Here is a 144,179-nt window from a genome sequence, read left to right as displayed (position 1 = left end):
AGGAAATTAAATCCACAAATTACCTTTTAACAAGGCACACCTGTTAATTGAAATTCATTCCAGGTGACTACTTCATGAAGCTGGTTGAGAGAATGCCAAGAGTGTGCAAAGCTGTCATCAAGGCAAAAAGTGATGTGGGAGGACCACCAGAGGGCAGGCTGGGCTCACAGATAGTGGCCCAACAAGGCATGGGAGACAAGGTAACCAGAGGCAATTAAGCACAGCTGACGGTACTAATGACATATTCTCCTTCCCCTATAAGAGAGAGTATGGAACCAGTAGAGAGGGGGGAGACTATCTCTGGAAGATGGCCACCGGGACAGAGGAGATGCCCATGAAGAACCACTAAAACGGTGACAATCCCGTGACTTTTCTTGTAGTTTATAAAGATAATCATATTGTGTTCCTGTTTTATCTGGAGAAGAAGATGTATGTTTTTCTTTGGGAGATTTTCATTGATTATGTTGGAGTGTTTGTTTTGACCAAATGCCCTCAAAAGAGAACTGTGTTCAATCAAGTAAAACCTACTCCTGACTTGTTTATTCTACCTTCCCGCTTTAGAGTGACGCCCAATTACTTGGTACGCTCACATTGGTGGAGAATGCAGACATTAGGTGGACGAGTGACACAAGGATAAGTGAGTAAATCAAGATTCTTCCAGTAGACCCGGAGGAACTATTCAAGAACGATGGATATCGCCCTACTACAACAATTGATCACGGCACAGCAGACAACCATAGAACTACTGCAACAACAGCTGAGCCGGCGAGAAGAACCTAGAGTTAAGCCAAGAGCGGCTGCTCACGCCATCTTACCTCATCTCTCCAAGGAGGATGATATTGAGGCCTTCCTCATGACCTTCGAAAGGACGGCCACCTTGGAAGAGTGGCCGCCCACAGAATGGGCGAGCGCATTAGTCCCTCTTTTGACCGGGGTGGCTCAGGAAGCCTATTTTGACCTGGATTCCCTCGAAGCTGCAGACTATGGGCGACTAAAAACTGAGATCCTGTCCCGGTACCAGCTGACTGCCAGAGATAGGGCGGTAAAGTTCCATCAATGGACCTATACAGCTGATCAACCCGTCCGTGCCCAGATCTTCTCATTAATACGACTGACGAAACAGTGGCTAGAAACTGGAAAGGGAGTAGGACATGTGATAGAGACCCTCGTAGTGGACAAGATATTGAGGGAATTACCCAGTGACTTAAAAAGGGTTGTGGGGCAAGCCAACCCGTTGTCAGCCGACGACATAGCCCAGGCGGTGGAAACATATCGGTCTACAGGGGAGTTGTTAAAAAGTGACAAGGAGGAACGGAAGGATTCTTCCAATCCCGTACCACGACTCAGCCCGGCGCGTCCGCCACCGAAACGTCCAAACCTCCTCCGGAGGTGGGAGAAGTCAGCCACCACACAGCAGGGTCGGTGTTATAAATGTCAGTCTCCCGACCATCATGCCCCACAATGTCCTAGCAAGGCCGAGCCCATGGACACGGAGTCATCACTGCCTACCCCCACACATCCCGTTTTGAGGGGGCAGGATCAACACTGTTGGTTAGCAAAGATAGCCCCAGCCCCAGAAATTACGGTTCGAGTCGAAGGACAAGATGTGGTAGCCATTCTCGACTCGGGAAGTATGGTTACGTTAGTAGAGGAGCGGATGGTGACCTCCGCAACACTGCTACCAGACAAAGTAGCAGTATCCTGTATCCATGGAGACACCCACTATTACCCCACTGTGAATCTGCCTATTCTCACTCCAAAAGGAAGGTGTACAGTCAGGGCAGGGAAAGTGCCCCAGCTGAAGGTGCCATTATTGATCGGGAGAGACTGTCCCCCATACAAGGAGCTTCAGCAGATGACGTTATGCACGGGAAGAAGAGGGACAGGAAAGAAGAGAAAATCCAAGCCCGAGGTAGTAGTCCTACAAGGAGACATAGCCGCATCCTCGTCCTCTGCAGCAGATGAAGAAATAGCGACCCAACGTTTACGACAGATATTCCAGGAAACCACCGATGAAGACACCTGTGAAGGGTTATACACAACGCAGAAAGGAAGGAGCAACCAGGCGCTAAGGGATATATTTGAAGCTCCATCCGAGGAGGGAACCTGGAAGGGATTCTACTCGGTCACCCCTGATGGGGATGTGGAACAACCTCCACATCCCTCTACCGAGGTCGACCTGCCCCAGGAATTAAAGGGACAGTTCGGCACCTCGCAGCCTAGAGACCCAGACCTAAGGGAGGCCATGAGGAAGGTGAAGGTAATCGACCGGAGGAACGTCGACGGATCAGGTGAGCCCCTTCTTCCTTACTATGCAATCAGGCGGGGTCTCTTATACTGGGTCGTACGACGAAGGGGGGAAAACCAGGAATTACTAATGGTGCCTAGACCATACAGGGATACAGTTCTACAGTTAGCCCATTCCCACATCCTAGGAGGACAGCTGGCAACCTGACAGGAGGAAGTAGGTCCAACTCTATCACATAAACCTGTTGATGACGTACCTTTGACGAGAGGAGGAGGTGGCTTTGATGGCCCTGGAGGGCAAAGGAAAAGAGGAGGCTCTACCACAGGTGCGCCGTGGCCAAACTCTCCGGAGCAGTCAAGACAGCTAGACAAGCTGATTATGAACTTCGGTCTAATATTTTCTCCATTCCCAGGACAAACAGATGTCCTGTTCCACCATGTCCACACTGAACCCGGCAAGAAGGTGCATATCCGCCCTTACAGGATTCCTGAGGCTCGCAGAGTCATCGCTAAGAAAGAGGTAAGGGAGATGTTGAGGATGGGCGTGATCGAGCCATCGACGAGTGAGTGGTCCAGTCCCATAGTCCTGGTCCCCAAATCCGATGGTAGTTTGAGACTCTGCAACGACTTTAGGGGCGTGAATGCCATCTCTACATTCGATGCGTATCCCATGCCCCGCGTGGATGAACTCTTGGAGCGCTTAGGAAAGGCCAAGTTCATCACCACCCTGGATTTGACGAAGGGATTTTGGCAAGTGCCGGTGGCTCTGGAGGATCGCCCACAAAGACTGCCTTTGCCACCACAGAGGGGTTTTTCCAGTATATGAGGATGCCCTTCAGACTGCATGGTGCCGCTGCAACTTTCCAACGCCTCATGGATGCCATTCTACGGCCCCATCAAGATTATGCAGCGGCGTACATAGACGATGTGGTCATCCACAGCGAGGACTGGGATAGTCACCTCCTGCGATTACGGGCGTTGCTCGTGAGTTTGGAAGCCACAGGGTTGACAGCCAATCCAAATAAATGCTGACTGGGCCTGTCTGAAGCAGAATACCTAGGGTACACCGTGGGGAATGGGAAAATACGCCCACAGGCAGAGAAGACCAGGGCAATTCGTGACTGGCCTCGACCCCGGACCAAGCGAGACGTTCGGGCCTTCTTAGGGATAACGGGATATCATCGCCGTTTTATCCCGGGATATGTAACCATTGCCAACCCCCTCACAAACCTCATCAAGAAAAACCTGCCAAACCAGGTAGAGTGGAAAGACGAGACGGAAAAGGCCTTTCAATTGATAAAGATGGCCTGTGTTCTGGTCCCGTTCTACAGGCTCCGGACTTCTCACAAGAGTTCATTGAGTTCAGCTTGAGTCCATGCTTTGAGACATGAGACAGAACCTTCATTAACCTCTCTTCATGCTCCTCCAGCATCTCAGAAAATATGATGTCATTAAGGAAAGCAATGATTTCCTCCAGGTTTATCCCTGCCATTCCCTTCTCCATTGTCAACTGGAAAATAGCAGGGGCATTGGTCAATCCTTGCGGCATCATCATAAACTGCCAATTTCCAAAAGGAGTGGTAAAGGTCGTCTTAGGCTTGTCACCTCCTCTATCTCAAACTGATAGTAGCCACTTTTCAAGTCCATTTGAACCATTTGAAACCGGCAAGAAGTCTGAAGGTCTCCTCTATTCTTGGAAGAGGATAAGCATCACGCTTGGTTAAGCAATTCAGCTTCGGATAGTCTACTACCATCCTTAAAGCATAATTATTGTTCCTTACAAGCACAATGGGACAAGCATAGGGACTATCAGATAAAGGTGCTGCTTCAGATCATTGAAATCGGTCGGGGACATAGTACAAGTCCGCTCCTTGAAAGGCACATCAGTTGACACTGATCATCACTCCAGATATATGGCCTATATCCAAATCATGCTTGGAGAAAGCATGTGGGACCTCGATCAGTCTCTTAATCACACGGTTGCAGAATTCAGGTGCAGTTAGCAAATCTTCCAAATGAAATTCAGACGACTGAAAAGCTGACTGTTCGACACAGATGGGACTCTCTGGGGGCTGGTCAGGACAACTTTGTACAGTTTGTCTTCCATTGATCAGTTTGACCCACTCCACTGCACATACATCTGAATTTGACTCTCTTTGGGGCGAGTGTAATATCATGCTCTGTCCCATTCTTCATCAGAACACTGTAGTTCACAGGTTCTCCCTGGAAGGAGAGGAGTTGATGAAACATAAGTAGCCCTCCTGGCAAGCATGGATCTGAAGGCTCCTCTAGCACAGCACACTTGAACTTATCAACACTGCTGACGAATTCACCTGAGATTTCAACAGTTTCCTCTTTGAGAACAGCGACAGGCTTGCTGGTGTTCACTAGTAACTGCTCTATTGGTTCATCCATGACAGAGGCAGTGACTAGATGACATACAGCTTGCAGTACATGGGCAAAGTATTCTTGAATAGTGAGTTAGTCAAAAGCACTGTCACCTGTAACATCTCTACATGACCTGGCAACAAGTTTCAGCTAATTTGTCCCTACAATTATAGGCACCCGCATGGAGTACTGATGATCAGGACAGACAAGAACTAAGATATTGAAGGTTTCCTCTGTCTCACAAAGCTATTCAGGTAGTTGAATGGCTATTTCGATATCATCCAAGTATAGCAAACTCTGTCCAGCAGCACCTTCAATGCTAATCAATGTATTCAGGAGAGTTAGTTCAGGGTGACTTTGGTGATATGGGAGGTCTCCTAAACCCATGTGATCTGTGATCCACTGTCAATAAGACGTTTACATTATTTTCCATCAACAAACACTTTGGTTTCACATGCCTCTTTGACCCTTGGGCGGCAGGGTAACCTAGTGGTTAGAGCGTTGGACTAGTAACCAAAAGGTTGCAAGTTCAAATCCCCAAGCTGACAAGGTATAAATCTGTCATTCAGGCAGTTAGACTGTTCTGAGGCTGTCATTGAAAATAAGATTTTTTTTCATAACTGACTTGCCTTGTTAAATAAAGGTAAAAACATGTTTTATTTTTTACTTCAGGTATTTTGAAAGGTTTGTGTTCCCTCTAAAACCTTTCCATCTGCATGTATGTTCTATGAGTAAAGCATAGGACTTTTCTTTTAAAGCTTCTGTTTGTCCCCCAACAAAATCCTTCACATGTTTAAAGACTTGGGTTGACGTTACTCTGGAACTCCTCTGTTGAACTCCTCTGTTTGGATCAGCAACGGTTTCATTTTTGCACTGACCCAAGTGATGGCTGTCTAGTAGTCTTCTTCTCTTTGCATTATCTTAGAGATTGTATTTTAGATTTGATGCACCTGCACACACCACACAGCATGTGTCACTTCATTGACAGGTTTAGGTGAAACACCAGAGAAGACCTTCAGGTGGGGTCTTGAGGTGGGGCTAGATGATGTACAGTTGTAGTTTACATACACCAAATACATTTAAACTCAGTTTTTCACAATTCCTGACATTTAATCCTAGTAAAAATTGCCTGTCTTAGGTCAGTTAGGATCACCACTTTATTTTAAGAATGTGAAATGTCAGAATAATAGTAGAGAGAATTATTTATTTCAGCTATTATTTCTTTCATCAAATTCCCAGTGGGACAGAAGTTTACATACACTCAATTAGGATTTGGTAGCCAAAAAGAAAGGAGGACCAAGGCACTCTTCATATAATTGATTAAAATGCCTTTATTGGTATGGCATGTTCAATAGAAACAAAGTTTTTAAAAACCGACGTGTTTCGGCTGCATGGCCTTCGTCAGGGAGTACAAAAAAGAGTACTTGGTAGCATTGCCTTTAAATTGTTTAACTTGGGTCAAACATTTCGGGTAGCCTTCTACAAGCTTCCCACAATAAGTTGGTTGAATTTTGGCCCATTCCTCCTGACAGAGCTGGTGTAACTGAGTCAGGTTTGTAGGCCTCCTTGCTCGCACACGCTTTTTCAGTTCTGCCCAAAAACGTTATATGGGATTGAGGTCAGGGCTTTGTGATGGCCACTCCAATACCTTGACTTTGTTGTCCTTAAGCCATTTTGCCACAACTTTGGAAGTATGCTTGGGGTCATTGTCCATTTGGAAGATCCATTTGTGACCAAGCTTTAACATCCTGACAAAAGTCTTGAGATGCTGCTTCAATATATCCACATAATTTTCTTTCCTCATGATGCCATCTATTTTGTGAAGGGCACAAGTCCCCACAACATGATGCTGCCACCCCCGTGCTTCATGGTTGGGATTGTGTTCTTCGGCTTGCAAGCCTCCCCCTTTTTCCTCCAAACATAACAATGGTCATTATGGCCAAATAGTTGTATTTTTGTTTCATCAGACTTCCTGAGTGGTATAACGGTTGCATGGTCCCATGGTGTTTATACATGCGTACTATTGTTTGTACAGATGAATGTGGTATCTTCAGATGTTTGGAAATTGCTCCCAAGGATGAACCAGACTTGTGGAGGTCTACAATTTTATTTCTTTGGATTGATCAAGCAAAGTGTATGCAAACTTCCGACTTCAACTATATCCCTCACAACATGCTCAACAGCCATCTTCGAAACATCAGCAGGAATGGAAAGAGGTGGATGTCTGGCATATGTGGGAGGATTTACTTTGGTGTGAATGAGTCTATGAGGAACATCGCAGTTAAGCTGTCTCGTTCTGGGGTGCCTGACACACTTTGCCTCATGATTGCATGTTCCCTCAATGCATTTTCCTCCACAGCATTTGCCGCAGCAAGACAGTCTAGTTGCACCTGAAAATGTTCAGTGAGATCCTGTACTGTCTTCAAGCAGCTCATCTGAAGACCTGACCCCAGGACTAGCTTCTTGCTGTGAAGCACGCGGGGGACCCTGCTCTTCTTCAATGATCCTGCAATTCATCAAGACGTTTGACTGTGATTGTGTTTGAAAATTCACACATTTCACCTTGGCCCAAATACTTGCCTGTGGGATTTCACCAGATAAATGAAATACCCTTTGTTAATTGTTGGTTGCTTGTCTCAGATAATCCATTGCAATGGAGAAAGGAATAATGGAAATGAATAATGAAGATGTATATGCTCTTGAAATATTGAGAGAATATTTATGATGTACTCAATTGTACATTTTCATTTCTGAAAAAGGACCCAGCCCTGCATTGGGTGCCATTTATGCAACTGTAGATTCATGTAAATAATCAAATATAGCTGGGTGCTTATCCAGAAATTAAATGAATATGCAACAGTATTTTCAGAGACAAATGTATTACTGCTAATCTCAAGTGAACAATTATATACAAGTATTCAGAAATAAACCTATGGCCATAGGAAAAGAAAACCCCAAAAGAAAATGACTATCTAAAATTAATCAGATTAATACCAGATTAATCAGTGAACTAGGTCTAGGCCAGACAGAGAGCAAAGTCCCATAGGGCTGAGCTCTGGGCAGTCATAGTTGCTGTGTGTCCCTCTGTCCACACTCAGGGAAGAAAAACCTAATACACACACATCTAAGTAAAGGAATGGAATAAGAATGTATAAATATATGGATGAGAAATGTCAGAGCGGAATAGGCTAAGATGCAATGGACAGTATTGAATACAGTAAATATATATGAGATGAGTAATGCAAGATATGTAAACATTGTTAAAGTGGCATTATTAAAGTGATTAGTGTTCCATTTATTAAAGTTGCCAATGATTTCAAGTCCGTATATAGGCAAAAGCCTCTCTGTGCTAGTGATGGCTGTTTAACAGTCTGATGGCCTTGAGATAGAAGCTGTGTTTCGGTCTCGGTCCCAGCTTTGATGCACCTGTACTGACCTCGCCTTCTGGATGATAGCGGGGTGAACAGGCAGTGTCTCGGGTGGTTGTTATCCTTGATGATCTTTTTGGCCTTCCTGTTACATCGGGTGCTGTAGGTATCCTGGAGGGCAGGTAGTTTGCCCTGGACGATGCGTTGTGCAGACCACACCACCCTCTGGAGAGCCCAGCGGTTGTGGGTGGTGCAGTTGCCATAGCAGGCGGTGATACAGGCCGACAGGATGCTCTCAATTGTGCATCTGTAAAAGTTTGTAAGGGTTTTAGGTGACAAGCCAAATTTCTTCAGCCTCCTGAGGTTGAAGAGGCGCTATTGCGCCTTCTTCACCACATTGTCGGTGTGGGTGGACCATTTTAGTTTATCAGTGATGTGTATGGTGAGGAACTTTCCACCTTCTCCAATGCTGTCCTCTGCTGTTTCATGAAGTCCACGATCATCTCCTTTGTTTTGTTGACATTGAGTGAGAGGTGATTTTCCTGACACCACACTCCGGGAGCCCTCACCTCCTCCCTGTAGGCTGTCTCGTCGTTGCTGGTAATCATGCCTACTACTGTTGTGTCGTCTGCAAACTTGATGATTGAGTTGGAGGCGTGCATGGCGACGCAGTCATGGGTGAACAGAGAGTACAGGAAGGGGCTGAGTACGCACCCTTGTGGGGCCCCAGTGTTGAGGATCAGCAAAGTGGAGATGTTGTTTCCTACCTTCACCATCTGCGGAGGCCCGTCAGGAAGTCCAGGCCCAATTGCACAGGACAGGGTTGAGACCCAGTGCCTGGAGCTTAATGATGATCTTGGAGGGTACTATGGTGTTGAGTGCTGAGCTATAGTCAATGAACAGTATTCTTACGTAGGTATTCCTCTTGTTCAGATGGGATAGGGCAGTATGCAGTGTGATGGTGATTGCATCGTATGTGGACCTATTGGGGCGGTAAGCAAATTGAAGTAGGTCTAGGGTGACAGGTAGGGTGGATGTGATATGACCCTTGACTAGTCTTCCAAAGCACTTCATGATGACAGAAGTGAGTGCTACAGGGCGGCAGTCGTTTAGCTCAGTTACCTTAGCTTTCTTGGGAACAGGAACAATGGTGGCCCTCTTGAAGTATGTGGGAACAGCAGACTGGAATAAGGATTGATTGAATATGTCCATAAACACACCAGCCAGCTGGTCTGCGCATGCTCTGAGGATGCGGCTGAGGATGTCGTCTGGGCCTGCAGCCTTGCGAGGGTTAACACATTTAAATGTTTTACTCACATCGGCTGCAGTTAAGGAGAGTCCACAGGTTTTGGTCGCGGGCTGTGTCAGTGGCACTGTATTGTCCTCAAAGCGAGCAAAGAAGTTGTTTAGTCTGTCTGGGAGCAAGCCATCCTGGTCCGTGACAGGGCTGGTTTTCTTTTTGTAATCAGTGATAGACTGTAGACCGTGCCATACCATACCTCTTGTGTCTGTGCCGTTGAATTGCAACTACTTTGTCTCTATACTGACACTTAGCTTGTTTGATTGCCTTGCAGAGGGAATAGCTACACTGTTTGTATTCAGTCATGTTTCCGGTCACCTTGCCCTGATTAAAAGCAGTGGTTCACGTTTTCAGTTTCGCTCGAATGCTGCCATCAATCCACAGCTTCTGGTTTGGGAATGTTTTAATCGTTTCTGTGGGTACGACATCGCCAATGCACTTGCGAATGAACTCGCTAACCGAATCAGTGTATTCGTCAATGTTGTTGTTTGACGCAATGCGGAACATATCCCAATCCACATGATCTAAGCAATCTTGAAGCATGGAATCAGATTGGTCGGACCAGCGCTGAACAGACCTGAGAGCGGGAGCTTCCTGTTTTAGTTTCTGTTTATAGGCTGGAATCAACAAAATGGAGTCGTGGTCATCTTTTCCGAAAGGAGGGCGGGGGAGGGCTTTATATGCGTTGCGGAAGTTAGAATAACAATGATCTAAGGTTTTACCAGCCCTGGTAGCGTAATCGATATGCTGACAGAATTTAGGGAGTCTTGTTTTCAGATTAGCCTTGTTAAAATCCCCAGATACAATGAATGAAGCCTCAGGAAATGTGGTTTCCAGTTTACATAGAGTCAAATAAAGTTTGTTCAGGCACATCGATGTGTCTCCTTGGGGGGAAATATATGCGGCTGTGACTATAATCAAAGAGAATTATCTCTTGGTAGATAATGCGGTCGACATTTGATTGTGAGGAAATCTAAGGTGAACAGAAGGACTTGAGTTCCTGTATGTTGTTATGATCACACCACGTCTCGTTAATCATAAGGCATACCCACCCACCCCGCCCCTCTTCTTACCAGAAAGATGTTTGTTTCTGTCGGCGTGATGCGTGAAGAAACCAGCTGGCTGTACCGACTCCGATAGCGTGTCTCGAGTGAGCCATGTTTCTGTGAAGCAAAGAACGTTACAGTCTCTGATGTCTCTCTGGAAGGCTTCCCTTGCTCAGATTTCATCAACCTTGTTGTCAAGAGACTGGACATTGGCGAGTAGTATGCTCGGAGCGGTGCGCGATGTGCCCGTCTCCGGAGCCTGACCAGAAAACTGCTTCATCTGCCCCTTCTATGGCGACGTTGTTTTGGTTCGCCGGCTGGGATCCGATCCATTGTCCCGGGTGGTGGGCAAAACACAGGATCCGCTTCAGGAAAGTTGTATTCCTGGTCATAATGATGGTGAGTTGACATTGCTCTTATATCCAGTAGTTCCTCCCGACTGTATGTAATAAAACCTAAGATTACCTGGGGTACCAATGTAATAAATAACACATAAAAAAAAATACTGCATAGTTTCCTAGGAACGCGAAGTGAGGCGGCCATCTCTGTCGGCGCCGGAGTACACGTCTTGGTAATTTGTCTGGCCCTGCAGCCTTCTGAATGTTGACCTGTTTAAAGATCTTACTCATATCGGCTGCTGAGAGCGCTGTCACACAGGTGTCCAGAACAGCTGATGCTCTCATGCATGTTTCAGTATTACTTGCCTCGAAGCGAGCATAGAAGTTATTTAGCTCATCTGGTAAGCTTGTGTCACTGGGTAGCTCTCGGCTGTGCTTCCCTTTGTAGTCTGTAATCGTGTAGTCCAACAAGCGTCGGAGCCGGTGTAGTACGATTCGATCTTAGTCCTGTATTTACACTTTGCCTGTTTGATGGTTCGTCGGAGGGCATAGCGGGATTTCTTATAAGCTTCCGGGTTAGAGTCCCGCTCCTTGAAAGCGCCAGCTCTACTCTTTAACTCAGTGCAAATGTTGCCTGTAATACATGGCTTCTGGTTGGGGTATGTATGTACAGCCACTGTGGGGACGACATCCTCGATGCACTTATTGATAAAGCCAGTGACTGATGTGGTGTACTCCTCAATGCCATCGGAAGAATCCCTGGAACATATTCCAGTCTGTGCTAGCAAAACAGTCCAGTACTTTAGCATCTGCTTCATCTGACCAAAACCTTGAGACTTCCTGACCGAGTCACTGGTGCTTCCTGCTTTAATTTTTGCTTGTAAGCAGGAATCAGGAGGATATAATTATGGTCAAATTTGCCAAATGGAAAGCGAGAGAAAGCTTTGTACGCGTCTCAGTGTGTGGAGTAAAGGTGGTCTCGATTCCCCGCCCCCCCCCCCCCCCTCGTTGCACATTTAACATGCTGATAGAAATGAGGTAAAACTGATTTAAGTTTCCCTGCATTAAAGTCCCTGGCCACTTGGAGCGCCACCTCTGGATGAACGTTTTCCTGTTTGCTTATGGCAGTATACAGCTCACTGAGTGTGGTTTAAGTGCCAGCATCAGTCTGTGGTGGTACAGTTGAAGTCGGAAGTTTACATACACTATGTTGAAGACACAGGTGGAAGTCATTAAAACTCGCTTCAACTCTTGTTAACAAACTATAGTTTTGGCAAGTCGGTTAGGACATCTACTTTGTGCATGACACAAGTAATTTCTCCAACAATTGTTTACAGACAGATTATTTCACTTATAACTCACTCTATCACAATTCCAATGGGTCAGAAGTTTACATATACCGAGTTGACTGTGCCCCTAAACTGCTTGAAAAATTCCAGAAAATGATGTCAGGGCTTTAGAAGCTTCTGATAGGCTAATTGACATCATTTGAGTCAATTGGAGGTGTACCTGTGGATGTATTTCAAGTGCCTTAGTGCCTCTTTGCATGACATCATGGGAAAATCAAAAGAAATCAGCCAAGACCTCAGAAAAAAAATTGTAGACCTCCAGAAGTGTGGTTCATCCTTGGGAGCAATTTCCAAACACCTGAAGGTACCACTTTCATCTGTACAAACAATAGTACGCAAGTATAAACACCATGGGACCACGCAGCTGTCTTACCGCTCAGGAAGGAGACACCTTCTGCTACAAAAAATAAAGATAAAACTCTCTAGGTAGATAGTGGGGTCTACAGCTTATCATGAGATACTCTACCTCAGGCAGGCAAAACCTTGAGACTTCCTTAGCTATTGTGCAACAGTTGTTGTTTACATAAATGCATAGGCCCACGTCCCGTGTCTTACCAAAGGCTGCTGTTCTGTCCTGCCGATAGAGTGTATAACCTACCAGCCGTTTGTTCTTAATGTTGTTGTTCAGCCACAACTCGGTGAAACATAAGATATTACAGTTTTTAATGTCCCATTGGTAGTATGAACATGCTTTCAGTTCATCTCATTTATTTTCCAGTGATTGAACGTTAGCTAGCAGGACGGAAGGCAATGGCAGATTAGCCACTCGTCGCCTGATCCTCACAATGCACCCTGATCTCTTTCCGCAAAATCTCAGTTTCTTTCTCCAGTGAATAACGGGGATCTGGACCTGGTCGGGTGTCTGTATTATATCCCTCCCGTCCGACTCATTGAAAAATAATCTTTGTCCGGTTTGAGGTGAGCAATCGTAGTTCTGATGACATGAAGCTCTTTTCGGTCAAACTGTAACCGATGGTAGCAGGAATATTATGTACAAAACAAGTTACAAACAATGGGAAAAAAAATATAAAAATATCATGGTTGGTTAAGTGCTGATAAGACGGCAGCCTTCCACTCCGGCGCCATCACCTCCCCAGTCAGCCTATTGTGTGTATTGACATTCATATTTCACTGTACAGCTTTTCCTAAGGATTGGGGATCAAAGAAATGGGGTATCAGTCTACTCAATACCCAATATATTTTTTCCCAACGTCCTCCTCATTTATCAGACTCCAAAACATCCACGCAGTATTGTTTTTCCTCTGGAATAGTGTTCAATACAAATAGGTTAACAGTAAATGTGGCTCAATTCACAGTTGTTTCAGAGTCCTGCAATAAGAGCTACGACGCTAATGTTCTCTGGGTGTCACTGAGTAGACTGATACCCCATGTCATTGATCCACAATCCATAGGTAAGGCTGTACAGTGAAATAAGTATGCCCCCAATGCAATTCTAAAGTATAATACATCCAGTGTGATTTCAACTGATTTTTGCCAAATTAACAAATTATTGCCTTTTGTTGATTTATATAACTACATACCAACCTTGTTTAGCATGATCTAGTCAATTATGGCATAGTTCTACTATTTGTTTTCATTTGCATCACTGTCAATGACATACTTTTATTTTGAAGGCTAACCGCAGAGTCCACTATTGTGGCTAATTCTTACTGTGTATAGCTTCATATAGATGGGTCCGGCCACCATTAATCAAATAAGAACTGTCTTATAAATTAGGGTTATTTTAGATGATGACACCAAGCTAAACTGAGCAAAAAAAGAAATGTCCTCTTAATGTCAACTGCGTTTATTTTCAGCACACTTAACATGTGTAAATATTTGTATGAACATAATAAGATTCAATAACGGAGACATAAACTGAACAAGTTCCACAGACATGTGACTAACAGAAATTGAATAATGTGTCCCTGACCAAAGGGGGGGGTCAAATCAAAAGTAACAGTCAGTATCTGGTGTGGCCACCAGCTGCATTAAGTACTGCAGTGCATCTCCTCCTCATGGACTGCACCAGATTTGCCAGTTATTGCTGTGAGATGTTACCCCACTTTTCCACCAAGGCACCTGCAAGTTCCTGGATATTTCTGGGAGGAATGGCCCTATCCCTCACCCTCCGATCCAACAGGTCCCAGCCGTGCTCAATGGGATTGAGATCCGGGCTCTTCGCTGGCCATGGCAGAACACTGGCATTCCTATCTTGCAGGAAATCACGCACAGAATGAGCAGTATGGCTGGTGGCATTGTCATGCTGGAGGGTCATGTCAGGATGAGCCTGCGGGAAGGGTACCACATGAGGGAGGAGAATGTCTTCCCTGTAACGCATAGAGTTAAGATTGCCTGCAATGACAATAAGCTCAGTCCAATGATGCTGTGACACACCGCCCCAGACCATGACGGACCCTCTACCTCCAAATCGATCCCACTCCAGAGTACATGTTTCAGTGTAAAGCTTATTCCTTCAACTATAAACGCAAATCCAAACATCACCCCTGGTGAGACAGAACCTCGACTCATCCGTGAAGAGCACTTTTTGCCAGTCCTGTCTGGTCCAGCGACGGTGGGTTTGTGTCCATAGGCGACGTTGTTGCCGGTGATGTCTGGTGAGGAACTGCCTTACAACAGGCCTACAAGCCAGTCTTTCTCAGTCTATTGTGGACAGTCTGAGCCCTGATGGAGGGATTGTGTGTTCCTGGTGTAACTCGGGCAGTTGTTGTCACCTTGTTGTGCTGTGCTCACTTGAACAGGAAGGTGACGCGGCGGTCCTTTGTTGGCAAATTTGATCATCAAACTCTGTCATCAAAGTCTGGCATTCTCTGGATTTTTGTTGAGACAGCGGTGGGGTGAAACTGTAGACCTCAGTTCCTACATTTGAATATAAAAAATTATTTTATCAAACAAAAGTATGCTACATTTTATATATTTTTAAATATTTTTTATCTCTCTCATTTTATACCCTCAGGAAGACAATCAGAGCAAGATTAATGATTGTAAGTACGTTATTATACCTTCAGAGGTGAATGTATCAAACCAGTTGCTGTGATAAAAATGTTCTGTTGTGCCCTTTCCTCAAACAATAGCATGGTATTGTTTCACTATAATAGCTACTGTGAATTGGACAATGCAGTTAGAATAACAAGAATTGAAGCTTTCTGACAATATAAGACATGTCTATGTCCTGGAAAATTGGCTTTTACTTACATCATTCTAGTCACATTAGCGCACGTTAGCAACAACCATCTCGGTTTAGGGACACTGATCCCATAGATGTTAATTCATCTTAGACTTGGGACCACCCAGCCACAGCCATTCCACTGAATAGCAGGCTAATGATTGCTTTGCAATGCTTGAAGTTGGCCACTAATTCCTTCCAAACCACTCATTGTTGAATTTGCAATTTCCAACTTGTTGTGCAATGTTTATGTCCAATGGCCGATGAGCACCGATACATTTTATCTATAATTTCTCTTCATATGACAAGGATTAAAAAGGATTTGCCAGTAAATTGTCGGACTTGACTCATGATGATGACTGCTAGTTTGATCATTTTGAAAGTATGATGTTAACATGATCAGTCCGATCAAAGCTACTGTAGATGTAATGTGATTTGACATCATTTTATCTGTGGCCAATGACCTTGAGCCTTCTTGGATGGGCAATTCTAATGTAACTCTATGGCAGCACTCAAAGGGCTAGAATTTTTGAGGTCTACCCTTAGACTTGGCGGTGACGTAGTGTCCCCATGAGTGACAGAACACTGAGCCAATAACGGCGCAATGCTCCATATTTTCTGCTGGCTTGACCCACCACCACAGAAGGCGCTGAAATGGGTTGAAACACCTACATTTTGGAGCTTCCTTACTCAAGAAAACAAAAAAGAGACCATGTTTGTATGCGGCTTTATTAACTCAATGATATATATAATTCGGTACATTTGTAACGGCTCTCGTTTGTAGAAGGAGACCAAGGCTCAGTGTTGTAGGCGTACATCGTGTTTTTATTGATGACACCAAAAAATAACAAAGACAAAAAACAAAAGCAAACAGTTCTGTCAGGTACAGACACAAAAAAGAAAACAAGCCCCCTTCCAAAAAGCTATTTTTAATTTGTATATATTTTTCGCTAAAAATGTGGGGCTCTGCCCCACCTGCCCTGAATGACGGGTCGCCACTGACTGTATACATCGTAAAGTAATGTAACAGAAACAGAATTGAGCACCAATCCAGCTACTCACTGTGTGAATAACAGCAGTGTAATAGATTTGTAACTTGAGTTTCCAATGAAAACTGAACAAAAATAGAAACGCAACATGTACAGTGTTTCATTAGTTGCTATTAAAAGATCTGAGAAATGTTCCATATGCACAAAAAGCTTATTTCTTTAAAATGTTGTGCACAAATTTGTTTAAATCCCTGTTAGTGAGAATTTCTTCTTTGCCAAGACAATCCATCCACCTGAGAGTTGTGATACATCAAGAAGCTGAATAAACAGCATGATCATTACACAGGTGCACCTTGTGCTTGGGACAATAATCGGCCACTCTAAAATGAGCAGTTTTGTCACACAACACAATGCCAGATCCGTCTCAAGTTTTGAGGGAGCGTGCAATTGCCATGCTGACTTTAGGAATGTCCACCAGAGCTGAATTGTCCATTTCTTGGCAGTTTGCTGATGTCACCGTTGTGAACAGAGTGCCCCATGGTGGAGGTGGGGTTATAGTATGGACAGGCATAAGCTACAGACAACGAACACAACTGCATTTAATCTATGGCAATTTGAATGTACAGAGATAACGTGATGAGATCCTGAGGCTCATATTTTTAAAGGTATCTGTGACCAACAGATGCATATCTGTATTCCCAGTCATGTGAAATCCATAGATTAAGGACTAATATATTTATTTCAATTGACTGATTTCCTTATATGATCTATAAGTCATAAGATATTTGAAATTGCTGCATGTTGCGTTTATATTGTTGGTCAGTATAATATGGTTACTATCTGTACTGTAAAGTAGTGCAACAGCAAATCTATAGTGAACCCAGATGCACACTGTGCAATACCGCAGAGTAATATAGCTGAAAAGTATGTTTCCAAGGAAAACTAGGATCCACTGGAAACCAGAATAGTTACTTTTCTTACTGTAAAGTAGTCCAACAGAACTATAGTAAACCCATCGACACACTGAAACTCTCCGTGTAATAGAGCTGAGATGTGTTTCCAAAGGAAACTAATATAGTTACTGTCTGAACTGTAAAATAGTGTAACAGAATACTGTATAGTAGTCAAGTTATTACTGACCTACAGTATCAGCCTTTGTCTCATACACTGTCTGAAGGAGATGTAAATGGAATGTGTACTACCTGGCCGCGAATGGGGAATTGCACTCTAACTTTGTTAAATATAAGATATGTGTTCAAATCATTTGTCTTGCTTTGTACATGTAGGTCGCCTGTAACTCATGCCACGTCCATAGCTATTTTTTGCTTCATACGCGGGGGTTCAGGTAGGCAGGATTTAAGGGGAAAGCGTGTTCATAACTTTGCGCTTAGTCCTGCAATGGTCACCTCTCACTTTGCATAGTTCGTTCACTGTGGAACACACAAGAGTCTAGGCAAGATTGCTGTACCCTGTGAGAGATGAAAGCGTGGTGCGCCTTGCGTCACATTGCTTGCTCCCAGGAAAGTCCGCCAGAGCGAAACATACACAGAACTACACAGTCTCCCGATCTCGTGGGGTAGGCGCGGAGCCCGAATGCAAAATAACGGTTCTGGTGATACCAGATAGATCAGGACAACCCGAATGGGGGACAGCGGTACACTCAGATGGGGAGGCTAGCTAGCTGCCAAGCTATTTAATAGTTTCGGGTATACTTATGGCTACACTCTTAACATAGAGCTCTTGCCAAACAAAAACTCTCTGGAATGAGCTGAGAATTAAAAGATGTTGAAGTAGTGCGTTACGTATATTTAAGGGGGTCAATCGCAGCCGCAGCACTACCAAGTACGGGACTAATCAGAAATCATTACTCGGGATGTATTCTGCTGCGCGGAAGGATACCATGTTGGAGTAATCCAATATAGTGCTATATAACAGCAATGGTGTATGATGTGCAGGTATCCACAATTCACCTAGTAACAGAGTTCCATATGACTAAAACAGTAGCTCCAAACACGTTCACAAAACATTCCACATTAATAGTTCTGCGAGTAATACAGGACACGTCTGGATAAAGCAGCAGCCATAGAATAATTAATGACTCGCGCAAATTCTGGTTGAAAACAGAGAAACCTTAAAGGGGCAGCGCACCATTTTACTATAGCGCTATACTATTATCAACTCCACTATGATATTACAAAAGTAACACAGGGTTACACATGCGTAAAATGTGTGCGAGTCCATTCTAGTTTGTAGGCCCTATATGCCTTTCCTGTATACATGGCTGCGTTCACACAGGCAAACCAATTCTGATCTTTTCAGTAAGTGGTCTTTTGACCAATTAGATCAGCTCTGAAAATATCTGATGTAAAAAGGTCTGATGTGACTAGTGAAAATACCAATTAGTGGAACAAATATCAGAATTGGGCTGCCTGTGTAAACACAGCCATGTATACAGGAAAGGCATATAGGGCCTCGACAGTTTGGGCTGTCGAGGACAGCATCATGAGATGGCATCTCTACATATACACAACACGTGTGTAATAGGCTTTATATGATGAAAACCTATGGTCTACACCACACAGAAAACCCCCACCAAATTTAAGAAATTCGTTTATATGACCCGAAGTGTGTGTGTGTGTGTGTGTGTGTGTGTGTGTGTGTGTGTGTGTGTGTGTGTGTGTGTGTGTGTGTGTGTGTGTGTGTGTGTGTGTGTGTGTGTGTGTGTGTGTGTGTGTGTGTGTGTGTGTGTGTGTGTGTGTGTGTGTGTGTGTGTTATAATAAGTAGGTCTATTGGCCCGCCTAAACTATTTTGACTTGTTTTGCAGATATTACGCCTGCTGTATTGAGATATTATGTATTTATTTTGCATACACTTGAGGACGGACAAAATGTTGTGAAAAATTATAGTTCTACCCAAGTTAGGCATGTACTTTAATTAAAGTAAATAACGATTAGGTGTTAGCCCTAGCTAACACCACTTTATGAGTCCCCTGATTGTAAAATAGTGCCTTGCTGCTCGCCAGTCGATGATGCCACCGGTGGCATCAGGGAAACAACAGTGTTCGCGTGGGTTAATGTCCCTCTATTGATCCCTGCAACCACTTTCATCGAAAATGAATTACTCGACCCTGCAGCGAATCCGTCAGCTCCGCGCAGTGAACCTTATTGGTCGGCTCTGTGATATATGTTAACTTTCGTCCTCCTTCGCTGGTAATTCACACGGGTGTAATACACATCGAAACTCAAGATTACAAGTTTTTACAGTGTATAGTTTTATAATTTTTATATCACCAAAATATGATGTTAGGCTAGTGGTCGAAATAACCCTATCCAGTTTCTTGTTCGTTATACCCTCTCGTTTCAAATCGATGTTAAACTTAGTTGTTACTGTAGTTTTATTTTCAAAAGTTGTTGAAAACACTGTGTTCTGGGCCATCAATAGTAGCTTATTTAACATAATAATAATAATAATATATCCCATTTAGCAGACGCTTTTGTCCAAAGCGACTTACAAGTCGGCTGGGGCCACTACTTTTACATATGGGTGGCCCCAGCGGGAATCGAACCCACGACGCTTGGCGTTGCAAGCGCCATGCTCTACCGACTGAGCCAAACAGGACCCATAATGCTCGAATGATCGAAAGATCTTTTGGACACACACGCACACTTGGTTTTAATTAGTACATGTCCATATATTTTGCTTTGCTTAAATAATGTTAAATAATGTTGGCCAAGTTCTTTCATGCACCTGCAGCTTGTGTGCACAGTTCATATTTGCATACAAACGATGCCTCACCCCCCTCATTCTTCAAAATCTATATATATTAGCCTAGAGCTTGGTTTTAATTTGTATTTTAATCTACGGTTTTCGAATGTCCAAATAAGCATATCCTATGGCAAATACAATATGAAATATTAACGTTGTCGATATATGCGGTGTGAGAGGGGCGATGCGCGAGGCCCAGACATTTATTTCACATTATAACAGCGGGTAGGTCGGTAGGGCTTCAGCACCACACTGGCATCGACTTTACTCAGCCACGCTGGTGCTGCTACCGCCTACATACTCCGGTTAATAACAGACTTACAGACGCAGACTGGTAGAAAATAAACAACTTTTATCCCCCTCTGTGAGATATAGTGCCTTACACTATTATTTTTTGTAGCACCTGTTCTTAAGTAGAACAGCCTTACCAAACGAGTTTCATAATCAAAAAATGTAAGGACTTATTCTCTGGCTCTCTTTTAGACCTTCACAAATATGATACATTTCAGTCTATATTATTTCAAAAACGTTTTATATGACATTTGAGTTTACTATAATGTGTCGAGGTTTTTGTTGTTAACATCTCCACCAGTTTTATTTTTGGAATAGACTAATACATTAATGCTAATATGAACACTTTTTAACGGATTTGATCGTCTTATTATTATTATTATATTAAGGACTAGGGATGATTGATTTCTGTATTCTCAAACGACTACATTTAGCGCACTTGTTTTTGTAATACCATGTTAAAATAATTAGTTAACAAAGTCTGCATGTCGTTTGGAAAAATATTGGCATATAGTGTTTTTATACACAAATAAATAGTACGAAAATTAATATTGAAATAGGCTTTTGTTTTTGTTTCCTCAAAGAGATTTGAACATTTGTTTTCTTGCTTGTACTGTATTAGGCCTACATAAAATTATTTACCACATTAGCTGTTTGAAACCAATGAAAGATAATTCGTACAAGTCCTCACACAAACTCTATTTTTTCGAGTCTTTAAAAAAATCACTCGATATAGAGACAGACTAATCTTTTCATGGCTTATTGAAAGACTCCAATCGCTGATGGATCACGCTAATGTATTCTAAAGTATATTTACTTGGATCTGGCTATTGGCAATAGTTAAGTACCGGTGTTTAGTAATGTTGCATTGATCAGGCCTCTGAGCAAGTCAGCGCGATGGAGCACTCTGCAATGCCACAGAGCCTCAGACGCGAGGTGGCCCTGGGTGTGAGAAACTCAGAAACTCGGTTGTTTGACTAGCTCTACTTTAAGTAAGTCTGTGTGTGTCTATGAATCTTGGTGTGTGTGTGTGTGTGCGTGTGTGTGTATCACTACCATCAATATGTGTCAATGATCTCGTATACACTGAACATTAGGAACACCGTTTAGTTTCCCCCCCCCCTCCCCTCTCTTCAGAACAGTCTCAATCAGTCGGTACATGGACTCTACAAGGTGTCGAAAGTGTTCCACGGGGATTCTGGCTAATGTTGACTCCAATCCTTCCCACAGTTGTGTCAAGTTGGCTGGATATTCTTTGGGTGGTGAACCATTATTGATACAAACACAGCAGCTTTGCAGTTCTTGACACAAACCAGTGCGCCTGGACAGGGCCGGATTAAGAAATCATAGGCCCCAGGGCTTTGTTTTAAAAAAAATATTTCCACACATGGAAATATAGGATTTCCACACATGTGGAACATTTGTTAGCAGGATCAGGAAAACAATTGCCTTTTAAAAAATGGATTTCATGCGTTTCAACGTCAATGACATGCTACATGACATTAGCTGAATCTTTTTTTTAATACCACACAAATTACAGAAATGAGTGGCTACTCTGACACTGACAAACTGAGATCAATCTGGTCTTGAATTCAAACAAACAATAGCCAGGTCAATGAAGCGACACACAGATTGTACAATATTAGTAGGCAATGTATACAGTACCAGTCAACTTTGGACACACCTACTCATTCCAGGGTTGTTGTTTTTTTTGCTATTTTCTCCATTGTAGAATAATAGTGAAGACATCAAAACTATGAAATAATACATATGGAATCATGTTAAACAAATACAAATATATGTTTTATTTGAGATTCTTCAAAGTAGCCACCCTTTGCCTTGTTGACAGCTTTGCACACTCTTGGCATTCTCTCAACCAGCTTCATGAGGTAGTTGCCTGGAATGCATTTCAATTAACAGGCGTGCCTTGTTAAAAGTTCATTTGTGGAATTTCTTTCCTTCTTAATGGGTTTGTGACAACGTAGTGGTGGTATACGAAGATGGCCTTACTGGGTAAAATACCAAGTCCATATTATGGCAAGAACAACTCAAATAAGCAAAGAGAAACAACAGTCCATCATCACTTTAAGGCATGAAGGTCAGTCAATCCGGAACATTTCAAGAATTTTGAAAGTTTCTTCAAGTGCAGTCGTAAAAACTATCAAGTGGTATGATGAAACTGGCTCTCATGAGGACCACCACAGGAAAGGAAGAACCAGAGTTACCTCTGCTGCAGAGGATAAGTTCATTAGAGTTACCAGCCTCCGAATTTGCAGCCCAAATAAATGCTTCACGGAGTTCAAGTAACAGACATATCTCAACATCAACTGTTCAGAAGAGACTGCGTGAATCAGGCCTTCATTGTCAAATTGCTGCAAGGAAACCAGTACTAAAGGACACCAATAACAAGAAGAGACTTGCTTGGGCCAAGAAACATGAGCAATATTATTTAACTAGGTAAGTCAGTTAAGAACAAATTCTTATTTACAATGACTGCCAGTTAATTCACTGACAGTGGATTAACTGCCTTGTTCAGGGGCAGAACAACTGATTTTTACATTGTCAGCTTGGGGATTCAATCCTGCAACCTTTCAGTTACTGGCCCAATGCTCTACACATTAGGCTATCTGCACCTTGTGGAAATCTGTCCTTTGGTCTGATGAGTCCAAATTTGAGATTTTTGGTTCCAACTGCCTTGTCTTTGTGAGACACAGAGTAGGTGAACGGATGATCTTCGAAAGTGTGGTTCCCACCGTGAAGCATGGAGGGGGAGGTGTGATGGTGTGAGGGTGCTTTGCTGGTGACACTGTCTGTGATGTATTTAGAATTCATGGCACACTTAACCAGCATGGCTACCACAGCATTCTGCAGCAATACGCCATCCCATCTGGTTTGTTCTTAGTGGGACTATCATTTTGTTTTTCAACAGGACAATGACAAAACACACCTCCAGGCTGTGTAAGGGCTATGTGACCAAGAAGGAGAGTGATGGAGGGCTGCATCAGATGACCTGGCCTCCACTACATGATTCCATGTGTTATTTCATAGTTTATTGTCTTCACTATTATTCTACAATGTAGAAAATAGTAAAATAAAGAAAAACCCTTGAATGAGTAGGTGTGTCCAAACTTTGACGGGTACTGTATATATATATATATACTACAGTCAGCTATTAAATACAATTTCAAATGGCACACTGACTCACCTAATGATGAAGATGAAGCCATAGGCTACTCATGGTGATGGCAGATGTCTTGGCAATAACCTGTCTCAAGATGAGGTACTTTGAAAAACAGTGTTTCTGTTCTAAAAAAAATGGGAGTTGGTAAGATTTATTTTTTTAAATATTGGTTTCTACAGACATATTAGTTTTCTCTTTTCAGCTGTCGGCATTTGTTTTGCAAACAGTATGTTTTTCCCGTGATTGTATTTTGAAATTTGCAAAAGACAAGCCCACAACTAACCACAGAAATGTAAGCCTAATCCATAGATGGCAGTTTCCATTCAAATCAGGACTGACTGATTGCTAGTTTTCCCATAACAGGTTAATAGTGAAATTGCCAGGGCATGAGGTTCCAAAACCCTTCTATGGATTATATGTATATGGCCACAATGCAACAAGCTGTATATTTGGCTCGCATGCTGGCCAAATTGTGGACTTCCCGACCGTTCGCAACCGGTAACTGCCAAAATAAAGGAAACATTTGAGTAAATGAGGGATACAAGTAGTATGTTAGGGTGTGCATTTTCCTGGCATGGTTTAGGTCCACTTGTAGAATCTATGCCAAGGTGCATTGAAGCTGTTCTGGCAGCTCATGGTGCTCAAGCACACTTTAAGACACTATGTTGGTGTTTCCTTTATTTTGTCAGTTACCTGTATGCGCTTGTGATAAAATGTCATTCACAGTTATTTTGGGGGGAATCCATTGACCCTCTAATGTTTTTAGAACATTAAGAGCGGAATCCTGTGGCTTCTGTGGTTAGATAAAACATTTGATATATATTTGTTTTGCCTCTTGGTCCCCTTATGGGCTTGAGCCCAGCCCCTAACTCACACAATTGACCAGTCACGTATTTATTAGGCAGTTTATTTAGATTTTTTTTATTAATAGTTACCCAATCAAGGCAGTTACCCATGTGTGCCCCCCTATCTCTTCTACTCTCCCCATCTGGCAGTTAGCAGAGCATCAGCAGGCAGCAGCAGGAGAGCTGGATCCTGAATCATCCTGTCATTGGTGATTGCAGTAAAGAAATATATATACTGTATATACAGTTGAAGCCAGAAGATTACATACACTTATGTTGGAGTCAATAAAACTCGTTTTTCAACCACTCCACAAATGTCTTGTTAACTTAACAAACTATAGTTTTGGGAAGTTGGTAAGGACATCGACTTCGTGCATGACACAAGTGATTTTTCCAAAAATTGTTAACAGACAGATTATTTCACTTATAATTCACCGCATCACAATTTCAGTAGGTCAGAGGTTTACATACACTAAGTTGACTGTGCCTTTAAACAGCTTTGAAAATTCCAGAAAATGATGTCATGGCTTTAGAAGCTTCTGATAGGCTAATTGACATCATTTGAGTCAATTGGATGTGTACCTGTGGATGTATGTCAAGGCCTACCTTCAAATTCATTGCCTCTTTGCTTGACATCATGGGAAAATCAAAAGAAATAAACCAATTTCCAAATGCCTGATTGTACCGCGTTCATCTGTACAAACAATAGTACGCAAGTATAAACACCATGGGACCACGCAGCCATCATACCTCTCAGGAAGGAGACGCATTCTGTCTCCTAGAGATGAACGTACTTTGGTGCGAAAAGTGCAAATCAATACCAGAACAACAGCAAAGGACCTTGTGAAGATGCTGGAGGAAACAGGTACAAAAATATCTATATCCACAGTAAATCTAGTCCTATATCGACATAACCTGAAAGGCCGCTCAGCAAGGCAGAAGCCACTGCTCCAAAACCGCCATAAAAAGCCAGACTACAGTTTGCACCTGCACATGGGGACAAAGATCATACGTTTTGGAGAAATGTCCTCTGGTCTGATAAAACAAAAAATAGATCTGTTTGGCCATAATGACCGTCGTTGTGTATGGAGGAAAAAGGGGGATGCTTGCAAGCCGAAGAACACCATCCCAACCGTGAAGCACGGGGGTGGCAGCATCATGTTGTGTTGGTGCTTGCTGTAGGAGGGCCTGGTGCACTTCACAAAATAGCCGGCATCATGAGGAAAGAAAATTATCTGGATATATTGAAGCAACATCTCAAAACATCAGTCAGAAAGTTAAAGCTTGGTTGCAAATGGGTCTTCCAAATGGACAATGACCCCAAGCATGCTTAAAAAGTTGAGTCAAAATGGCTTAAGGAAAAGGTATTGGAGTGGCCATCACAAAGCCCTGACCTCAATCCCATAGAAAATATGTGGGCAGAACTGAAAAAGTGTGTGTGAGCAAGGAGGCCCACAAACCCGACTCAGTTACACCAGCTCTGTTAGGAGGAATGGGCCAAAATTCATCCAACTTATTGTGGGAAGCTTGTGGAAGACTACCTGAAATGTTTGACCCAAGTTAAACAATCTAAAGGCAATGCTACCAAATACTAATTGAGTGTATGTAAACTTCTGACCCACTGGGAATGCAATGAAAGAAATAAAAGCTGAAGTAAATTATTCTCTCTACTATTATTCTGACATTTCACATTCTTAAAATAAAGTGGTGATCCTAACTGACCTAAGATAGGGAATGTTTACGAGGATTAAGTGTCAGGAATTGTGAAAAACTGAGTTTAAATGTATTTGGCTCAGGTGTACATGTATGTAAACTTCCGACTTCAACTCTCTCTCTCTCTCTCTCTCTCTCTCTCTCTCTCTCTCTCTCTCTCTCTATATATATATATATATATATATATATATATATATATATATATATTGTACATATAATTATATACTGGATACAGTTCCTTTAGTTATATATATTTTTGTTGCCTCCTGGGCCCAAGGGCTCCAGCCCCGGTAAACCCTTGCATCAAGCCAGTCCTGCGCCTGGCACCTACTACCATACCCCTTTCAAAGGCACTTAAATATTATCTTGCCCAGTCACCCTCTGAATGGCCACATACACAATCCATGTCTCAGGGCTTAAAAATCCTTCTTTAACCTTTTACTGCAGTTGGCTAAATCAGCGTTCTTGGTAGTTGTAAACAAATCTACTTTGAAACTAAAGTGTACACCTCACACACATGGTTATGGGCATTAAAAAGGAAGACACCTGTACCATGTCAGATATATAGTTGAAATGTTATATACATCACAGAAGACTGAAATATAGTTATAACATAACTGTTTGAAACAGGATTTTCGGCTGTTTAACATATATATATTTTGTATTAATTATGAAATTATGAAAAATAATAACATTCCACCCATGAGGCCACTAGGTAATTTGACTGCAGGAAATAGATTCCCTGTCTCCTCTCCTTCCTCTACACTGATTGAAGTGGTTTTAACAAGTGACAAGTGACAAGGGATCATAGTTTTCTCCTGGATTCACCATGTTAGTCTATGTCATGGAAAGAGAAGGTCTTCTTAATGTTTCTTATACTCAGTGTTTGTGTAGCATTATGTCATGTGTCCTGATTCTGAAATGTCATAATAATTTATAATAGGCCTAGTTTATTTTAGTTGGCTATTTTGTATTATTTCAAACTGGCTATCTGTTTTGCATTTCTGTATTTTGCTGGAATGCCCTCATATATCTCAACGTGCGACAAATGAAACACATTGACAACTGCTTCCCCGGATAACCATTTTCTTTCCGTCTCTCTCACTCTCTCTTTCTACTTTTTTGTCAATATATTCTTTTCACACATCGGCACATAGGCCTGTACCGACGCTAATGTTTTACCTTCAAAACAACGGGCCTGTCTCTCTGCAGGGACACTCAAGTAATCAATATTATAGGCTTATGTTTCATAATCTATATTGTCCATGCTCAAGTTTTTTTAAGTAATGTTGTTTTTTGCTTGTAAAATAATGTGGCTTAAAGGATCATATCTTGAAAATATTTAGTTTTTCTACATTTCTACCATTGTATAATAGTTGAATTTGTACATGTGTGAAAGCTCCACTTGCTCTCATTGAATTTCAGTTTTTGTAAAGCGTTTGCGTTCAGTTTGTTAAGAAATATTAGTGTGTTGTCATAAATTATTATTTAGGTACATTTGCGTTTGAAAGCGTCCTGCAATAGAGGATTTGCGGTGAACAATAGCACTGGCGCCATATAGCTCTATCCCGAATTCTGATCAATTGGCAGGCAGTATAGGGCCTAGAATGCTTAGGGACACTATGGTTGGTTTTACTCGAATGATGTAATTTGGATTTTACATGTATGCATAATTTACTTATATGACGTAGCCTAAGATATACACTAAGTAATGTAAGGTGAGACAGTAAAAGTTTTCGGTTGCCCCAAAAACAATAAGAAAAGTAATGATTCTTTGCAGCTCTGAATCTATCGATAATCTATATATTTAGCCATGCCAGGGATGTTTATTGGCATCCTATTAATCAGCATGATGACTCCAGAGAGGAGTTTCATTTTTAAGATGAATTGCTTAGAGGGAAAACATAAACATCCACTGTGGCTACACTTAACAAATAAAACACAACCTGAAATAAAATATTTTATTTTGAAAACATTGTTTTTTGTATTAATACCTTGATTCGTATTTAATGGTAAATTATATAATGGCACATTTTGGAATAATAATAATAATATAGTTAATTTTATAATAACAAAAATAAGGCGTTATAACAGCATAATAAAACATGTGTACTCATTTCCTTTTGCACTGAAATGTATAAGGGGGTCGCTTATTACATCATGTAGATACGACATAAGCATAAATAGTAATAAGCATATAGAAATAGCCTACATATAATGATTTCGTTGGCCCGAACGGAATACTTTTTAAATCATCAAAGTGTGTTAATCTGATTGTTGACTATTTCGAATTTGTGAAGGGCGTGTACGAGAAGGCTAAACCTATAATAAGATGAATATGAATGTTATTTTCCAACTACAGTTGTGATATCCAGAAGGTGTCTTACTGTTGACGAATCTACTCACTACTTGTAATGACTGATCATGTAACCAATATTTAGCCGCATGTCGACACTTCAGATATATTCTTCTTCTGCTATGTGAGCTATGCCAGCCGAATTAAAAAAATATAGCATTTTTTAATTTTTTGGTACTTTTACTATGCATGTGAGTGTGAGTCTGCTTGAGCCACTGAACATCGAACATGCATTTTTTGATTGCACTCCCACCATTCGGGACTGTGGCTATAAGGGATATGCATGATATACACATTGATTTGTGACTATACTTTAAAAAAAACAGACATTGTATCTAAATGTGGTTTTGTGTCTGATCTAAATGAAAACTCTTTTAAAATGTTTTTTTTGTGTGTGTGTGTGTGTGTGTGTGTGTGTGTGTGTATTTGTATTACGTAACCACAGCCCTGTTTGGATAGGCCTATAGCATGTCATCATCGACATCCTTATCGAGAGCATCGATCTTATTGGGTGAATTGATTGAATCATCCCAGGTCGAACTTAATGTCGCCCCTTTTTCTGATGAGTAAACAAATAAATAAAGTTGATGCTATGTTCCAACTATGTTACACCCCATTTCCCTGCACATGATAGGCAACATTTATATGATATTGGATTTTGTCGGGATTGTGCAATTAATGTCGTATATTCTTTACGAAGGAAGGCAATGGGTTTTATGACCCCATGGACGAACCCATCATCTGTAATCTTATATTCAAGGTTGAAACTAAAACTCAAAATTACTGCATAACTCACAAATTAAACTATTTTGTAACATCTTGATTTTTTATAAAACATCACCAAACTTCTGTGGTTTTGTATGAAAATGATGCCATTATTAAGCTGATAAGGAAATGAACTGGAGACTACATCCAGTTTCTAACAATTTCCCAATGCACACTTTTGTTGTGTGTAATGACGGTTATTATCTCACAGGGGGATAGTGACGACTGAGACCTTTGTTTGTTACCAATTAGACTTGAAATGTAATTACAGTTGCCATGTCTGTCTCAGTCATAGTCAGCTGATAAGGTGCACGTCCCTCCTGATATGAATGTCCCTAGAGTATTCTCTCCATCCTTAAGTCCCCCTCATACCACACAGCCTTTTCACACTCTTAAAGGGCTCTATTCAGTCTGTACCGCCATAGAAATGATAGAAATGTAAAGGTCATTTCAGATTGAGCCGGCATATGCAGTGTTTACCGTGAATGCAGTCACTGCTAAAGTGGGAACATTGCCTTTAAAGTTGTAAAGTTGAACTTCTGCAATGCGGATTGAATAGAGCCCTAATTACTCTCTTATTTACCAGATCCTAAATACTTGCTGGATTTTATTGAATGAAGAGATTCCAAACCTACACTTTATTTCTAAATATTATCCATAGGTTTTCTTTCTTTCACCTAAACACTTTATGAAATAAACAATATCAATGTTTAATAAGGGCAGTGACATCACAGACTGGATAGGATTTTTGTTGTTGATTCACAGTCTCATAAAATGGACAGAAAATCACACTGTCAAAGTTGTCACTCATTATGTGTTTACTGTTCCCCTGTCATGTACTGTATAGGCTGCATGTGGTACTGGTATGGCAGTTGTGTAAAGTTACACCTCTCTTAACAGTCAATAAAAATACTATAGAAGTAAGGCTATTCCATGAAATAAAGAAATTGAAAAGGTTATCCTAATATTTATCAATATCAACAAGCTCACCCATGTACAATAAGCTGTTAACCCCCCCACCCCCCATTCTAAAACTACCAACCTCCACACCCGATAGAGCACTGGTTGCTAAGCGACAGAGGGAGAGATGGATTGAGAAGGCATAGTCGATCAATTCTACAGAGAGTGAGAGCAGAGAGAGAGCGAGAGCGAGAGAGAGAGAGAGAGTGACCCAGAGAAAGAGGAGAGGGGGAGAGGAGAGAAAGGCAAAATGCAGAGTGATTGCAGTCATATTCCTGCTTTGAGTTGCAGAGAGGGGTTTGATATGATCCTTTGAAAAATATGGCTTTCTTAACAACATCTTGCCTTGGCAAATAAATCCATCTCTAAAACCGTCTGCCTCCCAATCTCTTATCAAATATTCCACTTTCATACATCTATCACTACAAATTATAATCTGTTCACCCTCCCTATGTTGAATATTCACCAATTCATGAGAGAGTTTATAATTTTAAATGTTCTACTCTCTCAGACTTTCTATCACACACACACACACACACACACACACACACACACACACACACACACACACGCACGCACGCACGCGCGCGCGCGCGCGCACGCAATTACTCATGGCCAGCAGTAGCACATCTCCCCCAGTGTATGTGTGTCTGTGCAGAGCTTGGTGTTGAGCGCATCGACTGAGTATTGATCTCTCCACTCACCTCCCTGCAGTCAGCTCTTGTCCTACATAGCATGCCCTGTCTGATTTCTCCCTTAATGGCTTTTATCCAGCTCCAATCTTTATTTAAACTGAAAAGTAGGAATTAGCGCTCACTCCCATCCCACTCCCCCTTCCCCATCCTTTTCACCCTCCTCTCCAGGTAGTCAACACATCACTGAACCCTGTTCCTCCTTTTCTGTCTTTCTCTTTCTGCCCATCCACATTTAACTTACTCCCCCCACCAACCCTGTTTGTCTTTCAGTGTGCTGGTAATGATTGTGGTGTCGTTTGTGTGTCTGTGTGACAGAGAAAGAGAGAGTAATAGCAACAGAAAGATCATATGAGTTTCAGGCATATAGTATCTGATATAACCAAAAACTAGCACCTAATTCATCAAACATCTCCTGAGAATCATCCTTTGCCGTATGTGATTTGCTGATTTCTGATTTGCGCATAATACCAAATAAATATTCAAGCTTGATATATATGTACATGTAATTTCCATCCTTGTGTCACTGACATTTCAGCCTGGGAATGGAAAGCATTTGTTCTCTGTGGAAGTCTTTGTTATTGATGGGCTTTCTTTATTGTGACTAGCTAAGCATTGGGTGCCTTGGGGAGGACCTGCTGCATGCCGTCACCCCACCATTCCATTCGGTTTGATTTGTTGTTCATAGAAAGAAGTGATTGCAGACTCTTATCTTGGCTGAGCAGAAAACAAGTCATACCAAATAAGACACGGCCGACTATCTGTGCTGGCACACACAATGGGGATTAATTGATCTCCTAATACCACCGATAAATCAATTCCTGCCTTCCCCTGGAGCTCATCTGTCCAATTGGAGGACTTATCGTTTGATCAACAGAGGCTCCCTGGCCAATAAGGAGGCAGGTGGGAGGGAGACTGACAGACAGCAGCATAGAGGTTAACCCTACTACGGCCAGGGGAGAGTCAATCAGAAAGCCATTGGCAGGAGAGTTGTTACTGAGCTGGATGGAATAGAGTGAGCGCTAAATACACAGAGTTACAGCGTGCCCTGTGTAGTACTGGCAAAGTTGGAGTGGAAAACGACTGCATACGATGCCATCTATGGTCAGAGAACAATATCTAGTTGACAAAATATTCAGATACGTCTAATAGGAATTAATGTGTTTGTTGAGTCCATTGATGTCACAAAGCACACGAGTTACTGGAAACATTTGACAACATCATCAAGTATCATATGGTCACCGTTTCTGCTGGCCCCGCCCAGATAGCCCACCCTCTCCTCCTCCCATGCAGCCAAGTCTCTGCTCGGGGCATCGGCCATTTTCTCACAGTCGCATCCTGTTATCTCCACCTTCGTTTGATTCATCTCCATTAGACTATCGCTTCCATCCTCACCATCACCATCACTCTCACTCTTCTTCACCTTCTTTTGTCTCTCTCCTCGCTCTCCTCCTCTCCCTTATAAGCCGACATGCTGTTTCTGCCTTTCCCACAAACATGTTTTCGTCTTACAGCTCATATAATAAGGGGCTAAAAATATGCCTTTTTTTCTGGAGAGTATTGATTTTGCCCGTAGCATTGTCTATAGAGAGGGAGAGGAGAAAGAGAGAAGGAGAGTGGGAGGGGGAGATAAATGAACTAGCAGGAAAAAAGGGGAAAGGATTAGTCTGTGTCTGGTGATGCTCCCACCTTTTGTACGGCTGTACTTTAGCCTGTTGAAACATCATGGCACTGTACATTACAACACAACAGTAATCCCACTAAGTTGGTTAAGTTTTTCACCATTGTACCGTCCAACAGCACAGGGAGTGAACATGTGCAATATGTATGCATGTATAAATATGTACCATTATAGCCTACCGTCTACATACATTTTGTGATATGAAAGAACATTTGACAGGACTTACAATGGCAAATGCTCACCAAATATGTTTTAGTGCTGTGAATGGCTGGCTCTTTTGGCACTTGTGTGTAATGGAAATGGAGAGAGCTGATCAATAGGCTATTGATCGTAGCTGGCCATAGTCAGGGGAATTGAGAGTGAAAATAGGAGGGAGTCGGGGTGGGGGCTGGCTGCAGGTTGAATTTTTTCAAATGCTCTATTTCAGAGATGACAAATAGTCTGTTTGAAACGAGGGGAGAATGGCAGAGCTGAAGCCTCTCCTTCCAGTATGCACTCTGTCTGAACAGAGATCAGACAGACTGGGTATCCCAGAAGTTGTCTCTTGGATCTGAGCTGAATCTACTACAAAGCGATGCAGGCTTTTAAGGTCACAGCAGCTTGTGTGTGGGGATCTCTGTTTAAAGGCTTTCAGATCCATCCAGCAGTGTTTTAAAGCACTGCAAGCACATATAGTCTAGGGATTTGTACTGCTGTCCAGGGTGCAAGAGTGCCTGGAACCCCAGGGGAAACAGACACACAGAACACATAGACCAGGTCCTATAACCGTACACCTGACACTGGAGGAGTGGATAGCAGATGCACACCAACATTTTATAAAGGGGGCACTGATGATCTATTAATTTTGTGTGGAAAGAAAGAGTATATCTTTATTATACAAATGGATTACATTGAGGGGGCATGTAGGCTACCTCCTCAGTTTCAGTGGATGTACTGGCTGTGGTGGACAGGACCAGCTGGTAACCCAGGTCCACAGGAGCCATTGGTAAGGCATTGGTAAGTGGTTAGAGCCCTGGTCTATAAGTAAGTCTCCCTGAGAGAGGCCCCATACCTCAGTAAAAATGCAGCTGTAAATAATGTATTGAATGGAACCTTAAGGTCCAGAGGGAACAATGGATGTGCTTATTATTATTTCTGGTTGCCTATTTATGCAGTGAAGGTTCAGACTGATCGGTTTCCAGCTTCATTCTCCATTATAATTTCAGCAGTCTATCCAAATCCATATCCAGAGGTAGGGCCTATAAATATATGTAGTCTTATTTTTCCATTTTGCCCTCAGGTTTGCATACAATAAACCTGTGCGCCCACATGTTTCTTGCCCTGGTTGGGGTTCATGTGTGTGTGTGTTATCTAGACCGGTATCCAAGGCAAATCCATGGGCCTAGGTGTGTGTGCCCTGTTAATGCGCAGAGCCATGATCCATTGATCTCTGTGCTGTGCAGGATGTCAAATATTTTAGCGCGGATCTTGTCCTTGTTATTGCCCTACACAAGCAGGCTGTTAATGCATTAAAAATCGTTTCTCCCTATCTTTCCAAGCCTATTTCTGAGCCCTGCCCGGAGCAACACAAGAATATGCCTCCATTGTATCATATACCACTCCTGACCCCCCTCCTTCCACAACCTGTTTCTCCCTGTCCTTCCATCCTCTTTGTCTTAATCAATCTTTACGACACCCGGTTGCATCTACCTAATGTTTCCGGACTTTATTTTTATCCCCTTTCAAAAATTCTTAATTAAGCCCGTTCTGTGTGTTTACAGTTGGGAAAATTACAATTTGACAGGGCTAAAGAAATAACATTTGAGAGAGGAGGTCAAGAAAAGCATAGAGGGACCATTCTCTATGACACTTACCTACTCCATCTACCACTCCATCACTACCACTCTTTATCTCCCTACATCCCACTCCTCACCAGCTGTTTAGGGCGACCTAGAAGGTGAATCAAATCAATGTATTTATGAAGCCTTTTTTATATCAGCAGATGTCACAAAGAGCTTATACAGAAACCCAGCCTAAAACCACCAAACAGAAAGCAATGCAGATGTAGAAGCATGGAGAGAGGCCTACCATCATCTTTTCAGACCAGAGTCCAACCACACGTGTCTGAGGTCAGAGGTCATGGCAGGAACAAATAAGGAGTGGTTTCCTCAGCAACCTGAAAAGAAAGCAATAGACCCCAAATGACGCAAGAAATATTCAAAGGGAACGTTTGGGAAATGCAAAGGGACATATAAGAGGGCCCAGTTTCACACAACTTAGGTACATTTATTGGCCAAATGATTGGAATGGTACAACTTATTGGTAAAGAGTCTTACTTACTTTCAAATATTCTAGTGACCAACAAAAACTAAAATAAGTTAAATGAGTTTGAAGCACTTTTAAAGTGCATTATTTTATTTTGTATGTATGTGCGTGAGCAACAGAGGAAAAGAGTGTGTGTATGTGCACGTTCGAGATGTTTTATGTTGCTCGACACAGTCTGACAGGAGCAAAGCCCTGTAGAATTGAGCGTATTGTATTTCACACTCCACTGGACATATACCTCACATTGGATGTGAGAGAAATCCATTGTGGTCTGTAAGAACCTTTCAGAGGGCCTCTGTGAACACACCCTCACCTCCTATATGTCAGCCACACACACAGGCAACCTACTGCAGTGTGATGTGTTTGACTCTCACAAGAGGGTGTGTGTGAGTGTGTGAACTGAGAGATATATATAGAGAGAGAGAGAGAGAGAGAGAGAGAGAGAGAGCGGCTCTGAGAATGTGTCATAGGATCAGTGTGCGTGTGTGTGTGTGGAGTGTGTGTCTGAATGGCTGTCTTTAGTGAGTTAATCAGAGGAGAGGCCTGGAGAGTGTCAGGCAGCTCAGTTGAAGTGTCCTCAAGCCCTCTCACTGTGCGTTGACACCTCTTAACCCCAGTCTATCATCTATCACACTGACACGGCCTCTCCACTGACACTTGCCACCACCGTACAGCGTACAGCCCTCTCCAAAGGCTGAGAGTCCACTACAGGGGTTGTTAGCGTAAGACAGTGTTCAGAACAGTAAAGAATGTGCATGGACTGTACAGGGCCTTCAGAACGTATTCAGACCCCTTGCCTTTTTCCACATGTTGTTACGTTACAGCCGTATTCTAAAATGGATTAAATATAAACAATCTAATCAATCTACACACAATACCCCATAATGACAAAGGGAAAACAGGTTTTTAGAAATGTTTGCAAATTTCTATTTAAAAAAAATAGAAATACCTTAAGACCCTTTGCTATGAGACTCGAAATTGAGCTCAGGTGCATCCTGTTACCATTGATTAACCTTGAGATGTTTCTACAACTTGATTGGAGTCCACCTGTAGTATATTCAATTGATTGGACATGATTTGGAAAGGCACACATCGGTCTATATAGGGTCCCATAGTTGACAGTGCATTTCAGAGCAAAAACTAAGCCATGAGGTCCAAGGAATTGTCCTTAGCACTCCGAGACAGGATTGTGTCGAGGCACAGATCTGGGGAAGGGTACCAACAAATGTCTGCAGCATTGAAGGTCCCGAAGAACACAGTGGCCTCCATCATTCTTAAATGGAAGAAGTTTGGAACCACCAAGACTCTACCTAGACCTGACTGCCTGGTCAAACTGAGCAATCGGGGGAGAAGGGCCTTGGTCAGGGAGGTGAACAAGAACCCAATGGTCACTATGAAGGAGTTCTAGAGTTCCTCTGTGGAGATGGGAGAACCTTCCAGAAGGACAACCATCTCTGCAGCACTCCACCAATCAGGCCTTTATGGTAGACTGGCCAGACGGAAGCCACTCCTCAGTAAAAGGCACATGACAGCCCGATTGGAGTTTGCCAAAAGTCACCTAAAGACTCTCATACCATGAGAAACAAGATTCTCTGGTCTGATGAATCCAATATGGAATTATTTGGCCTGAATGCCAAGTGTCACATCTGGAGGAAACCTGCCACCATGCTTCACCTTAGGGATGCAGCATCATGCTGTGGGGATGTTTTTCAGCAGCAGGGACTGGGAGACTAGTCAGGATCAAGGCAAAGATGAACAGAGTAAAGTACAGAGAGATGAAAACCTTCTCCAGAGTGCTCAGGGCCTCAGATTGTGGCGAAGGTTCACCTTCCAACAGGACAATGACCCTAAGCACACAGCCAAGACAATACAGGAGTGCCTTTGGGACAAGTATCTGAATGTCCTTGAGTGGCCCAGCCAGAGACCGAACACAAACCCAAAAATCTCTGGAGAGACCTGAAAATAACTGTGCAGCAATGCTCCCCATCAAACCTGACAGAGCTTGATAGGATGTGCAGAGAAGAATGGGATAAACTCCCCAATTACAGGTGTGCCAAGCTTGTAGCATCATACCAAAGAAGACTCAAGGCTGTAATCGCTGCCAAAGGTGCTTCAACAAAGTACTGAGTAAAGGGTCTGAATACTTATGTAAATGTGATATTTCAGTTATTATTTGTATTTTTTTTGCTAACATCTCTAGAAACCTGTTTTTGCTTTGTCATTATGAGGTATTGTGTGTAGACTGATGAGGAATACATTTGAATGCATTTTAGAATAAGGCTGTAACGTAAAAAATGTGGAAAAAGTCAAGGGGTCTAAATACTTTCCGAAGGCTCTGTATTGTATCAGACCCCCCCCCCCCCCCCGGGATATTACATTGTAATGAATTCAAAAAGATCAAAGAAAATTAGGAGATGCTGATTCGTTCTGTAAAAATATGGATTCTAAAAGATGAAAATGAAGTATAATGACTTTCAGCTCCCATGACCATTCTCTGCATGCCTGTCACCTTCACACTTATTATTCATTTATTGTGCAAATGGATGGATGGATGGATAGATGGACAGATAGATGGATAAAAAGATGGATTGAAGGGCCAGTGATGAAGTGAAAAACAGCATCCATCTGTATTACCCCAGAAACAATGCAAATGTGTTTATTCAAATGTGTCCTTCTCCTGTACAGCTGCCCAACGGAAGAGAGAGGGGTGTCAGTACTGTCACTGGCCAGTGTAAGTGGGGTCAGGGGGTGACGGTCAGTGGAGGAAGGTGAAAGGTCACCGAGCAGTGGGTCTTGTTAAAATACCTTTTAGCCTCCTTCAGGGATGTTATGTAATGGCTCGGGGACTATTTTGGCTTGCAGGGTGAGGGGGTGCTCGCTAGGAGAATGTACATGCACTTTGCTTGATGCATATTTATTACTCTTTTTTTATTTGGAATCAAAGTGAGTGCACAGAGGTCAAGAGGGTCAGGGTCAATGTTTATATATTTTTGGGGAAGTATTATTATCATTCTGTTTTACCTATAGAGGATGTGTCTTTAAGTATCATACTTGAACCTTCTTGAACATTTTAATGTCATGAAATGATGGTCTTCTTTCATCTCTATCTTTAATCTCGTGATAATAACCATATTCATTTTCATATGCTTTGCTCAATAGCCTTGTGTCATGAGCGATGATATCCCCCTTTTACATCACAAATCTCCATCACTCTCTCCATATCATCGTTGATCACTCCACATCCCCAGTCTCCCTCTCCCTCGGCTATCTTTCTCTTCACACCTCTAACCTCCCTCCATCCTCTAGCCTCACTGTAAAATTTGTCCTTATTCCCTGCTTCAGCAGGCTAACCGTGTGCTGTACCTTTTATCAGTCTAGAGCTGTTAAATTAATAAATTGATATTGACGAGCTATCAGCCGGGGGATAAATTATTTGGGAGTAGAAGGCCTGGGTCATATGACTTTTAGTACCCAGGATTCTGTAATTATTCCCTGCGAGTATGCTAGTGCATAACCCATCCCCCCATCCATACATTCACACATTGGTCTATAAACATCCACACGTACAGTGGATTACAGGGGGCTGTGGGGAATACTGATGATCATTATTTCTGTCATATTCATCATGTCATCTTACATGGCTTAGAGCTGAATATTGTGCATTACTATTGGTATTAGCCTATCAATACACTCACAGAATACATACAGTATGTGCATCGTTGTTCATACAGTATGTGCAACATATGTATGAGGATGTATAGAACCATATGCAAATTGTACACTAATGAGCCCGTATTCTGCCTTAAGGGCAGAATACCTAAAGAAACCAACATGTTGAAGCATGGAATGTTATTCAGCAGACGTTCCCATTATAAATGCCAAATTGGAGTTGATATCTAGGAGAAAGGTGACGACTGCAGATGAGGGGGCAGTGAGCATGTCAGAGTGCCAATCATGGAAGCGCTCTCATTGCCCTCTGGCCACCACTAACCTCTTGACCCTGGCCATGGCCTAAAGGTTAAAGGTCACCAACAAGAGGATCACTGCTGGCCTGGCTGGAGAACCATCACCATAGCAACCCTGTCCCTGGGGAGGAAGAAAGGGAAAGGGCACTGGACTGCTCTAACATCTACCATCTCCCCCAACCAGGGGCTCCATCACATCTGTGCTGCTTTTATGGCACACATTGGACTAGCAGAGAGTTGTATCCTTAGGCTTACAGTAGGACAAGTAGACACAAGGCATCTAGTAAGTGACCATTATCATGATCTATTTCCAATCAAATGAGGATTGGGAGTGACACTCAAGCAATCTGATACTCTCCCAGAGAGAAAGGGCTGATCTCTTGAGATTCTCATCTGACAAAAAATGGACATTTGTATCTTGTTCTGTGAAGTATTGTTTTCCTTGTCTTACTAAGATGTCTTGTTATGTCACTTATATTGTATACCCAGAAAATGACATGCAAGTCTAAATACTGCGCATGTAGGATTTCAATATAGCCTAAGTGCGATGAATATGAGGCGCACTGAAACATTTGTTCCAAATGATCGAAACGACGTTGAGGTTTACTGGCATCTTGCGTCATCTAGAGGCGAAATATCATATTGCTCTTTACGCAGCGCGGCACAATCGGTCCTTCACTGTCTCCGCTCTCCTCACTGCTCCTCACGCAGAAAAAAATAATTCGGTCTGCCTCAGTCTCCCGGGAGCACCGGTCGATGCCTCGTCCTACCATATGTCTGAGCCCAGCTGCCAATCAACAGGTCAACGCGACCTCGGGGAGAGAGGGAGGGTTGTTGGGAGAGATCAAACAGTGTACCTCAGGGATGACAGATGCAGATGAAAAGAAAGGCAATAAAACATTGCTTCAAAGATGGCAACGGTGCACTGGGAAGCAAATTATTGTTAACAATAATGTGTAGAATAGCGCCTTGCATTCATGATGATCGATTGACTATTATGGGGTCTTTGATGCTCAGGCAGCCTGGGCTATTATTCCTACGCCATAGAGATAGGGGTTATGGTTCCAGCAAAATGCTGATGTCTAATCTACCTGTTTCTATCTATTCAACAGCTTTACAAAACGTTGTTTCGGCCTTTTCCAAAGTAATTGTTGGTCTATAACTATTCAAGAGTCCTCAAAATTGCGTAATTCTGTGTAGAATTCGTTCTATAGTTCGTGCATAATTCAGGTAAATTTAAACCTTGACTAAATCTGAGTAATGTAAATGTTGACTAATTAAAATGATCTAACAGTTTTGACATGTTTATTGAAAGCATATGTTTATATTTTTGGCCGTGAAGTTGTGCTTCCTGTCTTATCAGTCACATCCACAAGCTCTGTGGAGTCAGACATCAACCAATGTTTTGTCAACATTCACCAATAATGTCTCTTGTCAATCCACAATCAATCCAGGAGACACTACGACAGAGCAATAAAAGCAGCTTTGGAATGCTATAATGTGGCCATAACATGGCCATACGTTTTCATCATCATCATCACAGCAGGACTCATCTTCTTACCTCACTCTCAGATTTGTTAATCAGGGGCAAATCGTGGGCAGTAATCCCAGGCCCCCTGCACCCTTCCGCCTATCCTATTAGATTAAGAAGATACAGCACACAACCTAACACGCCTCCCTCTGCCGTGGCCCTACAAGCTGCGGCTACACTGACAGCCTTGGTCAACTTAAACACATAACTTGTGGCCATAATGCGTTGAATGGAGACATTCTTTGGTAAACGGAAAAATCTGATGTTGATGGACGTTCACATATTCCTAACATGTCTGGCATCTAGTCGTGTGCCGCAATGAGTTACGAAACAGCTGAAAGAATGACAATGAGAGAAATGCTTGAATGGAACATTGCATTCACCCTCAATTTGGGTGTACATTATTACTAACACTGTAACAACTTGTCAACATGTCATTTGTGTTGAGATTTGAAAAAAAAAAGTTTAAAAAAAGGTGGTTCAGCATACCGTAGCCCAGTGTGTGTGTGTGTGTGTGTGTGTGTGTGTGTGCTGTAATAGAAAACTGTAATATATACAGTAATTTTAAGTATTATTAACAGTAAAAAAAAACACTGAAACATTTACTGCATCATACTGTAAATTATAATACATTGTGGGAAAACTGCTGTATTTTGAATGATACTGTAATTTCACCCCACAGAATACAGTACCGTACCAGACTACCCAAACTATTTTGACCACTAGTGGGTGCATGAGATTGTTGTTTCTGGCATATTGACATATTTTGAGGTGTGCCTTGTAAGAGAATATATTTGTTGCAGTGAGAATGCTCTAGCAATTTAACTCCTATGTGGTACAGTGCCCCATCAATTTAAATTCTATAGGGGACTGATTGGAGTGGCAGCAAGTCTTAAACCTTAAATGGTTAAGCATTTTTCCATATCTTTATGGTCTGTTTCTCCTTTAGTCGCTGCCTGTTTGGAAACCATTTGCTAAGGCCTCTAGAAGTGCAAGTGATATAAAACACCAAATATTCATTAATATGCTGTAATGCATAAGCACTTTACCTACATTCTAAAAAGAAAAGGTTCCTGGAGTATCCTTTAGGGCTTCTTCAAATTGAAACTGTGGGGGAACCCCTATGAGTTCTTCGAAGAACCTTTTAAAACGTTTCTTCAAAGAACCCTTTTTAATGGATCCTCAAATAACCTTTTGAATAACCTTTTTGGGGGAATATTCAGTGCCAAGAACCCTAAGGTTCTTCTAAGAACTTTGAGGATCATAGAAGAACGCTTGTTGAACCCCTCATTTTTTGAGTGTAACAGCCAACCTGCTTGCACCAATCCCATATTATTACAAAAAATACTGTGAAACACAAGCCTCTCCCCTCAATAAATGTCATTCATCCATTCATTCATTCATTCTGATTACGGTTGCATTTACTTTTACAGTATAATACAGTCAATACAATACAGTCAATACAATATAGTCACAGTATTTGCTTTGATACCATATTTCTATTACAGTAGGTGTACTTTAATAGAGAATTGTACTTGCCACCAAGCTTCCAGTATATTACTGTCAAAATAATGGTTACCCCTTTACAGTGTGTGTGTGTTTGTGTGATGGATGCAACCTGTTCAAAGCCTTGTTTCCTGCCAGCATGCAGAAAACATATGCAACAGAATTAAAGCCCTAAAGCTTGCGAATTGAAGAGGATTTAATACAGAGTGCAATTCATGGGAATTAAACAAATTAGTGGTCCAATTAGCTTGTCCACAATGAACAGAGAGATTTGGTGAACAAAAATTAATTAGATGGATTTGTCATCGCTCTAATAAACAGAGAAGAAAATGGGGTTTTGACATGTTTGTCTACTGTATTTTTGTCTTTTCCCATAAATAAAGACATTCTCTTTTCTTTTTAGAATGTACTCTAATCTACCTTTCAGATGTATTGCCTTTATCCAAATTTCAAATAATTGGTCGGCAAAAACCGCACATGAATTGACATAAACAAGCAGTATAAAAAGTCGATCTCTGACCTAATCCACTCAACAACAAAAAACATGCTCAAGAATTGTGAATTTAAATGCCAACCTTTGGAAATTACATCTCAGTTTCCTATCGATGGAATAACTGACAGCTGATGATTAACTTTTCTTTTTTTATGATAATCTTGTTGTATTCTCCAGATATAATTATCTGACCATGCTACTGCATATTTTAACACTAGTTGCCCTTTGATAAAGAAATATGGAGCCAGTTCTCTATACATTCTCAGACCGGTATAAAGATCAGTATTATTGTACACTGTATAATATACCTTTCACATTTCCAGTTGAACTGTCGTTTCTGATTGGTCCCCTTATATCTTTTACTTGTTGTTGCCAGTGAAGACTTTGACAATGGTCCCCTTTACACGCTCATACCTGCACCTTCACTTCTCCACACCACCCACTCCCCCGACCCTTCTGCCACCTCCTCCCCCTTCCATTCCCTACCCTCCCTTCCCCCTCACCTCACCTCCTGCAGTGTCTCCTCACCACAGGAACGGTAACAGATTACACTGTGTGATAAGCTTCCTATTTTTTGAAACTCCTTGGGATCTCTGGGATTATCCGGGTGCTTATCCCCTGAGTCGACTTTGGGAAGCCTGCTTTAGTCTCTTAGGGCACAAGATTTGGCATCCCAGCATCTCTGACTAATTAGCATCTGAACTAGGCCGGGCTTCAGGAGTGGGCTCACTTTTAACACCCTGAATCCACACACAACCACACATTGGAACACACAGGAACACACAACCACAAAAATGCACACAGACACACAAAGGTAGAAGCACGCATGCACGTATTCAAGCATACACATGCACAGTTAATGAAGTGTACCACCTGGGGTACCAAATGTCTTCTCAGAACAGTCATCTGTACAGTACTATGTCAGTACAGTCATCTGTACAGTACTATGTCAGTACAGTCATCTGTACGGTACAATATTCTGTACATACTGTATAAGTTACTGTAAAGTAGGGGTTGGAACCAAAAAGATTTTTCAATCGTTTCATTCTGAACAGAACCATTCTTTTTTGTTGTTTCATTCCACTGTTCCGACCAGCGAAATAAAGTTCTGAACCAGTGTTTATCGTTCCGTTCTGTTCGTTTTCTTTACATTTAGCTCTAAATGACATTTCTTCACCAATCAGTGCGGATAGAGTAGCTTGCTGTAGAGTGGGTAAGCGATTGAATCTGTACACGAAAGTCGTTTAGAGCAAATTGTATTTTCCCGTAACAGCATAGTTTAATCATAATGAAAGACAAACACACACACTGTGCTACCAGTCACAGTGTAGGGCACGAGATACAACTGAAATGTTGAGGGTGAGGATGGAGGAAGCTTCCCTTGAAGCGCTGGACATTTTGTTATCTGATTTAGGCCCACAGAATTATACCTATGGAGGAGCAACTTCTATAGAGGAACTTCAAATGTCTTTGAACTTCCGAGTTGGTTTAAAGTTGGAGTTGGTTTAAAGCGTTAGCTAGCTAGCTTGTGTGTGCAGAGCGGCACTAGAAATAAAAACACATCTTACCTTTTTGTAGTTAATAAATCCAATGTGAAGCGTGATAACTATAGCATCCTTAACTAGCATTGAAAAAGTCAACCTATTCTTCTCTAATTTAACACCTCTCCCTAATTTCTGAATTACGCTTGTACCATTGTCAGTAGGCTTCAGTAACCTATGTTTCAGAGTGGAGGGGCAGGTAGCCTACACACACACACACACACACACACCTACTAGCAAAGATTTCTAGTTGTCAGACAGACGCTGGAATGCGTTTCAGAGTGAAGGCTTTACGTAGGGGCTTTGTTGGCACTTTGTTTGTTGTGTGGGACTGGACAAAATGCCCAGAATGTTAATAACCGGTTCCCATGCTTTTAAAATAACGGTTCTGTTCCAGAACAGTATAGATCACTTTTTTTCAGTTAGCGTTCTGTTCTTCAAATCATTTTGTTAGTTTCCGGTTTTTGGTCAACCAGTTCCAACCCTTGCTGTAAAGTGCTTTATTTATAGATTTAAAATATTCTCATTCTGTGTAAGCATTTCTCATGTTTGACAGAAATCATTGACACATTGTTGGTTATGTTTTTTTGTTTATTTATTTGAAATTGTTGAAGATATATAAAATAATGCAATATGTTCATCAATATATTTACAATTCTATTTCTTCATATACAGTACTCACCAAATACAATATACATAATATTACAGTACAAATCTGGTATATCACATTTCAAACAATAAATAGTGCAATATAGCACTTTGGTGCTTTGATACTCTTATTTGTGCCAGCAAGCCACAGATTTCACAATCATACTCAATACATCTCTCTCAGCCACATGTCATACAAAGAGTAGTTCAACATCAAACATGCATCCAATTCTATGTGGTGCTATTGAACCGGAGCGTGGAGGGATGGGTGTCGTCTGGCATACTGGCTAGCCCAGCTCCAATACATCCTGGCTGAGAGGCAGGACAGAGGGTGGGCCATGGAGAGAGGGTGGGCTGGGGGGCAGCACCAGCACGGCACCCCCCTGGGCCTGTTGAGGGGGTAATAGGGTGCGTGCAGGGCATACGGGAGCTGTCCTGTCACCCTGCGGATACGGCGGCGAGCTCGGCGGCGATGGTAGTCCCCATTGGAGAAGTCTTGGAAGTTAGCGGGGTGGATGGCCCAGAAATGGCCTTTACCATTGTCACTCCGACCAGCCTTCACAAAGCATTCGTTCAGAGACAGGTTGTGTCTGACGCTGTTCCTCCAGTTCTTATCCTATAGGACAACAATAATGTTCACATATGAGACATGAAGAATAAAGGTGATTTATGAATTTAGTGTTGTATGTGGCCCTGGAATAGAAATGATCCAACATCATCCTTGTACTCAATTATTAGAAACCAAAAATGGCATTCCCCCATGGCTAAATCCACCGTATACATTGTACAGAGAATATTAACAATTTTCCCTTGCATTTATTTCATTGGTGCCAGGCCATGTAAAAGGGCCATAGTGACGTTTGGTTATGGTTGTTTGAGTTGACTGACAGACGAAACCACCACGTTCACCTTGTTTAATTCCACTAATCCCATGAGGTAAACCTGTTGTTACACCTGTTAAAGAGCTAGTTTTAGTTCTTAACCCGTTGCGGCTATCAACAGAATTACCTGCAGCCTTTAGGTTACTCAGTTAGACCTTCCATGCAACAACATAATCAGCTGAGCCAGGTTCATGCATGCAGTAATTCTATCCATTACCGTGACAGATCACCCTTTTTCAACAGTTCACAATGGGAATATAGTGAAAAAAGAAATCGCCAGATATACTTTTTTCACGCTGTTTATTTTAAGATGCTGTCTTTTGACTACAGTGGAGGATGTGCGTAATGAATAGTACTTTAGGTTTTTGGAAACTTTCCACACACTAGTCATTTCTTGATCAGGTTTTTCTCATGAGTATCTAATGTTATGCAGTTAAATTGATTAGAATTACAGACTATTGCCAATACAGGGAGCTGGCAATGTAAATTCCAATTCAATTCAGTCTGTGTTTGAAGTGAATTGAAATAGAATTTCAAGAATCAAAAACAATCTGCTTTGAAAATAAATGGCACTCTTTTCAATTCCTGAATTGGAATATATCTCCTGAATTGAAATTAAACTGATCCCAACCCTAGTTCAGACAAATATTCCACTTGGAATTAACCCTGAATTGAATCACTTGGACATACCTTGCTCTTGAAGTAGGGGTAGCTATCCATGATCCAGTGATAGATGTCACACAACAACAGCTTCTTCTCCTCTGAAGCAAGTATGGCCATAGAGATAAGGGCGATGTAGGACTGGGTGGGCTTGCCCTGTGGACTGTCTGTAGTGGTCGCCTCTTGATCTTCTTTCACTTTGACCTCCTCCTCCTCTTCATCCTCCTCCTCTGACCCCTCTTCTCCTTCGGGGCCCTTCTCAGGGCTCCCAAGTTCGATACTTTCCCTCTCTGAGAGGATGTCAGGACTCCGCTCCTCCACTGGACTATGAGAGGTCTGATCTGCTGGGGGACTCTTTGCCTCCTCTCTCATGCTCTTACTGTCCTTGTTGTACAGCAGGTATTCTATGGTGAAGCGTAGTCCCAAGCGCTCCCGGCCAGTGTTGCAGCTGCTTCTGTCCTCCATGGGCATTCTTGGACTTTTAAGGCAGTTGCTAACACTTTAAATGTAGATTACCTATTTCAACCACAATACAATCCTCAGATTCTTCACAGATGTTTTTGTTGCTCAGTTTCCCAGTGCTGGTCTATGACACTGCTGTGCATCAAGTAAGATGCCTATCTTCAATGTACTTTGGGCTAAGTAAGTTAATGACTGCAGTCTCTTTGGTCACAAGATCAAGTTAGGACAATTAAATGGGATAGTCCCAATTTACCCTGATTGTTTGGTAACTCAACTCAATGTGATGCCAAAGCCTGTATAGATTAAGGACAATCAAACATGTTATACCACATTGATCTGATAGAAGAAGAAGAAAATGAAGAAAAAAATAATTTATGCAGTGTTATTTCCTTCCTCAAATGTATCTTGTGAAAACTAGATCAGAATGGATCAGAGTTGTGATGGTACCACTATTTAAACGTCCGTAAGTGTATCCCTCACAGTGAGGGGCAATAGAGACAGGAGAAGCAGAGGTAGGGGGTCTAATCAAGGCCGATTAATTTTATTAAACCACAGCAAATCTTTGTAATTATGGGAGATTAAACACTGATTTAGTAGGACATGGTGTTCAGAGGGTGCTTCAGCAGCACCAAAAGGCATTTAAACAGCATTATCCCTACTTAAATGGGGTTGGACGGAGGATGCTCCGTATAGTGCACATTATCAGAGTTACTGTAAGAGATTCTGTTATAAAACAGTAATACATTTGTCATAAATTAGGTACTACAATCAAAAAAATATCCCTACCTCATGATGCTGCCACCTCCATGCTTTACCATAGGGATGGGACAAGGTTTCCTCCAGAAGTGAAGCTTGGCATTCAGGCCTTGTTTTCATCAGACCAAAGAAATGGGCTGTCATGTGCCTTTTACCCGAGGAGTGGCTTCCGACCAACCACTCTACCATAAAGGCCTGATTGGTGGAATGCTTCTGAGATGGTTGTCCTTCTGGAAGGTTCTCCCATCTCCACAGAGGAAATCTGGAGCTCTGCCAGAGAGACATCGGGTTCTTGGTCACCTCCCTGACCAAGGCCCTTCTCCCCTGATTGCTCTGAATACTTATGTAAATAATGTATTTCTTTATTTTATTTGTTATAAATTAGCAAATCTTTTTAAAAACCTGTTTTCACTTTGTCAATAATGGGATTGATGAGGGAAAAATAATTGAATCAATTTTAGAATGCTGTAATGTAACAAAATGTGGAATACTTTCTAAATGCACTGTACAGGCTAATGACAGAAGAGAAGCTGCATGTATGTAACTATAGACGAGTTGAGTGACGAACAGCCAACCAAAATGTTGGAAATTATAAGCAGAAACGTATCTAAATCAAAAAAAATAAATATCCTGCACACCCTGTCAAAAAATTATTTGGCATTTTCTATAACCGGTTAACGAGTTAGGGTTGGGTGCTGGCCTATATTATTCATATTTTTTTTAGGGGGTGCTGCAGCACCATCAACACCCCTAATTCCCACGGCTATGTGAAAAGATGTGGATTCGTTCATGCCTAAGTATAAAGGCTTAGATATGTCAGCATGTTGACACATACCCTTTCCAGAGTTAGAATATTCTACAAATACAGTGTCTTCAGAAAGTATTCATACCCCTTGACTTATTCCACATTTTGTTGTCTTACAGCCTGAATTCAAAATGGATGAAAATGTATTCTCACCCATCTACACACAATTACCCATAATGACAAAGTGAAAACATGTTTTTAGAAAAATGAAATAAATAAATATGTTATTTACATATTCACACCCCTGAGTTAATACTTTGTAGAAACTCCTTTTGTAGCAGTTACAGAGTCTTTCTGGGTAAGTCTCTAATAGCTTTCCAGGCGTGGATTGTGCAACATTTGCCCGTTATTCTTTTCAGAATTCTTCAAGATCTTTCAAATTGGTTGTTGGCCATTAATAGAAAACCATTTTCAGATTTTGGAATAGATTTTCAGGTAGATTTAAGTCAAAACAGTAACTCGGCCACTCAGGAACATTCACTGTCTTCCTGGTAAGCAACTCCAGTGTAGATTTTGGCTTTGTGTTTTAGCATACCCGTAAGATGTTGCAGCCATCGTTATACTTGAAAGTATGGAGAGTGGTACTCAGTAATATGTTGTATTGGATTTTAAACATAACACTTTGTATTCAGGATTTTGCTAGACCACATTTTTTGCAATATTACTTTAGTGCCTTGTTGCAAACAGGATGCATGTTTTGTATTACTTTTATTCTATACAGGACTCTTTCTTTTCACTCCGTGTCAATTTAAAAAAACATTTTTATTTCACCTTTATTTAACCAGGTAGGCCGGTTTAGAACAAGTTCTCACAACTGTGACCTGGCCAAGATAAAGAAAAGCAGTGTGACAAAAACAACAACACAGAGTTACACATAAACAAACGTACAGTCAAAAACACAATAGAAAAATATAAGTAAGAGGTATGGCAATAAATTACCCACAGTGGCAAAATGATTACAATTTAGCATTAACACTGGAGTGATAGATGTGCAGATGATGATGTGCAAATAGAGATACTGGGGTGCAAAAGAGCAAAAATAAACAACAATTTGTGGAATGAGGTAGTTGAGTGGGCTATTTACAGATGGGCTGTGTACAGGTGCAGTGATTGGTAAGCTGCTCTGACAGGTGATGCTTAAAGTTAGTGAGGGATATATAAGTCTCCAGCTTCAGTGATTTTTGCAATTTGTTCCAGTCATTGGCAGCAGAGAACTGGAAGGAAAGGCGGCCAAATGAGGAGTTGGCTTTGGGGGTGACCAGTGAAACATACCTGCTGGAGTGCGTGCTACGGGTGGGTGTTGCTATGGTGACCAGTGAGCTGAGATAAGGTGGGGCTTTACCTAGAAAATACTTATTTATGACCTGGAGCCAGTGGGTTTGGCGACGAATATGAAGTGAGGCCCAGCCAACGAGAGCATACAGGTCGCAGTGGTGGGTAGTATATGGGGCTTTGGTGACAAAACGGATGTCACCGTGATAATCAAATCAAAGTTTATTTGTCAAGTGCGCTGAATACAACAGGTAGACCTTACAGTGAAATGCTTACTTAAAGGCTCTAACCAATAGTGCAAAAAAGGTATTAAGTGAACAATTGGTAGGTAAAGAAATAAAACAACAGTAAAAAGACAGGCTATATACAGTAGCGAGGCTATTAAAGTAGCGAGGCTACATACAGACATCGGTTAGTCAGGCTGGTTGAGGTAGTATGTACATGTAGAGATGTTTAAAGTGACTATGCATATATGATGAACAGAGAGTAGCAGTAGGATAAAAGAGGTGTTGGTGGGTGGTGGGACACAATGCAGATAGCCTGGTAAGCCAATGTGCGGGAGCACTGGTGGTTGGCCCAATTGAGGTAGTATGTACATGAATGCATATTTAAAGTGACTATGCATATATGATAACGACAACGGACCGCAGATAGTGTCCCACAAATTGGCCACGTTTCTACAGGTGAATGGCAGACAGCACATCAGGTCTGGACCGTGTCATCTATCTACCAACAAGCTGGCACAGAGGCTTGTACAGACCATGAAACATGCCTTAAAACCATCTCAGGGTCAAGGGACACAGCACTAATGTCTGCGCAGCTTCCTGCAATCCTACAGGAACACGCCACATTCACCCACCAAGGCTTCGCTTGCATCGCTTCTCCTGAAGAGAGAGCTACACACAAGCTTTGACCTACTCAAACCGTGGGAATGCAAAGGAGACAGTACGACGTTAACAGGAGAGCCAAGTCAAACGTTGTGAACTGAGAGCAAAGGACATTGCTTTTAATTTTGGAGAAACTGTCTTAGCTCAGAACTACCTCAGAGGACTAAAGTGGGTTCCTGCTACAGTCATTGCTCAGACTAGTTCTGTGTCCTACTGTACACTATCCAGACTGCAGAGGACGTCATCTGGAAAAGGCACATATATCAGGTACTGTTGAGTAAAGGCACACTGACAGAACCACCAGATATTTGGACGTAGGTCAGGGTGCCTTGTAAGGATCCGAAGGTGAGTGGGTAATCTGCCTTTACCATCAGTCCTATTAGCCAACGTACAATCATTGGATAACAAAACAGACAAACTATGATCACGTATATCCTACCAACGGGCCATTAAAAACGGCATTATCTTATGTTTCACTGAGTCGTGGCTGAAGAACGACATGAATAACATAAAGCTTGCGGCTTTTAAGTTGCACCGGCAAGATAGAACAGCCAACTCTGGTAAGACAAGGGGTGGCGGTCTGAGTATATTTGTAAAAAAAAACAGCTGGTGCACAAAATCTAATAGTGTGGAAGTCTCAAGGTTTTGCTCTCCTGAGGTAGAGTATCTCGTGATAAGCTGTGGACCACACTATTTACCAAGAGAGTTTCATCTATATTCTTCGTAGGTGTCTATTTACCACCACTAACTGATGCTGGCACTAAGACTGCATTCAATGAGCTGTATACGACCATAAGCAAACAGGAAAACACTCATCCTAGTGGCCGGGGACTTTAATGCAGGGAAACTTTAATCCGTTTGACCTCATTTCTATCAGCATGTTAAATGTGCAACCAAAGGGAAAAAACTATAGTCCATCTTTACTCCACACACAGAGACACATACAAAGCTTTCCCTAGCCCTCCATTTGGCAAATCTGACCATAATTCTATCCTCCTGATTCCTGCTTACAAGCTAAAACTAAAGCAGGAAGCACCAGTGACTCGGTCAATGAAGAAGTGGTCAGATGAATCAGATATTAAGCTACGGGACTATTTTGCTCGCACAGACTGGAAAATGTTCCAGGGATTCTTCTGATGGCATTGAGGAGTACACCACATCAGTCACTGGCTTCATCACAGATGACGTTGTCCCCACAGTGACTGTATGTACCCCAACCAGAAGCCAAGGAATACAGGCAACATCCGCACTGAGCTAAAAGCTAGAGCTGTCGCTTTCAAGGAGCGGGACTCTAACCCGGAAGCTTAAAATAAATCCCGCTATGCCCTCAGACAAACTATCAAACAGGTAAAGCGTCAATACAGGACTAAGATCGAATCGTACTACACCAGCGCCGACGCTCGTCGGATATGGCAGGGCTTGCAAACTATTACAGACTACAAAGGGAAGCACAGCCGAGAGCTGCCCAGTGACACGAGCCTACCAGATGATAGAAATTACTTCTACGCGGCAAGCAAATCAAGCAAATCAAATCAAATCAAATCAAATGTATTTGTATAGCCCTTCGTACATCAGCTGATATCTCAAAGTGCTGTACAGAAACCCAGCCTAAAACCCCAAACAGCAAGCAATGCAGGTGTAGAAGCACGGTGGTTAGGAAAAACTCCCTAGAAAGGCCAAAACCTAGGAAGAAACCTAGAGAGGAACCAGGCTATGTGGGGTGGCCAGTCCTCTTCTGGCTGTGCCGGGTAGAGATTATAACAGAACATGGCCAAGATGTTCAAATGTTCATAAATGACCAGCATGGTCGAATAATAATAAGGCAGAACAGTTGAAACTGGAGCAGCAGCACGGCCAGGTGGACTGGGGACAGCAAGGAGTCATCATGTCAGGTAGTCCTGGGGCATGGTCCTAGGGCTCAGGTCCTCCGAGAGAGAGAAAGAAAGAGAATTAGAGAGAGCATATGTGGGGTGGCCAGTCCTCTTCCGGCTGTGCCGGGTGGAGATTATAACAGAACATGGCCAAGATGTTCAAATGTTCATAAATGACCAGCATGGTCGAATAATAATAAGGTAGAACAGTTGAAACTGGAGCAGCAGCACGGCCAGGTGGACTGGGGACAGCAAGGAGTCATCATGTCAGGTAGTCCTGGGGCATGGTCCTAGGGCTCAGGTCCTCCGAGAGAGAGAAGGAGAGAATTAGAGAACGCACACTTAGATTCACACAGGACACCGAATTGGACAGGAGAAGTACTCCAGATATAACAAACTGACCCCAGCCCCTGACACATAAACTACTGCAGCATAAATACTGGAGGCTGAGACAGGAGGGGTCAGGAGACACTGTGGCCCCACCCGAGGACACCCCCGGACAGGGCCAAACAGGAAGGATATAACCCCACCCACTTTGCCAAAGCACAGCCCCCACACCACTAGAGGGATATCTTCAACCACCAACTTACCATCCTGAGACAAAGCTGAGTATAGCCCGCAAAGATCTCTGCCATGGCACAACCCAAGGGGGTGCCAACCCAGACAGGATGACCACATCAGTGAATCAACCCACTCAGGTGACACACCCCTTCCAGGGACGGCATGAGAGAGCCCCAGTAAGCCAGTGACTCAGCCCCTGTAATAGGGATAGAGGCAGAGAATCCCAGTGGAAAGAGGGGAACCGGCCAGGCAGAGACAGCAAAGGGTGGTTCGTTGCTCCAGAGCCTTTCCGTTCACCTTCCCACTCCTGGGCCAGACTACACTCAATCATATGACCCACTGAAGAGATGAGTCTTCAGTAAAGACTTAAAGGTTGAGAGTTTGCGTCTCTGACATGGGTAGGCAGACCGTTCCATAAAAATGGAGCTCTATAGGAGAAAGCCCTGCCTCCAGCTGTTTGCTAAGAAATTCTAGGGACAATTAGGAGGCCTTTGTCTTGTGACCGTAGCGTACGTGTAGGTATGTACGGCAGGACCAAATCAGAGAGATAGGTAGGAGCAAGCCCATGTGATGCTTTGTAGGTTAGCAGTAAAACCTTGAAATCAGCCCTTGCTTTGACAGGAAGCCAGTGTAGGGAGGCTAGCACTGGAGTAATATGATAAATTTTTTTGGTTCCAGTCAGGATTCTAGCAGCCGTATTTAACACTAACTGAAGTTTATTTAGTGCTTTATCCGGGTAGCCGGAAAGTAGAGCATTGCAGTAGTCTAACCTAGAAGTGACAAAAGCATGGATTAATTTTTCTGCATCATTTTTGGACAGAAAGTTTCTGATTTTTGCAATGTTACGTAGATGGAAAAAAGCTGTCCTTGAAATGGTCTTGATATGTTCTTCAAAAGAGAGATCAGGGTCCAGAGTAACGCCGAGGTCCTTCACAGTTTTATTTGAGACGACTGTACAACCATTAAGATTAATTGTCAGATTCAACAGAAGATCTCTTTGTTTCTTGGGAACTAGAACAAGCATCTCTGTTTTGTCCGAGTTTAAAAGTAGAAAGTTTGCTGCCATCCACTTCCCTATGTCTGAAACACATGCTTCTAGCAAGGGCAATTTTGGGGCTTCACCATGTTTCATTGAAATGTACAGCTGCGTGTCATCCGCATAGCAGTGAAAGTTAACATTATGTTTTCGAATAATATCCCCAAGAGGTAAAATATATAGTGAAAACAATAGTGGTCCTAAAACAGAACCTTGAGGAACACCGACATTTACAGTTGATTTGTCAGAGGACAAACCATTCACAGAGACAAACTGATATCTTTCCGACAGATAAGATCTAAACCAGGCCAGAACTTGTCCGTGTAGAGCAATTTGGGTTTCCAATCTCTCCAAAAGAATGTCGTGATCGATGGTATCAAAAGCAGCACTAAGGTCTAGGAGCACGAGGACAGATGCAGAGCCTCGGTCCGATGCCATTAAAATGTAATTTACCACCTTCACAAGTGCCGTCTCAGTGCTATGATGGGGTCTAAAACCAGACTGAAGCATTTCGTATACATTGTTTGTCTTCAGGAAGGCAGTGAGTTGCTGCGCAACAGCCTTTTCTAAGATTTTTGAGAGGAATGGAATATTCGATATAGGCGATAGTTTTTTTATATTTTCTGGGTCAAGGTTTGGCTTTTTCAAGAGAGGCTTTATTACTGCCACTTTTAGTGAGTTTGGTACACATCCGGTGGATAGAGAGCCGTTTATTATGTTCAACATAGGAGGGCCAAGCACAGGAAGCAGCTCTTTCAGTAGTTTAGTTGGAAGCAACACTGATGAGAGCATCAAATGTACGGATGACAGTGTGATTACGCTCTCCGTAGCGGATGAGAGTAAAACCTTTAAACAGGTCGACATTCGCAAGACAGATTACCAGGATGTGAACTCCGAGCATGCGCTGACCAAGAGGCAAGTGTCTTCACTGACAACCTGTCCCTGACTAAGTCTGTAATACCAACATTTTTCAAGTAGACCGTCGTAGTCCCTGTGCCCAAGAACACTAAGGTAACCTGCCCTTAATGACTACCGAACCGTAGCACTCACGTCTGTAGCCACGAAGTGCTTTGAAAGGCTGGTCATGGCTCACATCAACACCATAGTCCCAGAAACCCTAGACCCACTCCAATTTGCATACCTCCCCAACAGATCCACAGATGATGCCATCTCTATTGCACTCCATACTGCCCTTTCACACCTGTACAAAAGGAACACCTACAGTATGTGAGAATGCTGTTAATTGACTACAGCTCAGTGTTCAACACCAGGGTGCCCACAAAGCTTATCACTAAGCTAAGGACCCTGGGACTAAACACCTCCCACTGCAACTGGATCCTGGAATTCCTGACGGGCCGCCCCCAGGTGGTAAGGGCAGGCAACAACACATCCACCACGCTGATCCTCAAAACTGGGGCCTCTCAGGGGTGCGTGCTCAATCCCGTCCTGTACTCCCTGTTCACTCATGACTGCATGGCCAGGCACAACTTCAACACCATCATTAAGTTTGCCGATGACACAATAGTGGTAGGCCTGATCACCGACGATGAGACAGCCTATTGGGAGGAGGTCAGAGACCTGGCCGTGGGATGCCAGGATAACAACCTCTCCCTCAATGTAATCAAGACAAAGGAGTTGATTGTGGACTACAGGAAAAAGAGGACGGAGTGCACCCACATTCTCATCGACGAGGCTGTAGTGGAACAGGTTGAGAGCTTCAAGTTCCTTGGTGTCCACATCACCAACAAGCTATCATGGTCCAAACACACCAAGACAGTCGTGAAGAGGGCACGACAAAACCTATTCCCCCTCAGGAGACTAAACAGATTTGGCACGGGTCCTCAGAAACTCAAAAGGTTCTACCTCTGTACCATCGAGAGCATCCTGATTGGTTGCATCATTGCCTGGTATGGCAATTGCTTGGCCTCCGACCGCAAGGCACTACAGAGGGTAGTGTGTACGGCCCAGTACATCACTGGGGCCAAGCTTCCTGCCATCCAGGCAATGTCAGAGGAAGGCCCTAAAAATTGTCAAAGACTCCAGTTGCCATAGTCATACTTTTCTCTCTGCTACCGCACGGCAAGCTATGACCTCAACCAACCTGTGACTTCGCACATTGACTCTGTACCAGTACTCCCTGTATATACCCTCTATTACTATTATTTTACTGCTGCTCTTTAATTTTTTATATATATATATATACATGTAAGTGTTAAGTAAAATAGATATAATTTAAAAAATAAAAATATATATATATATATATTTTAAGTTATATCTATTTTACTTAACACTTATTTTTCTTTAAACTACATTGTTGGTAAAAGTCTTGTAAGTAAGCATTTCAATGTAAGGTTGTATTTGGCGCATCTGATTAATATAATTTGATTTGATTTGATGAGTAGTTGACAAGTTGAATCAGGTGTGCTTGTCCAGGGTCACAATACAAACGTGTACTGTTAGTGGTACTCAAGGACCAGGATTGGGAAACACTGACCTACAGTTGAGGCTCACAGTCACTTTCTCAGGACACTGACTCAGCCGTACCCAAACAAGACTGTGACACAGGCTACTCACATGCCTACAGCTGTGTCAACGCCACAGTCTAAAGACATTGTTGTTAAGAGTCAGGTTGACTGTCATTACCTTATGAAAGATAGGCAGGCACTAGAGGTTTTCACGGTTTCAACAGACACAAAGTACTGAGATCCGAACCGGGACCCGAACAGGTCTGGGCCATGAATTCAGACTTTTGTCTCAGACCTGGTCGGATATAATTTCCACGGTCTCAGGTATGTGCAATTACAATTGATTTACCGATTGGACCTGTCCTCTGTTCATTTAGTGTTTATGTGATGAGAACTATGTGAGCTTGTTATCTGTGACAGCCAATTGCAACTTAATAAAACGTATAGCTTGTGTCCAGCTGAAACTGGTTCTGGCTGCTACCTCACGTGTGCCTGCTGCTGAGAAGAGAGAGAGCGAGTAAAATGAGCCTTGGCCTAGGCTACTTTCATTTAAGTGATGAAAGTTAGAGCAGAAACAGTATAGTAGAAAGTATAGTGAAAAGAAGCCAATAAGGGAAATGTCCTCTGGGAAAAGTTTTAATATTTTAGTGGACAAAGATGAAAAGAACGTTGTTGTGGCCAAATAGACTGTGTGTAAATCATTATTCAGATTTGATGCAATCTTCTAACTTTCATTTATTTATTTTAGTATTTATTAGAAATTGTGTAGTCATTATTATTATTGTAAATTGTTATTATTATTATTGTAGGCCTATGTAATCATCTGAACTAGTTCTTGAAATAGCCAATGCAATAAGTATTTTCTTTAATTTTGTTGAGACATTTTTGTTGGCTAAATTACAGTACCAGTAAAATGTTTGGACAAATCTACTCATTCAAGGGTTTTTCTTAATTTGTACTATTTTCTACACTGTAGAATAATAGTGAAGACATCAAAACTATGAAATAACACATATGGAATCATGTAGTAACCAAAAAAGTGTTAAACAAATCTAAAAATATTTGTTATTTTAGATTATTCAAAGCCACCCTTTGCCTTGATGACAGCTTTGCACACTCTTGGCTTTCTCTCAACCAGTTTAATGAAGAATGCTTTTCCAACCGTCTTGAAGGAGTTCCCACATATGCTGAGCACTTGTTGGCTGCTTTTTCTTCACTCTGCAGTCCACTCTGCATTTCCAAACCATCTCAATTGGGTTAAGGATCCACCCCTTTTTTTTCAATTTTGACATACTGTCACGCCCTGGTCGAAATATATTCTGTTTGTCTTTATTTATTTGGTCAGGCCAGGGTGTGACATGGGTTTATTGTGGTGTGTTTTGTATTGGGGTTTTGTTAGGTATTGGGTGTATGGTTTAGTGGGGATGTCTAGCATAGTCTATGGCTGTCTGGAGTGGTTCTCAATCAGAGGCAGGTGTTTATCGTTGTCTCTGATTGGGAACCATATTTAGGCAGCCATATTCTTTGAGTATTTCGTGGGTGATTGTTCCTGTCGCTGTGTTTGTTGTTACCAGATAGGCTGTATAGGTTTTCACGGTCCGTTTATTGTTTTTGTATTGTTAGTTATTTCATGTCGAGTTCCTTTTCATTAAAGAACATGAATAACCACCACGCTGCATTTTGGTTCGCTTCTCCTTCGACAGACAAGAACCGTTACACATACCCTTTTATTCAATTTTGAGATACCCAAATCTAACTGCCTGTAGCTCAGGCCCTGAAGCAAGGATATGCATTTTCTTGATAACATTTGAAAGGAAACACTTTGAAGTTTGTGGAAATGTGAAAGGAATGTAGGATAATATAACACATTAGATCTGGTAAAAGATAATACAAAGAAAAAACAACCTTTTTGTATTGTTTTTTGCACAATCATCTTTGAAATGTAAGAAAAAGGGCATAATTAATTATTCTAGCCCAGTCTCACTTTAGACTTTGGCTACTAGATGGCAGCTCTGTATGTGCAACGTTTTAGAGTGATCCAGCGAGATCTTGCATATCTATTCAAAATGTTGTATCAATTCTGCCCAAATGTGTCTAATTGGTTTATTCATACATTTCATAACTGTGCACTCTCCTCAAACATAGCATGGTATTCTTTCACTCTAATAGCTACTGTAAATTGGACAGAGCAGTTCGATTAACAAGAATTTAAGCTTTCTGCCCATATCAGATATGTCTATGTCATGGGAATTGTTTTGTTTCTTACAACCTCATGCTAATCACATTAGCCCACATTAGCTCAACCGTCCCGTAGACGGGACACCGATCCTGAAGAAGATTTATTAAGGTCAGGTGATTGTTGAGGCCAAGTCATCTGATGCAGCACTCCATCACTCTCCATGGTCAAATAGCCCTTACACAGCTTGGAGGTGTGTTGGGTCATTGTCCTGTTGAAAAACAAATGATAGTCCCACTAAGTGCAAACCAGTTGGGATGGCGTATCGCTGAAGAATGCTATGGTATCCATGCTGGTTAAGTGTGCCTTGAATTCTAAATAAATCACTGACAGTGTCATCAGCAAGCAATCCCACACCATCACACCTCCTCCATGCTTTATGGTGGGAACCTAATTAGGACTCATCAGACCAAAGGACAGATTTCCACCGTCTAATATCCATTGCTCGTGTTTCTTGGCCTAGGAAAGTCTCTTCTTGTTATTGATGTCTTTTAGTAGTGGTTTCCTTGCAGCAATTTGACCATGAAGGCCTAATAACGCAGTCTCCTCTGAACAGTTAATGTTGAGATGTGTCTGTTACTTGAACTCTGTGAGGTGCAATCTGAGGTGTAGTTAATTGCCGATTTCTGAAGCTGGTAACTCTAATGAAGTTATCCTCTGCAGCAGAGGTAACTCTGTGTCTTCCTTTCAAATCAAATTTTATTGGTCACATACACATGGTTAGCAGATGTTATTGCGAGTGAAGCGAAACGCTTATGTGGCGGTCCTCTGAGAGCCAGTTTCATCATAGTGCTTGATGGTTTTTGCAACTGCACTTGAAGAAACTTTCAAAGTTCTTGAAATGTTCCAGATTGACTGACCTTCATGTTTTAAAATAATGGTGGACTGTGGTTTCTCTTTGCTTATTTAAGTTGTTGTAACGGCGTTCTTCGTTTGTCGAAAGAGAGTCGGACCGAAATGCAGTGTGTTGGTTACTCATGTTTTTAAATGAATGAATCGCGGTACATGAAATAACTGATATAAATAAATAACAACAAAACGGAACGTGAAACCTAATTACAGCCTATCTGGTGAAACTACACAGAGACAGGAACAATCACCCACGAAATGCACAGTGAAACCCAGGCTACCTAAATACGGTTCCCTATCAGAGACAACAAGAATCACCTGACTCTGATTGAGAACCGCCTCAGGCAGCCAAACCTAAACTAAACACACCCCTAATCAACCACAATCCCAATGCCTACAAAAACCCCAATACGACAACACAATAACATAAACCCATGTCACACCCTGGCCTGACCAACTAATTAACTAAAAACACAAAATACTAAGACCAAGGCGTGACAGTTGTTCTTGCCATAATGTGGACTTGGTCTTTTACCAAATAGGGCTATCTTCTGTATACCACCCATACCTTGTCACAACACAACTGATTAGCTCAAACACATTAAGAAGAAAGACATTCCACAAATAAACTTTTAACAAGGCACACCTGTTAATTTAAATGCATTCCAGATGACTGCGTCATGAACCTGGTTGAGAGAATGCCAAGGGTGTGCAAAGCTGTTATCAAGGCAAAGGGTGGCTACTTTGAAGCATCTCAAATATAAAATATATTTTGATTTGTTTAATCATTTTTTGATTACTAGATGATTCCATTTGCGTTATTTCATAGTTTTGATGTATTCACTATTATTCTACAATGTAGAAAGTATAAAAAATATAGAAAAACCCTTGACTGAGTAGGGCAAAAGTCCAACCTTTTGACTGGTACTGTATGTTGAGTTGAGCACGTTCCAGATAAATGGTTGAACTGAATTCCTGTATCCTGTCTCCTGTCTCGTCATTGTTGAATTGATTAAAGATGTGGTTATGAAATCTTCGAGAAATAACAGTGAACAAACAACAGGCACAATTCCGATATAAAAAATGTTTTCTCAAAGATTCAGGAATGTCACATGCACAGATCAGTACACTTGTAACAACTTAAGCATTATGAAACTTATATTTGATCAAATACGTCTAATCTATCAAAATAGCAATTCCCTTTTATCTTGACCAAATTTGACACTCTTATTGCCCCCCATACAAAAACCCTCCCTCGGTCTGCTTAGCGCTTATTTTAACTAGGACAGATTTGGAGCGGAGTCGACCATCTCGCCTCTGTCTCTCTGGTTGTAGTTACTGTAATAGAACAAGGTGGGGCATGCAAACCGTTTTACACCAATGAGGTGTATAATGTATACACTGAGAATGCAAAACATTAAGAACACCTGCTCTTTCCATTAAATAGACTGACCTGGTGAATTCAGGTGAAAGCTATGATACCTTATTGATGTCACTTGTCAAATCCACTTCAATCAGTGTTTAAATAATTATCTTTAATCCTTGAGACAATTGAGACATGGATTGTGAATGTGTGCCATTCAAAGTGGAAATGTGCAAGACAAAATATTTAAGTGCCTTTGAACTGGATATGGTAGTAGGTGCCTGTCTCACTGGTTTGTGTCAAGAACTGACCATCCTACCGATACTCGACACTCTACTCAACAAATTGGATGTAGTCTATCACAGTGCCATCCGTTTTGTCACCAAAGCCCCATATAATACCCACCCCTGCAACCTGTACGCTCTCGATGGCTGGCCCTCGCTTCACACTCATCGCCAAACCCACTGGCTTCAGGTCATCCACAAGTCTCTGATAGGTAAGGCCCCGCCTTATCTCAGCTTACTGGTCACCATAGCAGCACCCGTAGCACGCGCTCCAGCAGGTATATCTCTCTCGTCACCCCCAAAGCCAATTCCTCCTTTGGCAGCCTTTCCTTCCAGTACTCTGCTGCCAATGACTGGAATCAATTGCAAAAATCACTGAAGCTGGAGACTCTTACCTCCCTCACTAGCTTTAAGGACCAGCTGTCTGAGCAGCTCACAGATCACTGCACCTGTACATAGCCCATCTGTAAATAGCCCATCCAACTACCTCCTCCCCATACTGTATTTATTTATTTATCTTGCTCCTTTGCACCCCTGTATCTCTACCTGCACATACATCTTCTGCACATCAATCACTCCAGTGTCTAATTGCTATATTGTAATTACTTCACCACCATGGCCTATTTATTGCCTTACCTCCCTTTTCTTACCTCATTTGCACACACTGTATATAGATTTTCTTCAACTGTATTATTGACTGTATGTTTTGTTTATTCCATGTGTAACTCTGTGTTGTTGTTTGTGTCGAACTGCTTTGCTTTATTCTTGGCCAGGTCGCAGTTGTAAATGAGAACTTGTTCTCAACTTGCCTACCTGGCTAAATAAAGGTGAAAAAAAAGCTGCAGAGTTTTTCACACTCAACAGTTTCTCGTGAGTGCCAAAGGACATCCAGCCAACTTGACACAACAGTGGGAAGCATTGGAGTCAACATGGAACAGCTTCCCTGTGGAACACTTTCGACACCTTGTAGAGTCCATGTCCAGACGAATTGGAGCTGTTCAAGAATGAGAGGAATGAACCACCGGTGGACTATATTGCCCTCGTCTGTCCAAGTTGAAGAACTACTACTACAGCCTGCCTACACCATCCAAGTAGCCTGAATGAGACATGTGATCAAATGTATCATTAAATAGAAATTATTACATAATAAAAAAATACTGAAGATAATTATGTCATTGTCAAGAGGACATACATCTCTATTTTAATTTACAATACCTTAAGCAAACACTGTTTGATTATAATATGGAGCTGATATTTCACAGAACTGGAGGTTTTGTAAGACACTGACTGTCCTGTGAATATAATTTTTGCTCATATTTGTATGTGTGCAAGCAAACAATTTATGATAAAGCACACAGGAATGGTATTAAAGTAGGCCTACATAGAGCAGAGCTGGGACAATATATATTGTTCCAATTATCTGTTACTTATCACAGTTAATATGCAAACTTGAGGTGAAAGTCAAATCATGCAAATATTATATATTAAAGTTTATATTATTCTTTCATTTGATTTTAAACATAAGTGGTTTTGGTTTACGATCTCTGTTCTTCAGCACAAATCAAGAAGTTTGAAAATCCAGAAATGGATTACCAGGGAAGGGTGTGAAATCAAGAGAAAATAATTAACACAAGACTGCTCTTGTTCATTGGACTGCATTTTTAAATCGAGAAGCATGTATAACCTCTCTTCCAATGTGACTTCAGTGCACTACATCTGTGTACTGCATCTTGACTTGGCTCCCTGTGAATATGTAGATTATTGTTCAAAATAGATAAAGAGTTTATTCGATATCCAATGGTTCGTTGCATTTCCCGAAGCGGAATATTTCACTCGGACAGGAGTTGATTGGGCCATGCGCTCCTCCCCATTTAACAGGTCATGCGTTCCTCTTGTTTTGAATTTGAATTATTTTCACAATGCATATCCTCTTTGATTCGATAGTATAAAACTCAGCAAACTCCAGCGTTCAGCTACTTAGTGGCAGATTATGTTTTCTTATAAGTGAGGCCTTACATAGATGGGAGGCCTGTCTCTGAGTGTTTAAAAAAAGTTTAACTGTCACTTTAAAACAATGATGACACGCCTACTTTCAACGTAATCCTTGAAGCTCGTAGTGTGGTTGGGTTGTGATTGGAAGCAGAGAAGCGTCGAGCAGCGAGCGTCCCGTCTGCTTCTCACTGGTGAAGGACTACCTTTCGGCTCTGCCTCTCGCGGGGCTGCTGTACAAAGATGGCGGGCGAACTGGTGGAAGCGATGGTAAGCAGAGATCCGCTCGACCGGGTTGATAGGAAAGGGCCTGCGTGGGAGATGGCCGGTTAGTATGGGAAACTGTAAAGGTTTCCCATGAATACTGTATAAAAGGGTTTAACTTAGTGAAGGTTGATAAATTGGTAGTTATATTGAAACTGGTTTCTCTTCGCCGCTAAGTGCGTCTAGCTAACGTTAGCTAGCAGGGACATGGAAAATGAATGATGAGGCCATAAAAACACTCGCCAGCAGGGAGTCAGTGCGAAATTGTATCATTCAATGTTTATGCGAGAGATTGCATTCAACATTCGGTCCATCCACTGGCACTTTGACTTGTCAATGGACGTATTTTCACTGTTGGGATAACAACAAAGCAAGTGGAGGTAACGTTAGCTTACCCACTAGCCTAGCTTCTTGTCAGACAAGGCAATTGGCAATGCCGCTGTCCACCTCTACACGCTGCAAGCTTGATACACGAGTTGTAGAAATGAACCTGAATTAATGAGATTGATGTAATTTAGTTTGCAAGACTTTTCTAACTACACTGAACAAAAATATAAACGCAACAAATATTAGACTGAGTTACAGTTCATATAGGAAATCAGTCAATTGAAATCAATTAATAAAGCCTAATCTATGGATTTCACATGACTGGGAATACAGATTAATCTGTCAGTCACAGATACCTTTAAAAAAAAGTAGGGTCGTGGATCAGAATCTGTCTGTGTCTGGTGTGACAACCGTTTGCCTCATACAGAGTGACACATCTTCACATATAGTTGTTCAGGCTGTGGAAAGTTGTCCCACTACTCTTCAATGGCTCTGCGAAGTTGTTGGATATTGGCGGGAACTGGAACACGCTGTCGATTCAGAGCATTCCAAACATGCACAATGGGTGAGATACCTGGTGTGTTTGCAGGCCATTGAAAAACTGGGACATTTTTCAGCTTCAAGGAATTGTGTACAGATCGTTGTGACATGGGGCTGTGCATTTCGTGCTGAAACGAGGTGATGGCGGCAGATAAATTTCACGACAATGGGCCTCAGGATCTCATCAGGGTATCTGTGCATTCAAATAGACAACGAACAATTGCATTCTATCAATGGCTATCTTATGCCAGCCCATACCATAACCCCACCGCCACCATGGACACTGTTCACAATGTTGACATCAGCAAACCGCTCACCCACAAGATACACCATACACTGTCTGCCATCTGTCTGGTACAGTTGAAACTTGGATTCGTCCGTGAAGTGAATACTTCTCCAGCCTGCCAGTGGACGTCGAAGGTGAGCGTTTGCCCACAACTCTGTTACAACACCAAAATGCAGTCATGTCAAGACCCAGGTGAGGACGACAAGCACGGAGATGAGCTTCCCTGAGACTGTTTCTGACAATTTGTGCCGAAATTCTTCAGTTGTGCAAACCCACAGTTTCATCAACTGTGGTGGCGTGTCTCAGATGATCCTGCAGGTGAAGAAGCCAGTTGCGGAGATTCTGGGCTGGCGTTACATGTGGTATGTGGTTGTGAGGCCGGTTATTTTTTAAAATTTAACCTTCTATTTAACTAGGCAAGTCACACAACACTACATAAAGAGAGAGTCCTAAGACAACAACCTAGCATGGCAGAAGCACATGGAAACACAGCATGGTAGCAACACATAACAACATGGCAGCAGCACAAAACATGGTACAAACATGATTGGGCACAGACAACAGCACAAAGGGAAAGAAGGTAGAGACAACAATGCATCACATGAAGCAGCCACAAGTCAGTAAGTGTCCACGATTGAGTCTTTGAATGAAGAGATGGAGATAAAAACAGTGGAGTTTTTTTTTGCAGCTCGTCCAAGCCTCTAGCTGCAGCGAACTGAAAAGAGGAGCAATCCAGGTTCGATGTACCACCATTGGATGTGATTTATGATAGAGAAATTAACATTAAAAATTCAAAGGGCACTCGCACATCTGAGCTGTCTTTTTTGTTTTTAAGGTGCATGGTAACAGTTGAATAAGATGAGGAGAATAAATAAGAAACCCACACTTCTCTTTAATAGGCTTTACGTAACGGCCTCAAGGCCTTCGTCAGAGCTTTTGAGTTAATTATTTTTTTTATGTCGACATGGCTCCACCCACATCCGTTCCATGCATCAAATGGAGTTAGAGTCGAGGGAAAATTAAGTGTTAAAATGTGCATTTGATAAATATTAAAATAGTGTGACGTCAGAGTAATCTGAAATGTGGGCATTAATTGATCAAATTTACAACGTAGCATACATTGGCATTTCATCATTAAAAACATTCTCTTTGGCTCAGAGTATTATTTATGTCACCTCCCCTGTCTGATATCTTGACCTTCTCAATGCCACAAAATCTGACGGTAGAAATGTCATATTTTTGGTAATTTAAAATCTACTGGGACTGTATAATCCCTGTCGTTTCTCCTGATTTTTAATTTATATTCACAAATTCTCTGTTAGAGAACGAGAGGTTTTACCTACATAACACAATCCACATGGACATTTAATCATGTAGATAACATGGGTGGCGGAGCACGTATTGTCATTTATTGGGAACCGTTTTGAACATGAATGAATGCTCCCATTTCAGATTACTCTGTATTGCACTGTACCCAATGATTTATGAAAACTTGCTTGGTGGGCTGATGTCCTCATTGTGGTTTTACAGATGTGTTTAATATGTTTTATGTACAACCTTTTATTAGAATATTTATGAAATTCACAATGTTATATTTGGTAACACTTATTTTCCCTCGACTCGAAGCACATTCGATGGATGTGAGTAAAGCTGTCTACATAAGGGTGCAAAAAAAAAAAAAAAAGTCTGGAAAAAAAATCACAAAAGCTCTGGCGAAGGCCTTGGGGCTGATACATAAAGCTAATTAAAGAGCACTGATGCTATCAAGATTAGTGTGCGGGTTTATTTTTTTTCTCTCTCGAAGAAGTAAACATTAAATTCTCTGGCAACAGCTCTGGTGGACATTCCTGCAGTCAGCATGCCAATTACATCCTCCCTCAACATGAGACATCTGTGGTGTTGGACAAAACTGCACATTTTTTGTGGCCTTTAATTGTCCCCAGCACAAGGTGCACCTGTGTAAGCATGCTGTTTAATCAGCTTCTTGATATGCACACCTGTCAGGTGGATGGATTATCTTGGCAAAGGAGAAATGCTCACTAACAGATGTGCACAAAAATTGAGGAGTATTTTCTGTGTATGTAACATTTATGGGATCTTTCATTTCAGCTCATGAAAATTGGGACCAACACTTTACATGTTGCATCTATTTTTGTTCAGTGTCGATAGTGACTAGCTAGCTACATGCATTGATGGGTCTTCAAATGCACCGATGGTGTTGTGTCCTACACTACTTAAAGGGGGGACCAGTCTAGGTTTTGTTTGCAGGAAAAATATTATATGCATGGTGTTAGGAACAGAAGGGGCTCATGGGTCATGCTACTGAATTCTAGATGGGAGGGAGGAAAATATTACTTGAAGCAAGTTCAGACACTATATTTACACAAAAGTATATGTGGACACCTTCAAATTAGTGGATTCAGCTATTATTTTAGCGACACCCATTGCTGCCTGGTGTATAAAGTCAAGCACACATCCATGCAATCTCTATAGACAAACATTTGCATTAGAATGACACAATCACACTTTCCAACAAGTCAGTAAGTAACTTTCTGCCCGGTCAACTGTGAGTGGTGTCATTGTGAAGTGGAAACGTCTAGAAGCGACAACGGCTCAGCCGCGAAGTGGTAGGCCACACAAGCTCACAGAACGGGACCGCCGAGTGCTGTAGAGCGTAAAAATTGTCAGTCCTTGTTTGTCTCTGGAAGAAACGTCTGCACACAAACTGTTCGTCGGGGGCTTGATGAAATGGGTTTCCATGGCCGAGCAGCTGCACACAAGCCTAAGATCAACATGTGCAATGCCAAGTGTCGGCTGGAGTGGGTTAAAGCTCGCCTCCATTGGACTCTGGAGCAGTGAAAACATGTTCTCTGGAGTGATCAGGCTAGGCCCCTTAGTTCCAGTGAAGGGAAATCTTAACGCTACGGCATACAATAACATTCTAGATCGTTCTGTGCTTCCAACCTTGTGGCAACAGTTTTGGGGAAGGCCCTTTCCTATTTCAGCATGACAATGCCCCCATGCACAAAGTGAGGTCCATACAGAAATGGATTGTCGATCGGTGTGGAAGAATTTGACTGGCCTGCACAGAACCCTGACCTCAACCCCATCGAACACCTTTGGTATGAATTGGAATGCCGACTGTGAGCCAGGCCTAATCGCACAACCTCACTCATGCTCTTGTGGCTTAATGGAATCAAGTGCCGGCACAGCAATGTTCCAACATCTAGTGGAAAGCCTTCCCAGAAGAGTGGAGGCTGTTTATAGCAGCAAAGGGGGGGAACAACTCCATATTAATGCCCATGATTTTGGAATGAGATGTTTGATGAGCAGGTGTCTACATACTTCTGATCATGTGTATTTCAATTTAGCTTTAATCATTTGAGTTGACATGCTGAGTGTTAATTTATTTAATACCAGGTAATTATATAGATGGGTCTGTGCACAGCTCTTCAAATCAAATGTTATTTGTCAAATACACATATTTAGCAGATGTTATTGTGGGTATAGCAAAATGCTCATGTTTACAGACAGACTATTTTACTTATAATTCACTATATCACAATTCCAGTGGGTCACAAGTTTACATACACTAAGTTGACTGTGCCTTTTAAACAGCTTGGAAATTCCAGAAAATTATGTCATGGCTTTAGAAGCTTCTGATAGGCGAATTGACATCATTTGACTCAATTGGAGATGTACCTGTGGATGTATTTCAAGGCCTACCTTCAAACTCTGTGCCTCTTTGCTTGACATCATGGGAAAATCAAAAGAAATCGGCCAAGACCTCAGGGAAGAAATTGTAGACCTCCACAAGTCTGGTTCATTCTTGGGAGCAATTTCCAAATGCCAGAAGGTACCACGTTCATCTGTACAAACAATAGTACGCAAGTATCGACACCATGGGACCACGCAACTGTCATACTGCTCAGGAAGGAGTTGCGTTGTGTCTCCTAGAGATGAACGTACTTTGGTGCGAAAAATGCAAATCAATCCCAGAACAGCAAAGGACCTTGTGAAGATGCTGGTGAAAACGGGTACAAAAGTATCTATATCCACAGTAAAACGAGTCCAATAGACAACCTGAAAGGCCGCTCAGCAAGGAAGAAGCCACTGTTCCAAAACCGCCATTAAAAAAAGCCAGCCTACAGTTTGCAACTGCACATGGGGACAAAGATCGTACTTTTTGGAGAAATGTCCTCTGGTCTGATGAAACAAAAATACAACTGTTTGGCCATAAGGGCCATCATTATGTTTGGAGGAGAAAGGGGAAGGCTTGCAAGCTGAAGAACACCATCCCAACCTTGATGCTGCCACCCCCATGCGTCATATTGTGGGGGTGCTTTGCTGAAGGAGGGACTGGTGCACTTCACAAAATAGATGGCATCATGAGGAAAGAAAATTGTGGATATATTGAAGCAACATCTCAAGACATCAATCAGGAAGTTAAAGCTTGATTGCCAATGGGTCTTCCAAATGGACAATGACCCCAAGCATACTTCCAAAGTTGTGGCAAAATGGCTTAAGGACAACAAAGTCAAGGTATTGGAGTGGCCATCACAAAGCTCTGACCTCAAACCTATAGAATATTTGTGGGCGGGCAGAACTAAAAAAGCTTGTTTGACCCAACTTATTGTGGGAAGCCTGTGGAAGGCTACCCAAAATGTTTGACCCAATTTAAAGGCAATGCTATCAAATACTAATTGAGTGTATGTAAACTTCTGACCCACTGGGAGTGTGATGAAAGAAAGAAATAAAAGCTGAAATAAATCATTCTCACTACTATTATTGTGACATTTCACATTCTTAAAATAAAGTTGTGATCCTAACTGACCTAAGACAGGACATTTTTACTATGATTAAATGTCAGGACTTGTGAAACTGAGTTTCATTGTATTTGGCTATGTAATACTTCCAACTTCAACTGTACATATGAAATGAGTAAAACATTATTAAAGTGATCAGTGATTTCATGTACATAGGGCAGCAGCCTCTTAACATGCAGGGTTGAGTAACTAGTGTAGGCTACCTTTTAAGTTATTGGCACTTGCGTAGCTCAAGGAATCAAGATGATAATCCAAAACTTCCCCTCTTCCTATCACTCCTTTGTGTCTACCCTTCAGAACATGGTGAAGAGTTTCCGGGTGTCTGACCTGCAGACGCTGCTGGCCTCCATGGGCCGCAGTAAAAGTGGTCTAAAGCATGATCTGGTGGGACGGGCGCTGAGGCTGGTGCAGACAGAGTACAGCCCAGAGCTGCTGAAGAACGTGCGGCAGCTGTACGAGTCACGCTTCCCCAAGGCGTCGGGTTGGCTGGCTGCTCGGCGCCCGGAGGGCGTTCCGGTGGCCTACTCCTCCCTCAGCTCGTCCCCCACAGGCACTCAGGGCGCAGACTACCTCAACGGCATCCCCAAGCTGTCCTCCACACCTGCGGCTGAAGTCAAGCTGGTGTCGCTGCCCTTCTACCAAACTCTGGAGACGCTGTTGCCGCCAACAGAGCTAAGTGAGTGATTTTTGTCAGTGAGATGTGGAGAGCTTTCGGTCTAGTCAAGTCCTTGTAGAGAGGCCAAAAAGTTCCTGGTCAGCTCTTATGGTCAGTTAAAAAATGTATTCAGATCCCATGACTTTTTCCACATTTTATATTACAGCCTTATTCTAAAATGTGTTAAATACATACAAAATCCTCAGCAATCTACACACAATACCCCATAATGACAAGTGAAAACAGGTCTAGAAATTTTGCAAATACCTTTTTTGATTTACATACAGTGGGGAGAACAAGTATTTGATACACTGCTGATTTTGCAGATATTCCTACTTACAAAGCATGTAGAGGTCTGTAATTTTTTATGATAGGTACACTTCAACCATGAGAAACGGAATCTAAAACAAAAATCCAGAAAATCACATTGTATGATTTTTAAGTAATTAATTTGCATTTTATTGAATGACATAAGTATTTGATCACCTACCAACCAGTAAGAATTCTGGCTCTCACATACCTGTTAGTTTTTTTCTTTAAGAAGCCCTCCTGTTCTCCACTCATTACCTGTATTAACTGCACCTGTTTGAACTCGTTACCTGTATAAAAGACACCTGTCCACACACTCAATCAAACAGACAGACTCCAACCTTTCCACAATGGCCAAGACCAGAGAGCTGTGTAAGGACATCAGGGATAAAATTGTAGACCTGCACAAGACTGGGATGGGCTACAGGACAATAGGCAAGCAGCTTGGTGAGAAGGCAACAACTGTTGGTGCAATTATTAGAAAATGTAAGAAGTTCAAGATGACGGTCAATCACCCTCGGTCTGGGGCTTCCATCCTTCTCCTCTCCGCTACCTGGGCTCGAACCGGGAACACATCGACAACAGCCACCCTCGAAGCAGCATTACCCATGCGGAGCAAGGGGAACAACTACTCCAAGTCTCAGAACAAGTGACTTTTGAAATGCTATTAGAGCGCACCCCGCTAACTAGCTAGCCATTTCACATTGGTGACACCAGCCTAATCTCGGGAGTTGATAGGCTTGAAGTCATCAACAGCTCAATGCTTGAAGCACAACGAAGAGCTGCTGGCAAAACTCACAAAAGTGTTGTTTGAATGAATGCTTGCGAGCCTGCTGCTGCCTACCACCGCTCAGTCAGACTGCTCTATCAAATCATAGACTTAATTATAACATAATAATACACAGAAATACGAGCCTTTGGTCATTAATATCGTCGAATCCGGAAACTATCATTTCGAAAACAAAACGTTTATTCTTTCAGTGAAATATGGAACCGTTCCGTATTTTATCTAACGGATTGCATCCCTAAGTCTAAATATTGCTCTAACATTGCACTACCTTCAATGTTATGTCATAATTATGTAAAATTCTGGCAAATTAGTTCGCAATGAGCCAGGCTACCCAAACTGTTGCATATACCCCGGTTCTGCGTGCAATGAATGCAAGAGAAGTGACACAATTTCACCTGGTTAATATTGCCTGCTAACCTGGATTTCTTTTAGCTAAATATGCATGTTTAAAAATATATACTTCTGTGTATTGCTTTTAAGAAAGGCATTGATGTTTATGGTTAGATGCACGTTGGAGCAACGACAGTCCTTTTTCGCGAATGCGCACCGCATCGATTATATGCAACGCAGGACACGCTATATAAACTAGTAATATCATCAACCATGTGTAGTTATAACTAGTGATTATGATTGATTGTTTTTTATATGATAAGTTTAATGCTAGCTAGCAACTTACCTTGGCTTCTTACTGCATTCGCGTAACAGGCAGGCTTCTCGCGAGGCAGGTGGTTAGAGCGTTGGACTAGTTAGCCGTAAGGACGGCTAACTGAACAAGGCAGTTAACCCACCGTTCCTAGGCCGTCATTGAAAATAAGAATGTGTTCTTAACTGACTTGCCTAGTTAAATAAAGGTGTAAAAAAATAAAAAATAATCACCAAAATCGGCGTCCAAAAATACAATGTTCGATTATGAAAACTTCAAATCGGCCCTAATTAACCGGCCATTCCGTTTAATTGGTCAACCTCCTAGTACCAAAACAATTCTGAGGTATTGAAGGTCCCAGAGAACAGTGGCCATCATTCTTAAATGGAAGAAGTTTAGAATCACCAAGACTCTTCCTAGAGCTAGCCACCCAGCCAAACTGAGCAATCGGGGGAGAAGGGCCTTGGTCAGGGAGGTGACCAAGAACCTGATGGTCACTCTGACAGAGCTCTAGAGTTCCTCTGTGGAGATGGTTGTCCTTGTGGAAGTTCCTCCACAAGGACAACCATCTCTGCAGCACTCAAACCATCAGGCCTTTATGGTAGTGGCCAGACAGAAGACACTCCTCAGTAAAAGACATATGACAGCCCACTTGTAGTTTGCCAAAAAGCACCTGAAGACTCTGACCATGAGAAACAAGATTCCCTGGTGTGATGAAACCAAGATTGAACTCTTTGGCCTGAATGTGAAGTATCACTTCTAGAGGAAACCTGCCACCATCTCTACAGTGAGGCATGGTGGTGGCAGCATCATACTGTGGGGATGTTTTTCAGTGGCAGAGACTAGGAGACTAGTCCAGAATCGAGGGGAAAGATGAACAGAGCAAAGTCCAGAGATCCTCAATGAACCAGCTCCAGAGCACTCAGGACCTCAGACTGGGGCAAAGGATCACCTTGCAAACAGGACAATGACCCTAAGCACACAGCCAAGTCAACACAGGAGTGGCTTTGTGACAAGTCTCTGAATGTCCTTGAGTGGCCCAGCCAGAGCCTGGACTTGAACTCGATCGATCGAACATCTCTGGAGAGACCTGAAAATAGCTGTGCAGCAACATTCTCCATCCAACCTGACAGAGTTTGAGAGCATTTGCAGAGAATGTGAGGAACTCCCCAAATACAGGTGTGCCAAGATTGTAGCGTCATAACCAGAAGACTCCAAGCTGCAATCACTGCCAAAGGTGCTTCAACAAAATACTGAGTAAAGGGTCTGAATACCTATGTAAATGTGATATTTTAATTTTTAAAATAAATTAGCAAACATTTCTTATACTGTATTTACTTTGTCCTTATCAGTATTGTGTGTAGATTGATGAGACAAATGTCTGTAACCTAACCAAATGTTGACAAAGTTGAGGGGTCTGAATACATTCTGATGACACTGTATATTAATGACAGAAACATGACATTAGTATTAAGCGCTAAGGACATTTTGGACATTGCGAAGCACAGGGAACTTGTGGTATGTGTATGTATCTTTTTTCCTTCTGCATCTGTCCTTGTAGTTGCCCAGAACAGTGAGAAACTGCAGGACAGTCAATGCATATTTGAATTAACACAGAGCCAAGCGGACCAAGTCAGAAACTCAACGTGAGCATAACACTTTTATTCAAAGTTAACTGTTTTTTTTTCTACTGCTTGTGACTTTGAGTGGACACTGAGGGGTACCATAACATTCCCTCCCTTGTTGTTTTAGTGAGCTTCGACCAGGAATGAAGGCAATCCAGGTGGTTCTTAGGTGAGTTTACAAGAGTTCAACTGTCCTACACAACAGCACACCAATCCCACAATTGCATAGGTAATTTCCAGTATGTACAGTTGAAGCCTATTCTAGATCAGTAGCTAGGCTTCCATCAATTTGTTCAATGATATTCAAGTGAATATTATAACATTCAAACAAAAAATATGCACATTTTACCTGCAGTAGTGGTTTTCCATCAAATTGTCTTTTTGGTAACCTTGAGTTTAGAGCGTTGGACCAGTCACTGAAAGGTCCCTGGTTTGAATCCCAGAGCCCACAAGGTGAAAAATCTTTTGCTGTGCCCTTGAGCAACGCACTTAACCCCAATTGCTCCAGGGGCATGTGGACAATGGTGACTGTGGCATGATCCCATTCCCTACGGGTGTCTCAGGGGGAGTTGGAATATGCAAGAACACATTTTCATTACACATTTATAAAAATTTGTAGCAGGACAAATTTAACCCCCCCCCCCCACACACACACAAAAAAAAACTTAAAAGCTGTACATAATTGCGCTGTAACTTCATTTACAGAATAAAAAACAGAAGTATGTGTTTCCACCCCATCTTTAACACTTTAGATGTTTTTGGCACAAAATTCTGCAATACACAGCAAGTGTGCCCACTTTGGTATTGGCACATGCGCTCTAGCCAACAGTTTGCAGATGCAGCACAGAGGGTAGGCTTCATTATGAGATTATGGATTAGTCAGTTTTAATTTTTTTATTTGTCAATTGACAGTCAAGCATCAATCATCATGCCAAGAGCATAACATTTAAGGCCCTCTTTGGAAAGAAGCATTTACATTTTTTTTTTAATTGTACCTTTTTATTTAACTAGACAAGTTGAGAACAAATTCTTATTTACAATGACTGCCAAACCCGGATGATGCTGGGCCAATTGTGCGCTGCTTTATGGGACTCCCAATCATGGCCCGTTGTGATACAGCCTGGATTCGAACCAGGGTGTCTGTAGTGACGCCTGGGAAGGCTTTCCAGTAGATGTTGGAAAATTGCTGCGGGGACTTGTTCCATTCAGCCATGAGCGTTAGTGAGGTTGGGCAATTGGGCCTGACTCGCATTCGGCGTTCCAATTCATCCCAAAGGTGTTCAATGGGGTTAAGGTCAGGGCTCTGTGCAGGCCAGTCAAGTTCTTCCACACTGATCTTGACAGGTCATTTCTGTATGGACCTCGCTTTGTGCATGAGGGCATTGCCACAAAGTTGGAAGCACCGAATCATCTAGAATGTAATTGTATGCTGTAGCATTAAGATTTCCCTTCACTGGAACTGAGGTTGAGCCCTACCCATGAAAAACAGCCCCAGACCATTATTCCTCCTCCACCAAACTTTACAGTTGGCACTATGCATTGTGGCAGGTAGCGTTCTCCTGGCATCCGCCAGACCCAGATTCGTCCATCGGTCTACCAGATAGTGAAGTGTGACTCATCACTCCAGAGAACGTGTTTCCACTGCTCTAGAAACCAATGGTGGTTGAGTTTTAGACCACTCCTGCTGATGCTTGGCATTGCGCATAGTGATCTTAGGCTTGTGTAGCTGCTCTGCCATATTCACTTGTCAGCAACAATTTTGGCTGAAATTGCCATATCCACTAATTTGAAGGGTTGTCCACATACCTTTGTGTATATATAGGGTAGCATTTCTTGACTGCAACATGGTTATATTCTATAAAAAAATGTGCATCAAAGCATTTCTACTGCTTTTGTCACATGGTCAGATAAGGAAAATTATTCACCCGTTTATTGTAGTTTGTTCTGTCGACATTTGGAAAGTTTACGGACAATTATAGTTTCCTCTACTGTGTCATTTATCAACTTTATCAAGTCCCAACAAAACAGTGTACATTTTGTGTGTATTGAATGACAAATCTGACCACCACAACCATTCATTGAGAATGGCTGTGTTTAAGAGGATTACATATGTTGCCATCTAACACTGATAACCACTGAACCTCCTGTGCTTTTGCTATGATCCTTTACAGAATCTGTTATACAGACTCAATCGGTGTCCAGGAAGATCAGTACCCTCCCAATATTGCTGTCAAAGTCAACCAGTCCTACTGTCATGTACCAGTAAGTAGTCAAGCTGGGGAATCTCATGCCCTCAGGCAAACAAACCAACCAACAAATCAGAAGAAAATGCCTACATCTTGGCTGCTAAACATTTCTATATTTGTTCTGTACAGGGTTACTACCCATCTAATAAGCCAGGTGTGGAACCGCGTCGTCCTTGTCGCCCAGTCAACATCACACCCTGGTTACACCTCTCCACTGCCACCAACCGGGCCACTGTCACATGGGGCAACTTCGGCAAGGTCAGTCTCTGGTTGAAACTTTACACAGTTATTTTAGAACCTTGCCAACATCTAAAGTAAACTCTGTGATGTACGCAAGCTGTTTTAATTAATTTCCATGACAAGTATTTGAAATGGTGTGGTTGTTTTTCAGATATCTGCTGCTATTTCCAGTGTGTTCATTCTGTTCAGTGCTCACTCATGTCTTCTCGTCCTGTGTGCAGCGCTACTCGGTGGCAGTGTATTTAGTGCGGGTCTTCACATCAGCAGAGCTCTTCAGCCAACTTAAACACTGCTCAGTGGAGAGTGCAGAACGCTGTCGTGAACGCAGTAAGTGCCCTTTCATGCTTTATTGCATTTTAGTAAGGTTTACACCTGTGCTGTGTGACGTTGAACTAGTTTCTTTCTGCTGTGTCCAGTCCAGGACAAGCTACGCTTTGATCCAGAGAACGAGATCGCCACCACAGGGCTACGGGTGTCCCTCATCTGTCCTGTGAGGATTTGCACTCTCACCACAAGCCATATTCACCCAGTCATGCTTTAATTTCTTATTAAAGAGCAAATCTTAAACCTTTCAGTTGTTACTGACCAAAACAAAGAAAAACACAACACGAGGAACAGGCTACCACCCACCATTTGTCTACAGCCTAATGCTAATAACATACCTCCCTTTCCTCTTCCTCCTCTCAGCTAGTGAAGATGCGGATAGGAGTGCCGTGTCGGGTGCTCACCTGTGCCCACTTGCAGTGTTTCGATGCCATCTACTTCCTGCAAATGAATGAGAAGAAGCCCACATGGACCTGCCCTGTGTGTGACAAACAGGCTCCCTTTGAGCTGCTCACCATCGATGGGTAAGTAAGGCATGCTGAGGCTTGTCACTTACCAACAGCACCACTACTACTCACTCTCCAGGAATTTGAGAACCACTCTTCCTTTTAAGGGTCTTTGCATGGGTTAGAATTTTTGGAGCAATAACTCTTAACTTGCAATGGCAAGTTTTTAGTCCAGCTGAATCTGCGCGTTCACCAAACAATGCAGTGCGTAATATGCGTAGCTCCTTCCGGTATGAAACTTCAATAGCGAATGACTCACTTTACGCTGAAGCTTACTACATGGTTGGTCTTGCAACACATAAACATGGCGTATTGCCCTTTAGCACAGCTCATTGGCTATCTACCCAGCTAGATTTCAAGACTATCAGTGGTCATTGGGTTAAGACAGTCAATCAATGAAACAGCGGGAAAATCAGTGGTGCACAATGATGTCATGACTTGTTGTCTTCAAATCGGTTTCTTTCAGTCAATACGTCCTGCGAAATGGCCCATCAGGTTTGATTGTGTTACAAACAAACCAGTTGATTGCAGTGAAACCAAACATGACTGGAAAATTTGCGTTCTGTGTGGGTTATTTACCTGGAATGTGCCGTCGAAAATGGAATGAGACAGAATTCACGACACAAGCGGTTCACAAAATGTTTCGTGTTAGGCTATAAAAATGGATTTTATCAAACAAAAGTTCATTCATTGTGTAACAATGAGCATTGGAGAATTGCAAACAGACGAAGATCGTCAAAGGTAAACGATTTAATTTAATGCAGTTTGATTATGTTATGCCTGTGCTGCTTCATTTTTTTATATTTTTTTTTTATGGGGCTCTATGCTCAGATAATCACATCGTATTCTTTCGCAGTAAATCCTTTTTTAAATCTGACAACGCAGTTGGATTAGCAAGATTCTAGGCTTTCGATACATGTCAGACATTTGTATTTTTATGAATGTTTAATATGACTATTTATGTAGCGATCACCTTATGTTGTGGTATTTCAGCCCGCTTGCGGGTTCCGTGCGCAGAAAGGTTAAGACATGGTCAGTTGATCCGGAACATTTCAAGAACTTTGAACGTTTCTTCAAGTGCAGTCGCAAAAATCATCAAGCGCTATGATGAGGACCGGCACAGGAAAGGAAGACCTAGATTTACCTCTGCTGCAAAGGAAAAGTTCCTTAGTTACCGGCCTCCAGAAATTGCAGCCCAAATAAATGCTTCAGAGTTCTAGTAACAGACACATCTCAACATCAACTGTTCAGTGGAGACAGCATGAATCAGGCCTTCATGGTCGAAAAGGACACCAATAGACTTGCTTGGGCTAAGAAACACGAGCAATGGACTTTGAGACGTAGAGTAGGTGAACGGATGATCTCCGCATGCGTGGTTCCCACCGTGAAGCAGGGAGTTGTGGAAGTGCGTTGCTGGTGACACTGTCCGATTTAGAATTCAAGGAACACTTAACCAGCATGGCTACCACAGCATTCTGCAGCGATACGCCATCCCATCTGGTGGGACTATCATTTGTTTTTCAACAGGACAATGACCCAAAACACACCTCCAGGCTATATAAGGGCTATTTGACCAAGAAGGAGAGTGATGGAGTGCTGCATCAAATGCCCTGTTCTTCACAATCACCTGACCTCAACCCAATTGAGATGGTTTGGGATGAGTTGGACTGCAGAGTGAAGGAAAAGCAGCCATCAAGTACTCAGCATATGTGGGAACTCCAAGACTGTTGGAAAAGCATTCCAGGTGAAGCTGGTTGAGAGAAGGCCAAGGGTGTACAAAGCTGTCAAGGCAAAGGGTGGCTAGTTTGAAGAATCTCAAATATAAAAATATATTTTGTTTTGTTAAACACTTTTTTTTGGTTACTACATGATTTCATGTTTGTTTTCGTAGTTTGTCTTCACTATTCTACAATGTAGACAATAGTAAAAATAAAGAAAAACGCTTGAATGAGTAGGTGTGTCAACTTTACCAGGCCTTTATGGTAGAGTGGCCAGAAGGAAGCCACTCCTCAGTAAAATACACATGGCAGCCTGCTTGGAGTTTGCCAAAAGGCAACTAAAGGACTATCAGATAATGGCGCCGGAGGTGATGGCTGCAGTTTTACGGGCTCCTAACTGACTATGCTATTTAGTTTTTTTCGCATTCTAACTTATTTTGTATGTAATGTTGCTTCTACCATGTCTTATGACCGAAAAGAGCTTCTGGATATCAGAACAACAATTACTCACCTCGAACTTGGCAAATTATTTCTTTCTTTAATTAGTCTGATGCAGCTGATGTGAAGAATATACTGCTTCCTCGAGACCAGGCCCAAATCTGTAATTCGCGTCGAGAAAAGACAAATACAGGGGGAGGAGATCGGGGTGCCTTGTGAGAATTTGTCGGCGAGTGTGTAACCCGCCTCTACCATTTGTTCTATTGGCCAACATGCAATCACTGGGAAATAAACTGGATGATCTTCGTTAGAGATTATCCTACCAACTGGACATTAACTGTAATCTTGTGTTTCACTGAGGCGTGGCTGAACGACGACACCGATAATATACAGTTGGCTGGGTTTTCCGTGCATCGGCAGGACAGAACAGCTAAGTCTGGTAAGACAAGGGTTAGGGATGTCTGTTTGTCAATAACCACTGGTGTGTGATGTCAACTAATATTAAAGAATTCTCGAGGTATTGCTTGCATGAGGTAGAGTACCTCATGATAAGCTGTAGACCAGACTATCTACCAAGAGTTTATATTATTATTAGCCGTCTATTTACCACCACAAAGCTATGCTGGCACTAAGACTGCACTCAATGGGCTGTGTAAGGCCATAAAAGCAAACAAGAAAATGCTCATCCAGAAGCGGTGCTCCTAGTGGCTGGAAACTGTAATGCAGGCAAATTTAAATCTGTTTAACCTAATTTCTACCAGCATGTCATGTGGAACCAGAGGGGGAGGAAAAAACTCTAGGCCACCTTTACTCCACACACTGAGATGCATACAAAGCACTCCCTCACCCTCCATTTGGCAAATCTGACCATAAATCTGTCGTCCTGATTCCTGCTTACAAGCAATAACAAAAGCAGGAAGTAACAGTGACTCGCTCAATACGGAAGTGGTCAGATGACGCGGCTTCTACACTACATGACTCTTGTGCTAGCACAAAATGGAATATGTTCTGAGATTCATCTAATGGCATAGAGAAGTATACCCCCTCAGTCACTGGCTTCATCAATAAGTGCATCGACAACGTCGTACCCATAGTGACCGTGCGTACATATCCTAACCAGAAGCCATAGATTGCAGGCAACATTCGCACCCAGCTAAAGGCTAGAGCTGTCGCTTTCAAGGAGCGGGATACTAATCCAGGAACTTATAAGAAATCGCGCTATGCCCGCTGTGCCTGTTTGAACCATCAAACAGGCACAGCATCAATACAGGACTAAGATTTGAATCCTACCTCGCTGGCTCTGACGCTCAACGGATGTGGCAGGGCTTGCAAACCATTACGGATTACAAAGGGAAACCCAGCCGCAAGCTGCCCAGTGACGCAAGCCTACCAGCCGAGCTAAATGCCTTTCTTTTTATGCTCACTTCGAGGCATGCATCACTTAAGCATGCATGAGAGCACCAGCTGTTCTAGACGACTGTGTGATTACCTTCTCCATAGCCGATGTAAGCAAGACCTTTTTTTAGACGGGTCAACATTCACAAGGCCGCCGGGCCAGAGGTATTACTAGGACGTGTACTCGGAGCATGCGCGGCCCAACTTGCAAGTGTCTTCACTGACATTTTTAACCTCTCCCTGACCGAGTCTTTAATACCTACATATTTCAAGCATACCTCCGTAGTCTCTGTGCACAAGAAAGCAAAGATAACCTGCCTAAATGACCACCGCCCCGTAGCCCTCACGCCTGTAGCCATTAAATGCTTTGAAAGGCTGGTCTTGGCTCACATAAACACTGTCATCCCTGGAAACCCTCGACCCACTCCAATTCGCATACCGCCCCAACAGATCCACAGATGACACAATCGCACTCCACACTTTCCCACGTGGACAAAAGGACCACCTATGTGAGAAGGCTGTTCATTGACTACAGCTCTGCATTTGACATCATAGTGCCCACAAAGCTAAGGACCCTGAGACTAAACACCTCCCTCTGCAACTGGATCCTGGAATTTCTGACGGGCCGCCCCCAGGAGGTAAGGGTAGACGACAACACCTCTGCCACGCTGATCCTCAACACTGGGGCCCCTTGTGGGTAACTGCTCAGTCCCCTCCTGTACTTCCTGTTCACCCACAACTACGTGGCCAGGCACAACTCCAACACATCATTAAGTTTGCTGGTGACCCAACAGTGGTAGGCCTGATCACTGACAATGATGAGACAGCCTGTAGGGAGGAGGTCAGAGACCTGGCAGTGTGATGCCAGGACAACAACCTCTCCCTCAATGTGAGTAAGACAAAGGAGCTTATCGTGGACTACAGGAAATGTAGGACTGAACACGCCCCATTCACATCGACGGGGCTGTAGTGGAGCGGGTTGAGAGCTTCAAGTTCCTTGATGTCCACATCACCAACAAGCTATCATGGTCCAAACACACCAAGACAGTTGTGAAGAGGGCATGGCAACACCTCCCCAGATCCTCAAAGTTCTACAGCTACACCATCGAGAGTGGACAATTTGCAAATAAATTAATTAAAAATCCTACAATGTGATTTTCTGGGTTTTTTTTCTTCTCATTTTGCCTGTCATAGTTGAAGTGTATCTATGATGAAAATTACAGGCCTCTCTCATATTTTTAAGTGGGAGAACTTGCACAATTGGTGGCTGACTAAATACTTTTTTTGCCCCACTGTATGTATGTTTAGTGTTAGAAGGTGCTAATTTTCTAAGTCTCCCTTGATCAAAATGTCTGGCCCTATCGCTGTGAACGTCACACAGCTCTAGCTTGAGTTCCTGAACTCGTTAGGAACTCTCATTTCATCTCATATGGATCTTGTCCATCTATGACAGTGTTTTTGTTTAAAATCAATCTAATTTTACATTTGATAAAGTTGGCTATAAATTGAATGTGCTAGAGGGACGAAACCACTCTCCTGCTGTGTTACGATGTGACGTAGGGTTCAGCAAGGAGTTGGACAGTCAGAAGAGCAAATTAAATGGTGAGAGGGTCATCTCAGCTTCAAGTGGTGTTAGATTTGACATCCTACTTCACATGAGATATACTCCTGTGTCTGTGCGAATCAGAGCTACTGCTCAATGAAAGCCATTTTGGTCATTTTGGTCACAACGAAACTGGTACTAGAACCATGCAGGTCACCTAAACGGGGGAATTTATATTTAGAGAGAGTTACGATACAAGTGCATTGATCTGCGGACCCAAACCAATAACATTTTTTAAATTTTTTTAATTAGTTTAATCTATTCAAACGTTATGAATCGCCGGTTCACAAAAAATTATTTGCTCATATCACATTTTCTACTTTCTGAAAATACTTATTTTGTGACCGATGCGTCCTCTCTTATTCCGTGTCAAACTCCATTCAACTGTGTAGACAGTCATTTTGCATGCCGAACAACCCCAGGTCTAGTCAAACTGTGCACTGTGCCCAGCTTTGCGCACTGACCAACTTGCAGTAGGCAGCCTGTTCCTGATCGAGCACATCTGCGTGGTACTTTCAGCATTCAAATGCTAAAATGTCTTGCGTGATGTTAAGCTTTATTAGTTGAGTAACAACCTGTAATTTGCTAGGTTAATGTTATCTATCCGCTGTTGAAAATGTGTTTTGCTATTATTCCGGTAAGATACTGGAAACACAACCCATCTGGCTATAGCTGCTAAACAATAGATTTTATTTTGATGGTTCAGCAATAGGTTTGATAGTTTAAAGAGAATCTGTTTATATGGTCGTTTTTATATATACAGAGTCAAGGTGACGATTTCATATTGAAGACCGCAATCACCTTTGCAAACTGCACTGCAAATGCCTGAAGCAAGAGAAGAGAAGAGAAGTTTTCTGTAAAAACCATTTGAGATTGGGGGGTGAAATCCAAAGTTGTGCTATGTCTTCATTGGCTAGGTCATAGCTCATTTTTGGAAATGATAAATATTGATACATTAGTAGCTAAAACACAAACTGCAAAAATTCTAGAACCAAAGTGGGAGGACAAAAACATATGCTACATTGCCACCCCACTCCCTCCCTAATCTGGTAGTAGTGTGGCAAATGCCTAGGCTGTCTTATGGCTCAGCTCACGTTCCTACATAATACATACACCATAGACATGCATCATTTACACACAATCCTCCCCGTCCCCCATGCCGTGGACCCTGCCGACTTCCCCTTCTGGCTGGTGCTGCTGTGGGCCGGGGAGTTGCTGTACGCCTCAGGTATGGAGATGTATACTCAATACAAAAGTATAAGCAACTCATCACAGCTCTGCCACAAACATGGAAGAGGCATTTACTCAAAATAGAAAAGAATTAATGTTTGTCTGCCGCCAATCAAAAATTTGCATGGCTAAAAATGACTAGTATAAATCGCAAAATGTATCAGTACCACTTAAAGTCAAGAGGTTTGACAACTATACTGCATCAAATTCAAGATGGTTAGGAACCGATTTGATGTCCCATACCATGACATCGGGTTTGTAGGATAAAAAAAAAATATTTGACTCATCAATCCGTTCTTTTCAATTTAAACTATTATATACACTTCTCGCCACAAAAATAGTGCTCAATATATGGGGCATGAACAGTCAGCCCCGTGCAGACTCTGCCACGATGAAACAATCAATAGAGCGTCTCTTTTGATACTGTCGCTTTTGATTTGTTGAGTCAATGTCCAGTACAAATAGAAACTATATAAAGATTACTTCCACAAACTTCCTTAAAATGTATATCTAATATTTAAGAGTTGTGTGTTGGACACATCCAATCCCTGCTTGTGTGTCCTAATATGTACTTATTTGACTGACTCTTTGTCTCCGTGTGTCCAGGCTGGCATCTGAGATCTTAAAGGAGACCCATGAGGATATTGAGGAGATTGAATATCTGACTGACGGTTCATGGAGACCTATTCGAGATGAGAAGGAGAGGGAGAGGGAACGGAGCAACACTCCTGACTATCCTGTAGTGGATATATGTAAGTGCATGTCAAATGGGGCTGGGTGGTTTGGGCAAAATATCATCACGATATTTGTAGAAAAAAAAAGTTATGTCTGCATTTTGTTTTTGAATTATAATATTATTTGAGTAGTCCATGACACAACACGTACATAACACAACACGTACATATCAATGGGTCTTTCTCCATCATATTTGTTTTATACTGTTCAATTTAACTTCAACCGCCAACAATGTCTGCATTTTCATCAATTTCTACATTGGCTGCACTCATTTGTTATAATTTCCACACTGTGCCACGTAGGGCTGCATGATATTGGCAAAAAATCAAGCCCTAATATTGCGATTTGACTTTGCAATTTAGATCAAAACACTTGAGTGAACTGTTGGAATCATGGCCATAGAATAATTATTATAATATTATAGAGGGCAGTACTTTAAATACAGTGTTTGAAATGACAACGAAGGAAATGAAAAATGATAAAGCCAGGGAGGAATTATTTTGACAGGGAAGTAACCAAGTTAGGCTCAGTGTTTCCCAGGAGACCCTAATTTAGATGTTACTTTACATGGTTTCTCTTACTTCATGTAGCGAGATACCGTTGCACAAACATGCTGATCTAGGCCTACACCAGCACAGTTATCCATTTGTTTTAGTTAGCAACGTTTGCTCTGACACTGAAAAGACAAAAAGGAAAGACAAACTAGCTATTTGCAGACAGTACGACACATTATCAGTTTAATTATAGAACGCTTGTGGATTTATATTTTAAGAAGCAAAGTGTAACGCCGTATCATTGTCACCAACATCTGACCATGTAGCAAGTGCTCGTGACTGTGGTCGAGCAAAAACGTGGCTCTTTGAGTGGCTGGGAAGGGCTTGGTGTGTACGTTCAGCAGGAGTAGGGTGAGAAACGACTCAAGTAGCAAATGGAGTAAACTATAACTGGTGGCGTATCACATTTAACAAACCAAACATTGAAATACCGTTATTGAAGGTAAAGTAAAAACCCAAACCGGTCCGTGCATCAATACCGGTGTGTATATAGTAAAATATGGTATTCCGCCCAGCCCTAATGTCAAACATTTTCATTTTAGCTCTTGCAGACTGATTTTGATACTTAGTGCTTTCGGAAAGTATTCAGACCCCTTGACTTTTTCCACATTTTGTTACAGCCTTATTCTAAAATGTATTAAATAAACACGATCTTCAGCAAACTACACACAATACCCTATAATGACAAAGTGCAAATGTATAAAAAATACCCTATTTACATAAGCATTCAGACCCTTTGCTATGAGACTCAAACTTGAGCTCATGTCCATCCTGTTTCCATTGATCATCCTTGATGTTTCTACAACTTGATTGGAGTCCACCTGTAGTAAATTCAATTGATTGGACATGATTTGGAAAGGCACACACCTGTCTATATAAGGTCCCACAGTTGACAGTACATGTCAGAGCAAAAACCAAGCAATGAGATTGAAGGAATTGTCTGTAGAGCGCTGAGACAGGATTGTGTTGAGGTACAGATCTGGGGAAGGCTACCAAAACAATTCTGCAATATTCAAGGTCCCCAAGAACACAGTGGTCGCCATCATTCTTAGATGGAAGAAGTTTACAACCACCAAGACTGTTACTAGAGCTGGCCGCCCGGCCAAACTGCGCAATCGGGGAGAAGGGCCTTGGTCAGGGAGGTGACCAAGAACCCAATGGTCGCCTAGAGTTCCTCTGTGGAGCTGGTTGTCCTTATGGAAGGTTCTCCCATCTCTGCAGCACTTTACCAATCAGGCCTTTATGGTAGTGGCCAGATGTCAGTCACTCCTCAGAGGCACATGACAGCCTGCTTGGACTTTGCCAAAAGGCACCTAAAGGATATTTCCGTTTTTATTTTTGATATTTCAATTTCTAAACCTGTTTTTGCTTCGTCATTATGGGATATTGTGTGTAGATTAATGGGGGGGGGGGGGGGGGGGGCAATTTTAGAATAAGAGTGTAACCTTTAAGTGGAAAAAGTCGAGGTTTTCTGAATACTTTCATAGTGCTCTGTAATTTAGACGCTCTGCTTTGTAGGTCATTTATTTTATATGTATGTATGTATGTATGTGTATATATATATGTTTTTTTTATAGCATTGGTTTATAATAGTGTACACTTGCCCCCCCCCCCCCAGGTGTTCCTGAGGCGAACGGCCACTCCCCAGCCCACAGCAGCACCAGCCAGACAGGGAAGTCAGGAGCAGGGTCCACGGCGGGGGGAACGGGCGGAGGAGTGGTGGTAGATCTGACTCTGGACTCTGAGGAGGAGGAGGAGGGGGGAGGGGCTAGAGGAGATAGTGATGACACTGAGGACAGCCAGGACAGCCCCGCCCCCAAGAGGGGCCGATACGACTATGACAAGGACCTGGTCACTGCCTACTGACTGGCGGACTGACCCCACAAACTGAGAGAGAGGGTTGGGCTTGATTGGAGGACAGGAAATCGTTAGTTCCTACTGCATCCCCTGCCCGCCCGCCTGCCCCCACTTCTCTGGCGTTTATCCACACACAGACACACTCATACATGCACTGTCAACCTCTGGAGTGGTTAGGCTTCATCTATACACCACTGGAAACAACAGCTCCCTAACACTTGTGACTCACCCCTCCCAGCATTCTGTATCCTTCCTCCTTAGAGACAATTTAAGATGGTAACCTCCTCTCAAACTATTCCCCCTCCATCTCCTTGTACTTTGTATTTGACTTGAATTTAAGGTTCTCAAAGCCACAAGCATTTGGTGTTTCTCCACTTTTTGTGATCACAGGCAATGGGAGATATGGAGCATCGTCGTTGTTCAGTAGTAAGAGGTCAAGATAACCTATATGAAGAATTTGTGACTCGAACCACAGACTAGATTTTCTGGAATATGATGAAATTGAACACCCCAACTTTCTGTTTAATTCATTCAGACAATGAAGACAAAGAAAATGGGCTCTAACAGTATTTCAAATTGTTTAAGTCAGAAAATCCCTAAAAATGATTTGTTTGATACTTCCCCCATTTCATTTTGTCCTTAGATGATGACAACCTACCTCAGTCGTACATAGCAAACTTGCTTGACCAGAGAGAGTAGCACCTGAACTATGGTTGCTATAGTATTTTGACAAGAGGGTCTACTATTTTTTTTTCTTCACTCGCATCACTTAAAAAAATAAAGAAACCCATTAAACATTTTATACAACTTGTACGGCCCAAATAGGGAATAGGTTATGGGAAGCAGGGTCATATTCATTAGGGCACAATAGTAACATGTTTTTTTTTAATGGTTTGTAATGGAAAGAGTACTTCCCTGTTTCACTCCGTTTGAGTGTTTTTGTTTTGTGCTGAATATGACCCAAGGGTGCTGTATCTTTGAGAAGTTCTTGTAAGTACTCCCCACTGCATTGAAATATACGATTTCAGTTGGTGTCTGAATAGCTACACAGTATGACAAGCAATTGTAATAGTGACAGGTAAGCAGAGACCAGCAGTTATCATTTGAGGTTTTGGAACATAATCTTTTCAGATTCTGCCCAATGTTCTGTGTTGCCAGTGTTGTTCATATTGATCAAGGAAACTAATACAGCATGGATTATTTTCACCTGCCCATTTGTCAGTTTAACAGTTGGATAGTCTGAGACTAAACACTGCTGCATTCAACCTTCTTCCCCCTAAATCATGAGAGCTTCAGTGTTTTGAACCATATTTGTTTTTCATTCAGTTTCTTAAATTTGTTGATATTTTCTTTTTATTGAACAAGGCACTTGACTAAAGAATGTCACATTTTAGTATCCACACAAAACTGGTCAAACCCATGTTGAGGCAATTGTGCCAAAGCAGATTTGTGTCAATTATCTCTTGTTGCAAGGTCAGATTTGGGTGCCTATTTTTGTTTTGAGTTTAGATTGGTGGAGGCTGGAGCCTACAGTTAATTGGCTATTTGACCTGGTCTACACAGGAAGTCCCAGTAAGAAAATACATTATTTAAGACTATTTGTCATTATTTACTGTTTTTTTGTTGTTGTTTTTTACAGTGTTGGGGACTTAAGGAGGGATGTATCTCCAGATGTGGAATGGTATCAGTTTGTGAGTGTCGACATCCTTTTGACTTAAATTGTCTTTGTCTAAAGTATAGTATTTATTGATAATTGATTGCGTCACAACTTTGTTTTATTTGAAAGGCAGTTTGTATTATATTGTACATATGTGGCAATCAAGAGTGCTGTACCAGAGCCATTTATATATGGCTTTGTACTGTACACAAGTTCCCAGTAAGGGGTAGCAGAACACTTACGAAGCTGGAACTTTTTTTGTGAATGAATACGTGGCAAACTGAATGATCCAGGCTCAAGGCACTGCCATCGTTAGACATGTCCCTTTCCATCTGAGTAAACTGAGTTCTAACCAATAACACATTCTGCCTCTTCCCAGTTCAGCGATATTACACTCAAATTCGCCTTTATTATTGCATAGGCCCTAGATGAATGTCCTCTCTACAGGTAGTTTAAACGATACATCAGTAGTTACTGCTTCAGATTAGCTTTTTCCACAGGCACAGTTCAAATTGTAGTAAACATTGTTCATCTTTTGGGTTACAACGGTTGCTGAGACTTACAAATTTTTTATATTTTCGTTCCTGGTCATTAGATTCCTCACCCCAGCGATAGTCCCCGTTTTTTAATTTGTGCTGTTTATGGCGTTTGTTTACTTTCAGGATTGTACAGGACAGAGTCTGTTGTAAATTCCTAGAATCTCTCAAATGGTATTGGTAATACATGCATTTGACTATAGCATAAGCATATTGACATTTTGTGATCATCCTGAATTCAGACTTGCATAGACACTCAGTACTGTATGAGTAAGCCATTTTGTGGAAGATGTAGTAGTATACCTAATCTAATAATGAGATGGTATTGACTGAGGAAACGTATGGGATCTTGTCTTCCACTTTTCTGCAGTACTCATTTCCATATATTTCTAGCTTGCGGATGTTATACCGATAGGTGAATTCTGAAACAATTTTAGGTAACCCGCATTGGTTGATGGCACTTTCTGTCAAAGAACCCCAAACCGTAGCGGTGTCCCTGAAAATGACCATAGTTGTATGATTCATGCATTTTAAGCAACATCTTATTATGTCTAGCAGAATTTCATCTTCAACTAAGCCAATCTATCCAACAAATTACTACAGATTTGAATCAAGTTGTTTTAATTTATAAGTGTAGAACATCACTGCGCAGATAATAGTTTTCCTCAAGCTTTTTCATATTGCGAGACAGAGGTGAAGTACAGGTTGTTTCTGGGGAACTGAGCCAGATGGTGAAACCTGGGTTAGGGTCCAGACTGGGTTTTAAGCAAATGGTGGATCAGGTCTTGATGGTGGCATTCCTTTTTATAGCAATGCTTAAGGTAGCATGGGCAGAGCTTGCAACCCATTATGTAAATGTTTTGTTTGTCTTTTATATCTCCATATTAAAAGACAATACAATTCAAATATTTTATTAAGCTTCGAATCGCCTTCAGTTGTTACAAAAGTCAGACACAATAAAATCACAAATACCAGTATGGGAACTGATGCCACTTCAGGGGTAAGAGGTAGTTGGGTCGTCACTAGTTACCACAGCCACAAAGTCATTTATGGCTAATTATCGCCTATTTCTACAATTACTAAAATCTGACTTTAACCTTATGCCTAACCTTAAGACCAAAAAGCAAATGTTTGTTTTCATGAGTTTTTACGGTATAGCCATTTGACTTTGGCTGTGGTATACTAGTGACAACCAGGTGGTTGAGGTGTAGATTGGTGTGACATCCTTTACCTGTTGCTGGGGCCTCAGGGACACATTTGTCTCCTTTTCAAAAATAACTGTACAATTCAAAATCATATTCTAACACCTGTTATTGACTTGTGGAACTAATTAAACCTTTTTTTCCTTTTTTATCGAATTGTCTGCTAAGTCATGTTAGCTTGAAAAGTAACAAGTTCCTTCTGGAAAAATAAAGTTATTCAAAACAGAAATCATGATCAAATTACTTTCGCCAGTTTTTCCCCATGGGTAGATTTCCCTGAAGTTTAAATACTAAAATTAAACATTAATCAAGTCAAACCTCTTGAAAGGTGAAGTTTGTAAATTTAGGAGAGTAATTTACGTAGTAGTTGAGGAGCTCGACCTAGTTGTAGAAATCTGCTTGATTGTAATTTCTACAATGTGCCATTGGAGGTCGCTACCATTAAACATGGCTGTTATAAAATCCCGCGATAGTTCAATTGCCATGGCATGATGGCTCAGACTCGCGATTTTTTGGAAGACTCCCCATGTTGCTGCTTCCTGTACTGAAACACCGAATTCCGTCTCCGCAGTCTGCATCAAGCTTCACACCCCGGCTCCATACAGGGGAAGGTCTACAAGTGTACCCCTTTAACCTTCGAACGCTAACAATCCTCGGTCAGTGACCAGACAGTCCTGTCAACCACAGCCGTTGTCCTTGTGGCGAGGGCCGCTCTGATTTGAGGAACGCAGCACACGATTTCCGTAGGGGAGGTGGTGCTAGCTGGACAAGAAGCGAAAGGAACAGTAATGTGTACAAATCTAGTGTACTATTATAGCTAGTTGGTTTTTTTAAATATACCTTACTCGTTAGATATCTAAAATAGTCAAATGCACCTGACCTGATGGTGACGTGCATGTGTGATTGTCCTTACAAACATCTGTCTGTCATGCTCGCAAAGTAACTAGCTGGCTAAGCCACTAACAGCCAGCAACATTTACCCCTGTTGCTGTTTTAGAACAACTTTGAATTATCAGTTCCTTGTACTGATTTGCTTCGGAAAGTCGTCCAGGGCACTGTAAAATATTTCGATATGGCTCCGAAGAGAAGACCCGTTCCCCTAAATATCACGCCCATTGGAGAGGGGCAGTCCATCTCCACAACCATCGATGCTGCGTCTGAGTGAGTAACTCGGGAGGGCCGAGAGCACGTCTATTGTGTACTGTACTGATATCGGGTAAATTATGGTTCTGGGGACTAGCGGAACAATTTTGTTCCAGTCGAACACTTACGTATATAACACTAGCCTAACTCACCTGATTCAAACCAATCATGGGCTCAGTGATTAGTCGTATCCATGTGCACCCATATGTCCCCAGGACCAGGATTGAAAGTATGTTTGTTTAATATTGATCTATGCCACACTCCCTCAATGCATCTCCATTTCTCAGAGCTAATCTGGAGGCCTTACAAAAGAAGCTAGGAGAGCTAGATTTGGATGAACAGCAGAGGAAACGTCTGGAGGCTTTCCTCACCCAGAAAGCCCAAGTGGGCGAGCTGAAAGATGATGATTTCCACCCCATATGTGAGCTGGGCGCTGGCAACGGTGGAGTGGTCAACAAGGTCCGCCACAAACCCTCCAGACTGGTCATGGCCCGAAAGGTGAGTCTACCCTTGTATCAATTTTTGATATTTCTCCCTTTTTATTTTTTAAATTCACCTTTATTTAACCAGGTAGGCTTGTTGAGAACAAGTTCTCATTTGCAACTGCGACCTGGCCAAGATAAAGCAAAACAGTGTGACACAGACAACACAGAGTTACACATGGAGTAAACAATAAACAAGCCAATAACACAAACAAGTCAATGACACAGTAGAAAAAAGAAAGTCTTTATACAGTGTGTGCAAAAGGCCATAGGAGCGAACATTACAATTTAGCAGATTAACACGAGTGATAAATGAGCAGATGATGTGCAAGTAGAGATACTGGTGTGCAAATGAGCAGAAAAGTAAATAAAATAAAAACAGTATGGGGATGAGGTAGGTAGATTGGGTGGGCTATTTACAGATGGACTATGTACAGCTGCAGTGATAGTTGATGTTTAACGTTGGTGAGGGAAATAAATGTCTCCAACTTCAGCGATTTTTGCAAATCGTTAGTCACTGGCAGCAGGGAACTGGAAGGAAAGGCGGCCAAAAGAGGTGTTGGCTTTGGGGATGATAAGTGAGATATTCGTGCTGGAACGTGTGCTACGGGTGGGTGTTGCTATCGTGACCAGTGAACTGAGATAAGGCGGAGCTTTACTTAGCATAGACTTATAGATGACCTGGAGCCAAATATGTAGCGAGGGCCAGCCGACTAGAGCATACAGGTCGCAGTGGTGGGTGGTGTAAGGTGATTTGGTAACAAAATGGATGGCACTGTGATAGACTGCACCAGTTTGCTGAGTAGAGTGTTGGAAGCTATTTTGTAGATTACATCGTCGAGGATTGGTAGGATAGTCAGTTTTACTAGGGTTTGGTGGTGGGAGTGAAGGAGGCTTTGTTGCGAAATAGAAAGACGATTCTAGATTTGATTTTGGATTGAAGATGTTTAATATAAGTCTGGAAGGAGAGTTTACAGTTTAGCCAGACACCTAGGTATTTATAGTTGTCCACATATTCTTGGTAAGAACCGTCCAGGGTGGTGATGGTAGTCGTGCGGGTGGGTGCGGGCAGCGAATGGTTGAAAAGCATGCATTTGTTTTTACTAGCATTTAAGAGCAGTTGGAGGCCACGGAAGGAGTGTTGTATGGCATTGAAGCTCGTTTGGCGGTTAGTTAGCACAGTGTCCAAGGAAGGGCCAGAAGTATACAGAATGGTGTGGTCTGTGTAGAGGTGGATCAGGGAATCGCCCGCAGCAAGAGCGACATCATTGATATATACAGAGAAGAGTCGGCCCGAGAATTGAACCCTGTGGTACCCCCATAGACTGCCAGAGGTCCGGACAACATGCCCTCCGATTTGACACACTGAACTCTCTCTGCAAAGTAGTTGATGAACCAGGCGAGGCAGTCGTCAGAAAAACAAGCCTATTGAGTCTGCCGATAAGAATACGGTGATTGACACAGTCGAAAGCCTTGGCCAGGTCGATGAATACGGCTGCACAGTACTGTCTTTTATCGATGGCAGTTATGATAGCGTTTAGTATCTTGAGCGTAGCTGAGGTGCACCCGTGACCGGCTTGGAAGCCGGATTGCACAGCGGAGAAGGTACGGTGGGATTCGAAATGGTCAGTGATCTGTTTTATTAGCTTGGCTTTCAAAGACTTTAGATAGGCATGGCAGGATGGATATTGGTCTGTAACAGTTTGGGTCTAAGCTGGGGAGGCTTGGGCGAGTAGCTGCGTGGTGGGCTGAGCTGTTGGCCGGGGTTGGAGTAGCCAGGAGGAAGGCATGGCCAGCCGTTGAGAAATGCTTATTGAAATTTTTGATTATCATGGATTTATCAGGGGTGACCGTGTTACCTAGTCTCAGTGCAGTGGGCAGATGGGAGGAGGTGCTCTTGTTCTCCATGGACTTTACAGTGTCCCAAAATGTTTTGGAGTTAGAGCTACAGGATGTGAATTTCTGCTTGAAAAAGCTAGCCTTTGCTTTCCTGACTGACTGCGTGTATTGGTTCCTGACTTCCCTGAACAGTTTCATATCATGGGTACTATTTGATGCTATGGCATTCCGCCACAGGATGTTTTTTTGCTTGTCAAGGGCAGTCAGGTCTGGAGTGAACCAAGGGCTACTTCTGTTCTTAGTTCTGCATTTTTTTGAACAGGGCATGCTTATCTAAGATGGTGAGGAAATTACTTTTAAAGAATGACCAGGCATCCTCGACTGACGGGATGAGGTCAATATCCTTCCAGGATACCCGGGCCAGGTCGATTAGAAAGGCCTGCTCACAGAAGTGTTTTAGGGAGCGTTTGACAGTGATGACCCATAGTGGATACAGGCAATGAGGCAGTGATCGCTGAGATCCTGATTGAAAATAGCGAGGTGTATTTGGAGGGCAAGTTGGTCAGGATAATGTCTATGCGGTTGCCCATGTTTACGGATTTAGTATTGTACCTGGTGGGTTCCTTGAAGATTTGTGTGAGATTGAGGTCATCTAGCTTAGATTGTAGGACTACTGGGCTGTTAAGCATATCCCAGTTTAGGTCACCTAACAGAACAAACTCTGAAGCTAGATGAGGGACGATCAATTCACAAATGGTGTCCAGGGCACAGCTCGGAGCGGAGGGGTTCAATAGTAGGCGGCAACAGTGAGACTTATTTCTGGAGAGGTTAATTTTTAAAATTACAAATTCAAACTGTTTGGGTATAGACCTGGAAAGTATGACAGAACTTTGTAGGCTCTCTCTGCAGTAGATTGCAACTCCTCCCCCTTTGGCAGTTCTATCTTGACGGAAAATGTTGTAGCTGGGTATGGAAATCTCAGAATTGTTGGTGGCCTTCCTAAGTCAGGATTCAGAACCGGCAAGGACATCAGGGTTGGCGGAGTGTGCTAAAGCAGTGAGTAAAACAAATTTAGGGAGGAGGCTTCTGATGTTGACATGCATGAAACCAAGGTTTTTTCGATCACAGAAGTCGACAAATGAGGGTGCCTGGGGACACGTGGAGGTAAACCCAGGCCCCACATCACCCGAGGAACAGAAGAGGAGTCGGATGGCTGAAGGCTATCAAAACTGGTCACCTAAACTCAGTTGTAGATCCACGCTACACTACTAGCCTTGGGTACCAGGCTTCTAGGCTGAGACATAAACCAGATCCACACAAACAAGTCTGTTTTAATTCTGGTTCTAAACTGTTATTCTAGATGAGCACTTGATTATTCTTATGTTGTTCTCATCTGATTCCCTCCCCCACAGCTCATCCACCTGGAGATTAAGCCTGCCATCAGGAACCAGATCATCAGAGAGCTGCAGGTGCTGCATGAGTGCAACTCTCCCTACATCGTGGGCTTCTACGGGGCCTTCTACAGCGACGGAGAGATCAGTATCTGCATGGAGCACATGGTGAGCTTCTGATAGAGACCGGTTTTAGTTGAGGGGGTGGATCAGTTATAGGACTAGCATTGTGCTGGAATGTCGGAAGACATTGGGGGTCAGTAGCAAAAGGTTGATGTGTAAATTAGAGTTTTGGCCGGGAGTAGGAATATTTGTTTGTTGTTTTGAGACTGCAATGGTGCTTATTACAGGACCTGTGGCGTAACACTAACAAACCAGTTGTAACCACTGCAACATTTTAACTTGTTAAAACAAAGTTATGATATATTAATCATGTCTTGCACCTGGAGCAATTGTGCATTACAGAATGTGGACAATGTACAGACAATAAACTGTTGCCTGTTGGGTACAGGATGGAGGCTCTCTGGATCAGGTGCTGAAGGAAGCCAGGAGAATCCCTGAGGAGATCTTGGGCAAAGTCAGCATAGCAGTAAGTATTACTCAACTTAATTAAGATTTCAATTGTTTGTGCTTAATTGGTGGTGTTTGCATTCATTTGGTATTTTTTCATAAATACCCAAGGTAAGTTTATTAAAAAGTGTGTGTGTGTATATATATTATATAATATAAAATGCTCTAATTATTTCTTACTTTTATCTCATTGTTTTAGGCATTTTCTTAGTTGTATTGTTGGTTAAGGGCTTGTAAGTAAGCATTTCACTGTGAGGTTGTATTTGGTGCATGTGACAAATAAAATTTGATTTGATATTGTTCTAAACGCAACTTGGCAGTTTGTCACAACTGGGATCAAGTGCACTCTGTTCCTTTCCCTTGTGGTTAAGGAGTTTTTTTTGTTTCTCAATGGACTGCTTTTTCTCCTGTCATTTTGATAATCATGAGACACGGGAAGCTCAACATGCAAGGCCTTCTCGCTGTTCTCACCATTAACACTGTGGGCGTCAGTGCGTGTTTTGGTGTGATATCTTGTATGGATGTAACTATGGACCCAGGCAGGTTACAACGTCTCCGAGCTGGTCTTTGTGTAGGATTTCAGGTCCAGGAAGTGTGGATGGTACGCTGTCGAGAGTATGTTGTGTTAAGTAAAATTTTGCATATCACTCTTAAAGGTACTCCGAGGACTTGCCTATCTGCGGGAGAAGCACCAGATCATGCACAGAGGTGAGACAGCTCTCCATATGGACTATTGTTTTACATATAGATTGTACTATGTTTTTGTGCACATAAACGATATGATTTGAGACCCTGGGTGTAGTGTTTTATTTGGACATAGAGAAATAGTGTGAGGTGTGTTTTGGGTGTATCTTGAGTTGTAACGTTTGGTGTATAATAATGTTCTGGAGCTGAGAGTGATGGTGGTGTGTTTTGAGCTGTGGTGTGTTGTGGCAAGGCTGAGGCAGAGCTGTCCGGGAGCCCAGGCGGTAATTACAGGCTCTCAGATGTGATTACATGGCAGCCGCGCCCTGCAGCCCCCTCCCTCCGTCTCTCCCTCTCATTCTCGCCCCTGTCTCCCTCTCTCATACTCGCCCCTGTGTCTCCTCTGAAGTGGGAGGGGGTCACCACAGAGGATGGATGTCAGGTCTACAACCCCATTATTCAGTTTCAATTTTCCAGACTGTTTGTGACTAGGGGGATTGAGGAGGGTTTGGCTTGTTTGTATGGTCTCAACTGTAACTGTAGTGTTCAGCTCTAGCTACCACAGAGTAGCTTTGAAATGTGTCAGTGTTGAGGTGTCTGGCATGGTAGAGGGGCTTGGACAGGGACGTGGGGAAGGGGCAGCTGGTGCTTCTGGGACCTCGGCCTTCTCTCTCTCTGGGACCTCGGCCTTCTCTCTCTCTGGGACCTCGGCCTTCTCTCTCTCTCTGGGACCTCTCAGCCCCCCCCCCTCTCTGGAACCTCACCTGTCCTCCCTGCTCTGCCACGCAGACGTCAAGCCCTCCAACATCCTGGTGAACTCGCGCGGGGAGATCAAGCTGTGTGACTTCGGCGTGAGTGGCCAACTCATCGACTCCATGGCCAACTCCTTCGTGGGAACGCGCTCCTACATGTCGGTGAGTCAGCTCTCCTTCTCCCTCCCTGCCCAGGATGCCCTGCCAAGAGCTGAGGCCGTGCCCAATAGAGGGCCGTGTGGCACGGAGGCAGGCTCTGCCAGCCCTGCCCCCTCCCATCAGACACCTGGAGGGTGCAGTGCACAGCGACGCCCGCCCACTTGGCCAGCTCTGCCTGGGTGTGACGTACGTGTGTGTTCCTCAACAGCCGGAGAGACTGCAGGGCACACACTACTCTGTGCAGTCGGACGTGTGGAGCATGGGCCTGTCCCTGGTGGAGCTGGCCATCGGCCGTTACCCCATCCCCCCGCCTGATGCCAAGGAGCTGGAGGCCATCTTTGGCTGTCCCGTACAGGACGGAGCCGAGGGGGAACCACACACCATCTCCAACCGCCTCCCCAGACCACCAGGAGGGCGACCAGTCAGCGGTGAGAACTGACCTGAATCCTCTCCTCACACATAATACAATATAGATGATATTAGTGCTTTTCAAACAGATTTCCTTTTGTTTCTCAATAAAAAGTAACTGGAATCAAAAATAATAAAACATTTAAGTATCTTATTTATGATATCTAAATATATCTCCATATTCTCCTGTTCCTCAGGACATGGGATGGACAGTCGACCAGCCATGGCGATATTTGAGCTGCTGGACTACATTGTCAATGAGGTCAGATGAGCTGCTGACTCCACATATTATTCTCTGTATTACCAATTCTTCTTGTCTGTGTGCTCTGGGGATTTTGAAATAACATTTGTCTTACACACCTTTTTACTAATTCCCAGCCTCCTCCCAGGCTGCCACTTGGTGTCTTCACCAACGATTTCAACGAGTTTGTGACTAAATGGTGAGCCCAAGCATTCATCATATAAGAATAGTGCCCATTACCTCAGCACCTTTTGTTGTTTTACCATGACTTTTCTCAGTGTTTTGGCTGTGTGTGGACTCAACACACGTCTTGTGAATTATTGTAGGCAATAGGCACAGCGTAGAGCAATGTGGAGCAAACGTACATTTTAAAAAGAACTTTCTCCCTTGAGAATGATGGCTATGTCAGCAGAATGAGATTTCTTGTGCAGCTTAATCATGGCTTTCTATTCTTCTTTGGGGTGGGGGGGGTCTAATGATTTATCTGGGGGCATGGAGATTATCAAATGTTTCTGTTTGTGTTAAGTCTGATCAAGAATCCAGCAGAGCGAGCTGACCTGAAGATGCTGATGGTGAGTAGCTATTAACTGTTATCGCTGTCGACTGTTATTTGAAGTGCATCTATGTAGTTGGACAGTTCAGTTCTGATTGTTCATTGGTCCACTGTAGCTCATGTTTCTCTATCTCAGTTGGTAGAGCATAGCGCTTGCAACGTCAGGATTATTCTGTTCTATTCCCGGGACCACCCGTATGTATCCAAAAATGACTAAGTCGCTTTGAATAAAACCGTCTCCTAACTGACGTATTATACTATATTTATTATTATTGAGGTTTGTAAACACATTTTGTAGTTTGCAAATTGGCTATGTTCCCTACTGTACATGCCCTTTCGATATCAGCCATGGACTAATATTGATGCGTTAATGAACTAACTTGCATTTACTGTTTGTTATTGTTTAGAACCACACGTTTATCAAGCGTGCTGAGGTGGAGGAGGTGGACTTTGCTGGCTGGATGTGTAAAACCATGGGCCTCCACCAACCCAGCACCCCCACCCGTGGCACTGAATGAGGAACCCAACGCCAGCTGCTTCCCACATGAGGATCCCCAGTGCCTCACTGTGTCTCTCGCGCGCACACACACACACACACTTTGGTACCCCTTTCGTCTTGCGCTTAAGAGGTTTCAGCTCTTAAGTATACTTATCATCAACAGGGCCCATTTACTCATTGTATGACCACAGGTTTCCCATACCAGTGTCGTGGTAGTCACACACATGCTATTTTCTCCTATCATATTAAAGATGAGGTACAAAGCATGGAAGGACTGCCAGTTTATCATTTCATGAATTGCCATTGATATCATCTTACCACTTGTATTGGTAAATTATGTTCATGGTTTGTGCAACAGCATATTGGTGTAGGCTGTAGAGGAGCTATCTTTGACAATGAGTGTCCATGACAGAAATCAAGTTAAGCGCTTTGAAGGTACAGGAGGACTGCAAACCAAAAAAGGTTCTCATCATGACTAGTAATGTTTTGGATATCATGCCTGATCAAAGTACTTAGTTTTGTACATTCATGACCAGTACATTTTTTGAGAGGATACTTTCAATGTTGACATTTTTATTTGATTTTAATGGTCATTAAACACTGTAAAATGAACATCAAATGTGCTCATTTTACAAAATGGGATGATTTACTATCTTATATTTTCCAGACACCCGAGGTCATTATTTTGTTTTTACTTGTATTTGTATCAACTGCCTGAAACTCATTTGTCAAGTTAGAATCTCTCAAACCGTGACTACAGATTCTCTGAAAGTTTCCGATTTTTGCCAGTCTACTCAATTTATTCCCCAGAGTGTTTTTCGGTTCTGCTCCACTGTTTTGCTTTGCGTGAGTAAGTGTAACCTACACTCCAAGCGTTCTCTTTGTGAAGCCCCAGCGTGGTGACTGGCTTTGTGCAGGCGGGTGGGTGGTGGTTGTAACATGTATTAGCCTGTCGTCTATAAGAGCCCATGTACTGTATGTATTCTCTGCTTCTGGCTGATTTTTATCATTCTCAACAGACTTGCATTTGTTGGTAACAAAGTGGATGCATTGTCGCCTGTATGTGTATAAAGCTATAAAAACAGTACGCAAGTACTATTTAGCAGTCTTAAGAAACAAGATGTTTTTGACTCGTATAGGGGGAAGTGGAAGAGATGTCATTTTATTTTAAAATGTGTTGGATACGGTTGTAATGTAAAAATAAAACTTTGAATGTATATGGCAATTTGTTTTTATGTGGGAGGGTTTTGTGGTTAGTTATTGGAGAACTGAATGGCGTTGACCTCGTGCAGGAGCGTTCCTTTAGATGAGACGTGCATCAAGCACTCCGAGGACCCTACCTGAGGCTTACTGTGGAAAAACTGGAGCTAACAAGTGCCAGAGGATGTTCTTTACTCAGGTTAAAACATGCTACACATCCTCTACGGCAGCTCTATGCGGCATGCCTACATATTTCCCAAGTCGATCTACGTACTATTACACAAGCTTTCACCCAGATAACTGCTTTGGATACGTCTACTAAAACCAACCTCTTCTAGGATATTTATCTCCGCATTGTTCTTCAGTATAGTTTGACTGAAGTTTCTCTCGTCTTGGGCCAGAATTAAATCTAAACCATGGCTCAGCCACAAATGACAAAAGCAGAGTAGTTGGTGGGTCTGTGGTGGAGGGAGAACTAGTTTATATTGAACTGAGACTATTGTAAAAAACATGGCTGACATCATCTGGAAAGCTACCAGAAGGGAAAATTAACCAGTTTGACGGTTTGTTAGTTTTCATATAAATCTGAAATCATTATGGATTGTAGCTGTGTCTTTTTAAGCAAAGTAGAATTGTATTTATTTGTTTATTGAAACAATGTTTTTTTTTAGCCGTGAAAGTCGTTTCTATTAAGTGTGGAACATGTATAGCATAGATCCTGATCAACTGATCAATAGTATACGTTTTTCTCTGATTGTGAACTACCTCTGGTACCTACTGAAGTGCTGACACTGCCCTCTAGGCTGGGTGTGTGTTACTGCCTCTCCCCATGCTGTCAGAACATGCCTAGCCTAGTTCTCCCCACAGTGCCAAGCCATGCCACACAGTGGGGTGCATCAGTTTCCAGTCAGACCGAAGAGACACCTTTCATGGCTAGCGGTTTCATCACATTACACAAGGTAAGCCGTTTCACTTCATATATGATAAATGCATTCCTACTCTGTCTGTAGGCCTGTTAAAGATAGTTTACAGTATGGAAGATCTCCACCCCAGTCCACTGCAGCGTGACTGACGGTCCAGGTGTACAGTGTAGAAAATGTAAAGTGCATAGGCGTGTTAGAAATCAGTCAAAATGAGTTCTTCTAAGCGATATAAACCTGATTTGATTTTGACTGGTGTCTTCCACGCCACCAAAGAAACATTGGTAAAAGTGGGCTTGGTATGAATGAAGAGGTGAGGCATGTGGTTAAGATGTTACTGTACAACGTGAGAAGGGGGAGAGATGAAGGTATGGGTGTCGGGGGTTGCTGGCAGCCCCTGTGTCCTGGAATGTGCCAAGGCTTGTTTTTGGGGTGGGACACTAGGACCTCAGGCTATGGGATGGGTGGGTGCGACTCATCTCAAGGCGCGAGAGAGATACAGTAGGAGAGAAGAGAAAAGACAAGAGTAACAACTATAATCCGATCATAACCAATTAATCTGGATGCTGTTTTACAACTCTACCAACATATACTTTCAAAAGCAAGAGGTTGAAGTCGAGTACTCATTTGTCATTTTTTATGTGATCGATATGATGAATGTCCACTCTTGATCGCAGGTGAATATCTCTTTTACTTTGCTCCCCCAGAGAGGAGAGGAAGAGAAACATCGAGGGGAATGCTGTTTCTTTAAGAGAGAGGGAGGGAGAGGGAGAGAAAGGGAGGGACCTCTTTGCCCTCCAGAAACCAGGAAGGGAATTGAGTTGATCTGCTACTGCTTGGTTAGCGCATATGGGGCTTTGAGCAGCACGACAGTTAGAGAGCTCCAGAGAGGAGGAGGGCTGAGCTAACCCACAACAAGCACCATCGCAGGTGAGCTAAAGGCACCCCCGCAAACCCCCCACTGTCCACCCAGGGCCTGTCGACAGGAGGGAGCAAGCACAGGAAGAGAGGAGAATGAGGGAGGGGGACAGAGATACTTGGGGGGGGGGGGTGAAATGGGTTGCAGTCAGTAGTTATGGTTCTGTTTTTATTCCTGCTAAATTACTTCTCTGATTGCTGCTTTTACCTTTTGTGCTTGCTATGATAGTTTTATTTGCCGTGTTTGAGGCATTAACTTTATGGGCAGGTGGGAGAACTTAGGGGAGGAGGAGGATGGTGGCGTTCGGGGGGGGGGGGGGGGGTTCTGAAGAAGAGGAAGGAGGAACCAAAACTAATTTTATAGGACATGGTACGATGACAAGCGAATTACTTTTCGGGATGGTGTCATTCACTAAAATCATGCTTGGAGGGAAAAGTTCCTGACCCACTTGCATTGTTCATTCTTTCCTGCTGGTTTGGAATTTATCAGAATAAGAATGTCTTAATTTAGGTCAGGAGTCTTGAAGTGCGTTTAAAACATAGACAGAGGGGTTGTCACAGAATGCTACCCCAGTGTTTGGCTGTGGCTTAGACAGTTCTGGTCGAGACCCTTTTTTTCGTGTGCAGCACAATCCTGTTTGATGCCTGGTCTGTACTTTTAATACCTGGCGTTCTGCTAGCAACATACTGAAGTGTATAATTCTGCCCTGAGTGCTTACGTTGGAACAGGCTTGGAGAAGTGGGGGTGGTGAGGCACGGAAAGCTGGGACTCGTAGTTCGCAGCCGGGGCTGTGAAGCAGGTCAAATAGCATTTAAGGACTCCACATCCCAGAGTGCCTTGCCCTTGGCCATACAGGAATGGGAACACCTACCAGCCTATCCCAGCAAGGAGGTGTGGTGAGTGAGCAGCTGTCAAGCCAATCACAGAAGGGGAAGAGATGCCAGAGCGGAGCAGTGGGCTGAAAATAGAGGGGGGTGGTAGGTGTCTGCTTGTTTGGGATCAGGCAAGGGCTTGCCTGTATGACTAGGGCCACTCGGAGGTTTCCTGTCTGCAAAAGCTCCAGTACTGAGGCACCAGGCAGGGCCCTACCCAGACACGGAGACAGGAGAGCAGGCAGGAGAGCCGGATAGGGCCTGGGGAAGGGACACACGCTTCTGCTTCTGCCCAGCTGGTAAGAGCTCAAACTGCACTCTCTCCTGACACTGAGGAGAGTGAAAGAGGGGAGAGCTTGGAAATAAATACCAGGACCTGTGTTTGTAAGAGAGCGAGGGAGATGGGGCTTGGTAGAGTTCAGAGTTCCTGACCCACTTGCATATAAAAAATAGATGGCAAATAGGGCACTGCTCAGAGCAGGTTGAGCACATCATGTTTAGAGAGACTGTTGTCTTAAAGTTTTGGCTATACACACGGTGCCCTTTTAACCCTTTACTTACTGGTTTGATTTCAAATTAGTACAGTTAATCGAATCATCTGAATTGGTGTTATTGTGTGTAATGTTATTGTTGTTAATGTATGAGACTAGGAATAAATGAGCCAACTGCAGATCCTTTATATATCCTTACCCCCAATGCTCGACTGTTACTGGATAGAAGATGTGACACCTCTTGTGGACAATTTCATCTAGTTAGTGAGGTGTAGTAAATGAGCTGCCGTAACACAATCATAGCACATGGAATCTTGAGCAACTGGAAACTTTACCCTCTGCCCTCGGGAACTCCTTTATTCGTTTATTAACTTTCAGTTCTTCTCCACGGCTGCCCACACCCTTTTTGTTGTTCTCTACATCCCTCTTGCCTCAAGTAGCCCCTATGGCACTGTGTGATTTGCGTCACAACATCATTTAGTCTACGGTAGCTGTCCGTACGTTGGTGGTTTGTCAAAAGACGTTAAAGGAGCGTAACTTATTTTCTAATTCACAGATGCCTATTCCTGGCAACACATACTTGTTGGACTTGTTTTGAAGCGTGCGGGTACAGCGAGAGAGGGAGGGGAGTATTTTATTGTCAAACGCCCAGACTCAGGGAAGTGTTTGGTTAGATTTCAGATGCAGAGTTTGACACATTATTCATTCTGTCAAATGTCACAGTGTTGATGTCATAATGTTACTCGTGCCACTCCTGAGTGCCAATTGCAGAAGGCTGTACTTTCAGCCTGAGTAAATTCCACTAAGAGGTTAAGTTGGGACACTCCATGCTACCCACAATAGACTCCAGGGGAATTGTAGGGGACTTCAGTGGCTGTGGGTAGGCCCTAGACACCACCCATCAATTTGGCGGTGAGCATGTTGAATACAGTTTGATATTCCTGTATGTTATGCACCATAATGCCCCAAACTAGCAGGTCCACAGCGACCGGAGGAGACAGGTTGCGTGCTATTACACTGCCATGCCTCGGAAGGACTAGTTTTGGGGTTGTTGCTTTTGGGTGGTGCGCTAAACTATAAGCTACCCCCTTATTAAGGGTGAACTCCCCTTGTCAGCAGTTAAATGTCCCACTGCTCCTGGCCCAAGCTGACAGACAGACAGGGCTCTGTGTGTTGTGTTGTTGTCTTGGGGGAGTCATAGGGGCTGTTCTGGGCCTGCTGGTTCATGAAGCAAGCAGTTCACACAACCTGATCAAATTAGAGGCTGAGATGCAGCCCTGGGTTAGACTATGCCGTTGTGTTGTGAGTCTGACTTCACTTACATGGTTTACTTTCATGGCGGTGGATTGTCTCCAAGATGTCACACCTTTTTCTGGCTCTGCTGGATGCTGTTGTTGTTTTCATACATTAGACACTAGACAACCTTAGACAATAGTTGTCAGGAAAAACAGATGTTTGAGTGAGTAATCCCACGTTGACCTAAGGCACTACGTAGGGATCAAAGAATTAGCCAAACTCTCCTGTGATCATGGGAGGGTACCATATGACAATCTCATGGTTGGTGAGTTCCCATCCTATCTCTCGACGTGGGCCGGTGGGTGAGTGTTTCAGCTTCCTTAGCAAGCTGAAGGGGGAAGTGGGCAATGTGGTGGGCTGATGTCTGAGAGAGCCAGCGAGAGGGAGAAGGAGGGATGGTCATCTGATAACAGAGCAAGTTCTGTTACACGCCTGTCACAGACACACAGGAAGTCCTCTGCCCACAATGCACGGTAGCACTCACAGATTGGCACAGGGCTCAGGGGAGGAGCTGTTGCTGGACTTGGCACTATGGGTGTAGCTTACGGCCTACTAGGGGTTCTGTTTCTGGTGCCACGTGGGAGTTTGGATCCGCTACTTCCTGACTGACAGCATGGCAGCGTTAGGAAAGTCTAGCTCCAGCAGCAGAAGTTGTCTCTGTAATACTGCTGCCAGATGTGCACGGCTGTTTCTGGACCAGCTAAGTCTGGCTGGAGGCTGGAGGCAGGGAGTCAGGCTGGAGGCAGGGAGTCAGGCTGGAGGCAGGGAGTCAGGCTGGAGGCAGGGAGTCAGGCTGGAGGCAGGGAGTCAGGCTGGAGGCAGGGAGTCAGGCTGGAGGCAGGGAGTCAGGCTGGAGGCAGGGAGTCAGGCTGGAGGCAGGGAGTCAGGCTGGAGGCAGGGAGTCAGGCTGGAGGCAGGGAGTCAGGCTGGAGGCAGGGAGTCAGGCTGGAGTCAGGCTGGAGTCAGGCTGGAGTCAGGCTGGAGTCAGGCTGGAGTCAGGCTGGAGTCAGGCTGGAGTCAGGCTGGAGTCAGGCTGGAGGCAGGCTGGAGGCAGGCTGGAGGCAGGCTGGAGGCAGGGAAAGCCAAGTAGAGCCTTCACTTTGGTTTACTTTACTTTGCAAGGAGGAGGGGGATGGTACAGTAAACCCATACAGTAGCCAGTGATTCCCGACAGTGGCTCTCCACCAGCTATCTCGTGATCTCTGGGGTAATGGTACCCTTAAAGGAACTTAGACCTTTGAAATGAAATCATAAAAATCTCCCACTTCCCCTTGCACTAAACTTTTATTGACAAACATGATATAAAGATTTAAGATAATGATGTCAAACCCTTCCTGCAGTGAGGGTTAGTTTCTGACAGTGGCTAAGGTTTCTCAAGTCTGAGACACTTTTGAAACACATTCAATTTACAGTATTCTGTGGGCTGATGTCAAGGTTGTGAGTTTTTAAGACTGCCTCACCCAGTACCTTTCAGTCAGGGGCATTGTCTGATTTTTGGCAGACGTCGGACGTGTTTCAAGTCGAGTAGCCCAGCCCCACAACTCAGTTTTCACAACCCAGTTTTATCAGTTGCTCGCCCTCTTCCTGCTTGCTCCCAATACGACCAATCAAGCTTCCTATCCTAGCAAGCCTGGCAGTAATGACTCACACAGCCACACTAGCACTAGACCAGGCAGGCTCAACCTCAGTCAGAATCTAGTTCTTCTTGGAACTGTCCAGCCCCCCCCCCCCCCACACCTCTCCACATAGCTTTTCCGATTATCCTGTAATATCCTCTGTGACTTGACCTTGAACCCTTGTGACCCGATCCAGTGATTCCCTTTCCCTGTGCTGCATGCACTCCTGTCACTAATCATCAGGGGGCTCTGCTTATCCCGTGACAGTCAGCCAGGGAGAGACAGCCTACGTGAACTCTGTTGTCCATCTATATTACTCAATCTATGCTTCTAGGAGTTAGACCCTGGCTTCTGCTCTCGTTGTTTCACTCTGGTTTGGTTATTCACAGATATGCTACTTATCCCCCACACACAGCAGAGCAACATAGTTTTGTGGTGTTGACTACTCTTAAAAAGCATCATAGTAAAGAACTTAGTTGAAGTTTTTGTCATGTAAGGAACACCTGAGGTTGATCTGGGTAAGGTTGATAGTCATTGTACTCCAGGATGAATGTTATGTGTAGGACAGACTGTAGATCCTTTGACACGGGTTTCAGTTGACCTGAGATGATATTTCCAGTAAAATGCACCACCCAGTTTATAACCACGTTTATAACTACCGGTTTAACCACAACATATCGCTGTAATGGTCATTAAATAAGAAGGGAACTACTGTAACTAGGGGAGAAGCCCATCTATCTCTCACAGGTTTTAAGAAAAGCCCAATTGAACTGAAACAAAGTTGACGATCAGGTCCAGGGTTCCCCAGCTGGAGGCCCGGTGGATTTATTTGGCCCCCCAAGTTTTCTGAGCAAAAGCAAAAATATGGAATTATTGTTTTTGAGAATTTTCATTGTTGGACATAAGACTGTAAAAACACTGAGAAATTGGCTCAGTGATTTTACATTTTGAAAATGTGTTCTGAAGTATTCCCACACATAATAGAGAGATGTGATCATATATCAAATATATCCATTTGGGCTTCTTGCGGTCAGTTTGCAGTCTGCAAATGACTTGTAATTATGTTCCGTCCCCCGACCAACCGTTCAAGAAAAAATCGTCCCGCAGCTGAATCTAGTTGATGATCCCTGTCCTAGTCTTGCGTTGGATCATCCCCGAAATCTAATCTTGATAGCGGCTCTCAACGTTTGCTTGGCGCAAGCGCAGAGGTTATTGTTGAGTGATGGTGGGGGAGGAGTGGGATCTGCAGCAGTAAGTAGTGGTTTGACTTGCAAAGCAGCGCTCTGCGTGTGGAGTGGGACCCAGTGAACTAGGCAGGCAGCTCTTGGTCGGTGGCGGCCCTGGGAACTGAGACGGTGTGGTGCTGCAGCCTCTCACCCACAGCCATGAATAAGTGATAAGGAATGTTTCAAGCCATGAGAAGGTGTCAGGATCAGGTTTGTTTGTACAGTTTTTCCTCTTTCTTTCTTTGTGGGTTATTTTGTGGTCATCTTTGTGGGTTATTCCTGGCCTGGGCCTTTACTCTCCCTATAGCACCTGTGTAAAGGACATGACAGAGCAGCTGGATGCCTCAGTGGACTGTATTCTGGGCTGTTTTAACTCCTTTCAGCCTCTTCTCCCCTCCACAGAGCTGTGTGTGACCCAGGGTCAGGCATGTATGTCCTGGGGATAATGTGTAAGCAGGTTTGCACCAGAGACCAGCCCAGCAGCCTGGTGCAGTAAACAGCAGCATCAGTGAGAGCAGGTTGACTCGGCTTGAGTCTCTATAGGCTCACCCAGGATCTATTTCCACACTGTGAAGGACGTGACCGTTATCCCTGTGGTTGCCCTCTCTCTCTCTGACTCTCCCTATCCCTCTCTCTCTCTGCCCTCACTCCCCTCCCACAGTATATTCAGATGAGAGTTGGAGGATAATAACATTTGCCCATGTCAGACAGGGCAATTTTATCAGGAAGACAATGGGAGAGGTTGTAGTGGCGGTGTGGTCAAGTTGCGTACCAAAATGGTAGAGGGTTAAAGGAGAAAGAGTAGGCTAACTGGGTTTGAGCCAACATGAAAGGCCATTGTCATGAATAAAAGACACACACTACTCTGAATGGGACCAAGTGGGACAGTATTATTTGCATGTGCAAGGCTGCAAGCTTGTTGTTTTAAGATTACCACAAGACAGATGGACCGGTTTTCCATACTTAGAAAAGTGTTTATACACAGTTTATTAGGTACACTCATCTAGTGCCAGGTCAGACCCCCTTTGCCTCCAGAACAACCTGAATTCTTCGGGGAGCTGAACCTTTGCTCAATTGGTATCAAGGAACCAAACATGTGCCAGGAAAACATTCCCCACACCATTCCACCACCGGTACCAGCCTGTACCATTGACACCAGGCAGGATGGGGCCATGGACTTATGCTGTTACGCCAAATCCTGACTACTATCAGCATGAGGCAACAGGAACCGGGATTCGTCGGACCAGGCAATGTTTTTCCACTCCTCAATTGTCCAGTGTTGGTGATGCCCACTGGAACCACTTCTTCTTGTTTTTACCTGATAGGAGTGGAACCCGGTGTGGTTGTCTGCTGCAATAGCTCATCCATAACAAGGCGTTCCAACATGCTGTTCTGCACACCACTGTTGTACTGCTCTGTTATTTGCCTGTTTGTGGCCCACCCTTTAGCTTCCGCTATTCTTGACGTTCTCCTTTGACCTCTCATAAAGGAGCTGTTTTCGCCCACAGGCTGCTGCTGACTGATGTTCACATCATTCTCTGTAAACCTTAGATGTGTCGTGTGTGAAAGTCCCAGGAGGCTGGACATTTCTGAGACACTGGATCCGACACGCCTGGCACTGATGATCATACCACGCTCAGTCGCTTAGGATGCGCGTTTTGCCCATTCTAACGTTCAATTGAACAGTAACTGAATTCCTCCATACATTTCTGCCTGTTTTATATTGCAAGCCATGGCCACTTGACTCACTGTAGGAGAGAACCATTTTCTTAAACAGGGTGGTGTACCTAATAAACTGACCAATGCGTGTATGTCACACGAGTTGACATGACTGACAGGTCTGTTTTAAGGATTTTAATCTTTGTCAACAGTGTTGGAGTGGAGTTAATAGCAGAGTAAGGGCAGTTATGTTCGTAGTACCCAGAGTTGACTTCTCAGAGAGCGTTACCTAAGTATGACCTGTGGTTAGTGCTGACACAGTGCCAGAGTTCTAGGTGTGGAGAGAGGTGGAGCTTTGTGAGGAGGTGTGGGAAAGAGCTGAGCAGGGGAGAGGAGAGGCAGCCAGGTTGAGCAGGTCTAGTGTACATACCAAGAGGCTTGATCTGAAGGAATGTCATTTGAATGCATTGCTCTTCTAGAGAATAAACCCCTGGCCTCACCCCCTGCTGGGTCTCCCTGGCAGATGGAGAATGGAGGGGCTGGCTTTTTTGTGTGTGTGTAAATAGACAAATCAGGGAGGGCTTGCGTTTCTGAGCCCCCCCCCCCCTCCCCCGCGCAGGCAAGCTGCAGTCTATAATTTTAATCCCCCTGCACACGTGAGCGAGGGGACAGTCTTTCCTGAAACTTGGCACACAGTACAGGGTGGGGTAACCGGCTCAGACTGGATTGACAACCTCCCTTTTTAATAGCGATCCCTTGCAGCTTGTGCGTGTCCTCCTCCAGTGGGGTTTTTCCACGGGGTCTGTATCCGGCAGCCTCCCCCTACCCTTAACTGACAAAGCGATGCACACGCTGCTGCACAGCCCCGCCTCTGCTCCTCCTCCCAGCATGCACGCTGATCCTCCCTGCTCTCCCTTAAACTGCCCTTCACTCTCTCTCATGGTAATAGGTTCAGCAGTGGGCCAATATATCCAGCGTTCCAGCTAATTCAACACTGAAGAATGTTTGCCATAGCTATAGTTTCTATTAGATTGGTCTGTAAATACAATGTCTGCCAATAGCTGATCGTCAGTGAAATCATGGTAACTGTAGTGTTGTACGTTGATGATGTTTCAACATCTTCATTTGGGGCCTGGTGTTTTAGGTATAAAGTGATAGACATGACAAGAGGTCAACTGATTATGCACGTCCCAATTTCGAAATGGCATTCTACTATTACAACTTTCAAGAGTAAGTTGAAAGCCGGACTGAGTTCATAAAAAACAGTGTGTCATACTGTGAAGAACTTTGGGTTCTTCACAGTAACCAGCACATAGTAACTCTGACGTGATTTAATAGTTATTTGATCTTTAGTATCAGAGTGAGCAGAGTCAAAACCGGTCCATGACTTGCAATGACAAGTCACGTTATTGTGATATTAGTGAGCAATGTTTCAACACATGAGTATTTCGATCTATAAGGACCAATGAGCACTGACGGGAAGTTCATTAGAGCATATCTAATTGGTTGTCAAATGAAAGCTGAGTCTATATTTTTGAGAAATGAAGGCATAGTTGAAGTTGCAAGTTTACAAACACCTTAGCCAAATGCATTTAAAATCAGTTTTTCACAATTCCTGACATTTAATCCTAGTAAAAATTGTCTTAGGTCAGTTAGGATCACCACTTTATGTTAAGAATGTGAAATGTCAGAATAATAGTAGAGAAAATTATTTATTTCAGCTTTTATTTATTTCATCACATTCCCAGTTGGTCAGAAGTACACTTAATTAGTATTTGATAGCATTGCCTTTAACTTGGGTCAAATGTTTCAGGGAGCCTTCCACAAGCTTCCCACAATACGTTAGGTGAATTTTGGCCCATTCCTCCTGACAGAGCTGATGTAACGGAGTCAGGTTTGTAGGCCTCCTTGCTCGCACACGCTTTTTCAGTTCTGCCCACACATTTTCTATGGGATTGAGGTCAGGGCTTTGTGATGGCCACTCCAATACCTTGACTTTGTTTTCCATAAGCCATTTTGCCACAACTTTGGAAGTATGCTTGGTGTCATTGTCCATTTGGAAGACCCATTTGCAACCAAGCTTTAACTTCCTGACTGATGTCTTGAGATGTTGCTTCAATATATCCACATTTTCTTTCCTCATGATGACATCTATTTAGTGAAGTGCACCAGTCCCTCCTGCAGCAAAGCCCACCCACAACATGAGGCTGCCACCCCCGTGCTTCACAGTTGGGATGGTGTTCTTCGGCTTGCAAACCTCCCCCTTTTTCCTCCAGACATAACAATGGTCAATATGGCCAAACAGTTATATTTTGTTTCATCAGACCAGAGGACATTTCTCCAAAAAGTACAGACTTTGTCCCCATGTGCAGTTGCAAACCGTAGTCTGGCGGTTTTGGAGCATTGGCGTCTTCCTTGCTGAGCGGCCTTTCAGGTTACGTTGACATAGGACTCGTTTTTCTGTGGATATAGATACTTTTGTACCTGTTTCCTAGTGAAGACATGGTCCTTTGCTGTTGTTCTGGGATTGATTTGCACTTTTCGCATCAAAGTGCATTCATCTCTAGAAGACAGGTGTCTCCTTCCTGAGCGGTATGATGGCTGTGTGGTCCCATGGTGTGTATACTTGCGTACTATTGTTTGTACAGATGAAGGTGGTCACTTCAGGCGTTTGGAAATTGCTCCCAAGGATGAACCAGACTTTTGGAGGTCTACAATTTTTGTCTGACTTATTTTGATTTTCCCAAGATGTCAAGCAAAGAGGCACTGCATTTTGAGGTAGGCCTTGAAATACTTCCATAGGTACACCTCCAATTGACTCAAATTATGTCAATTAGCCTATCAGAAGCTTCTGAAGCCATGACATCATTTTCTGGACTTTTCCAAGCTGTTTAGAGGCACAGGAAACGCCTGACCCACTAGAATTGTGATACAGTGAAATATAAGTGAAATAATCTGTCTGCAAACAATTGTTGGAGAAATTACTTGTCATGCACAAAGTAATGTCCTAACCAACTTGCCAAAACTATAGTTTGTTAACAAGAAATTTGTGGAGTGTTTGAAAAACTAAAGTGTATGTAATCTTCCGACTTCAACTGTACATTAAAACACAATGTTGACGAAAAGACCCCTGCCAACGAATATCAACACTTACTGTATATTTTGTTTTGGAGAAATCATTTACCTTAAAAAAAATTGCCTTGTCTTGTAATTCCGTTTCCGCAAACCTAAATATCTTTAAGATATTTTGTAATATCTCTCCCTCATGAGGGAGGACAATGAAAGTTCACAGAAGAAACAAGGAAAGGTAGACCTACCAATTGTTTTCACTAATAATAAATCAGTAACGGAATTACTATAATTGAATTGGCTACAATGGGAAATCATAGTTGCCAAAAACCACAGTTGGTTCACCTGCTACTGTCCTCCCTTCCACTGGCATACTGTTATGTTCAGCTCATTGTCTTCTTTCTGTCATCTGATGGTCAAAGCAGGACTGTGAAAACAGTCTAGACAACCTCCCTCTGCCTCTTCTCTCTCCAGTTAATGTCACCTCTCCCAGCTCTTACTGACAGGTACCATTACAGCTACCACCTACCCTCTTTCCATTTACCATAACAAGCATCCTCAACCACTGAGCACCGACTGATCCCGGACGTCCATGGACGTTGAAAAGTAGTTGAAATTTGGTCTGTCCGCTCTGGCCGGACCAAATCTGAACCAACCAATACAGAGAACAGTACAGAAAAGTAGAGTACACAAGCAAAGTGAAATGGTCAGAGGAAAGTCAACTGTGTGTGAGGGTGATCAGGCGTGTAGTTATTCCACCGATTCTGTTGCAAAATATTTCTTAAATGGAAGCAAACGAAACCTACAAGAATTTATCCAATAGAAACGGAACATTTTGTAACGGTTTGGGATAATGATTACACCCGAGATCAGCTAGATGCAGGTGAGAGTGTGCAAGGTGGTATTGAATGGGTCACTGTCTTTCACCTTGATTACTCTAATTTGTCTCTTGACCTGTGCACTTACGTTGTAAACTTTAATTCATAGCCTAGGTTGTAGCAACCTCATGGGTATTGGGCAAATTAGAGTATCATGTAATAGCCTAAACCTGTCAATGTTACATTGAACTGGTGAATGGAATATGAATGACAGTCATCCAATATGCTTTAATAAAAATCATCCTACCTAATCCTGAATGGCACTAACCAACACTGTACAGTACTATACAGTTGAGTAGAACACATGTGTATAGTATTATGTAGTGTACTGAACATATATTCTGTACTTTACTGTGAAACATAGATATCTATGACTGGTTCAGATTTAGTCTGGTCCGGACCAACCAAATGTGGTCTTATTTCGGGGAGGAGCTCGTTAGAATAACAACCAAATAGGCAAAAGAAGGATATCGCATATTCCCTACCTTTTTGTGTACCTATTCTGGATACATCACAACGAAGAGAATTATATTCATATCCAGAATGATGCATTTCTGTATAGTACAGATCAGGGACCATGATCTAATTATGTTACTGTAATTCCATTAACGGTTGTAAATCCACTGCACTTACTGTAGTTTAATAACCAAAATATACTTTCTTTTTTACTCAAAATGTCATAGCTGACACCCCATTCTTTCTGCAGGCATTTTTTAATCTTAATTCGGAGCAGATATTTAAAGAGTTTTTGGAAAACGTAGTCTCATAAAAAGGGGGGTTTTACCATAATTGAATTCTGCCAATAAATATGTTTTTGTGAAATGTTCTGTGTACATTGTTCAAAGTAGTCCTTGAACATAGAGTTTTACGGTTTGTTTAACTTTTTAAAGTATAAAATTGGAGTCAGACTAATTCCGTTACTGTGAAATTGCCCACATGCAACTCTTGCCAATGTTATTTTCATGTGTTGTCTCCGGTGTGATGGCTGAAGCCTGTCGGAGCACATTGAAATTAAATTAATTGTAATTTCAAAATAACCCCCAGCCCTTACCCTGAGGCACCGAGCCTACCGTGCATTGCTACTGTAATACTCCCAAGGAGTATTGCCTAGGAATTGAACTGGGCATATGTGTGTCTTAAAGACTAAGAACTGATCCTCTCCATCTCTGCCTCCCTCAGACAGGCAGACGGACAGACGGCAGGACGGACACGCGGGCGGCGGCTGTGATTGGCGGCTCGGCGGCAGGCTGGTGGAAGATGTCGTCGGGAGCCGGTGGGAGGGGTGGGCGGCGGCTCAGGGGTGGGGGGGGAGGAGAAGCGGCGGAGGAAGGCCCAGTGGGTATCCCCTTCCCCGAGCACAGCGCAGACATCCTGGGCAGTCTGAACAAGCAGCGCCTCAGCGGCCTTCTGTGCGACGTGCTCCTGATCACCCAGGAGAGGGAATTCACTGCCCACCGTTCGGTCCTGGCCTCCTGCAGCTCCTACTTCCACAAGTTGTTCACCTCGGGCCCGACCGCCAGCCAGCAGAACGTCTACACCATAGACTTTGTGGCGGCCGAGGCCCTGGGCGCCCTGCTAGACTTTGCCTATACAGCCACGCTAACGATCAGTCACAGCTCTGTGGGAGACATCCTGGCTGCCGCCCGCCTGCTGGAGATCCCTCCTGTCCAGGAAGTCTGCACTCACCTGCTGGACACCAAAGTGCTCTCCCCGCCGGTAGGCTGGTCATCATGACAACACTATCTTAATATTCCGTCAACAGTCTCTGTCCTATCATTACATCCCAACACATGGCCTTTACTAGTATGTCTTGCGGGTAAATCTGCACCGAAATATAGTCACTTAACAAACGATTTTATCTAAAGAGACTTACCGTACAGTTAAAAAACATGTATTTAGTACGACCTATGTGGAAATCAGTCCAACCTCTCTTGTTTTGAGTTATAACTATTGTGTTGTAAATGCCATGCTTGATTTCCATCCAACTGCGCCGCCACAGACCACTTACCACACAACCTCTGTCATCGCGTCACTCTACCAAACAAACACTCCATCATCAGTCTTTGGCCATCACATAGTCAGCACGCTTACATCATGCTCTTCATTAATCTCTCTCTCTCACTCTCACACTGCCAAACACACATCCACACCCTGGGGTCACAATAACACTAAACTTTTAACACTTACCCGCGCTGGGCCAACACCAGTCTCTGAGTCTCAGGACAGTGTGCTCTTTCACAAGCTGCATTATATAGACAAAGCATATTGCAGTTACATACTACGCTTCAAAATGTAGAATAGAAGTGGCGTGGTCATATTCATGGTCATGTATCTTTCTGTTTTGTGTGTGTCTGAGTATGATTGTGAGTGTGTGAGTTATGAAATCCTGTTTTGTTTTTTCATAGGCGGGCAGTGAGCGAGGAGAGGAGGATGATGATGATGATGATGATGAGGGGGATGGTGGGAAGGGTGGAGGAGGATGGGGGCAGCAGGGGAATCGACTGCGGGCCCGGGAGTATCTAGAATACTTCCAGAGAGGGGCCCACTGGAGCAGCAGCTGCAGCACGCCAGAGCTCAGGGACATGCCCACACACCTGCACTTTAACCATGGCAATGGGTCCCACAGCAACGGGGTCCCCGGGGGCCCCAGCGAGTTCTGCTCTCCCCTGGACCTTGCCCAGGCCCCCACACAGGACCCAGATGATGATGAGGATGACGAGGAGGACGAAGTAAAGGTGGAGCACTCTGAGAACCGCAGGGACATGCTGACCTGGGCCAGGGGGAATGGAGGGGGGCCAGGGGCCTCTTTCTACGCCCCTGCCCAGAACGGCCATTTCTTCCTCCCCACGAAGCCCAAACTGGAGCCGGAGGAGGAAGAGGAGGAAGATGGCATGCGGGATGGGGAGAGAGGCTCGGCCAGCGCACTCCTGCAGCAGATGATGGACTCCATCGAGAGGCAGAAGGAGCGGGCCGCGACCGGGGAGGAGCTGGGGGAGGGGGAGGACCCGGATGTGGAGTTTTACTTGAATTACTTTAACAGCACACAGCATGAGGACGCCGCCGTCTCACAGGGACTGCTGCCTCTCTGGGCGACAAGGGGAGGCTCCAGCCAAGATAGAGGGGGAGGAGAGAGGGGAGGAAGAGGAAGAGGAGGAGGAGGAGGAGAAGAGAGAGGAGGGGGTGGAGGGGAGAGGAAGATGCGCTCCAAGGCCTTCCAGAAGTGCCCAATCTGCTCCAAAGTCATCCAGGGTGCAGGCAAGCTACCCCGCCACATCCGCACGCACACGGGAGAGAAGCCCTACGAGTGCGCCATCTGCAAAGTGCGCTTCACCAGGTACGCCCCAATTAATGCACTGACCACCCATGTCACACCTACTCATGGTCGGGAAGAGGGCTGGAGGAAAAACAAGACCACTGTTGTCCCACAGCCAAGGACACTCCTGCTTAGCAATAGCTACTTTAGCCAAATGTTTGCTAGATGTCAATTAATTACTTCACTATCCTGAAAACAAAGTGAGAAACATTGTTGATAGCATAGGAAACAAATGATCTCCTCGATGTCCCTCCCCTGCCCCATGTAATAATATGGATCATTTTGCCAAGACCTTTCTGGAAAACTTTAGTCAGAGATGAACATATTTCTTCTAGTGAATAGGGACAGAGTGTCATAAAGATGTGTTTTATAGAGACGGGGCTCATGGCAAAGTCCTGGAATGTTAACGGGGGGGGGGGGGGGTGGTATAACCGGCTATCGAGGAGGAGGCTGTTATAAAATGTTTGTTCTGATACAGGCAGTGAGGTTAAAAGCAGAGTGGTGCCCTATCTGTGCCAATGCCGTAATTTGTTTTGAACTTACTGATCCCTGAGTTTGTTGATTATTGCCCATGGCAGAACCGACCGGCCTTCTCTCTCTCCTAGTCCCTAGCCAGTTAATGAAATCTGCCCCTGCTCAGACAGGCCAGCTAGCTACAGGCCAGTGTGTACTACAATTACTGGTTTCCCTGTATGATATTTTTTTTAGGGGGTAGATCAGCTTTAATATCTGTCTGCATCATTTCCAGTCCCCCATATATTATTTTGTAAATATATACAGTACCAGTCAAAAACTGGCACACCTACTCATTTATTTGTACTGTTTTCTGCATTGTAAAATAATAGTGAAGACACCAAACATATGAAATAACACATATGGAATCATGTAGTAACCAAAAAAAGCAAATCAAAATATATTTTCTATGAGATTCTTAAAAGTAACCACCCTTTGCCTTGATGACAGCTTTGCACACACTTGGCATTCTCTCAACCAGATTCATGAGGCAGTCACCTGGAATACATTTCAATTAAAGGGTGTTCTTGTTAAAAGTTAATTTGTGGAATTTCTTTCCTTGTTAATGTGTTTTAGCCAATCAGTTGTGTTGTGACAAGGCAGGGATGGTATACAGAAGATAGCCCTATTTGGTAAAAGACTAAGTCAATATTATGGTAAGAACAGCTCAAATAATCAGACAGATGACAGTCCATAATTACTTTAAGACACAGTCAGTCAATACGGAACATTTCAAGAACTTTGAAAGTTTCTTCTAGTGCAGTTGTAAAAACACTCAAGTGCTGTGATGAAACTGCCACTCATGAGGACTGCCACAGGAAAGGAAGTCCCAGAGTTACCTCTGCTGCAGAGGATAAGTTCATTAGAGTTACCAGCCTCAGAAATTGCAGCCCAAATAAATGCTTCACAGAGTTCAAGTAACAGACACATCTCAACATCAACTGTTCAGAGGAGACTGCATGAATCAAGCCTTCATGGTCGAATTGCTGCAAAGAAACCACTACTAAAGGACACCAATAATAAGAAGAGACTTGCTTGGGCCAAGAAACACGAGAAATAGACTTTAGACCTGTGGAAATTTGGTCAGATTTCCAAATGTGATATTTTTGATTCCAACTGCCATGTCTTTGTGAGACGTAGAGTAGGTGAATGGATAATAACCGCATGTGTGGTTCCCACCATGAAGCATGGAGGAGGAGGTGTGATGGTGTGGGGGTGCTTTGCTGTTAACACTGTCTGTGATCAATTTAGAATTCAATGCACACTTAACCAGCATGGCTACCACAGCATTCAGCAGCAATACACCATCCCATCTGGTTTGTGCTTAGTGGGACTATCATTTGTTTTTCAACAGGACAATGACCCAAAACACACCTCCAGGCTATCTAAGGGCTATTTGACCAAGAAGGAGAGTGATGGAGTGCTGCATCAGATGACTTTGCCTCAACAATCACCCGACCTCAACCCAATTGAGATGATTTGGGATGAGTTGGACCGCAGAGTGAAGGAAAAGCAGCCAACAAGTGCTCAGCATATGTGGGAACTCATTCCAGAATGAGGTGAAAAGCATTCCAGGTGAAGCTAGTTGAAAGAATGCCAAGAGTGTTCAAAGCTGTCATCAAGGCAAAGGGTGGCTACTTTGAAGAACTTCAAATATATTTTGATTTAAAGCTTTTTTGGTTACTACATGATTCCATATATTATTTCATAGTTTTGATGTCTTCACTATTATTGTACAATATAGAAAATAGTACAAATATATTAAACCCTGGAATGAGTAGGTGTGTCCAAACTTTTGACTGGTACTGTATGTACAGTTGAAGTCGAAAGTTTACATACACCTTAGCCAAATACATTTAAACTCAGTTTTTCACAATTCCTGACATTCAACCCTAGTAAATATTGCCTGTCTTAGGTCAGATAGGATTACCACTTTATTTTAAGAATGTGAAATGTCAGAATAATAGAGTGATTTATTTCAGCTTTTATTTCTTCCATCACATTCCCAGTGAGTCAGAAGTTTACATAGACTCAATTAGTATTTGGTAACCTTGCCTTTCAATTGTTTAACTTGGGTCAAACGTTTTGGGTAGCCTTCCACAAGCTTCCCACAATAAGTTGGGTGAATTTTGGCCCATTCCTCCTGACAGAGCTGGTGTAACTGAGTCAGGTTTGTAGGCCTCCTTGCTTGCACACGCTTTTTCAGTTCTGCCCACACATTTTCTATGGGATTGAGGTAAGGGCTTTGTGATGGCCACTCCAATACCTTGACTTTGTTTTCCTTAAGCCATTTTGCCACAACTTTAGAAGTATGCTTGGTGTTATTGTCCATTTGGATGACCCATTTACGACCAAGCTTTAACTTCCTGACTGATGTCTTGAGATGTTGCTTCAATATGTCCACATAATCTTCTTGCCTCATGATGCCATCTATTTTGTGAAGTGCAACAGTCTCTTCTGCAGCAAAGCACCCCCACAACATGCTGCCACCCCCGTGCTTCACGGTTGGGATGGTGATCTTCAGCTTGCAAGCCTCCCCCTTTTTCCCTCCAAACATAACAATGGTCATCGTGGTCCAACAGTTCAAAAAAAAAAAATCAGACCAGAGGACATTTCTCCAAAAAGTACAGACTTTGTCCTCATGTGCAGTTGCAAACCATAGTCTTGACTTTTTTATGGCGGTTTTGGAGCAGTGGCTTCTTCCTTGCTGAGCGGCCTTTCAGGTTATGTCGTTATACGACTCGTTTTACTGTGGATATAGATACTTTTGTACCTGTTTCCTCCAGTATCTTCACAAGATCCTTTGCTTTTCTGGGATTGATTTGCACTTTTCGCACCAAAGTACGTACATCTGTAGGAGACAGAAGGTGTCTCCTTCCTGAGCGGTATGACAGCTGTGTAGTCCCATGGTGTTTATACTTGCATACTATTGTTTGTACAGATGAACGTGGTACCTTCAGGCGTTTGGAAATTGCTCCCAAGGATGAACCACACTTGTAGAGGTTTTCAATTTTATTTTTCAGATGTGATTTCTTTTGATTTCCCCATGATGTCAAGCAAAGAGGTACTGAGTTTGAAGATAGGCCTCGAAATACATCCACAGGTACACCTCCAATTGACTCAAATTATGTCAATTACATGACATCATTTTCTGAAATTTTCCAAGCTGTTTAGAGGCACTGTCAACTTAGTGTATGTAAACTTCTGACCCACTGGAATTGTGACACAGTGAATTATATGTGAAATAATCTGTCTGTAAACAATTGTTGGAGAAATTACTTGTCATGCACAATGTAGATGTCCTAACCGACTTGCCAAAACTATAGTTTGTTTACAAGACATTTGTGGAGTGTTTGAAAAACGAGTTTTAATGACTCCAACCTCAGTGTATGTAAACTTCCGACCTCAACTGTATATAATTTTTTGTGCAAATATATGTTCCTCTATTATTTTCCCCTAACCCTTTCACCCCTCCCCTAATTTGACTTAACTAATTGACAACACTTAGGCTTCTACTTCCAGTTTATACATACTGCATAATCTTTTTTGTTGTTTTTATTCCCATCCTTTTGTGAAACAGCACAGTTAAAAAATATATGGCAAATAGAAATCAAACTGGATGGTCTTCAGAGATAGAGGGGAGGGGTTGAGGGTAGTTTTCCCATATTTAAGAGCACCATCTCTTCCTTGAAACCATCCCCTTAATTAATTAATCAAGGGACTTGCATTGGAAGTAGATGCATACTGGACATACCCAGGACCCCTTGCGCAGGCGGGCGGGTGGGCGTGCCTGATCTAAATGTGGCGTCTAAATTCAGCCGGTCGGCACTGAGAAGGGAAGGTGGTATTGTAATCTTAATCCTGTTTGATCAGGGTTAAGAGTGTGCTGCTCTCGCACTAATAAATCACTCCTCCTGCCCTTTAAATAATTCACCTCTGTCATTGTGCTACTTTGTGTCACTGTGTGTATAGAGGTGGGTGGTGTGTAGTTTAAGGTCAGTGAGTGTATCTGACTATACGTGCTTCGTTCACCAGCATTTTTTATTTATTGGATTTCCACTTTCCAGGTATTAGTGTGTGAAGGTATCTGCCCCAGAAATAGATTTCCCGTGAACCCAGCCACACTGAACGTTGAGCTCTGGGCCGGGTCTCTACGTGTGCTTTGAGAAATGTTGTAGATAAAGATGTGAAGTTTATGGTCTATCCTCAGATGACCTGGCTGCCATGGCAGAGTAAACAACCTGGAATGAATGAATGACTGACACAGATTTTTGTATTTCTTAATTAAATCTCGCCATTTGGCAACCGACCCTTTAGGGGATTAATTGACACAGACAAACATTACATTAATCCAGTCATATTTCACAATGATAATTCTTCCGGTGTTCTGTGCAGTGCACTCTGCATAAAGAATGAAAAAGAAACAATAATTACCATTTTTATTTAACCTTTATTTAACTAGGAAATTCAGTTAAGAACAAATTCTTATTTTACAATAATCCCCTATGGGATTGTGATACAGCCCAGGATCGAACCAGGGTCTGTAGTGGCACCTCTGGCACTGAAATGGAGTGCCTTAGACCGCTGTGCCACAAGATTATCCAAGCGATAATATCCTTAGTGCAGTAAAAAGTAAAAAATAAATACCTGGGAGTGGTCCATCAGCTGTTATAGTGAAGGAGATAGACACAGGGAGACAAACTGCCTCCATAGGCACGTTCACCCAAGGCCAGGGATCATCAACTAGATTTAGCAGCGGGCAAATTTGTTATTGAGCGAAGGGTCAGGAGGCCGGAACATAATGGCAAGTCACTTGTAGACTGCAAATTGACCGCAAGAAGCCCAAACAGATATAATATTTGACTAAAACATAATAATTTCAAACCTTGCTTACATTTGTATGCGATCACATAGATTCTCTTTGGAATACTTTGGAAAGATTCCAAAAATGAAAATCACTTCGAGCTGATTTGCTGTTGTTTTTACAGTCTTATGTCCAGAAATAAATAAATCACCCGTGGGCCGCCACCCTGCCCACGCCAAACACCTTACTTTAAGATCACATGTTCCTCAATATAACCAGGTGTACTGTGTCATATATTGCAAAGATAAAGAGCTACTTTTTGGAACATTTTATACTTTTTATCAATGTCAACACAGACATGGTTCAAATGGTTGTTTTTCTGAAATATAATAGACAGAAATGGCTATGAAAATGTGTATAAGATTGTGATTCTTATTGTTTGGTTAATAGTAGTAGTTTACTTAGCAACAAGGGTAGTTAAAGTACTATCAGAGTTCCTACTGTACTAATCAATTCTCTGTTGTCTTGGACTGAGCCTCTGTGTTCTTCCTCCGCAGGCAGGACAAGCTCAAGGTTCACATGCGTAAGCATACGGGAGAGAAGCCTTACCTGTGTGCGCAGTGTGGTGCTGCGTTCGCCCACAACTACGACCTGAAGAACCACATGCGCGTGCACACAGGCCTGCGGCCCTACCAGTGCTCCAGCTGCTTTAAGACTTTTGTGCGTTCAGACCACCTGCACCGCCACCTCAAGAAGGACGGCTGCAACGGTATCCCCTCCCGCCGGGGCCGCAAGCCTCGGGTACGGGACCCCGGGCTCCTGGAGGCCTCCATGGGGCTGGTGGGCCCCGGCCCTCGCAGTGGCAGGGAGAGACGGCGCATGGAGGCAGCCTCGGCAGAGGGGGCCTCCAGGGTCCATGCACACAGTCCCCAGCCCCAGGAGAGGCCAGAGGAGCTGGGGCACTGAGGCAGGGAGACAGGGAGGGACGCTGGACGCCATAGTCATACTTGGCCCCTGGAGGGGCCGCTGCCGAAACAAGAGGAGGAAAAAAAACACGCTAAGGCAAAAAACACAACTAACTATTTCTCTATAAACCAAATCAGGGTGTCACAAATCTAATATTTTCAGTTTCTTTTATTTCTTTGCTTTAGGAAACAGTAGACACAACAGACAAACATGTGTCAGTGTTCTGTTAAATAGCAAGGAACGCTTCAAATCACACACCCATGATGTCTCCTTTCTGGGTCATTTCTGTCTGATCTAGGTTTTTATACATTTGGCAAAAATGCTTTATATGCATAACAAAAGAACAGAAAACCCTGAGCAAACTATGCAGTTAAAATAGGTTTTGAATTCAGAGCCAAACGATGAGGTGTCCCACACCTACTAACTGCTGCAGGGGTGAACTGAGTGTAATCTCTCATATTCAGATGGAAAGCAACCAATCTTTTTCTATTCTTTTGCAGTTCTAAAATGTACAGTTACCATAGAAACAGTATTGTCAGAATATGGCAATATATGCAAGATTAACTTACCCACACCTCTGATGCAGCTTCCTTTTTTCTAAAGGCTTCAGAAAGAATCAGACAAGGGTTTGATTTAAGTGTTACTTACTCTATAAAATATATTTTAAAAATCTATGGTTCATCTTTTTTAAATGTCGAGTCGAATCCACGTTTGGGGGGCTCTTCCATTGCAGGGGTAGGGAACGCGAGGGGAGGAGGGGGTGTGTTTCTGAAGCACTACCATGGCCATGGTGCCGTTTGGCTTGACCACGTCGTTGACTCTTAGCCCTCACAACCCTGACATTTCATTTCTATTTTATTTTTGATTTGTCTTTGTTATTGTTCTTTGTCCCTTTTTAAGTGACTGCTTTGGGTACTTGACACTTTACATTTGTATACATGCGTGTGTGTGTGTGTGTATATATATATATAGATATACACATTAGGTGGTGATGATTTAATGCTGAGGTATATTAGCTTACCAATCGGGGTTTCCTTCGGCTTGACGTCAGATTTCTCACAGAGTGAAGCTTGTGGGTAAAAGAGAAAGGAAACTATATGAATGTTAGAATATATTGAATTTAGAAACCCATTGGTCCTAAACTTAACACTTGATTGAGATGTATATAGAGTTCCTGCCTGAAGGTAGAAGCGATACTATGTGGTTAACTTTGTGCAGTTCTGACAGGATCTGTCCTCTAACCAACAGCAGGTTGAAAGAGGAAAAGCAGGGATAGACCGAGATATATACGTTTGCACAGCTTCACTAAAGAGATCCCACAGAGAGAGGTATATTTAAAGGAGGTTGTTGAGAAAAGGTGTGTATTAGTGCTTATTCCAATCTTTTTTGCCCTAGGGACCACAGAACCATGAGGCAACCTGTGTGATGAAGAGAGCAATAAATACCTGTCCAAGTTGGGAGGCCAAATAAGCACACAGCTGCAGGGTGAGGCAGGTTGAGGGGAGGGGGATTTCACAATGTCTGTTGCATTCCAAAATATAATCTCCCCGGCACAGCCACTTTTCCAGGCAGAACGGGTTCAAATCAGACGTTTTCTCTCTCTCACTTTAGTTCTCCATCGCCCCAAAACCAGCCTGTTGAGTACATGGTATTATAGAGCCCTGAGCAGAGGAGGGGTGGTCGATGGCTGGCCGGACTGCTGCTATGTGTTGGTGTGTGTGGCAGGCAGGGTCTTTTCTCTGACTCACTCACTAGACTTGGGCTGGGAGTGTCAGCAGCTCCTCCAGTTGTGGACATGTTGAAACATGCTCCCCAAACTGCCAGTGCACTAAAAGCCAGGCAGCCATTATAGTGGGTAAAAAACATGAGGGCAGCCACCAGAGATCTTGGGGTGTTGCTCCACAGCCTTATGACGTGTGTTTGGAAACGGCCACTGGTTCACATAGATCTGAACACGTTTGTCTTTGTGTTTTGAGTCACTTGGCTTGTCAACCTCTGTGTTTTTAACCATACTTGTACACTGGTTTTGGGGCAAAGGAGAGTGTGCCGTGTCGGTGACTGTAGATTGAATTCCCCTGCCATTGCTGCAATGCTGTGTCCTGAGTATCAGTCCTTTGCACCTTAATGGGAAAGAAGCAGGTTCTGAATGCACTTTGTTACTGAGAAAGGCACTTTTGTCAAAGAAACGGGTACTTTGAAACAAACTAAGGTGAATTAGCTTAATATCCCCATCGCAAGTGGTTCCGTTAAGCTTGTTCTCTGGTTTTGTTCAGTTTTTGACGACAAGCTGCCAAAAAAGAAAGATGTATGCGTGTTTCGGGTCTCTTAAGAGAAGTCAGGTGGGTTCAAAAAATGAACAATGTTTTGTGACCTTAAAAACATTATTTTTTAAAGACAAAATAACCCCATGTAACTGATTGCACTTGAAGTTAGGTTTGGTAAAACAAGCTCTAGTGAGTTGTCTATGTTCATGTCTTAATGCAGAGTGGGGGGTGGGGGTGTGTGTGTGTGCATGGCTGGAGGGTCTCAGGGCAAGCCTGGATAAACAAACTCATCTCCACCCATCTGTTCACCAGCTCCCTTCATAGCTCCACATATTATCACAGGGAAGAGAACGCAGTCAGACACTTTCAGACCAACTGCACGGCAGTTCAATCATACACAGACCCTTTTCCAAGTAGTGGCTAACGGTGTGTGTGTGTGTGAGTATACTTGAAACTTCCACACACCCCCAACCATCTTTTCCATCGCTTTTCACTGCTTAGTATTCTGTTGAAATCCTTATTTCCCTGGGATGTTGACTCCTTCTCTTAGAAGAATGCAAATCAATAGTCTGTCAGTATTTGATATACACAGATCGAGTAGAAGACAAGGAGGTAGATGAGAGAGGTTGATATGTATAGCCTGACAGCCAGGAGCTCAGGGTATAGTCATGTATATGAATAGGTCTAATGAAAGAAGCTGTAGTCAGGTGATCTGTTAGGGGGTTCTAAGTTATCACTCAAGTATATGTAGCCATCAAAACGTATAATGTTCTTGGGCCTTAATATTGTGATTTCAAGTTGTATTCCTATTTTATTTCTTTCATCTTGGTTAAGCCAAAGTGACCCTGATTGTACATAGTACACTCTTATAGAGTTCTCCCTAAATTGCTATTCATGTCTTGTATATGATATAAAGGTATGAAAGTAATTCTAAACATATCCAGAATGAGACCACCTCTGACCAAGCCACACACCAACAAAACCCACCCCCTCGATATGTATGCAGGAAATTGTGTAGAATCAGTTCACATTCTCTTTATTTCCGTGGACTAAAATCAATGGTGTAGATGGAATAGCTTCTCTTTTATGTCTTTATGTTTAATTCTTCTTAAAAAGGTGTCCCTACAGCTTCACTTTTTTCTAATCAACTTTATGGCTGTTTTGTGTGTGGGTCGGGGTATAGGAATTGGCTTAGGGAGGGTAGGGTATTTTCTGAGTTCGATTAAAGGGGTGTTTTGGTCGGGGATACAAAGCCTGATAGCACTGGAAATAGTGCTTTAGCTGAGACAGCGAGAGTTTGCACTAAAGTCCTTGTCCTACTAAAGGAAGGAGGGCGTGAGACCTCAGCAAGGCCCTTGAGTTTCTGTGAGCACAGGGTGTTATACACTCAACGGTCCAACACAGACAGTCCATCCATTCCCCTAACCAACAGACTCATGTAGAGGTTCTTCTGAGAAGTGTACCAACATTACTTCACCAAACCAAAAGAGAAAAAGACTAAGTTGTCACAACATGTTGGATGTATGGGATTTGAATACATCAAAACCTGAAGGTGCTCAAAGTTTTAGGATGGTACACACAGAGGAGACAAAACTGTTGTAACAGCGAATCTGAAACTACATGTTTGAAATGATGTACACATTCAGGCCCTATATATATATATATGCATGCTGCCTCTGGGAGGTAGTATGACAACCCTCTGAGCAGTGTGTTTAGGGTCTAGATGTATTCAGGTGTCCTGCAGTTAGAGTGAGTGTCCCTGGGACTCTCTGGCCTTGTCTGAGGACTAAGCTTTGTTTAATGGGTCCAGTAGAAGTCTGAGGCTGGGCCTCCGTCGAGCTCCCAGGTGGACATGGGTCATGGGCAAGAACGTGACTTAAAACGGAAGGAATGGAAGAACCTTTCTCTCCCTCATTCTAATTACGGAGCGCCTTACACTGACTTCCACATAGTTAGAGTTTCAAATGTGGATGTTGAGTGTGGCTGTAAACCTTTCCATACTGAACATTGGGACGATTGGTAGGTGAGGGACAGAATCAAAAGACAATATATAATAAACTGTCTGGAAGCTGATCTCGAGTGAGCCACACTCTCAATCCAACTCCCACTGTAGTGTTTGACCAAACTACTATGACTTACTTGAATGAATTGGTTATTGTGAGAATTGTCCCTGTGAGAGAAACATACTACTGGGTGATGTAGTGGTGTAGCTCTCTCCTCCTTCGTGGTCCTATGCTCCCATTCCTGCTGAGACCTCCCAGCCTCCGCCCTAGACCACCGTTACTCCAACACGTTACGCTGAGATGTCTCACAACTCCTTAAAGAGAAGACGTATCGTTGGGGTTTAATCCAAAATCGACCAGATGTTCTGTTCCTAATTCACTATGACACAAAATAAAATGTCTGAAAGCATTAAAAACGACACAAAACATTTGATAACAATGATAATTGTAATAATCATGGGACAGGAGTGGGTGGTGGTTGGAGGAGTGTGTTTTGTTAGTGGTGCTACACACCTGAATGTCCAGGCTGGTGAAGCACAGCAAGTTGAGGATGACATATGTAGTATGGCATAATGCACAGCGTGGCACTGGCACTTACACAGCCATCCCTGGGGCCAGAGAGGCTGTTGGCTGGTTGGTTGGCCAGTTTAGGAGTTTCTCTACGTCAGTGGGCTACAATGGTTTGCACAACGTGGGAGGGTCAGGATTGGGGTGGGAAGGGAAGGGACTGGACCAAATTGGTCAGCAGCGACGACGTGGGAGAGACTAGATCAGGGTTGTTGTGTTTCACTGGGAATGATATGATGTAGCAAAATTGTGGAACTGGTGATGGGGAATGTTGATCTATTTTTCTGTGCTTCTAAGTTGAAAAACAACACTGAAATACATGGTGTTCCTGTTTCTGTTCAGTTTGTGGTTTGATTCAGAATTAACATGTCTTTCTTTGCCTTCCATGTACAATTGGCAAATTGTACCAATGTTTAAAGAAAATGGTTTTCAAAACAAGGAGTGCGGAAACGGTTGGTTCCCCATTGCCATGTGACTGACCCCCCCCCCCCCCCCCCCGTTACTATTGTTAATGTTGATTCAAAAGCTTGTTTGTGGGAGAGAGTGCTGAGAAGTGTGTGTTAATCAGGTTGAAATGTATAAAAGTAGCTGGGTATAAGAAGCACAGGGGGGGTTTCTCTCTCCAGACCTTGGTGTCCACTTCTCTACTGACTGGCCTTTGATTACAGATAACAGGCCCTCAGCAGGGGAAGCTAGGAGGCAGAGGGGGAGAGAGAGAGAGAGACTTGTGGTTTGAAGTCACCAACCAATAGAGGATACATTCCATAACTTTATACTGTAATTTCCACTTTTGAGTCTTGGCGTGGGGAGACGGAGGGGGTGGAAGGAGATGAACAGTCAGCGTTTTACAGCCGAGTGTTTCAATCTGTCCGTCCCCCCTTCTACCACCCCCAGTCTGACAGACAGGCAGTGAGTTGGGCCTCTCCAGACCTGGCCATCCAACTGCCTGTCTGTCTCAGCTTCTGCTATTGTAACAAAGCACTTTGCAAAAGGCCATCCAGAATATTGTGTGCTGTTGTTTTTTTGGTTATTACTATTGTTATTATTCTTGTTTATATTTTTGTTCTCTTTATGGATGATTATTTAAATGCAAAAACTTGAATATTTGGGTTTAGGTCCATTTGAGCTGCCGCCCCACAAGGCCATACATACACTTCTGGCACACACACCGTCTCAGCTAATAGATAGATACTCCGAGTGGAAGGGTAAAGGCAAGGTCTCCCTATCTCCACATACAATCTCAAATATATTTGGAAAACAAGTCATATAAAATCATTGGGAGAGTTGCATTGCACAGAAACTTCCATAACCTAAGCTTTCTGAGAAGGCGAACTGTGCTGTACTACTTAATGTCAAACATGCAGATTTAAAGCTGTTTTATTTTGTATCCCTCACATCATTTACACGTAGTAGCCACATTAATGTATGTCGTGTATATGCCCTACACTAGTGACCCTTGTGTAGCTAAAGTAAATTGCTGGATCTGGTATAAAATAGACACAACCAAATGACTATGCCATTTTTTGTCACCTTTGGAGTTAAGGTTTTTTACAGAATCGATTAATTGATTGGCCTTGATAGATTTTTTCTTCTTCTGTCAAATCAAAATTAGTTTCAGCAAAATATAGTATGCAGACATATAGCAGGTGTGAGGGAGAAGAGTTATTATCATTGTAGAATGATTTCTGACTGTAAAAATGACTAATCATCCATACTAGTTTAGAACTCTGCTGCACATTTGGGGGAGGCAGAATATTTCCTGTCTGTCAGGCTTGGATGCTTAAAAACCCTATCCTCTTCTTTTAAAGTCATTTTCCTTAAACATTGGCTGTTAGTGTCTGTTGGAAGTTATGCGGGATAGGTGGTTCTGGAGATTTGCACTTTTGGCTACAAAAATAAATTGTGTTGTATATGAGACCACTAAATCCATACCATCTAAACCATATAATTTCATTTGTTTCGGTTTTTGTTCTGTTTTTCTTTTTTAATATATCCAAAAATGTCTGTTGTCCTGGTTTAAAGAAAATAAGATCTTTCTATTAAAAAAAACATTGGTTGCGACTTTTTGTGTGCAAGTCTGGCTATTGTCACATCAAGTCAGGCAAATTGTTTCTCTTTTGTTATGCCCACACACTAAAACCACATCAAGTTGCCTTCATAATTATTAATATCTCATCAAATATGATCTAAAAAACAGTTCAAAGTACTGTAATAGTTTACATACATGTGTACATTTACAATGTCTTACATGTCAATATTTAGTCAATCTGCTTCACATTAAAACGGTCCTACTGACAAATACACAATCATCTAACCTGTTTGTGAATTTCAAATAATTAAGAATATTATAAACTACACATGTACTTAATTTATTTGATACTACATTGATAGATTATTACAATATTTTATTTTGGTATGAAGAGCTCCCACAACTTTTCCCCACATGCAGTGCTTAGGACATCAGTCGTCGTCGTCGTCCCACCCCCCCACCCACCCACAAGATGGCAGTATACTTTCTAAAATGACACACGAGGACTAAAACTAGATACATTTAGTAACTTGCTACTGCACCTGTACCACACACACAAACTGCTGCTTTTCATTCTGCTCGATCCACCACCGCGGAAGCAGACCCATTCAAATAATTTACCCGTATTTAGCTACTTAAGCAAAGAAAGAAACACACCATTATGTTTTTTGATACTTTCTAACATATTATGAAGTGAAATGTGTACTTTGACTCTTAACATGAATTCCTCCCTGTTGGCTATGGTCTTGGACCCTGCACTAACACTCCTCTTGTATTTCCGTGCCTGAATCCTTCAGGCTTTCCTGTGGTGAGTGAGCGGGATCACGTGACAGGTCGTTATCCCGACCCAAACGGCCCCGCTAGGATACACTTGGGGAAATTCTCGTTAGGAAAAAGACGGTCCTCTCTTCTCTGTGACCCGGAAACCGCTAAGTGGTCGAAGAGTGTGTCAATTCGTTAGTATCCAAACGGCGGGGTCCCCACCTCGATAGCTACCTTTCAACGAGCATACTCCTGTGTATCCTACCGCGGAAGTGTTTTGAAATCGGCCACATCCCCTTTGAATCAGCTTTTGTTTTGCCAGAGGAAAAACATGCACACGTTAAAAACAATATGCAACTTATTGTTTTATCTATAAAATGTATTGCACAACTAACTTTGTTTTTAGCACTTTACACATCTATTTGGGATCCACCCATGTAAACGTAATTTGCCTAATGACGCTTGAGTGGAGAAGGACCTTCTCATTTCAAGCAAGCGCATTTCCATCCACGTTCACTCTCCTCGCTGACTGAGAGGACGAGGAGAGATGACGGAGGAGGTGAGCAATGTACTTGATAAAAGGCCCATGTGGCTATATACTTTTCTATATATGGTGTATGTTAACATCCCTTCAATTAGTGGATTTGGCTATTTCAGCCACACCCGTTGCTGACACATGTATAAAAATTGAACACACATCCATGCAATCTCCATAGACAAGCAATTGCAGTAGAATGGCCTTACTGAAGAGTTCAGTGACTTTCAATGTGTCGCCATCATAGGACGCCACCTTTCCAGCAAGTCAGTTCATCAAATGTCTGCCCTGCTAGAGCTGCTCAGGTCAACTGGAAGGGCTGTTATTGTGAAGTGGAAACGTCTAGGAGCAACAACGGCTCAGCTGAGAAGTGGTTGGCCCCACAAGCTCACAGAACGGGACAGCCGAGTGCTGAAGCGTGCAGAACGTAAAAAACGTCGGTCCTTGGTTGCAACACTCACTACGGAGTATCAAAGTGCCTTTGAAAGCACGGCCGAGCAGCTGCACACAAGCCTAAGATCACCATGCTCAATGCCAAGCGTCAGCTGAAGTGGTGTAAAGCTCGCCTCCATTGGACTCTGGAGCAGTGGAAACGTGTTCTCTGGAGTGATGAATCACACTTCACCATCTGGCAGTCCGACAGACAAATCTGGGTTTGGGGGATGTCAGGAGAACGCTACCTGCCCCATTGCTGTAGGGATGGTCCCAGGATTCCCCCAGACATGACGCTTGACATTCAGGCCAAAGAGTTCAATCTTGGTTACATCAGACCAGATAATCTTTTAGGTGCCTTTTGGAAAACTCCAAGTGGGCTGTCGTGCCTTTTACTGAGGATCTGGCCACTACCATAAAGGCCTGATTGGTGGAGTGCTGCAGAGATGGTTGTCTTTCTGGAAAATTCTCATATCTCCACAGAGGAACTCTAGAGCGCTGTCAGAGCGACCATTGGGTTCTTGGTCACCTCCCTGAACAAGACCCTTGTTTTTATTTAATCCATTTTAGAATAAGGCTGTAATGTAACAAAATTTGGAAAAGGTCAAGTGGTCTGAATACTTTGCGAATGCATTATATGCATCCTATCCTCAGCTCATGATTTAATACTGTAGGAACATGTCCAAATTTCCACTTATTCTTCATCTTCATTGAGATAACATCTATTTGGGATTTTTGAGTATAATGATGATAGTGTTATTCAGGAATGCTTGAAGCTAACATAATCTATATTAAAACAAAACACGATGAATGGAGAACACTCATAGTAAATTACACTAAAACCCACGCATGAATACAATGAAGTTCAGAATGTCTTGAGGCTTGACATGATTCTAATTCTCACTTTTGAGTCTTGGCGTGGGGAGACGTAGGGGGGTGGAGGGAGAGGGACAGTCAACATTTTACATCAGAGTATTTCAATCTGTCTGTCAAGCTTGGACGCTAAAAACTCTGTCCTACTCCGAAAACTTGTTTTCCTCAACAATGGCCATCATGTCTGTTGGAAGAAGCTAAACGGGGATAGGTGGTTTTGGAGATTTGCACTTTTGGCAACAAAAATATATTGTATTGTATATGAGACCACTACAAATCCATATAATTGAAAGTCTAAACCATATAATTCCATTTGTTTAAGTTTTTGTTCTGTTTTCTTTTTTTAATATATATATCCCAAAATGTCTGGCATCCTGGTTTAAAGAAAATAAGATATTTCTATTATCTAAATTTAGTCTAAATCTGCTTCACTTTAAAATCGTCCCACTGAAAAATACAGAATCATCCAACATGTTTGTGAATTTAAAATAATTCAGATTATTATAAATTACACATGTACCTAATCTATCAATGTGGTGTCAGAGAAATTATTACTATATTTTATTCTGGTGTGAAGAGCTCTCACCTCAACTAGTTTCCAAATGCAGTACTCAGGGAATGAGTCCCGCCACAAGATGGCAGTATACTTTCTATAATGATGAGTACCAAAACTATCTCTCGATCCCAGTACTTGCTACTGCATACACGAACGTGCTGCTTTTCATTCTGCTGGATCCACCACAACGGAAGGAGGTCCAGCCATGCAGAACATTCAAATACAGTACTGTATTTTTACCCACTTAAGCAAAAACAATAACACACCACCATTATGTTTTTGGATGCTTTTTATTCTTACATTCTGAAGTGTGTGCACTTTGACTATTGTTTAACATTCATTCCTCCCTGTTTGCTAATGTCTTGGACTCCGCCATGTCCGCTTACACAGGCCTGCTGTCTGTCCTCTGTCTTCGTGTGTCTGTCTGTCTGTGTCTGATTCCCTCAGGCTGTCCTGTGGTGTGAGCGGGTTACGTGACAGCTCATTAACCCCACCCTAACAGCCCCAATCCAGTCCCCAGGCCCAGCTAAGCCCGGCCCCACCCACCACACACACACACACACTAACACACATCTGATATTCCATTAATGACAGTTAAGCAGACTTAAACCTTGTTGTAGGCTGATTGGTGGTGATGCTCATGGTTCCTATCACTCAGAAGTTAAGCAGCAAGCTAAGGTGACAACAATACCTGCCATGGATGTTTCCCAGTTGCTTTGAATGTTCAAAATCAAAGTGTCAGAACGTCTTTTAAAGCCTTAAAGGATAAGGTGAATTTCAAATTGAGTCATTTTTGGCTAGGTAGGTAGCTGTTCAGCTTTCTAGCACATTCACTCATTTGTTTGTAAACAATTATCAAGCGAGTTAGCTACCACATGTTCTTGTCAAACTGTCAACAGAGTAGCAAGCAACAAGATATGCCAAGTAACAGTCTAAAAACCACTTCAGGGCAAATAAATCAGATTTGACCGTTCAGACACAAGCCGCATAGCCAGAAATCAGACTTCGAAGGTGGTTTGAAATGTGGCTTCAAATATCTGATTCCATGTGCCTTTTGGCTGTTCATACTGCAGAAAAAAGAACATGCTCCCCCAAAACTGGATTGGAGTCATTCAAACCAATGTGAACAAGGCTTAAGAGCCCACTGTGCGAATGTGTGTGAGTGTGTTTGCATTCTCTTGTGTTATTCATGTGGTTATACAGTATATGCTTCCTAGCTTTAGCCCATGATGTCATACATTTTTATTTGATTTCCTACATAGTGTATTGGTCATGTACATAGAATGGTAGACGTTAGCAGGTAGCCTAGTGGTTAGAGCATTTGGGCCAGTAACTGAAATGTTGATGGATTGAATCCCCAAGCTGACAAAGTAGAAATCTGTCGTTCTGCCCCTGAGCAAGGCAGTTAACCCACCCACCGGGCACCGAAGATGTGGATTTCGATTATGGCAGCCCCCGCACCTCTCCCCTTTTCCATATGACACATGCAGCAAAATGATTGTGTTTTCTTGCTCCAACAGTGCAGTAATATCTAGCATTACAAAACAATACACACATAATCCAAAAAGTAACAAAAAATAAATGAAGAAATATCAGAAAGAGCAATGTCATAGTATGTTATATAAATGTATATATGGGGTGTATGGACAGTATATCAGTAGAAAAGGTATGTGCAGCAGTAGTTATATTGGATGAGCCAAGACTAGAATACAGTATGTAAACATTTATTAAAGTGACCAGTGTTCAATGACTATGTACTTAGAGCAGCAGTCTCTAAAGTGCTGGCTGGTGACAGTGTCTAAGTTTCAGGGCACGGTACTGGGCGGAGGCCGGCTAGTGATGGCTGTTTACCAGTCTGATGGCCTGGAGATTGAAGCTGTTTAATAGTCGATAAGTGCATCTACGACGTCGTCCCCTCAGTGACCGTACGTACATATCCCAACCAGAAGCCATACAGGCAACATCCGCCCCTCCTGTACTCCCTGTTCACCCACGACTGCATGGCCAACACCATCATTAAGTTTGCTAATGACACAACGGTGGTAGGCCTGATCACAGACAACGGTGAGATAGCCTATATGGAGGAGGTCAGAGACCTGGCAGTGTGGTGCCAGGACAACAATCTCTCCCTCAACGTAAGCAAGACAAAGGTGATGATCATGGACTACAGGAGAAGGAGGGCTGAGTTCCACATGACCAACAAACTATCATGGTCCAAACACACCAGGAAATGGCAACTGGTATGGCAACTGCTCGGTAAGGCGCTACAGAGGGTAGTGCGTACGGCTCAGTACATTACTGGGGCCAAGCTTCCTGCCATTCAGGACCTATATACTAGGTGGTGTCAGAGGAATGCCCAAGAAATGGTCAAAGACTCCAGTCATCCAAGTCATCGACTGTTCTCTCTGCTACCGCACAGCAAGAGTTACTGGAGCGCCAAGTCTAGGTCCAAAAGGCTCCATAACAGCCTCTTCCCCCAAGCCACAAGACTGCTTAACAATTAATCAAATGGCCACCTGGACAATTTGCATTGACACACCCCCCTCCTTTGTATTTACACTGCTGCTGCTCACTGTTTATTATCTATGCATAGTCACTTTACCCCTACCTACATGTACAAATTACCTTGACAATCCTGTACCCCCGCACATTGACTCGGTACCGGTACCCACTTTATATAGCCTAATTAATGTTACTTTATTGTGTTACTTTATATTATACTTTTTTTATTACATTTTTTGACTTTAGTAAATATTTTCTTAACTCTATTTTCTTAACTGAATTATTGGTTAAGGGCTTGTAATTAAGCATGTCACAGTACGTTCTACACCTGTTTTATTCGGCACATGTGACAAATAAAATTTGATTTGATCAAGTGCACGGTCTGGATCCTCTATATTATTCACATTAGACCAACAAATATTTTTTGTATCTTCAACATAACAATTAGTACCAAAAGTGTTGTATTATCTCTTAAACTCTATTTTAGGCCCAGCTTTTGGAACTATATTATGGTTAGTACATCCAATGGGTATGGATACAACTTCAGAGCAGAGTTCTGCAGCATTGGTAAAATTACACTGGTTACAGTGAGCAGCTTCCTCTTGAGTGGACAGCTTGATGAAAACCAGTCACCTAAAATATAGACATCTCTGTTAACATCACACACATTATCAAGCATTGCATACATATTATCCAGATAATGAATGTTAGCACTTGGTGGCCTACAGCAGCACCCCCAAAGAAGAGGCTTTAGATGAGGTTGGTGAACCTGCAACCGTAACACTTTAACAGCATTAGGCATGAGATTCTCTCTAAGCTGTATAGGAATATGGCTCTGAACATGTACAGCAACACCTTCACCATAGGCATTCCTGTTTCTTCTGTAGATGTTATATATAGAGTTGGTACCCCCTTTGCTGCTATAACAGCCTCCACTCCTCTGGGAAGGCTTTCCACTATATGTTGGAACATTGCTACGGGGACTTGCTTTCATTCAGCCACAAGAGCATTAGTGAGGTCGGGCGCTGATGTTGGGCGATTAGGCCTGGCTCGCAGTAGGCATTCCAATTCATCCCAAAGGTGTTCGATGAGGTTGAGGTCAGGGCTCTGTGCTGGCCAGTCAAGTTCTTCCACACCAATCTCAACAAACCATTTCTGTATGGACATCGCTTTATGCACAAGGGCATTGTCATGCTGAAACAGGAAAGGGCCTTCCCCAAACTGTTGCCACAAAGTTGGAAGCGCAGAATTGTTTAGAATGTCATTGGATGCTGTAGCTTTGAGATTTCCCTTCACTGGAACTAAGGGGCCTAGCCGGAACTGTGGAAAACAGCCCCAGACCATTATTCCTCCTCCACCAAACATTACAGTTGCCACTATGCATTTGGGCAGGTAGCGTTCTCTTGGCATCCACCAAACCCAGATTCAGCGGATGCCAGAAGACAACTCTACCAGGGCAGAAATATGACGAACTGACTTGTTGGAAAGGTGGCATCCTATGACGGTACCATGTTGAAAGTCACTGAGCTCTTCATTACAGGTCATTATACTGCCAATATTTGTTTATGGAGATTGCATGGCTGTGTTCTCAATTTTATACACCTGTCAGCAATGGGTGTGGCTGAAATATCCGAATCCACTTATTTGAAGGGATGTCCACATACTGTTGGCCATGTCCCCACTCTCTTTGGCAATCTAAGTGAGTCTCAGAGATGGCAAATATATTCATGTTATCTGATGTTAAGAAGTTACTGATTTCTTAAACCTAATTTCTGAGGTTACATATATTAATATGGGCTATTTTTAGCCCTTTACTGGGTAACTTATTGGAGATAGACATAATATGGAGGGAAAAAAAAAAAAAACACAAAGCATGACAAGAACATTTTCCAGGTAATAGTCAGTCAATAAGGCACTTGTGAGTGTCAGTTGGTGTATGTCTGTGTGTGTGATGTGGGGCTGAAGCTACTGACCCGGAAGCTAGGCTCCTTCACTCCTCCCTGTCTTTTGTGAGGGAGGGTGGACAATGAGCCTGTCTTAGTGGATGTAAGCAATGTCCCCACTCTCTCTGACAGTCTTTATGGCTGGGATAAGTTATTTCCGCTTCTGGCTCACAGTAGTCTTCTTTAATAAGGAAGATGGTTCCTCTGAAGTTCTTGGCTCTCTCCAGAACAGCCATCTTATCCTTAAACGTTTGGAACTTGACCCCTGTCAGCCTGAGTCTGTCACCATTTCAGTGATCCTTTTAAAAATGTTATCCTCAGACTTGCTCAGTTCTCATGTGAGGACTCTGGTATGCCATCCACAATGATGTTATTCCTCCTGCATTGCCCCTCTAGATAGACTATTTTCCCAGTAATTTGTAATAATAAGTCACAGATAGTGCTGTCATCTTGCGTGGACTTAGAGTTTCTTGTCATTTTGCTGCAGGTCTCTTTCAGGACATCCACGTCCCTCTGGAAGAACTGCAAACTGTTCTTAACAACCTCTTAAGGATCTGCCCCCCTTTTTTTCAATTTCCACCTAAAATGATATATCCAAATCGAACTCCCTGTGGCTCAGGACCTGAAGCAAGGATATACATATTCTTGGTACCATTTGAAAGGAAACACTGAAGTTTGTGTAAATGTGAAATGAATGTAGGAGAATATAACACATTAGATCTGGTCAGATTGTCCGTTCTTTTATTAGTTTAGTCCATCAGTATTTGGACAAAGCTCTTGAGCTGTTGTTTTAACAACTGGTTGTAGAACCATTTTTGTTCATCTAAAAGATCTTTCACCTGTGATAGAGAAACACATTACTCTCACCGGCTTTGGCTTTGGATTACATGGTAGCAACGTAGGCTAACACTGGTAGTAAGCATTTCACTGTTAGTCCAGACCTGTTGTTTATGAAGCATGTGAGAATACAATTTGATTTCATTTTACTCCATGCAGTTCCAGACAGGGCAGGTCGCAGCTCAGATGGAAACCGCAACAAGCAGCAGGGATTTAAACAGCCACAAGCACGGGACAATTAGCAGTACCAGTCACAAGGGCAAATCCCGTTGTGGGCTGTGTTCAAGCTTTCAAGAAAACCTTGCTAGCTTGATAGCTAGTTAGCAGCTAGGCTAGCTGCTATGCCAAGCAGATCTTCAGACTTTTGGTTTGCAGGATCCCTGGACAGATCGTAGCGATCCCAGCAACTGATGCTAACCATGTCATGGGATCCAAATTTAAAAGCTAGTAAGTTAGCTAGTAACTGAACTTTGTCAATGGAACACTTTTAGAGTGTTCTATTGTCTTTCTATAGCGACTTTCAATACTTTCCAAAACCACAAACCGAGCTCTGCCTCACATCTGTGGAGAGCCTTGCAAGTTGCGGGCGGTGCAATTGCCGTACCAGGCGGTGATACAGCCCGACAGAATGCACTTAATGGTGCATTTGTAGAAGTTCATGGTCTTAAGGGGTAAGGACAATTTCTTCCGATTTGGAAAAGATTTTCATTAACATCGAGAGTATGTGGGATTTTTTAGGTATCATTTTTTTATTTTACCTTTTATTTAACTCGGCAAGTCACTTAAGAACAAATTCTTATTTTCAACAACGGCCCAGGAACAGTGGGTTAACTGCCCTGTTCAGGGGCAGAATGAAAGATTTTTACCTTGTCAGCTCAGGGATTCGATCTTGCAACCTTCCGGTAACTAGTCCAACGCCCTAACCACTAGGCTACCTGCCCCGCCCCATAATGAATCTAGTATTTTTCAGGAATACTTGAAGCTTACATAATCTATATTAAAATAACAAAACATGAATGGAGTACACTTACAGTACACTATACTAAAACAAATTCATGACTACAATGAAGAGCAGAATGTCTTTAGGCTTGACACGACTAAGAAATGAGTAAGGTATCTCCGACACAGTAGGATATGGTGTTATTTTCCATGTTCAGGCCCATGTGTTATAGTCTAAACATATTGGATAAGAGGCACAGCATCACGGGGGGGTAAGAAATGCCTGGGAGCTGTTGTCTAGCGTCTCTGATGACACCACTTTGAGTGTGTGCATGTGTACGTGCATATGTGTGTGTGTGCGCTGGTGTGCGTTTGTGTTTCGTCTTCGTTATGACCCGAGGTAGTTGGGCTCCCTGGTGTTTTTACAATGAACACTTATAAATGTTGTTCATTTACAGAGAAACAGGGAAACCTGCTATCTTCATTTTCCTCTTAGACACTTTGTTCTGTGGGCATACAAATTCCCCGTCCTTTACATGTGGTTGAACATGATACATTCAGCACTGTTCTAAGTCCTTTCACATATGTATCTCTGTGATGTACATGCCGAGACAGTTTCACTCTCAGGGTATACTTTTTTCAGATCAGGTGCCTAAGTCCTCAAAATAACAATAATTAGGCGCTGCAGAAGACATATGTTCTTTCTTATGTTGATCAGGGACATTGATCCTTAACCCCTGCACCCTGCCGCCCAGCTCCACGTCCACTCCCACTCTGCCCAACTCCCACAAGGAAGCATTCTGGGGGACGGGAGAGGCTTGGAGCCTCGCCTCTGGCCATTCCCTTCCCTAGAGGAGAGGACTGAAGTGCCTTTAAACCACTGCGGCAAAAACCCCACCAAAACTCTGCAGTCATTAATATGCAAAAATGTAAATGAGGAGGTAATTAAGAGCCTGAGCTCTCTGGAGGCTCTTTGATTGCTAATTAATTCTAATCTGCAAATAAAGGGGGGAGGGGATACAAAAAGTATGAACTAATATAGAGAACCAACGAAAAGAGGGCCCAATACCTGAATTACTTACATTAATTTAACTTTATAAATCAGTTATTACCTGGGGTCATACACTTGAGAATTATTTATGATATTTTATCCAATAACAAAATCTTACATAGAGTTTACAACATTTTTGGTAGAATAGCAAAATGTACTTGATCAAGGAAAGATAGACTAAGGGCTCTATTCAATCCGTATCGCAGAAGTTCAGCATTACAGAGTGATTGAAATTTAAAGGGATTGTTCCTATGTTAAACGGAGACTGGATTCACAGTAAATGCTGAATATGTTGGCTCTATCGAAAATTACCTTTACATTTCTATTGTGCGATCTGTAATGCTTCAGTGATAGACTAAATATAGCCCTAAGCATTTTTGTTATATTTTCCTGATGTAATTTTAACCTAAACAAAGGTCATGTTTTGAACTGAAAAGGTTGTGTTCAACAATAGAGTATAAGTATGGTGTGTTTGTAATGGGAGAACATTAGACATAGTTAAGCGGATCCGAATACACTGGCAAACACAGTTATGACCTGACGTGTGTCAGGGAAAAAACAGAAAAAGGTCAGGTATCTTGTCAGAATGTGTTCTACTGCTGCAGCAGCTGTGTTGTGGAGTAGAGGAGATGTCATTTCATCACTTTTGTGAGCAATAATACCCCCCACTTCCACTCTCTCGCTTTCACACACACACACACACACACACACACACACACACACACACACACACACACACACACACACACACACACACACACACACACACACACACACACACACACACACACACACACACACACACACACACACACACACAGGCACACACACAGGCACTCACTCACACAGACACACACACACTGCTGTTATTGTTGTTCCTGTGCTCCCACGACACCAACAATCTCTGTCTCCCTCCCCCACTCGCTCCCATCCATCTCCCTTTCTCTCTTTCTTTTCCTCCTTCTGTCCTCTCCCTGACATGCCTGCTCCAATTGATTTTTAAGTCGATTCGAACCTTGATTTGATTGTAATTATATGACTTTGCCTTCCTACACCTCCTACTCAGTATCTGACTATTTATTACATTATATTTACAAAATGTCAAGAGACCAAATATTGGGCAGTGTTGATATTGCCAGGGAACTCGCTTTCTCTCTCAACCCAGTTATATTTCTCCCTCTTTCATTACACTGACACATTTTTGCTCTCCTTCTTGCTCTTGCTCATGCGACTGCAAGTCTGCTCCGTGGTGGGGTTCTGATGTGCCTGCCTGGTTTTGTAAACAGGAAGCCAGTGTTCTGTTAACTGTACCTGAAGGCGTGGGTGGCAGAACAGGGGCTACCCTAGGAACTACTGCGCAATAATGGGATTCCAAGATGGCAGAAGGGGTGACATAGAAATCACAAGAGAAACACAGTGCTCAGGAAACTACCTCATCTGAAAACCGGGAGAGCAAATGGGGTTTGTGTTTTTTGTAAATACACTGTTGATTTGTTTTTGTCTGTGACATTCAACATTGTGTTCAATTTAGCTCTGGGATGTCTGTGAGATACATGTTAAGGTCAATTCACAAAACAAATGTTCTGCTCTATGGAGCTCTGCCCCAGTATTTTATAAGAAATATAATATATAACACATTTGTGTTCACATGAGGGTTCTTTGTCTACCATGAGGTTACATGATGTTACTGTTTTAATTGGAGGTGTCTTCACATCACATTCAATGTTAACCTTGTGTGTATCCCCATAGCTAGCTGACCTTGTATCTTTTTAAACACTTGCTCTTCTCTCTGCACCTTGCTGATATTACACAGGTGGGAGCCTGAGTTTGGACAGTTTTGGCTCTGTGGGGTTCTGTTTACCATGAGCACAGAGAGCACAACAGATAGGTCCCTCTCTCCTCCCCTTCCTTCTGCAGAGATAGACTCAGAACACAGGCACCCAGCCAACGCTATCAATCCATATAACCTGCTACCATCCGCCCTTTCATTGGAGCATGGCTTTCAAGGGGTACCAAATTATGCACCATCCCCGAAATAGGTACGGTTTATTCTCTAAACACACGTGTTGTGGATCAAATAGTTTTTTATGTCTTGTTAATTACATTTTTGCAAGTGATTGTCATGAGACTGTAATAAGTTGCAGTGATGGGAGGAGCTAGAGTTTGAGGGGTTGTCGCCCTTGGCCTAGTTTCTTGTGTGATCAGAACCCTATGCACCTCTGCCCTTCCCCCACACCCAAACCAAAGCCTCTACCGTTATGCAGCCATTGGCTGTGAGGCACTCAGTGTGTAAGGTAGTGAGCAGCTTGTCTCACTGCTGTGTGATATAACCAGGTGATGTGGTTTGCATGAGTGGCTTCCTATAGACTGAACAGAGAGGATGCTGGGGAAGAGGGCTGGATGTGACAAAAGATGTAAGAGACTGTTGAGACAGGTAGCACCAAACCACAGAACATAAAAAGGAAAGGTAAATGCTACCATAGGTTCAGTGTAAAATGGAACAAAGAACAGTGGCATCCTAATATTTATATATTTCTTAATTCCATTATTTTACTTTTAGATATGTGTGTATTGTTGTGAATGGTTAGATATTATTGCACTGTTGGTGCTAGGAACACAAGCATTTCGCTACACCTGCAAAAACATCTGCTAAATATGTATATGCGACCAATAAAATTTGATTTGATACAGTGCTTCATTCCATGTTGTCCCAGGAGTGGATAATTCCCCTTTCTTTATTTGTTTCTGTGCTGTAATACATCTAAAATTGCATAATTAGTACACTTAGTACACACTTATTACTTACATGAATTGATCAATATTCAAAGATTCATACAAGATTCATACACGTATTAATATTTGATACATGTGCACAAATATATGACCGATTAGCACCAATGTGCAAGACATATGCAAATGTTCCATGTGCATCTGTCGTTAATTACAGAGAGGAGGCGGGGAATAGCTTGAAGGAAGTTATGGGGGTAAATAAGGCAGTCTCCCTCTCCAAATACATTCTATGTGGTCTATCTATTGTACTATTCATGTATTTTAACATGGTATATTATATACTGGGTATTTTGGTATCCATTTTTTCTTACAGTGACAATGATATGATGATAATAATCTGTGATTGTCGTGATACCATTATATAACCTATTACTAATAAACAACTCACTGCAATATGAGTGATGGTTAAATTATGTGATTTAAAATCATGCCTCTCTATTTGTCTGCAACACACGGTATTGATAAAACATTTATAGATACTCTTGACAAAAATGTATACTCAATTTACAATTCTATGCAATGCCCCTTCCATTCCACCTATAATTCTTGGAGTTCACTATCCAGTCTCAATATTGTATGAATTCAGGTTTATTATCCGTTAGTTGACGGTTCTCAGATATGATTTTTTTAATTCACCCCCTCCGTCTTCACTCTGGCTGCCCTTGTACATGCTCTCCGTGTCAGGCCCAGCTGTTACTACAAACTACTTGGAGGGCTTACAAATCTCATTGTTAACACTGACAACAGCACTATTCTTACCCAGGGCCCAATACTGGAAAAAAAATTTTTTTTTCTGGCAATTCATTTTCAAACAGATGTTTCCATCTGTTAGAATTTTTCTTTTTGATTAATAGATACCTTAAGACAGGATTGTTCAAGTGGTTGTCAGATAAGTGAGTCAGATGTTCTTTGACAGCGGGATTAAAAAAAGAATCCTGTCTTCTGTCAATGTGTTCAGTGTGTTAGTAAAGGTATTTATGACCCATATGTGCATTTTTTCTAGGCAATAACCCTACTACATTCCACAGACTGTCTCTGGGACTAATTAATGCAGACTGTGCTGCCGAGACTCTCCTACCCAGGGGACACACATGATTATTTACCTATATCTCCTATTGGTAGCCCATCCCTCTTTCTCTGAATGGAGAGTTAGATATTTGGTTAACACCTTTAATAATTTCCATACAAAATCTTTGCTTTCTAACTGTCCTGTTTGGTCACAACTTATACCATAAACACAGATAGTCGTCATCAGTTATGGTCATCCATAGGATACCCAGCCTGAATGTATTAATGGTGGTCATAGCATTCCTTGGCATAGCAAGTGCTATGCCAAGGTTTAAGGCAGAGGCTCTCACATATACTGAACAAAAATATAAATGCAACAATTTCAACGATTTTACTGAGTTACAGTTCATATAAGGAAATCAGTCAATTGAAATAAATTCATTAGGCCCTAATCTATGGATTTCACATGACTGGACAGGGGCACAGCCATGGGTGGGCCTGGGAGGGCACAGGCCCACCCACTTGGGAGCCAGGTCCAGCCAATCAGAATGAGTTTTTCCACACAAAAGGGCTTTATTATAGACAGAAATATTCCTCAGTTTCATCACCTGTCTGGGTGGCTGGTTTCAAATGATCCCGCAGGTGAAGATATCCGATGTGGAGGTCCTGGGCTGGTGTGATTACACGTGGTCTGCGGTTGTGAGGCCAGATGGACATACTGCCAAATTTTCTAAAATGATGTTTGGAAGCAGCTTATGGTAGAGAAATTAACATTCAATTCTCTGGCAACAAATCTGGTGGACATTCCTGCAGTCAACATGCCAATTGCATGCTCCCTCAAAACATGATACATCTGTGGCATTGTGTTGTGTGACAAAACTGCACATTTTAGAGTGGCCTTGTGTGCACAAAATTGGAGAGAAATAAGCTTTTTGTGTGTACAAAACATTTCTGGGATCTTTTATTTCAGCTCATGAAACATGGGACCAACACTTTGCATGTTGTGTTTTAGGTATTTGTTCAGTAGAAATTATAAAACAGACATTAGAATAACATAAAACCTGCCTCCCAAGTGGCACAGTGGTCTAAGACACTGCATCATAGTGCTAGCTGTGCCACTAGAGATCCTGGTTCGAGTCCAGGCTCTGTCACAGCCAGGGGGCGGTGCACAATTGAACTAGCGTCGTCCGGGTTATGGGGAGGGTTTGGCCGGCCAGGATGTTCTTGTGCTCTAGCGACTCCTATGCTGGGTGCAATGCACGCTGACACGGTCACCCTCTGACACATTGCTG

At 42.8% G+C, this 144,179-nt stretch overlaps 4 protein-coding genes across 8 annotated transcripts; 3 read left to right on the top strand and 1 right to left on the bottom strand.

Annotated features, from left to right (window-relative positions):
- Positions 1 to 44,691: 44,691 nt before the first annotated feature.
- foxq2 (forkhead box Q2) lies at positions 44,692 to 46,456 on the bottom strand. The gene is made up of 3 exons (XM_064932959.1): positions 46,337 to 46,456; positions 46,022 to 46,279; positions 44,692 to 45,066 (listed from the first exon to the last, which is right to left on the bottom strand). The coding sequence occupies exons 1-3, from the start codon at positions 46,454 to 46,456 to the stop codon at positions 44,692 to 44,694; spliced, it is 753 nt and encodes a 250-aa protein (XP_064789031.1).
- A 16,488-nt stretch (positions 46,457 to 62,944) lies between these two features.
- Positions 62,945 to 89,562, top strand: LOC135512781 (E3 SUMO-protein ligase PIAS4-A). 2 transcript variants are annotated; one of them, XM_064935153.1, is made up of 11 exons: positions 62,945 to 63,097; positions 69,368 to 69,746; positions 73,029 to 73,113; positions 73,220 to 73,261; positions 75,264 to 75,354; positions 75,468 to 75,596; positions 75,800 to 75,905; positions 75,995 to 76,068; positions 76,266 to 76,426; positions 83,399 to 83,544; positions 85,700 to 89,562. In XM_064935153.1, exons 1-11 carry the CDS (start codon positions 63,071 to 63,073, stop codon positions 85,945 to 85,947), a joined length of 1,488 nt encoding a protein of 495 aa, XP_064791225.1. In that variant the 5' UTR covers positions 62,945 to 63,070; the 3' UTR covers positions 85,948 to 89,562. The 2 variants fall into 2 exon arrangements, with proteins under 2 accessions (XP_064791225.1, XP_064791226.1); XM_064935154.1 differs by having other exon boundaries at positions 63,076 to 63,155.
- Positions 89,563 to 89,814: 252 nt separating this feature from the next.
- Positions 89,815 to 99,271, top strand: LOC135512782 (dual specificity mitogen-activated protein kinase kinase 2). The gene is made up of 11 exons (XM_064935155.1): positions 89,815 to 90,494; positions 90,764 to 90,974; positions 94,210 to 94,356; positions 94,700 to 94,777; positions 95,415 to 95,466; positions 96,232 to 96,356; positions 96,562 to 96,781; positions 96,959 to 97,023; positions 97,140 to 97,201; positions 97,529 to 97,574; positions 97,963 to 99,271. The coding sequence occupies exons 1-11, from the start codon at positions 90,406 to 90,408 to the stop codon at positions 98,071 to 98,073; spliced, it is 1,206 nt and encodes a 401-aa protein (XP_064791227.1). The 5' UTR covers positions 89,815 to 90,405; the 3' UTR covers positions 98,074 to 99,271.
- A 457-nt stretch (positions 99,272 to 99,728) lies between these two features.
- Positions 99,729 to 128,691, top strand: zbtb7a (zinc finger and BTB domain containing 7a). 4 transcript variants are annotated; one of them, XM_064935149.1, is made up of 5 exons: positions 99,729 to 99,817; positions 100,057 to 100,213; positions 113,380 to 113,916; positions 114,606 to 115,534; positions 121,388 to 128,691. In XM_064935149.1, the coding sequence occupies exons 2-5, from the start codon at positions 100,097 to 100,099 to the stop codon at positions 121,794 to 121,796; spliced, it is 1,992 nt and encodes a 663-aa protein (XP_064791221.1). In that variant the 5' UTR covers positions 99,729 to 99,817; positions 100,057 to 100,096; the 3' UTR covers positions 121,797 to 128,691. The 4 variants fall into 4 exon arrangements, with proteins under 4 accessions (XP_064791221.1, XP_064791223.1, XP_064791222.1 ...); XM_064935151.1 differs by lacking the exons at positions 99,729 to 99,817; positions 100,057 to 100,213 and adding an exon at positions 100,674 to 100,851; XM_064935150.1 differs by lacking the exons at positions 99,729 to 99,817; positions 100,057 to 100,213 and adding an exon at positions 100,986 to 101,104.
- Positions 128,692 to 144,179: the final 15,488 nt, after the last annotated feature.

The sequence above is a fragment of the Oncorhynchus masou genome, chromosome 24, assembly GCF_036934945.1.
Source record: "Oncorhynchus masou masou isolate Uvic2021 chromosome 24, UVic_Omas_1.1, whole genome shotgun sequence".
Lineage (NCBI taxonomy): Eukaryota > Metazoa > Chordata > Actinopteri > Salmoniformes > Salmonidae > Oncorhynchus > Oncorhynchus masou.
This window is presented reverse-complemented; position numbering and strand designations above follow the sequence as displayed.

Bases quoted from the DNA above. Each gene is read 5' to 3' on its own strand.
- foxq2 (XM_064932959.1), bottom strand. From the start codon at position 46,456: ATGGAGGACAGAAGCAGCTGCAACACTGGCCGGGAGCGCTTGGGACTA. The intron at 46,280-46,336 runs GCAGATCAGACC...ATCCTCTCAGAG, and splicing joins AGGAGGCAAAGAGTCCCCCA to AGGGAAAGTATCGAACTTGG. The intron at 45,067-46,021 runs GTATGTCCAAGT...GTTGTCCTATAG, and splicing joins ACCCCTACTTCAAGAGCAAG to GATAAGAACTGGAGGAACAG.
- LOC135512781 (XM_064935153.1), top strand. From the start codon at position 63,071: ATGGCGGGCGAACTGGTGGAAGCGATG. The intron at 73,262-75,263 runs GTGAGTTTACAA...GATCCTTTACAG, and splicing joins GCAATCCAGGTGGTTCTTAG to AATCTGTTATACAGACTCAA. The intron at 75,355-75,467 runs GTAAGTAGTCAA...TGTTCTGTACAG, and splicing joins AGTCCTACTGTCATGTACCA to GGTTACTACCCATCTAATAA.
- LOC135512782 (XM_064935155.1), top strand. From the start codon at position 90,406: ATGGCTCCGAAGAGAAGACCCGTTCCCCTAAATATCACGCCCATTGGA. The intron at 90,975-94,209 runs GTGAGTCTACCC...CCTCCCCCACAG, and splicing joins GACTGGTCATGGCCCGAAAG to CTCATCCACCTGGAGATTAA. The intron at 96,782-96,958 runs GTGAGAACTGAC...CCTGTTCCTCAG, and splicing joins AGGAGGGCGACCAGTCAGCG to GACATGGGATGGACAGTCGA.
- zbtb7a (XM_064935149.1), top strand. From the start codon at position 100,097: ATGCCTAGCCTAGTTCTCCCCACAGTGCCAAGCCATGCCACACAGTGG. The intron at 100,214-113,379 runs GTAAGCCGTTTC...TGCCTCCCTCAG, and splicing joins GTTTCATCACATTACACAAG to ACAGGCAGACGGACAGACGG. The intron at 115,535-121,387 runs GTACGCCCCAAT...CTTCCTCCGCAG, and splicing joins TGCAAAGTGCGCTTCACCAG to GCAGGACAAGCTCAAGGTTC.